General features: G+C 31.8%; 15 protein-coding genes and 2 pseudogenes across 19 annotated transcripts in view; 7 read left to right on the top strand and 10 right to left on the bottom strand.

Annotated features, from left to right (window-relative positions):
* The window catches only part of LOC118057593 (probable aspartyl aminopeptidase), a 5023-nt gene extending 3579 nt beyond the window's left edge, over positions 1–1444 (bottom strand). The window contains exons 1-5 of the mRNA XM_035070222.1: positions 1284–1444; positions 1031–1166; positions 556–634; positions 162–364; positions 1–9 (exon numbers count right to left, since the gene is read on the bottom strand). The exon at positions 1–9 is cut by the window's left edge and continues 64 nt beyond it. Of these exons, the coding sequence (XP_034926113.1) occupies positions 1–9; positions 162–364; positions 556–634; positions 1031–1166; positions 1284–1374 (518 nt within the window). The 5' untranslated portion in view covers positions 1375–1444. The remainder of the gene's footprint in view (positions 10–161; positions 365–555; positions 635–1030; positions 1167–1283) is intronic.
* Positions 1445–4540: 3096 nt separating this feature from the next.
* Positions 4541–7284, top strand: LOC118057394 (O-fucosyltransferase 37). Its single transcript, XM_035069953.2, has 6 exons — positions 4541–5279; positions 5634–5802; positions 6140–6229; positions 6319–6602; positions 6684–6942; positions 7063–7284. Exons 1-6 carry the CDS (start codon positions 4624–4626, stop codon positions 7282–7284), a joined length of 1680 nt encoding a protein of 559 aa, XP_034925844.1. The 5' UTR covers positions 4541–4623.
* A 1257-nt stretch (positions 7285–8541) lies between these two features.
* Positions 8542–9827, top strand: LOC118057595 (mitochondrial pyruvate carrier 1-like; annotated as a pseudogene).
* On the bottom strand, positions 9799–15526 carry LOC118057594 (uncharacterized). Of its 2 annotated transcripts, XM_035070223.2 has the most exons (12): positions 15338–15505; positions 15133–15245; positions 14892–14921; positions 14645–14772; positions 14358–14537; positions 14200–14263; positions 13981–14088; positions 13410–13563; positions 12550–12639; positions 12357–12412; positions 11957–12014; positions 9799–10317 (listed from the first exon to the last, which is right to left on the bottom strand). In XM_035070223.2, exons 1-12 carry the CDS (start codon positions 15417–15419, stop codon positions 10106–10108), a joined length of 1275 nt encoding a protein of 424 aa, XP_034926114.1. In that variant the 5' UTR covers positions 15420–15505; the 3' UTR covers positions 9799–10105. The 2 variants fall into 2 exon arrangements, with proteins under 2 accessions (XP_034926114.1, XP_034926115.1); XM_035070224.2 differs by lacking the exon at positions 9799–10317 and having other exon boundaries at positions 11907–12014; positions 15338–15526.
* A 4691-nt stretch (positions 15527–20217) lies between these two features.
* On the top strand, positions 20218–28082 carry LOC118057596 (4-coumarate--CoA ligase-like 9). 2 transcript variants are annotated; one of them, XR_004688985.2, is made up of 6 exons: positions 20218–21356; positions 21654–21843; positions 25207–25352; positions 25466–25533; positions 25626–25925; positions 27636–27682. XR_004688985.2 is itself a non-coding variant. In XM_035070225.2 (6 exons), the coding sequence occupies exons 1-6, from the start codon at positions 20346–20348 to the stop codon at positions 27759–27761; spliced, it is 1644 nt and encodes a 547-aa protein (XP_034926116.1). In that variant the 5' UTR covers positions 20220–20345; the 3' UTR covers positions 27762–28082. The 2 variants fall into 2 exon arrangements, 1 of the variants encoding a protein (XP_034926116.1); XM_035070225.2 differs by having other exon boundaries at positions 20220–21356; positions 25823–25925; positions 27636–28082.
* A 1449-nt stretch (positions 28083–29531) lies between these two features.
* On the top strand, positions 29532–33128 carry LOC118057597 (uncharacterized). 2 transcript variants are annotated; one of them, XM_035070227.2, is made up of 5 exons: positions 29533–30220; positions 31124–31555; positions 31723–31857; positions 31897–32029; positions 32852–33128. In XM_035070227.2, exons 1-5 carry the CDS (start codon positions 29792–29794, stop codon positions 32992–32994), a joined length of 1272 nt encoding a protein of 423 aa, XP_034926118.1. In that variant the 5' UTR covers positions 29533–29791; the 3' UTR covers positions 32995–33128. The 2 variants fall into 2 exon arrangements, with proteins under 2 accessions (XP_034926117.1, XP_034926118.1); XM_035070226.2 differs by having other exon boundaries at positions 29532–30220; positions 31723–32029.
* A 1426-nt stretch (positions 33129–34554) lies between these two features.
* LOC118057598 (cyclin-dependent kinase G1-like) lies at positions 34555–39224 on the bottom strand. Its single transcript, XM_035070228.2, is given in 8 exon segments — positions 34555–36165; positions 36167–36305; positions 36445–36551; positions 36664–36775; positions 36890–36978; positions 37076–37211; positions 37328–38651; positions 38654–39224. Coding segments are annotated over 8 exon segments (2073 nt in total). The 5' UTR covers positions 38793–39224; the 3' UTR covers positions 34555–36138.
* A 4809-nt stretch (positions 39225–44033) lies between these two features.
* LOC118057601 (malate synthase, glyoxysomal) lies at positions 44034–46673 on the top strand. Its single transcript, XM_035070230.2, has 4 exons — positions 44034–44505; positions 44813–45138; positions 45464–45794; positions 45897–46673. The coding sequence occupies exons 1-4, from the start codon at positions 44116–44118 to the stop codon at positions 46554–46556; spliced, it is 1707 nt and encodes a 568-aa protein (XP_034926121.1). The 5' UTR covers positions 44034–44115; the 3' UTR covers positions 46557–46673.
* Positions 46674–59290: 12617 nt separating this feature from the next.
* On the top strand, positions 59291–60740 carry LOC118057602 (uncharacterized). Its single transcript, XM_035070231.2, has one exon. The coding sequence runs from the start codon at positions 59376–59378 to the stop codon at positions 60354–60356; it is 981 nt and encodes a 326-aa protein (XP_034926122.1). The 5' UTR covers positions 59291–59375; the 3' UTR covers positions 60357–60740.
* Positions 60741–68864: 8124 nt separating this feature from the next.
* Positions 68865–76114, top strand: LOC118057603 (transcription factor GTE10). 2 transcript variants are annotated; one of them, XM_035070232.2, is made up of 11 exons: positions 68865–68998; positions 69711–71075; positions 71185–71233; positions 71343–71501; positions 74195–74268; positions 74384–74453; positions 74548–74628; positions 74701–74816; positions 74921–74987; positions 75079–75209; positions 75289–76114. In XM_035070232.2, the coding sequence occupies exons 2-11, from the start codon at positions 69729–69731 to the stop codon at positions 75571–75573; spliced, it is 2379 nt and encodes a 792-aa protein (XP_034926123.1). In that variant the 5' UTR covers positions 68865–68998; positions 69711–69728; the 3' UTR covers positions 75574–76114. The 2 variants fall into 2 exon arrangements, with proteins under 2 accessions (XP_034926123.1, XP_034926124.1); XM_035070233.2 differs by lacking the exon at positions 71343–71501 and having other exon boundaries at positions 68873–71075.
* Positions 76115–80381: 4267 nt separating this feature from the next.
* LOC118057604 (protein PLASTID TRANSCRIPTIONALLY ACTIVE 10) lies at positions 80382–85331 on the bottom strand. The gene is made up of 12 exons (XM_035070236.2): positions 84549–85331; positions 84357–84416; positions 84230–84259; positions 83853–83926; positions 83625–83706; positions 83437–83510; positions 83087–83153; positions 82420–82512; positions 82094–82270; positions 81967–82017; positions 81287–81438; positions 80382–80954 (listed from the first exon to the last, which is right to left on the bottom strand). Exons 1-12 carry the CDS (start codon positions 85284–85286, stop codon positions 80513–80515), a joined length of 2040 nt encoding a protein of 679 aa, XP_034926127.1. The 5' UTR covers positions 85287–85331; the 3' UTR covers positions 80382–80512.
* Positions 85332–86317: 986 nt separating this feature from the next.
* On the bottom strand, positions 86318–88707 carry LOC118057605 (lysine histidine transporter 1-like; annotated as a pseudogene).
* Positions 88708–90132: 1425 nt separating this feature from the next.
* On the bottom strand, positions 90133–91386 carry LOC118057396 (uncharacterized). The gene is made up of 3 exons (XM_035069954.2): positions 91293–91386; positions 90870–91190; positions 90133–90695 (listed from the first exon to the last, which is right to left on the bottom strand). Exons 1-3 carry the CDS (start codon positions 91377–91379, stop codon positions 90405–90407), a joined length of 699 nt encoding a protein of 232 aa, XP_034925845.2. The 5' UTR covers positions 91380–91386; the 3' UTR covers positions 90133–90404.
* A 16448-nt stretch (positions 91387–107834) lies between these two features.
* Positions 107835–110069, bottom strand: LOC118057397 (lysine histidine transporter 1-like). Its single transcript, XM_035069955.1, has 7 exons — positions 109885–110069; positions 109328–109711; positions 108826–109219; positions 108596–108701; positions 108390–108481; positions 108219–108287; positions 107835–108112 (listed from the first exon to the last, which is right to left on the bottom strand). The coding sequence occupies exons 1-7, from the start codon at positions 110067–110069 to the stop codon at positions 108014–108016; spliced, it is 1329 nt and encodes a 442-aa protein (XP_034925846.1). The 3' UTR covers positions 107835–108013.
* Positions 110070–111454: 1385 nt separating this feature from the next.
* LOC118057606 (uncharacterized) lies at positions 111455–115886 on the bottom strand. The gene is made up of 8 exons (XM_035070237.1): positions 115216–115886; positions 114089–114256; positions 113777–113875; positions 113531–113632; positions 113321–113422; positions 112614–112751; positions 112191–112511; positions 111455–112017 (listed from the first exon to the last, which is right to left on the bottom strand). Exons 1-8 carry the CDS (start codon positions 115681–115683, stop codon positions 111727–111729), a joined length of 1689 nt encoding a protein of 562 aa, XP_034926128.1. The 5' UTR covers positions 115684–115886; the 3' UTR covers positions 111455–111726.
* A 4609-nt stretch (positions 115887–120495) lies between these two features.
* On the bottom strand, positions 120496–123444 carry LOC118057607 (glyceraldehyde-3-phosphate dehydrogenase, cytosolic). Its single transcript, XM_035070238.2, has 12 exons — positions 123310–123444; positions 123163–123186; positions 122983–123083; positions 122782–122897; positions 122528–122627; positions 122043–122189; positions 121902–121962; positions 121711–121808; positions 121465–121607; positions 121186–121269; positions 120984–121073; positions 120496–120796 (listed from the first exon to the last, which is right to left on the bottom strand). The coding sequence occupies exons 1-12, from the start codon at positions 123311–123313 to the stop codon at positions 120748–120750; spliced, it is 1017 nt and encodes a 338-aa protein (XP_034926129.1). The 5' UTR covers positions 123314–123444; the 3' UTR covers positions 120496–120747.
* Positions 123445–139371: 15927 nt separating this feature from the next.
* On the bottom strand, positions 139372–141045 carry LOC118057608 (uncharacterized). Its single transcript, XM_035070239.2, has 2 exons — positions 140885–141045; positions 139372–140100 (listed from the first exon to the last, which is right to left on the bottom strand). Exons 1-2 carry the CDS (start codon positions 140976–140978, stop codon positions 139625–139627), a joined length of 570 nt encoding a protein of 189 aa, XP_034926130.1. The 5' UTR covers positions 140979–141045; the 3' UTR covers positions 139372–139624.
* Positions 141046–142755: the final 1710 nt, after the last annotated feature.

The raw sequence follows: 142755 nt of genomic DNA, 5'->3' as shown, positions 1-142755 counted from the left end.
TTAACAGTCCTGTTCAGAACATAACAACATGAAATATCATAACACCAAGCAAAGTAAAGATGAGACTACCCAATCCTAAACCATGAGAAACCCAGGCATTAATAGCATTATATAAAACAAGATCAAACAAGTAAAGAAAGTAATTTGTCCAGCTACCAAACCTCTCTAAGTGAATTGCAATTGTAGGGACACGCATAATGGGTTCCTCAATTCTAACTAGCCGATGTGAGTAGGAAACCGAACCATCCTTTTCTTCTTTTACGATCACCCTACCTGCCACTGTCAAGTCACGATCGAACCATGTATGCCACAAACCACCTCCATATGTTTGAACTCCAACCTCCAAAAACCCACCTTTTGTTACCTGACCAGTCGATCCATTCCCCAAACACTAAATTCAGTAACTTACTCAACAAAGTGCACATTTTTCAAACAAAACCAGCAAATGATCAATACTTTGGACAATAATCACCTAGGAAACAGGCTTCAACAAAACCAACAAAGTGCACAATTTAAATAGAAACAAAAGAAAAGCAAAATCAGTTCGAATATCACCTTGGAAACAGGCTTCAACTTGAGACAGGGACTATCAGTGTGAGCACCAACTATATAAAATCCATTGCCTGCTACGTATCTAAAAAATCAAAATAATGAAAAAAATATCAGCAATAAATAACTGATAAATAAATAAATAAAAATTAAATGCAATCCATTTCCAGTCACGATAACAACAACAACAATAATAATAATTCATAAACAACTAAAACGAAGCAAAACAAAGGACCTTGCTTTAGCCATCGATAATCTGAAAAAATCTAAAATCTAAAAGATGACATACTTTTTATTGCTCAAAAGTAAAAACAAACCTCTTTTTTTAAAATAAAAAAAATATAAATTAAAAAAAGTTGACTTTTTAGTCTCATATAACTTGTAAACAACCAAATAAAGGAGCTTAACCTATCAGCTACAAAATAATTATTTTGCTGTGATTAAAAACAATAAATAAAGAAAGAAGAAGAAGAAGACATACTTTTTACCAATAGCGAAAGCAACGATGGTAGAGTGATTCCTGGTGAAGAAATAACGCTTTCCAGCTTCCAATTTCCAATCCTGTCTCTCTGAAACTTGCTCGAATCCTGCATTCTTCAATCTCCTCTTTGCCTCCTCTATCAAAATCAATCAGTCAAACATATTTTACTTTCATTTTCTTAAAAAAAGATCTAAAACAAACAGAATCTATCTGATATATATATATATATATAGAGAGAGAGAGAGAGGGTTACCGACGGCATGAAAAGCTGTTGGAGAAGCGTTTAAGAAGTCGATGAGATCAGAGACAACGCAGTATTCTTGTTCTTTGTTATTATTTGCCATTTTTCCTTCTTCGTAGTCTCAAAATCTGCTTTGCTCAGTTGCTGTTTTCTATTCTATGCTTGATTTTGTGTTGAGCGTGGGTATATATGGATTTGTCTGTGGATTTGGCGAGAGATTGCTAGTTGGGCTGTGGGGTGAAGTTTTAGAATAACTTATTATGTTTCATGGGCTGCGGCCCAATACACATACATTATGATGCTCTTTTTTACACGCAACCTCTGTGGAAGTTGGAATATATACCCAACCCACCCATATGTACCAAGTTGTTTAGCTTGATTTTTTATTTTTATTTATTTTTATGGTATTAACCCCGAGGGTCCTCTGCTCATCTTTCACACCAAAATTCAATGAATCTTTTCATATTGAATATTTTGTATTGATATGGATGAAGTTGTGAAAATGTTTTTTTGGATTTATGCTTTCTACATTTATGATCTCTGAGTTGAGAAATCCAAGTTTGGTTGTTCCATGCTTTTCTATCAAACGTGTTTTAGAGTGTGGTTGTGATTGTTTTTTAAAATTTTTTTACTTAAAAATATATTTTTTTTATTTTTAAAAATTTATTTTTGACATCAACTTATCTAAATAATTTAAAAATATTAAAAAATATATTAATTTAAAGTAAAGAAAAAAAATATTTTAAAAACGTTTTTAAAACACAAAAATAAATAGAAAAAAAATAAAAGTAAAAAAATAGTATGGAATGAAAAAAGAATGAAGAGAGAATTTTACTCTTCAAATACTAATAAACAATAAAATTCAAATTTAGTTTAAACCATCAATATATAGACATAAATTATAATAATAGCATGTAGCATACAAAATGAAAAGTGTGTTTTCCCAAGTTCAACAAGAGAAAAGCACTTTCCCCTCTTAAAGCCTTCCGTATTTTTTTTATTATTATTATTAGAAAACATTCTTTATTCACTTATTTTTTAAAGAGTTGTTCAAACAGTTGTAAGCCGTGAAAAATAATATTTCTACAAACAATCAACACATAAAGAGTAGTATATTCTATAAATAAAATCATCGTTGCACATTTTCCTTCTCAATTATATTGCATTATCATATTGAGGTTGGTTTTGTTTTTGCTGGTTTTTATATTTGTGATGAAACAAATATAATAAGATATTTGATAATAAATCAAAATGTGTTTTATGTTGTGGAGCTCGTTAAAAAATTAAATTTAAAATGCAGTTTTTATACATCAGTTTTTATATTTTTTTAATTGAGTTTTGGTACTCTACTTGTTTTTACGTTTTAAAAGCGCTTTTTAAAAAAAATTATTTTTTTTTATTTTTCCTTGCTTTAAATTAATTTTTTTGTGTGTGTTTTCATATCATTTTTGATGCGCTGATATCAAAAATAATTTTTTAAAAAATAAAAAAATATTCAATACATTTCCGAATAAAAAGCACTTTGAAAAGCAATCATAAATCACATTCTCAAATATAAAACTAGGCATTATATATATATTTTTTGCTATACAAACTTTAACTATAATTTTTACCAAACACGTATCTAAATAAAACTAACAACATCTAATTATATTTTTTAAAAATTTATATTTTTTCAAATTAAAATCACTAAAACTACCTTAAAAACAAAGAGTTTTACCCAAAATTATCCAAGTGTTTAATGGTCCCAAGCTTTATTACTATACTTGCTTTACAATGATGACCTGTAGTCAAAAGTAATAATGAAAGTTACACTATGCCAAATATAGTTAATTAGTTTCTTTTTTTAATTGTAATAGTTAATAATCTATTTACACATGTATACAAGGCGTGGAGTAGCGAGGGGGGTCAGTCATGTTTTATAACCCAATTATTGGGAAAAAAAAGAAAAAAAAATTAGACTCAAAAGTAATCCAAACTCGTCAATCATTGTATACATACTATGAGGATTTAAAGTTTGTTTGTCTACGTGGTGAATTTTTTTTTTAAATTTTAAATCAAGAGAAAAAAACATTAAATAAATAAAAGGAAAATAAATAATAGCTGGAATACTATAAATTAATTCGTTAAATCTAGGACTTATTAATGAATTCAATTGAGAGCTTGATTATTTATTTTATTATATTTTAAGTCAAATGTAAAATGACAAAAAATAAATAAAAGGAGCCCAATTAATTATATGGGCGTGCTTATTTTTTTTAAAAAAAAAAATAGACACGTGGACTTTTCAGTCCAACTTGCAATATTTGGCCTTGTATTTTTTTTCTTCTTTCTTTAAAAGGTTGAATGATTTTTTTTTTTTTTGACAATAGATGACCTGTTATTTGTTTTATGTAGATTCCGACGACTAGAGCCATTAAAAAATCAAGTGTTCAATTTTTTTCAATTAAAAACTCATTTCCAATCTATTGTTAATCAAAAACACTATAAATACCTTAATAAACATATCCATACCCTTGAAAAATAGATAAAAATATCAAATCAACTTGAAGCCAAAATTATTTCCGTGACTAGATCCACCTCCTTTGGCAAGAAGAAGGAAAAAGAACCTCTGTTAAACTCCATTCATGAAATGAAACTCATTTATACAAAAACCAATTATTTTCATAGTTGGAATCATCAATAACAATGTATTTCTCTCTTTATGCCGAAATCCAGTGATAATCTTTCTATTCTTACAAAAAAATGACTGAAAAATAAGAAGAGTCAAATTTGATACTAATATTGAATTTTTAAAAACTAAAGGGACCAATTATACAATAGCTGAAATAGATGGAGGGCAAAATAAACTTTTCAAATTTTTTTTGAAAATGACGTTGATTTTACCCTTCCTTTGCACTTCAATCCTTAGTCTTCTAACTCAACCCTTCATTCCAAAAAATATACAACTAAGTGCTTATTTGAACTTAAAAGGGCTCAATTGTAAAAGATATATATATTCAAGGGTCAAATTAAAAATTTATATAAAAAAAATCATTATTCTAGTCCCCACCGTGAGAAGATGAAAAGGTGAAAATGGCACAGTGGTTTCCCGCCTTAGTTTCTGTTTATTGACTACTGTAGGCCTCCTCTGCCCGCGAAAATTAACAGAATCTAACTACCCACTAACAGAATGACGAAAAGACCCCTTTCATAGCCTTCTCAATCCCGCAATAAATAGGAGGCGTCTTCGTCTTTTAACCACAGTTTTCCCACGCCTGTAACTGATTCAAGAATCACAAGAAGAAGTCACCCAAATCAAAAGGGCGCAAAAATTCGAAGTTGCCAAGAAATTAGCACAAGCAGAGCTTCAATGGCGAAATCAAGAAACATCAAGAACCCAATCTTTACACTGACCCCATCACCAGTTTATCACTTGCTCTCTGCCTCTCTATTCACTTCTCTTCTTTTCTCTCCCAAGAAAAGCCCAAGAAACTTCAACAAACTCTTGACACCACCAACTCTATGCTTAATTTCACTTCTTGTTTCCTTTACTCTCTTTGGAGTTTCCATTCTTGGCTTCACATCCAATTCTCAAGATTCACTTCCATGCTCTCTAAACTCTCCATCTTCTCTTTCATTTCCTTCTATGTCCATTTCGTCAATGCTTTTGACCTCCCTTTCTTCTGTTGTTCCCAAGAATGTGGAAAATGAGCCAAGAATGGCAAAGAGTTTAATGGCGCCATTACCATTGCATCCCGTTACTGGCAATGTGTCAAAAGAGGAGAAAGAGTTTTGGGAGCAACCGGATGGAGAAGGGTACAAGCCATGCTTGGATTTTAGTCTCAAGTATCGAAAGGCATCTGCGAGAATTTCAAAGGAGAGAAGGAGGTTCTTGGTGGTGGTAGCCTCCGGGGGATTGAACCAGCAGAGGAATCAGATTGTTGATGCTGTTGTCATTGCAAGAATTCTTGAAGCAGCTTTGGTTGTTCCTGTTTTGCAGGTTAATCCAATTTGGGACGATGAGAGGTAACTTGGAGAATGTTCAGGATTTCTGTGTTGTATATTTCCTTAGGATATTGTTGATTTTAATGAGAAATTGAGCGTTATCTTCTCTCTTTGTCGATTATGTGACTGTCAGTTCTTGATTTTTTTCACTGAAGCATTCTTGTTTATGGATTTCTCTCAAATACCAAACATCTGGGTTGTGTTTTTCTCTCTTCAAAAGATTCTTTATATCCTTGTGAATGTATTTCAGTGATTATGATGTATCTGCAACTGTTAATATTAGTTTCTCTAATATTTGATCACGCAGTTTTGAACTCTGATGAATCTAAAATGTACGGGTTGTCCTATGATTCTGTCTGTTTTCCAAAATTTCAGTGAATTCTCGGAGATTTTCAATGTTGAGCATTTCAAGAGAGTTTTACGAGCTGATGTACGAATTGTATCTTCCCTTCCCTCCACACATTTGATGTCAAGGCAGTCCATTGAAAACCAAATTCCTTATGATGTTTCACCATACTGGATTCGTGCCAGGTTCTCCAGACTGGTAAGGGCAGAGTATAGCTCTTGGTGTGCTATTCATTTTGTTAACAACAAATAATAAAATTGCCTAGCCCTTCATTACTGTACTAAATCTTGATACCTCAGTTTCAAATTTGAAACATCTATGGGTTTAAGAGGTTGAATCAGAAGTTTATGCTGGAATAGATGCCAAGATTTTGTGCATTTTCTAGTTTAGAATGAATATGTATCTACAATTGAAATTGTTAAGATAGCAGAATAACAATCTGTAGTATACCTTTGAGGTTGTTTACAAACACTTCTTCAGATTCTCAGTAGAGAGACAATTTTCTTTTCTAATGCTTTTTTAATGGTTTCTGTAGCTGAATGAAGAAGGCCTTCTTATTCTAAAAGCATTAGACTCCAAACTTTCCAAGAATCTCCCCCCCGATCTGCAGAAGCTGCGATGCAAGGTAATGGTCACAGTTCCCATCAGGTAGAAAATTCTGAACCACTGAAACTGCCATATTTTTCTTCAAGGGAAATGTCTTGTGAATTGCAGGTAGCTTTCCATGCATTGAGATTCGCAGCACCAATACAGGATCTCGGGAACAGGCTTTCAAAGAGAATGTGGATTGAAGGTCCATATATTGCCCTCCATCTCAGGTTAGAGAAGGATATATGGGTCAGAAGTGGATGTCTCAGCAGTTTAGGCCCAGAATATGACAAAATCATCGCCAAATCACGGGAGTCTCAACCTGAATACCTTACAGGAAGGTTGAACATGAACCATATCCGGCGAAGACTTGCCGGCCTATGTCCCCTCAGTGCACTAGAAATTGCAAGGTAAAAATTACCAACATATGTTTGAAGTCTAAAGGGAACTTAGTTTTCAGACTATAATCGGAGACAGATGAATTACCGCAGGTTTTTAAAGGCTTTAGGAGCACCAAGGACTGCTCGAATATACATTGCTGGAGGAGAGCCATTTGGTGGCAGCCTGGCTCTGCAACCACTGATTGCCGAATTCCCGAACGTAATAACAAAGGAGATATTGGCAAGAGGAGGTGAACTGTCGCCATTTATCAAGAAGGCCTCAGCTCTGGCTGCTATAGACTACATCATCTCATTAAGCAGCAACGTTTTTATACCTTCCCATGGAGGAAACTTCGGTCGAATCATGCAGGTAAGCCGCTGCAAAACTTGATGCAAATGATTCGATAAAGAATTACCAAGATGAATTTTACTTAACCCAATGCAGACTTGAGGGTAGTTAACATCTGTTTTTCTGTATTCAACTTCACAGGGCCACCGTGCTTATGCTGGTCATAAGAAACACATAAGGCCTAACAAGCGAGCCATGCTTCCTGTATTCGAAAACTCCACCTCCGAATTCGGAAGCATCATCAGGACGCTGCACAAGAAATCTCAGGGCCAACCGGAGCCAAGGACTAACAAGAGAGACCGAGATGTGATTGCATATCCACTTCCTGAATGTATGTGCAAGCACCGAACACCAATTTTTTGAGCTACTCGACAAGTAGACTGATGTTGTTGTATGCCAATTGTACTTTTTCCTTGTTTCCACATGTACAACAACTCGTGTATTACCATTTTGTCCATACTAAATTTTCGTGAAAACCAAGCTCCACTTTCACCTGTATTTTGATATTTGTTTGCAACTTAGTCCTTCTTTTAGATTTTCATGTCCATTTAATTAGTTTTTATCCTAAAATATCCTCTCTCTTTTTCTTGTCAGATCTTCTAATCTCACCCACTAAATAAAATCAAAACTTGCATTTTTTTTTTAAAAAAAGAAAAGACAATTTGAACACTTAAAAAAAAATTGAAAATAAACTCTAATCACGAAAAAAATAGGAAAAGAAAAAACTCAATGTGACCCGACTGACCTGATGGGTTGACTCAGTGACCCTGTTGCAACCCGTTGATTTTTTTTTGTTTTTTTACTAAAACAATGTCAAAACCCGAAACACGGGCCTTAGACTGAGCCGGCTACTGAACCGGGTCTAAAATTATGCTCCCAAAAAAGAAAAAGAAATTGAAAATAAGAGCTTGAAGTACAAAAATATCAAAAAATGAATCTTATAAATAAACCGTTATTGATACATTATTTTGTTAAATAAAGGACGTCATGCAAAGACTTGATTTATGATTTTCAAAACTAAATGGACTAACTTGCAAAGCCGTATAAGAAATGGACTAAATATAATTTACTCAAAATAAAGCGGAATTCCTCTATCCCTTATTGACTTTTCAAAGTCAAAATAACTTGAAAAAACACGTCAGCTGCAATGATAACGACGTTGTGTTTTTTAAAAATTTTAGTTTTTCTTAAAAGGTTATTTTTTTAATATTTTTAGATTATTTTAATATATTTAATATTAAAAATATTTTAAAAAAATAAAAAATATATTATTTTAAAATAATTATAAGTAAAAATTATTTGAAAACCAATCAAGCAACCGCTAAACACCCTTATATTATTACTATTCAATGCCCAAACGTCTCTCTCTCTCTCATTTTGCTTCTCCAATCATCTTCGGCTTCTTTGGCGATCTTCTTTCTGGTACGCTTTCTTATGCTCACTCTTTAAATTAAAATACATGTACGGATTTATTAACTACTGATAAAACAGTTTGATTGTGCGGCCGAATAGGGTTTGATAATATGATGTTATCTGTATAGTTATTTTTTACTCCGCATTTGTTGTGTTGGATTATCTGAATTATTTTTTTTTTGTTGATTTGCAAGGATTGCAGAGGTTTTTGGGGGGAAGCAGTTGTTTTCAATGGCTGCTTACTTCAGAACATTCTTGAACAGTGCCGTTGGTCCGAAGACAACTCACTTTTGGGGACCTGTTGCCAACTGGGGAATTGTTGCTGCTGTATGTTTACTATTTTTTTTTTTTTTCCAGTTTTGAGTATACAGACATCCCTTTTATATAAGTTTTATGTTCATACAAGATTTTAATGCTTTGTGAATTATAATGATAGTATCTGATCTATTGAACAGGGGTTGGTGGATATAAAAAAATCCCAGAAATGATTTCAGGAAACATGACAGGAAAGGAATTCTTGTGTTGAATTTCTATGACTTGTAGTGTGGATGGTTGAGGTTCTAATATTTCTTAATGGTGCTTCAGCTATGTGTGTTTGCTCGGCATTTCTTATGAGGTTTGCGTGGATGGTACGGCCTCGAAACTATCTACTTCTAGCATGCCATGCTTCAAATGAGACTCTGCAGCTCTATCAACTGTCCCGTTGGGCAAAGGGTCAGGGGTGAGTAACTTTGCTTGTGATTTCTACTGAATTAATCTGTTCTTAATAGCGATGTATCTTCCCATGTTCTAGTATTGCGTGGAGTCAGGAGTCATACTAGAAAAAACGAATGCAACTATTCCCTCAATTATGGTCTGGCAGGAGCAGGGCCCTTGAGAGGAAAATTTATTAATTTTTTTTTCTCCTTTTTGGCTATAGCATTTTTTCAAGAAGTGGAGTCAACATATGTTTCCTGGTCTAAAAGTAGAGACATTTACTGTTCCATGAAACAATGACCCTTTCAAGATATTGACAGATTTTCTATTTAAATAAAAGAATTTCTTAAACTGAGATCAGATGATGCAATACTATTGACTTTGCATATTCTACTACCAATGGTAGTTTGATCTGCCCAGTCAACCTTGTGTTGGAGGAGAGGAGCCTCACGGGACGAAGAAGGGATGGTTTAAATTCAGACTTGATGCAACACTTTTATAGTGCTATATTGTATTAGCTGGATTTCTCACCAGTGGGCGTTTATTCTTATCTTCATTTTCCATCTTCTTCTGTTGCATGTAGATATTCCAAGGTAACAACACTATTTGTTTCTTTATTTTTTCCTGTAGGTACTTGTCATCGGAGAAAAAGGAGGGAACCAGATCTCAGTAACTTGATGCAACTGCTTTTGCTGCCCTGTTTCCAGTTAGTTTTATCGTCATTTCTGAAGAAATTTGTTGTAATTTCTTGTTTCTTAATCATTGGAATCGCCAAAACAAATACTCTTAATATATAAAACTGCAGCGTTACAAAGTAAAATCAAAGGACAAAATTGATTAATCATAATGAATTCTCTACAAGGCGAATAAAGAGCTTCGTTTTGCCTCACGTTGAGAATTCCTTGTAAAAAGGTCTTTTGCAAAGAATTATGGCGGCCTTGTTTTGCCTCAGTCTCAGAGATGATCTCATTACAATAACGTCTCTACTTGGGGAACTCGCAAGATGCCATGCAGCAGCGGCCATATGATGCTGCTGTCTTCTAGACGGCAACGCGTAATCCCAGCTGCGCTAACCTCAGGCGTCATCGCCATTCTCCCTTTTGTGCTTCCGGCTTTTTTTCTTGGATTTAGTCACCGCGCTTTCTTCATTTTCTTCAGATTTCTTCTTTTTCTCCCTTTTTTCTTTAGATGCTTTCTTTCTTTTCACAGGCAATGTTCCAATCTCATCTTCAGTTTGTATCTCAGTAGTTTGGATCCCATCCACATTCTGTGCTGTTGCCGCGATTTCTGCTAGCACAATAAGGACAGTAATAATCATTGTTGAGGAAAATAATTAGTCACTGATAGAATAAATATCACTTATATGGTTAGCAATAAAGAAAATGCATCACAGTGCTATCAGATTGACAAAGCTCATGTTGAGAGGAAGACGTATTTGTATTTATTTGTCGAAAAGTATTTTTTTTAAAAAAAAATAAATTCCTAAAAATAAATTATTTTTTAATATTTCATATGTTAAAAAAAATAAATTGAAAACACTTTTATTAATCATATCATAAAAAATAAACTGAAAAATAACTTATTAATATTTTATCTATTTTTTCAAAAATTAAGCCTAAAACTGACAGATAAAAAAAGTAAGAGGGTGAAATTAAAAAAACTTCTCAATTTTAAAAAATTATTTCGAATAAAACAAATAGTAATAAAAAAAATAGAGACCAAATTTAACATGTAAAAAAAAATAAAAGATAAAATTAAAAAAAAATTCCAAATTCATAAATCAATTCAAATGAAACAAATAGCAATCAAAAGAATAGAAACGAAATATAACAAATAAAAAAGGTTGAAGAATGAAGATATTGAAAAAAAAAAATTAATTTCATAAATTATTTCAATTAAACAAATAACAATCGAAAAATATAAATCAAATCTGACAGATAAAAAAGTTAAAAGAAAAAGAAAGTAAAAAAAATCTCAATATCATACATAAGTTATTTTAAATAATAAAAAATAGCAGTAAAAAATTATGATAAAATCTGACAGATAAAAAGTTGAAAGATGAAATAAAAAAAAACAATTTCATAAATTACTTTAAATAAAATAAATAGAAATACAAAAAATTGAGACCAAATCTGATAAATAATAAAATTCAATTACAAAAAGTATAAGAAAAATAACAATAAAAAAACAAGGAATAAATTTGATATAAAAATCAAATTAAATCAAATTCTAAGGGATAAAATTAAATAAATAAATAAAAAATATATAGCAATCAAAAGATTAAGAGCCAAATTTGATATAATCAATAACTATCATGATATTTTTTTATCTTTTTACAACTTCTAGAAAGTAAATTCCGTCAAAAATAAAAAAACAATATTTTCTTGAAAACAAAATCAAATTTTTCTTTGACTGAAAAATATTTTTTATTTATCAATTTTTCTAATGGTAAATAGACATGAAAAAATAATATTTAGGAAACCAATTCCATGAAACAATCAAATAATATAGACTAATAATCATTTCACTTCAAATTCCATCCGTTGTCTCCAAGGGAGCACCTAATCTCTTAGAACCAAGGGTCCCAAATAACCCGTGTGACGAAGTTATCATATTCCTAGAGTCTGACAAGAATTAAAAAGTTCTATCTTAATGGCATTCCCAAGAAAGCTTTGGTAAATTTTCCCTTCATTGAGCAACACCAATCATCGGAAATCATTAAATTGAAGCAAATCAAACAAGCAATATAGCTCTTTTCTTTTAAGTTTTGCACTCAAGCCATAATTTATTCCTTATCATAGTTATGCAATAGGGTAAACAGTCCATCTAGACTTGTTTATCACCCAGGTTTTACGGAGGTCCAGATTAGTAATGTTCAAGATATAACTCTACTATCCAAGCCCGTGCAAAGAAAGGGAAAACCAACCTTTGTCAACAAAATTGGAATCAAAAACAACATTTGTGAGGTGCTGCTTCAGGAAAACCTGCATCATATAGTACGGTTTGATTAAATGATTCGAGTATATAAAAATTGTCAAGTAAAATGATTGGAATATATCAAAATTGTCAAGTAAAAGTAAGCCATTTAAATCAAGTACCCATAACAAATTAAAACATTTGCAACATTCTTATCCTAAATAGATTGGAATATTTCTAACTCATAGTTTTACTATTAGGAAGGAACTAGCTGAGATAAAAAGAACTCCAAAACAAACATCAAGTCTAATACAATATCATTCTAAATGGAAAAGAGTTAAAAACAATAAAGAAGTGTAAAGCAGGTAAATTAGATAAAACTTGATAGAATTTTAAGGCCAAGAAAATACCGCAGAAAGAAGTTGACGAGTGTTTATATCCCACAACCTCAAATAGCTATCCAAACCTAAGAAAAAGAAAATGATAAGTGGAGAAAAATTTTGGCACCAAAAAAAAGAAGCTGCACATCTAACAGCACAGGGCACCAAGTCAAATTATTGTCTGTAAGAAGGATAAAACAAAGAAAATTTTCAATAGACTCACCACATGATGCTATTACAGGGAGCTCTGGATGCCTAGCCATGGATCTAATACTTCCAGAACACTTCCCTATAAAGCATCCTAATAATTTCCCTGAAAGAAAATGATATATCCAATGTTATCAGAATTATAGGGAAGAAGAAACATTCAGAGGATAGACTTAATCAAGGACAGGAGCAACAAAATATAGCCCAGTCCACAACCATGAAATAGTTACCAAAACAACTGTATACAGAATAGTGAATTGAAACAGCCTAATTAGCAGATTCCAGTCATGACAAAACAACCAAACATATTAAAATAGTGAATTGAAACAGCCTAATTAGTTCATCGCTGCATGCAGGATGGAGGGCCTGCATGTTCCTTGAGATTAGCTGGGCTCTTAAAGAATCGTAAGCCCGAAATAGTGTGGCATTTAACTCATGAAATGGTTTGAGCCTATGCTTGCTTTGATTATAATTCAAAACTGGGAGCCATTTGATGGTGTTGACCAGCTTGTCTAAGAAAGAATTCCATGGATACTTTCAAATTATACAAAGAATAATGTATATAAAAGAACCATACTAACAAAAACACAAACTGGAATCAATAACAGGTTCCTCATTTTTGCAAAAAAAAAAAAATGAGTATAAAATCATCCACCATAGATTTAAGCAGGAGCATCTGTCCTTATGTTTCCATGGTAACAACCACTGTAAAGGCAATCATTCACAAGAAACTATTGGATAATCACAAATGAGGCAGTATCTACTCAAGGTGATTTTTTGATGTTACAATCAAAAGTGCAGAATGCAGAACAAAATAGATATGCATTAAGTTTGGAAAATACGATTGCTTGTTTTAGTAAAAATAGATGCATGTACCTGTTCGCATGTCGAAGGAAGCAAGGTCACCAGACCCATTTCCTATATAAATCGTATGGCCATCTTGATCTTCAGTGACTGCCTTAATAGCGGTCTCTCTGAAATCAAATGAGAGGACAGGTCTGCGCTGAGCAGAGATATCATATAAATGGACCTGTTAAGTAAACCACAAATATCAAGTTATATAAGATTGAGGTCGTCTGGAAAACTCTTCAGTTGTTAGTGAATGACTCTAATTATTCGCAATAACAATTCCAAACATAATATGATTCTAGCAAAAATAGAAACTGTCAAATTCACAAAAAGTTATCTCTAAATCCCTACATTGCTAACTATATCACCATTTTTTGCAGTAACCAGATATATATATATATATATATTATATATATATAAACAAAACTGACTCTGGCTCCTCATAACCATGCAAAGTTGCAAAAACAGGAGATAACGGGTAGGAATGTTTCAGTAGACACATTGTCAGGGAGAATCTACTTAGTTTGCATTGTGACTTTGTGGATGGCACCCTTACTCTAATATTTTTCCAAGGGAGTATTTGCTATGGAAAGGTTACCTGATGATTGTTGGTGCCAGCTGCAAATTTACGGTGATCATCATTGCTCAGGAATGTTGTGCATGTAAACCAAGTTGGGGTGAATATTCCAAGGCTATTTTTGGGAGGCTGCACAAAGCAATAATATTGAAATTGACATGAGGGCAGTTACAAAAATGCTTGTAAATGAATAAGTTTTTTCTCTCTTGATTAGATTATTTAACTAGAAAAATGGCTCACAGGTTTTGCAGTCCAAATCTTAGTAGAACTCTCAAGGTCCCATAGATTAACTTCAACACCTTTCCTGAATCAGAAAACAAAAAAGCCATCATGCAACTACTGAACATAAACTTCAAGTCTGAATCTTATTTTGTTCAGTCACAGATGGAGATACTCACCCTCCAAACACAGCATAATTTTCACTTCCATCCACTTTAGAACACAAGACATTGCCAGAACCACAAACTTTCCACGTCTTTGTTACACTAATATTGGCCACATCAGCCATCGATTTATCAACTCCAATGGACCTCATGCTTGCATTTCCCTTTGTTGTACATGTAAGCAAAGCACATGATCTACAGAGAATCAACACAACCAGTATCAGTAACTACTAGTAGCCGTAAATACCAATACCCATAAACTTCAAATACTTAGACTCTGAAAAAGAAACAGTGGAGAGTACCCTGTTGATCTCTCTCTCTTGAATAGATGCAAACCAGCAATAGCATCGTCTTCAGGTTGAACACCATCCTCGACAACATTAGAAAACACAACACGAATTTCCCCATTAAGAGGGTTGAGTACTTCAACCTGTTCATTATCCATAACAATAACTAAGCAAAACTCAAGTGACACTAGAACTACTATTAAGAACCCAAAACTAAACTGCATTCCTTCTTATACATTCAGAACTAATAAATTTAACTCACCTCTCCATTTTTCCTTGCAACAGCCAATAACTGCAAGAAAAAAAATAACACCCTGGTAAGACAATAACTTTACTACATTTAATAAATGCATAAAGCATCAGTACGTCCACCGCCATGTATTGCAAGCATGGTTGTGACACATTAACTCCGCTAAAAAGAAAAACCCAGAAATCAAAACATAGCAAATGGCATATATTAACAAGTTTCAGCTCAAAATATGAAGAAAAAGAGTAAAACATACAGGGTCTTTTTTACGGTCATCAATGGAAGCAGCAAGCACGCATTTGGAGGAATCAGGATCACCCCATCTTTCAACAACCTGAGGTATTCCTCTTTCACCACGAGACTCAATCACTATAATCAGATATCAAATATCAAAACAATAAGAATCGAAACCAGTTATTTACTTCAATGAGTTATCTAAAGAGAAATTGATTGTGTATTACCTTTGATGAGACCAAGTGAGTCAAAAGTTAGAGCTCGAAGTGGAGGGCAACCAGGACACTCTAATGTCGTAGTTCGCGGCATTGTTTTACGCTATTCAGTTTCACTTTGCCAAAGCAAACAGGGAGAGGGAGAGGGAGAGGGAGAGGGAGGATACAAAACCCTAAGCCCCTAATTCTTATTTTGTCTTTGTATTTTGGGTTCCTGACTTTCTGCTTTAGACTTTAGTACCCCTTTACTTTCCTTACCTTTCAAACCAGTCCCTTATTTTTCTATAGTTGTCTTCAAACCACTGCATCCATTTGCCAACGGATTTCTTGTTAATTGCTTGTTAGCAAGAATGGCAATGGATCCCGTCGGAATGGGTTTTATGTGTACCGGTTCCGATCAAGAATACCCATAATCATCATCCGCTCTGCTCTCGTTGAATGAGTCAAATTGAGTGTTCGACGACGATGACAAACGCCCATTGAGCTCCATGGATGGACGAGAGGAGTCAGATCCAAGTCCCATGTAAATAAGGCATATGTATGGACCGAATATTTTAGTGGTGTCTTGTTATGCACGCTTAAATTTTGATGATCTTCCATTGTTAGCACATCATCGGCGATGTTTGATGATCTGTTTTAAAATGGAGCAACAAATTGAAGAGTTTAAGCCTGTAATCACTGTTCAGTAGCGACCGGGTTACTGCCCCGGCTGGAAACGTGGATTAAAAACAAAATCCTTGATTAACATGTTAAATTAGTGATTTGAAAACCTTTTAAAGATAAAATTGGAACCAATTAATTCAATGGAAACTGAAACATGCAAGGGAAACTCTTTAAAAAACAAAATGGAACGAGTTGATTTATCAAGAAAAAAATTAAATTAAAAAAAAAAACATATTGAATCAAACCTAGTTTTGTAACTTAATTTATCCGACACTTATCTGCTTCTAGATTTCATTGGATTTAATAAAACAAATTAAAATTTTTAGCTAAATATATAATAACAAAAATAAAGCATTCTTAATAAAAAAAAAATAATGGTTTAATTAGAAGGAAAGAATAATACTATTTAAAAAAAGAGGTGCGAGACTTGGTGGCCTAGCATGCCAGGCTTTTAAAGAAAACCCATACGTGTGAGTCTCCAACCTGTATCCGCACACCTTGATCTTTTTTTTTTCTTTTTATAAGATGTGGATGACTTATTATCCACCTTTAATTTAAAAAAAAAAATAAGATAGTCAACATATTATCTACTATTACCTAAATTACAACCACTAGTGATTGCTGAAAAATCTTGGGTTTGTTTTGTTAAGTCAACTCTTTTTTTTATTTATTTTTTTTCTTAAAAACACTCAAATAACACTCTTACAATACTAAAAAAACTAATTTATCAAGTTAACAAACCACAAAGCCCCAACAACTCAAAATCAAATCATGTAAAAAAAATTTTCTCATCTCTAATTTGTTTCTTTAGGAAATATTGAGATTCAAAACAACTACCATTAAACTCTTATTGTCAAATGGAATTTATCGACACAGAAATCAACTTTTTTAATGTCACCACAAAGCCCCAACCACTCAAAATCAAATCATGTAAAAAAAATTTTCTCATCTCTAATTTGTTTCTTTAGGAAATATTGAGATTCAAAACAACTACCATTAAACTCTTATTGTCAAATGGAATTTATCGACACAGAAATCAACTTTTTTAATGTCTAGAATCAATGACAACTAATGACTTTTTCTCTCATTATCAAAACATGATGACTTTATCTTCCCTCTATCAAACTCAAAAACTAAAAAAATAAAAAAAATAAATTTTTAAATCAAAATTGAATTTTTAAAAAACTATAAGGACGGTGAGGGTTAAAAGAAAAGGTGGAAGTATAAAATTGAATTTTGAATAAAAAATTAGAATGGTAATGAAATTTTTTCGTGTTTAATACTTTTGATCATTGGTTTTTAATTTGACCCAAGCCTAGCAAATTTTAACAAATTATACCTCATTTTGGGCATAAAAGGACACAATTAAGAAAAAATATAAGGATGAAAAAAAATTTGTCACAGTGATTGCCATCCTCATTTTAGTATATCTTAAGCTAAAATTATATGTATTCATGGACATAGTTGAGTCAAGTTCAGGTCAATAATTTTATTCAACCTAATTTTTGATATCTTACAAGTTAGAAACCTGATTTATTTAGTTTTTTTAGACCCGAGTGAGTTCCATATATCAGGTTGAGCTAATTTTTTTTATGGATATTACAAGTATTCATGAGTTAGGGTTATATTACCAGTTTTCATAGGTCCTTATTTTGAGGTGAAACCACAACATATACTTTAGGTGCCACAACATAAAGATCTAATTTTCATACATTGCCCCACCATTAAAATATTGTTACCTCTCTTCTCCTTTCTAACAAAGAGACAAGTTACTTTTTTATTATGGTAAAGAAATCTAATAAGAAGCCATCAACAAGAACCTTGAAGTCGAAATATTTTAATTAAAATAAAAATAAATATTTAATTTATAATCTATTAAATATAAATATAAAATGAGTATGAAATATACAAATTGAATCAAGCCGGGCTGACCACATTTAAAATTTTTTAACCTGGAATCCGATACATGATATCAATTATATGTAGTGTTAAGAACTTGGTTGTTGACATCGGAAGGCATCTAACCCAAAAAAACATATCAGAATCTAGAAAGTATAGATTAGGCAGAATGCGAATGTGTTAAAAAAGTGATATAATGATTGACCAATGATTTTTAGTTTTTTTTTAATAATTACAAGTACTATCTTCTTCTATAATAAATAAATAAATAAAATAAAATAAATGGAACTCAAATTTTCCTTACTGAAAATATTGCTAGATGTTTTGTTTGCACTACCAACCTTGCTGCTGGCCGCACAAACACAAGGCCTAAGTAATATTAAAAAAGAAAAAGAGAAAAGATTGAAAAGCTTTTAGATACCCTTGCTTTTATATTTTGGGTGGGAATAGAATTTTCTCCCCATTTCCATTTCCATTCTATCAACAAGGAAAAATATTCTTCCTTTCAAATTTCGAGTTTTTTTCCAACACCAGCACGATGGATTTTTTTTCTTCTTCCAAACTAGTTGAAAGAATAATTCCCAAACCAGCATAATGCGATGAGATACACATATGCGCATCATAGCACATGCGCATCTCACATCAACTCTTTTTTTTTTTTTTTTTTTTTATCTATAATCTGAATTTTTTTTTCTTTTTTTTTTTCTACTCAAAATGCATTTAGTCCCTCGATTTTTATGTTTAGTTAATTTTTGTTCCATTATTATTATTATTATTATTATTATTATTATTATTATTATTATTATTATTATTATTATTATTTCATCCATTTTTTTTGTAAAAAAAAAGCTTATTTTTATTTAAATTGGGCAAAAAACTATTTTTTATTTTATTTTTTAGAAGGCTATTCTATCATATTTTTTTTATAGCAAAATTCATATAATTTCATAACAATGAAACTAAAGTTAACTAAATATAAAAACTAAGGGACCAAATGAAGTCGGTAGAGGAGAAAGAAAACCAAATGGGACGGCAAAATAACGAAGCAAAAGAGAGAAAAGAGGAAAAAAAATGAAAAAGAAAAGAAAAAGGGAAAAAAATGAGGTTATTAATATCTCACTATCAAATGCAAACTCAACACCTCATTACTTTTACATAATAATAATAATAATAATAATAAAACACAACTCATCTGTTTTAGTTATTAAACCCTCTTTGTATTTTTTACCGGAAAATGTTTACTTTAAATTAAAATTTTTAGTATTTTTAAATTGTTTTGATGTATTGATGTTAAAAATAATTTTTTAAAAAATATATATATATATTATTTTAATATATTTTTAATAAAAAAATATTATTAAAAATAACTATTATTATAATAACACACTAAAAAGAAGATCAAGGAACTTAACTTTTAAGAATAGCCAATTCCAAGAATTTGGTTGGATGGCCAAGGAGATGTTTTTTTCTATGACATCATGAATTCAAAACTTATGACTTTTTTTTTTTTAAAAAAAAAATTAAATTTATCTTAAAATACACTAGACTAATACGAGAAATCATCTTTAAAATCGGTAAAAAAAAAAATCTCTTAATTAATATATAATTTCAATTGGTTTGAACATATTTTATTTTTTTACAAAAAAAATATATGGTAAACTATTGTAGTTTTCAATAAATATCAACTTATATATTATCTAATATATCTAAAAAAATTGTCAACTCACCCTCTTTATTGTTTATATGAATAATGGAAGAGATGACTTCTTCTTTTTTCATTTTCTCCTCTTTTTTTATTTAATTTATTTTTTAAATTTTATTATTTATTATTTTTAAATTTTTAATTTATTTTTTAAAATTATTTTGGTTCTCAATATTATAAGAAATTTATCTTAAATTTTTTTAAATTAAACCATATTTTTTATGGGTTATTTAAATTATTTTTTAATTCATTGAATTGATTAGATTATGTTACAACAATCTTCACATAATTTAATTTTAAATCAGAATTATGATAAAAAAAATTCATCAATATTTTTTAATGCAAGCCACACAACATAGCATGAACCTATAATCTGTAAAATACTAAATAAACTTGAAAAAATAATAAAAAATAAATAAGCTCTTAATATGACAACATAATAACATGCAAAAAAAAATTCAAGTCATTCACTTCCCTCTTTGGAACGAGGCGTGTGTATCAAATGATAAAAAAAATCTAGTCATGCACGCACTTCCTATTTTAATCACAAAGATTCAAGTCTCAAACCAAATTAATTATTAATATTAATACTGATTAATTAATGGCCTTCCATAGGATCAATATATCTGTAACAGTATTTTGACCATCTCCAAATACCTGTCTTTCCTTCCGACCGAATACATACAGACAGGAACACAAGCCCAGAGAAGCTCCTCCTCTCCATCTTCCTTAGCAGCTCTTCCGTATCAAAAAAAAATGGCAATTGACCCAAGAAGTGGTTTCTGCCAGCAAACCAAAACCTTTCACAGTCTCAGACCACCTACTCCTTTTCCACCACCACATCAACCTCTCTCTATCACCCAATTCGTCCTTTCCCTCCTCCGCTCCTCCGCCATCCCCACCACCACCACCACCTACCTCACTATCCCCTCCACTGCCGAGTCTCTGACCTACTCTCAAGCCATCTACCAGATTTACTCTCTTTCATCATCTCTCAGGAACCATTACTCTTTAAACAATAATGACGTTGCTTTTATCCTCTGCCCACCTTCTCTCCACGTCCCCATTCTTTATTTCTCTCTTCTTTACCTCGGTGTCACCATCTCTCCAGCCAATCCACTCAGTTCCGATTCCGAGTTGGCTCACCAAATCCAACTCTGTAAGCCTAAGATCGCCTTTGCCACCTCTCAAACTGCCCACAAGCTCCCTAATTCTCTCCCCCTAGGCACCATCCTCATTGACTCCCCCGAGTTCACCTCCTTGACTCGCCCCAAACCCCAAACCACCCACCCCCAAGTTGAAGTGAGCCAGTCCGACGTGGCTGCGATTCTTTACTCCTCGGGCACGACAGGGCGAGTCAAAGGCGTGGCATTGACTCACCGGAACTTGATCACTTTAATCTCCGGTTTTCATCATAACAAGGCAGTACCCGACCCGAACCAACCCGGCCCACCTCCGGTTTCGCTGCTTATATTACCTTTGTTTCATGTTTTTGGGTTCTTTAAATCGATAAATGCGTTTTCGATAGGGGAGACTTTGGTCTTAATGGAGAGGTTTGATTTCGTAGACATGTTGAAGTACGTAGAAAAATATAGAATTACTCACATGCCAGTTTCGCCACCGCTTATGGTGGCGTTTGTGAAAGCGGATTTGACTAAAAAGTATGATTTGAGTTCCTTAAAAACGCTTGGCTGCGGTGGCGCACCACTAGGGAAAGAGGTTGCTGGTGCGTTGAAGGAGAAACTCCCACAAGTAGAAATAGTACAGGTGATCCCTTTTCGAGACTTCTATCAATTCTGAGTAAAATTATTAAAGTACTCCCACAATAGATAAGATCAGTTGTTGGTGGTGGTGTGTTGGCCACTTTTATTGCATGTCTGCTTCTCTGCAGGACCCCATAGATTTAGCTTAATTTATGCCTTGTGGGATTAGTAGTTAGCCAGCCATGTAACAATTACTATGCTTGAAAAGGTTTTTTTACATAAAATGATTGCGTGTTTATTGGAGTGATTGGATGTTGAGGAGGAGGTTGTTGAATAATCATGACTGTGTGTTGATTTTCAGGGATATGGGTTGACGGAGACTGGAGGAGGGGCAACAAGGACTATAGGACCTGAAGAGAGGAGACAGCTTGCTTCTGTTGGTCGCCTGTCTGAAAATATGGAAGCCAAGATTGTTGATCCTGAAACTGGAGAGGCCTTGGGTCTTGGCCAGAGAGGGGAGCTTTGGTTGCGAGGGCCAACTGTCATGAAAGGTAGTGATCATGGATTTATATTTGATTTTTTTTATTTAGAAATATATTAAAATTATTTTGTGAGATTAAATTAAAATAATAATATTAATTAATGATAATTAAAAATACATTTAAAAAAACCAAGAGATAAATATATATTAAAATATTTAATATTATAAGATAAGATATTTATCTGGTTGTATTGACTAAATTTTATTAATTAAAATAATTTTTTTATTCAACTAAACAATAATAGCAATAGACACATATATTAAACTGCTTGAATAAAATAAAAGAAAAAATATATATTATGTAAGGCTACACATATTAAAAATATTATATGATAATAAATATTTTTTATTTAAAAAAAATAAAGTTCATCTAAAAAAAATTATTTTGGCTCGGTTCGGTTTGACTCGGTTTTTTTCTGATTTTTTTCAGTTTGGGTTCGGTTCGGTTTTTTGATTTCAAGCTTATAAAACCAAAACCGAACTGGTTGGTTTTTTCAAAAATTTTAATTTATTTTTTCCATGATTTGGTTTTTTTTTTTTTTTTTTTTAATTTTCTCAGTTTAATCAGTTTTTTTTAATTTTTTTTGCCTACCCCTAATATTAAGACACCGAAAAACCACCATCAAACATATCTTATCTCATGGAACTTGTTGACACAAAATTTATTTTAGTAGTTGGAAATGGCTTCAACATGACTTTCTCTCTCTCATTACTGTAATCTAATGACCACTTTCTCTATCCAAGAACTAAAAAATAACACAAATAAATTTTGTATCAAAATTAATTTTTTTTAAAAAATTTAAAAGAAATCTATATTATATAATTTGTGTTATTTTGAAAGTTTGAGGACCCAGAGTGTTTTTTTTTTAAAATCTATGGCATGTCATCCATGTTTGGTGTCTTTTTCATTATAGTGCCTCTTCTTCCAATAATATCATTGACTAAGAAATCTAAAGTAATTGACTTTCAATGAGGATTTAATTGCCCAAAATTAAACTTTGAGGACTAAAATAAATCACTAAAAAACACATAAGAGGTCCACGGTGTTTTATGACAATGTGAACAGTGCTAGCTACAGCAGAAAACCCACGCACTTTAGTTTTACTAGATACTTGACCCGCGCGCGATGCCGCAGTCATTTTTTTTGCATAAAAAATATTAAAACAAATAAAAATTTAAAAATCTTAGGTTTTTCTGCAAAGCTATATCCAAGAATCTTGGGTTTGGCTGCAACGCCTGACCTAAGAGTAATTTTCTGTAGTGTTTTGTGAGGAAATATACAACTATAATTATCAACCAGCTTAATATTAAAAAAAAATCAATAAAGATAATTTTGACAAATATATATAAAAAAAAAAAAAAAAAAAACATCCAGGGAAACACTATAACAATCTATAGTATTTCATGAGAAAATCTACAGTTGTAATTTTTAACCAGCTCAGTATCAAAAACAATAAAAACGACAAAGACAATTTAAAAAAAAAACATAAGAAAAAAAAGCATATGGAAAAACACTGTAGCAATCAACGATGTTTTAAGAAAAAAAAAAAGCCAAATTGTTAACCGGTTCAGTATGAAAAAAAATAAATTTGACAAAAACATATTTGAAAAAAAACATAAATAAAAAAAATATGTAGAGAAACACTGCAGCAAGACAAAAATTATGTGGGAAAACATTGTAGCAATCTACAGTGTTTTAAATAACTACAAAGCTAAATTCTCAATCAGCTTAATATGAAAAAAATAAAATCGACAAAGATAATTCTGAAAAAAAATATTTAATAAAAAATCCATGTAGAGAAATACTACAGCAATCTAGTGTTTTAAAGAAAAAAAAAAATTAAAAAAACTAAATTATAAATCAGCCCAATAGTAAAAAAAATAAAATCAACAAAAATAATTATGAAAAAAAAATATATATATATATATAAAAAGAAGAAAGACAATTTTGGGAAAAAATTAAAAAAAAAAAAAAAACATGGGGAAAGCTAAAGCTAAAGCTAAATTCTCAACCAATTCAATATTGAAAAAATAAATTTGACAAAGACAATTTTTTAAAAAAAAAAACATATGGGGGAAACACTGCAGCCAAATAAAAACCATGTAAGGGAAACATTGTAGCAATTCATAGTTTTTTTTTTTTTTTAAAAAAAAAGGCTAAAAAACTAAGTTCTCAACGAACTCAATATATAAAAGAACCTGACAAAGACTATTTAAAAAAAAAAAAAGAAGAAAGGAGTCAATTTTGGGTAAAAGAAATGAAAAAGGAAACATGTAAAAAAAAGGAAACAAAAGCTAGAAAAAAAACACGCGGGGAAAGCTACAGTTTTTTAAAGAAAAAACCTAAAATTTCAACCAGTTCAATAGCAAAAAAAGTAAAATCAACAAAAATAATTCTGAAAAAAAAATAAAAAAAATGTAAAAAATGACAATTGTGGAAAAAAAGAAAAAGAAATAATAAAAAAAAAAACATGTGGGGAAAGCTAAAGCTAGATTATCAGTCAACTCAATATTGAAAAAATAAATTCGATAAAGATAATTTTTTAAAAAAATATGCGGGGAACACTGCAGCAAAACAAAAACTATGTAGGGAAACACTGTAGTAATCTATATTGTTTTTTTAAAAAAAAAAACTACAAAGCTAAATTCTTAACCAATGCAATATAAAAAAAAATAAAATCTACAAAACACCATTTTAAAAAAAAAATAAACAAATCACAAAAAAAAAAACAATGTATGAGTACATTATAGCAATCCATAATGTTTTAAAGAAAATAGATACATAGTTAAATTTTCAACCAGCTCAATATTTTAAAAAAATTAGCAAAGATAATTTTGGAAAAAAATTAAAAAAAAAAGAAAAAAAAAAAAGAAGTCAATTTTGGGTAAAACAAAATGAAAAAAAAAAAAAAACATGTAAAAAAAAAAAAGAAGAAACAAAAGTAGGAAAAAAAAATGCTCCAAAAAAAAAAGCAAAAAAAAAAAAAAACTACAGTAGCTGCTACAGTGAAAACACCACGCGTTTTAGAGTTCTTTAATACTTAATAATTATATAAAAAAAAATATTCCCCCTTCTTTTTATATACTAAGCTGGAAACTTACAAGTTCATATCTGCACCATGGTATTCACTAAATATACTGGTTAGCTGAAAGTAGACAAATAAAATGCCATGTCTAGGAATTTAAGAGTCGGTGTTGTAAAAAACTTAATTTGGCACCTTTTTCCCTCGATACTTTCTTAGGCCACACGAATTCCTTGAAACCTTCTCCCAAGGGACTTGGATGTTGATAATCAAACGAATCCACTCGAATATTATGTGTTTCAGATCAATCAAGCTTGTTCTTCAATGACCAGAACAATGGCGTTATGTAGGCTATGTAGGAGACGAGAAGGCAACTGCAGAAACCTTGCTTCCAGATGGATGGTTGAAGACCGGGGATCTTTGCTATTTTGACTCAGAGGGGTTCGTATACATTGCTGATAGGCTAAAGGAACTGATAAAATACAAGGCATATCAGGTGATTGGATCATATCAGCAGAGTCTTTACTGCAATGGACACATGGATTGTAAATCTAATTTGAACAATCAGGGATGTTATCGTCTTACCACCATGTATTTGATTATTTCCAGGTGCCCCCAGCTGAGTTGGAAAAGTTACTTCATTCTGATCCTGAAATTGCTGATGCTGCTGTGATTCCGTAAGTTTTTCTCGCCATTTCGCTGACATTTTTCTGAAGTTTTCTTTGATTTAGTAGCTCGTTCTTGAAACATGTTGACATTTTTCTCTTAGCCCATTTACTGGGAAGCAGAAGAGATTCTTTTGGTTCAGATGAGCTTCCCTCAACATATGGAAATTGTGAATTTTGTTTTCTGGAACTTTATCCATGAGAGGGCAATCAGATTTCTACATGTCTTTGAGAGATGCTACAGTTAGAAAGCATACGATAGTTTGAGGTGATAAGAAAGTTTTATCTGCCATTGGAGCAGTTATCCTGATGAGGAGGCGGGGCAGATTCCCATGGCCTATGTGGTGAGGAAACCAGGAAGCAGTATCACCGAGGCTCAAATTATGGATTCTATTGCGAAACAGGTAAGCTTCTGGATATGTGTTGAAACCATGATCTGGCACCTCTTAATTTTAAATCTAGTAAATAATATTTTTTTATTTTTTAAAAATTATTTTTAATATTAATGCATTGAAATGATCTAAAAAACATTAAAAAATATTAATTTAAAATAAAAAAATTTAATTTTTTTTTTAAAATTACTTTTGAAACACAAAATCAAATAGTATCTATAAATCATGACCGCATAAAATGACATAAACAATAATTTAGTCCCTCTTTTACTTATTTCTTATTTTGTTGTTTCAGCTTTGTAACTTTTGTATTTATAATATATTCTTACATTTTGATAAAAAAAAAAATATTTAGTCCTTCTTTGTTTATGATGCATTTAAAAAACTACTATTTAAAAAAAAAACAAATACAAAAAATTAAATTTAAAGAGAAGGGGAATTAATTTCAATATAAATTAAAAAAAAAACATTAAAAATAAACATACTTTTTTTAAAAAAATAACATGATATTTTTAAAAGTAAAATTAAAAATATAAAAGTTAGGCCTTCACCGGGCACATTTAAAATGGCCCAACACACGGACTTATAAAGACAAGCCAGCGTGAGGCTCTTTTTTTTATTCAATTAAGGCGGACATATTGTCAACTTGAAGATTTTTTGAGGAAAAAAAATTTCAAATAACGTGTCATCTGGTATTCCCTGGATTTTAGCTATTGTTGTGGTAAAAAAAATAGGATTTATGTTTTTTTACTTAAAAAATTTATTTTCAATCTAATTTTAATCTAAAACACCTATAAAAAAAGTCTAAACACCTTGAAAAACCAATAAATAGCTTTAAAAAACAAAACAAAAAAAATATAAACCCAGAATCAACCCAAACAAAAACTCTTCTAAAGTTTAGATTTAGTTTTTAAGGCAATTTCAATGAGAAAAAACACCTAAATTGAACTCTTTTCATCAAATGAAATATTTTAACACCAAAATTAATTATTTTGGTGGTTAAAATTGGTGTCAACGCTTATTTTATCTTTTTATCACCGAAATTTAACGTCCTCTTTCTCTTAAACTAGGAACTAAAAAATTAAAAAAAATAAACTTTTATATCAAAATTAAATTGAAAAACTATAAAGAGATTGAACATGTAGAATTTGAAAAGTTTGAGGATTAAAGTAAACCTTTTTTGTGATAACTTTGAAAGCATAACTTATTTGTGGTGCTTTTATCTTTTTGGTCATCTGTCTTTTTAATTTTGTTCCTAATCAATAAATTTCAATTATTCTTTAATTGTGCCAAAAAAGGATGCAATCGTGTAAAATTAAATTTCAAGGATCAAAATGAAAAAAACAAGAACTTTGAATTGCATAAAACTACAAACATGTTCGGTGGTTTCTCTGGTGACATGTGGGATTGTTTCTTATTATTGCCCATCATTTTGTATTTACCATGTGAAAGAACAACAACCCTTTATTAAAAAGTAATTCTTCGGAGATAGATAGGGCACCCTGCTTATAGAATTCAGATCATATGGTTGATTTCCCTTTCAGCTTCCTGATTTCTTCACCACCTCTAATGGAAGTGATTTTCTAGAAAATGTAACAAAATTATAACCTTTGAGAGCCTTTTGCACTAAAAATAAAAGGTAGCCAACAATCAAAGTTAAACTAATAATAGCTCAGTCTTTTGTAACATGTCTTGCTCTAAACTAATCATTTCTTCTTACAGGTTGCACCATACAAGAAAATAAGACGAGTAGCTTTTATCAGTGCCATTCCAAAATCTCCAGCAGGAAAGATCCTGAGGCGGGAGCTGGTCAATCATGCTCTCTCTAGTGCTTCGTCTAAACTATGATCCATTTTCTGAAAACAAAAACCGCTTGAGGGCAAAGTTCTTATCGTCACTCAAAGCTTGGATCGATAGTCACTGGCTAGTCATGAATCAGAACTCTACCTGATAGCCTAGAGAGAGATTCTGCAGAGGCTACTGATCCTTTGTTGAATATCATGTTGTCCAAACACCAGCTCAGGAACATGAGGGTGAAATAACTGTTGTGTTACCTCTATACAGTTGATTCGGAAATCCAACATGAATACCAATGTTCATGGTGTTGGGGAATTCGACCAGTGATGTACTGATAATTATCCATTAGAGGTTAAGCACACTGACACAATATTTAACGTGGTTCAGCAAATCGCCTACATCTACGAGAGAGGTACATATTATTAAAGATAGAAAAATGATACAATTCAAATACATGGAGGAGAAGGATCACATTCACTCAAACTCAACTCTCAGCTCACACACACTACTACACATGGCAGCAAGGCTGCTGCCATTGCAGCTCTTCTCTCTTTCTCTTTTATTCTCTTTACAATCTCTCTAATTCTCTCTTTCTCACACACACATTTTGCTCTCAAATAATACCTTTATTTATAGATATCAATAGTAAGGCAAGAGGCCATCAACTATGACACAAATGGTGGCAGCATATAATTTGCACTATTCTTGTTAATGGTTGGTGCAATTATCATTATAGCTTTTTGACAATGACAATTCTATTTCTTAGGATAGGTTGCACATGTTGTTACCCATTAATGACAATATCCCAACACATGAGCCTATGGCATATTGTTTTTCACACTGATTAATAATATCTTCCACTGGAGGCACATGTATCAGACATGGATACTGCTCAGAATCATCTTCCACTGGAGGCACATGTATCAGACATGGATACTGCTCAGAATCATAATTTCCCAGTCGTTAACGTAAAAGGATTTGACTGTAAACACATGATCAAACCGGTGGTACAGCAACATTGAGAGTTAAAAGTCTTTACAGAATTGCAGGAGAAGAGGGGCTTCAAGCCTTCAATCATAACTCTTCTATGGTGGTAGCTCTTTTTCTGGGACCCAATGATACTGTTTCTTTTTAAAGGCATTCCTAACAAAAAAACTTGGCAGTTTGAAGAATAAATCAAGACATCTAAAGAACAAAAACATGTTTTTGCCGCCTTTTGTTTGTATTAGTCCAATCAAATAATGGCTAGCCGAAGGTCATACGGTCGCAGAGTTCCCACTTTCCATGCCATGTGAAAGAGCTCGCTCTCTTTTGAAGTTGATTGAAAGGAGACACCAAACCTAACAGTCGTAGCAAACTTTGACTGACAATTTCCCTTGCCATGGGGAGTTATTTGTGTTCCCAAATTAAGATTCATTATTCATTATTCATTATTCCGGTACTTTCCCAATAACTCCAAGACCTTTGAATTAAAAAAAAAAATCATTATTCATTATAAAATTAAAATGAGATTAGTTATCATTGTAAATTGTTAAACATTAAGTTTCTTAATTTTTTTTTAATCTAGAGAAAGGGGTTCATGATAGATTATTAAGTTATATAAATTATTCAAACCTGTAAATCATTTTCAAGAATAAACTTGAATAATTTACTAATAGTCTTGAAATGTTAATGAGCATAAAATATATTTTAAAATAATTATTTTAAAAAAAATTAAAAATACAACATTTAATTTTAATGTAAAATGAGAAAAAAAAATACACATGAATTGGGTTCTAAATGAAGAAAAGAAAAGGAAATTGTCCTGGTTTCGAAAGCAACCGAAAGAGGGCTCCAAAATCAAAATTCTTCTCTGCAAATCTCGTTTTTAATTTTCAAAGTTTTGACCATACCATGTAAAAGTAGTCTCCAGCAACGTAGAGATGCACAACACACAAAGTCCAGGTTCAGACAGGCACGGTCCCCATCTCCCTCCCTCTAAAATGTAGTTTAGTCTTAACACATTTATTAAGGTTTTCTCTGTCTATAGTCCGAAAACTGAAAACCCTTAAAAGAGAACCCTCACTTTCACTCGCTAAAAAATGGCAGTTGCTTACCCGCAAACAGATAACTCATCTTCTACGACACAAATCCCTCTCATATATGAAGACCAAGGAGATGAAGCCCATCTCTCCAAGTCTTTAAACCATTTAGGGACGTTTTTAAGGGTCTTTGGCTTTTGTCAGTATTCCTTTTTAAGCCTCATACTCTCATGGCTTTCTTTTCTGCTTCTTGGTATTGCTCTTCCTGCTGTCATGATCGAGTATTTGTCTCACTGTACTGACTGTAAGAAGTATCAAATTAGTAGCTTTGAGATTCAGGTGTTGGTGTTTCAGTCTTTAGCTGCTACCATTTCTCTTGCTTGTATTTCACATAACTTGAGGAAGTATGGGATCAGGAAGTTTCTATTTGTGGACCGGTTTCATGGACATATGGCACAGTATCGTGATGAATATGTCAAGAAGATCAATGTAAGCAACCCCCCTTATCTTAACTCTTTCTAAATTTGGTGTAGTTGTTTTAGTGATCAAAGCTAAGATCTTTTCTGTTAATTTTTCTGTGATTGGCTTGATTGGATTTTAAGATTCGTTCTTGATGTTTGCTATTACTAGTCATGGCATGACTCATTAGACGCAGTAGAGAATTTGGAGTGATTTTAATGGGGTTAGGTTTTGACATTCAAGAAATCAGTCTGTGATGTTTATTATTCTACCTGTAATCATTCATTCATTCATAACATATCTCTTTGAAGTTGATTCCTTGCCCATTGCTTGGAGATGATGTTTTGAAAGAGAAATCCAAATAAGAAATTAGCAATAATTGAGTTGTTAAGTACAGTATACTGTGTTGTAGATTGACAATAAGATACACGAGTCCATTAACCGAGGGATCTCTTTTGCTATAATTTCAGATTAATATTTGAAAACTGCTTGTTCTTTTGGTCGTATTGCCCTCGTCTTCTGTTTATTGTTTTATTTATTATCAATATCCTTTTGGATTGTTTGATTGAATGGAGATACTGTTTTGAAAAGAAATCCAATCAAGAAATTAGCAATAACTGGTATTGAAGAATTGTGCTGTGGAATAATAATAAGATACTGGAGTCCATTACAGAGGTAACTTTTCTCCTACAATTTCAGATTGATCAGAATCATGCAATAAAATATCATGCTGTCCGTTTAATGGACAGAGCTTCAAACTGCCTTTTCTTTAATCATCTGTATTTATATCTTGCACTTGGGAGAAAGAGTGGATAATTCTTCCTTCGTTTGAAAAATGCTTGTGTTTTGAAATTTGCATGTATAATATATTTTTTTGAAATATATTTGACTTATAGATGTCAAGCTATTGATTTGAAAGAACTATTTATTCAGGGTTTCTTCCGCTTGTTGGCTGTTTGGCTGCTACCGTTCCTTGTCCTGAAGACAATCCGTGAGGCTGTTCGTGTAATATATGCTCCACACCATTCTTGGGGACAATCTGTTGGTATTCTGATAGCTTTGGTTGTCTCATGGACCTATTCGATTACTATATATTTATCAGGCTGTGCTTTATTCAATTTAGTATGCAATTTTCAAGTGATTCACTTCGAAAATTATGGGAAGCTTTTAGAAAGGGATTTGGATGTTACACAGTACATTGAGGAACACATTCGTCTTACACATTATCTGTCTAAGATAAGCCATAGGTTCCGAATATTTATCGTTCTTGAGCTCCTGGTTGTGACAGCTAGCCAGGTCGTGGCTTTATTTCAAACTACATGGCATAGTGAAATTATCAATCTCGTCAATGGTGGTGATTTTGTGGTGAGTGAAGAACAATTTGTTGTTTCTTTTTCGTATTTGATTTACAGCAGATCTCGTAAGGAACACCTTGTTCAATTCTACATTCCACCTGTTGCAGAAACTTGAGTTTATATAGCAATTGTGGACTTGAGTTTCTTTCTTAGATTGCGATATCGCTATGTTTGCAGATCTCGTCTATAGTTGAGCTTGTTGGGTTAATAATTTCCCTGCAAGCTGCTGCAAAAATCACACATAGAGCTCAAGGCACTGGATCGGTTGCTGCTAAATGGCATTCTTTAGTTACATGTGCCTCTGATGACACTTCTCAAGTGGAAATAGGCACTAACAGTGGAAGCTCGGAGGCTGCCAATCCAAGCAACTTGTTACACATAAATTATTCAGAAAGTGATTTGGAGGCAGTTGACTATGTGCCAGTGCCAACCACTGCCCAGTTGGCTTCATACATGTCCTCATATCACAAGAGACAATCGTTTGGTATGTATCTAAATCACTAATAGTGTTCTTCACTAATATTTCCATCTCTTTGTAATTGTAGCTGCTAATGAAAAAAAATGCATTCCATATTAGTGATTAATCAGTCTGTCCTAATCCCAATTTGTTGGAGATCCATCCCCATCCTAAGCTTTCAGCATGTAACTTGTAGACTAATCATACCAGAGGACTTAATTGCATTTACAAGCAAAGAATCTCTTACAATGTAAGAAAAGTTCAACAAAGAAAAAGCCAAATTGGGAATATCAAAGTTAATAGAAATTAATTTTATCACGCACGCAAATCCCTTTCGACGCCATGCTCTCCTACTCCCTATCAAATCTCTAATGCCATCATGAACTTTCCCTGGTCCAACCATGTTTTTTTTCCCCGCAGCAGTCTCTAAACCATGTCATTATTTGGTGCATATTATCCTCACAACACAGAAAAAGCTCCCATGGATGATACTCTTATGAAACATACTTAAACTGATAGTAAACAGGAACAGTAGGGAGCGCATCCAATTCTGCAGTTAAACATACAGGTGCAGATGTGGGTGGCATTGGCAAGGGACAACAATTTTTCTAGTTAATTGCCATTGTAATACTTGTGCTAATATTTAGATAGCTTGGACAGATTCATTTTTCTAACAAGACATTTCTGGAAACTGCTAAAGAAAATAAGTTCTGTTCCTGACTTGCATTCACATAGTCTAGATCCGGAACATAGAAAGCAGATAAATGAATATCAATCTAATAAAACTATCATTTTTTTTCTTTTCATATGGCTCTTATCATTTCTTCCTCCGCATGTTTGCCTTTGCAGTGATGTATTTGCAGGCCAATCCTGGTGGGTTCACTGTTTTTGGATGGAGAGTGGATCGGACACTCATCAACACTATCTTCTTTTTGGAGATTTCACTGGTTCTTTTTGTACTGGGGAAGACCGTAACTCTCTATCATTCTTGATTCTGATATGTTGTTTGTGTAATGGCGTTAGATGCATCTCCCTGGTGGCAGCCTTGTTTTAACATTAGGTTGCTTACTATAGTTTACAAATGGGACGCAATGTTGATTTATTGATGTCATTTTTTTCTTGTTCCGCCCTCCCTCTTAAGCATTGCCGAAAGAAATCGACGATGTCAATCGCAACAGACCCCTCGTTGATGAGTGTCCAAATTTACAGGCAAGAACATCAGCTAAACCCCGCACTTAACCATGTAATTTTGAACCGAAAATAATGAAAATTCAGAGGAAATTTTATTATGATTAAGGGCAAGATGTTCTAAAGGAATATTATTAATCTTGAATTAAACAAAAATAAAAATGTGTACGGGAATTTTCGTTATTGGGTAATTTACGAAAACTACTCTGGTAAAAAAACTAAACGGGTGTCATTTTTATAATTATGAAGAAAACAAACCCACCCCCTACATTAAAGATAGCCGACGATTTGGGATGCTCGTGCTAATATACAGATTGCCTCTTCAGATTCATTCTTCTACAAGACATTTCTAGTGACTGCTAAACAATGAAAATCCTTTCATCGTGTAATCAAGATGAGCAGGAATATCAAAAGCAACAACTATAGGTCTTTTAGAATCATCATTTCCTTTATCATGTCTCCCCAAGGCTTTCTGGGGTTTTTTAGCTTGATAAATTACTTTTTTAGTATCAAATGCGTATTATTTAAGTGTTTTAACCCGAAATGAATTGAAAAGGATGTTTGATTTAATAAAACAAACCCGCGATTTTCTAACAACCACTAATAGTCAAGATTTGGGTAATAGCAAATGACACATCCTCTCTTACTGGATGATAGGTCATTTCCCACTTCCTAAAAAAATAAAAAGATTTTTTTTAGTTTTCTAGCATGCTGAGCCACCCAGAAGTCCGCACAAGTAACATCTTTTATTTTATTTTTTCACTTTCCATTACATCATATTTAAAAAAAACCAATAACCCTTTAATTTTGTTCATATATTTAGCTATTTTTAATTAAAAAAATTCATTAAACTCCATAAAATTTATAACGAAATATTAGATAGATTAAGTTGCAAACCCGAATGAATTCATTGTATTATCAATCTTTTTTAAAATTTTATTTTAATTTAATATTTTAATTTTTTTAAAAAAAAAAAAAAACACCTCTGTTTGTATTTTTATCATCGTATGTGTGTACATCCCAAACGAGTTCACAAGTCAAGTCAATAAATGAAGTTCATGCCAATATTTTAAAAAAGTGAATTGAATTGGTCTTATAAATGAATCTTCTAAATTAATCTATGTTATATGTTTCGTTTTGATTTTCATAAAATTAGTTTTCACTTAGATGTTTCAGTTTCCATAGAATTAATTGGTTCCAATTTTATTTTTTAAAGGTTTTCAAATCGCTAGATTTCTTTTTTATTATTCCACATTTCTAGAGCAGCAGGGCAGCAACCCGATCGCTACTGAACAGTGATCACAGGCTTAAACTCTTCAATTTGTTGCTCCATTTTAAAACAGATCACCAGACATCACTGATGATGTGCTAACAATGGAAGATCATCAATATTTATGTGTGCGTAACAAGACACCACTAAAATATTCGGTCCATACATATGCCTTACTTACATGGGACTTGGATTTGACTTCCTTGTCCATCCATAGAGCTCAATGGGCGTAACAAGACATCAATATTTATGTGTGCGTAACAAGACACCACTAATACCTGTATGAACAAATTTCGGTGTTTTTGGGCTGTTTTACCATGACGTGACAGAACATTATTCCTGGCAGGGAGGGAGGTCTAGTTGAACTGAAACATACCAACTAAACAATTATTCAATTAGGGTTTAGGCACTAACATGTTGCTTGCTTACTCAAACAGCAGGCAATAACACCTTTGTTCACGAAAACATCTTCTATCTACTTGATTAGTATCGTGCCCTGAATTCACACACTGCTATAAATCCAAAGCCCTAAGAATTGTGAGAAAAACAAGAATCCAATAATTTATGAAGTAGAAAGTGGAAAGCAGGACACACTCAGGCAATTGCAAAAGCACAGGTGAGGGGAAGAATCAAGGGAATTAGAAAGATTCCACCATACCTGCATGCACTTTTGTGAAGAAAAGGAATCTAGGAACAAGAAATACATCCAGTTAAAATTGATCAGGCTCACAAGCAGAGGATGGAGATGTTAATGGAGTGAAAATAAAGGAGCAACCGGGTAACACTCAAAGCACATACCAGCTGAACATCCAACGAACAGAACTTGAGAAACATGGGAGCTGTAGTAGCAAATTCTACAGCAGGCATCATTAAAAGGTAGCTGGTAACTCAGAAGTTTACAAGGATCAAATCAATAAAACGAGTAAACAAGCAAAACACGAATATAAGAAACATTTTACACGCATGTTGTGATGTTGACATTGGTCAAAAAAAGAAACTTGTAGACCTATAAAAACTAACATAACTACTAAAACATCAGTGCGGCACTGAGAAGTATATGCACCACCATTTGTTCAATAAGGATGATATGAATCCCTATTGTTTCAAAAAGGACACTAAATTCACCAGTTACATGATAAATCTTTTTTGTCCGATCAAATGAGAACTAAATGCTACAGCAGCGTGTCATTACTTTTTTTTATTCTTATACTAGCTAGAAAATGAATTGATATACCCTAATGGAAAAACTTAAAAAGGTTTTCTTGTGTTGAATTTAATCAGCAGAAAGCTGGCTATGAAATGTAAAGCAGCCATATCAAATATATTATTGTCTTTTATGAGATCATAAAAGAGTCCACGTGACAGTCGAATCAACTGAATGTTGGGAAAAATTTTAATTTAGATCAAAACAAAAGATACCAGATTAGTTAATAGTAAGATGTCAGGTACCTTGCAGGCAGCCAGAAAGATCAGAGCCCCAATCCATTGTCTTACACCAGTTATCTCTTGCAAACAAAGTGAATATTCAAGAAAATGAGTGACTAACAGTTTAGCATTAAATGAAAATAAATGTAAAAATTAGATTTAATCAATTAACTGAGTTGAGAATATTTGCGCACTCATTCAGAACTCAAGATGATTCAAAGAGAACAGAACAATCAAAGACAAAGAAAAAAGGTCAATACTCAGGACCTTGTGGGTCAGAGGGTAGGTAGAGGATCATTATAAAGAAGGCTGTAAATCCCAGAGGATGATATGTACCAATACATGCCAGATAACACCTGGTACTGCCTTCCTTCACTGCTCCTCCAGGAATCTAGGCATTTCATTGCTCTTCGATTATGCCTAAGGAGTCAAAGTACAAGTTGAGAAAAAGCTACAAAACACGAAGCGCTATTCTGGGAAATAGTGAACGAAAGGCAAGAGGTTCAAGAACTTTTTCTCAGTTGTGTATTTCTTCGAGTCATCCGGTCTGATCAGCTACCTTTTCTTTGCATACTGAGGGGGGAAAGTAGGCATGGATTCTTTTGATTTTGGTAGAGGAACCTCATGAAACCAAGGATGATTAAGCGCATCATCTGCTGTTATTCTCTGCATTAGCAATAAGCAAAACCGATTAGTATAACAATAATATATTTTAAAACCATGGGGCAGTAACAATAATATATTTTAAATCCCAGAGGATGATGTGCACTCCAATTACCTTCTCTGGGTCATAAGTTAGGAGTTTGTTTAACAAGTCAAATCCCAAGTCAGAAAGAACTGGAGATCCTGTGAAAGGCGTGAAAGGAAACTTCTTTCGTAACTGGTTATGCCTGGAAAAGAAAGCAGTATCTATAAGATGTCTGGGCTAATAGTTTTTGGATATTTTAGGGAAACAAAAAAAAAACAGAGAAATAATAAACAGGATAGACAAAAAAGATACTTACGGTTGCTTAACAAAATTTGCTTTTGCCCCCGGCAATTTTGATAGCCCAGGCCAAGTTGTCTCATTTGGTGTTCCAAGAGTTTTGAAGATCTGCAATCATTTTTTTTTTAATTAAGAGGAGAACTACAAAAATAGATCTTAAAAAAATCAAATGGATAAAGTACCAGGAGCAGGAGTTGATAAATACCTTGTCCAGATGATCAATTTCACCTTTCCCTGTGAATAGGGGTTCCTTGGTCAACATTTCAGCCATTATGCAACCCACTGACCACATGTCAACTGCTGTTGAATATTGCTTTGCTCCAAGAAGAAGTTCAGGTGCCCTGCAATGTAAAAGTAACACAGGATAAGTTTAAAACATCTGGTTACCCTGATCCAGAACATTACAAGACATCACTTCAAAGCAAAAAATAAATTAACCATGTAAAATGCAGCTTACCTGTACCACAAAGTAACCACCAGAGAGGTATATGGCTTCAATGGGCTACTATACTGGCGTGACATCCCGAAGTCGCATACTTTCAACTCTCCCTTGTTGTTGAGAAGAAGGTTTGATGTTTTCAAATCCCTATGAAGCACCCAATTATCATGAAGATACTTGACACCTTCCAAAAGCTGTAGCATTAAGCATTTGACTTCACTTGTACTGAAAGGCTGCTTCATTGCCTGTGTCACCCCCTTGAGATCATGTTCCATGTATTCCATCACCATGAAAACACTATCAAGGTCCCCCATCACAACTTCTTTAACTTTTACAATTGAAGGGTGATCAAAAGACATAAGAATGTTAATCTCCCTCAATGATGTCAGGGGAAAACCATATTCTTCCAAGTACCTGTCTCTTCCAACATCCATCTTCACTTTCTTCAACGCCACAAATTCTCCAGTCTTCTTGTCCCTGGCTTTGTACACTTTACCATAGGTTCCTTCATTGATTTCATTGAGTCTTTCATACTTGAACACACTTCTACAACCCTCTAGCATATCAATCCCCCTTTGGATAGTAGTTGTGGGCTCATCAATCCAACCATCAGTTTGCTCCATATCATTAACACTGACATTTTCATCCCCTATATCATCAACATCCATGGCATCATTTCGCAATTCGTGCTCGGAAGTAAAGCTGATGCTGTAACCTCTTTCATCCGATTGAGGTGAACTTGATCTATCTCTATCTGAGACTTCTCTCTGGCAACCCTCTCTCTCAATGGAGTTTGTTCTGCACACAATTTCTCCATGCATGCCTTCATCATCAACCAAAGTGGTATCCCTTGGAGAATCATCATCAGATGCCCACCGGGACATGGCTATATTCCGTGCATTGGGAAGCTCTTCCTCCTCCACTTGGTCTTGCTCTTGGCCATAACCCCCATCTTTCTTTGGAGGCAATGAAGCAGACTGAGGAGCTGGATACTCAGATTCAATACCATCAACTGATCCTCCATCCACACGATCCTCATCTACCACAAGCTCCAGTCCTCCTTTGAAAGAACTTTTAACGACATCCTCGTCTGAGACAACATTTAAACCCTGAGTACTGCTCCTTTGAAAAACCCTATTCTTCAAAGAAATTCTCGCTTCCTTCTCCTCTGCGTCCCATACAACAGGAGAAAACCTCCTCTTCTTCTCTAGAGGCAACTGAACCCCGTCTTCATTCCCTGATATCTCACCTTCCTCGTACCTCGGGGAGTCACCAAAGGCATTAAATTGCCATAATTCCCCGCAATGTCGCTCTTCATCTCTACAATTAAACCCACTTTTTTAAAATCAAAACTACGCACTCTTGTTGAGCTATGATACCCATTTTTCCGTACCACACCACGATCACCACCCCGCCTCAACTCATCAAAATAACCACCGCCACCACCCCTTCTCCAAGACACATCGAGCCGCCCTGCCGCCATATTATTAACAACCACAACACACAACTCTTCTCAATATAAAAAATCACAAGGAAACAAGCAAAACAGCTTCTTTCACAGATATCCAGACACAAACCCTAATCAATTTTTTTTTAACAAAACCCTGGCATACAAAATCTATCGAGCAAACAAACAGTTATTTGAACAATTTGCAAGCAAATTAACAAAATAATTGAAAAAAACGAGTTTCGTTGAAAAAATCACAAATCGAAACTCTAGATCGTCATTTTTCTTTTCTATTTTTGGTTTTGACGGCGTCTCTCCTTGAAAAAACACAGGTAATCAAAGATCTTACCAGAGAGAGACACAGAAGCAAAAGCCGCTTTGATCGGAAGCGAAGAAGAGAGATCAAAAAAGAGAGGTCAGGATGGGAACCACGTTTACGCGTCTTTGTGCAGCGGTGGTGGTTTTGGTCTCCACTCGGGGTTGGAATGTTTTATTATATAGAGAAAGAGTGAAAGACCACATAGATGGGCCGTGCAAAGCCGCGGGCCATGCCAAATTTTTATTAACGTAAAAATAAAGTCTGGGAATGAAGAAGCAAGAAAATTTTAAAATCCGAGTTATATATTTGAATAGTTTTAATAATTTTGATTAATTTAATCATATATTTAAAAAAAAATCAACAACCATAAGAAATGTTATTGACTAGTCAATAAATAAATAAATTCTTATCAATATTATAAAAAAATATCCTCTAAATATTTTTAAAAGTTGTTAACTATTAAGTTTAAAATAAAAATGAGAATGAGAAAATCTTATAAATAATAATAAAAAAATTAAAATTCAATTATCAACAAAATAAACATTGAAAGGTGAAAGAAGAAGGAAAACAATTTAAAATAAAACATAAAAAATTAACTCGAGTCAGCACAATAAATTTATAGTCCAATTGTGAAACCAAAATAACTGCACACATAAAAATTAAATAAAATAATAGAGGTTAATTCTTAAGCAAACTAAACTATAAAAAAAAAAAACAAAATAGGCTAACCTAGTTAATTTGACTAACTTACAACCTCATGATATGAAATCAAGATAAGCTCGTAAAAATATAAAAAAAAACTATGAAGCTCAAGGTTTAGTAACCTGATATCAAATAACGAAATTGAAAAAAACAAATCAAATGACCTAAAAAAACAAAGTTAAATCGAGTTGATTATTGAAACTCATAACTCAGGTCATGAGACTGAGATTACCCCATCAAAAATAAACACAAAAAAATCACAAAACAAAATTCTTAATTATCCAAAATTAAAAAGATAAATAGAAATCAAAACAACAAGGATCAAATTCGGCATAAAAACTAAATAAAAAAAATAATGAGGGATTAAATTAAAAAATAATATAGAGAAAAAAAGAATAAAAAATTAACTATCAAGAGAAAAAGGAACTAAATTGAATACAAAACTAAATGACACAAAATGCTAAGAGGTGAAATTGAAAAAATAAATCATAATCAAATGAACAAGAATCAAATTAAATATAAAAACCAAATAAAATAAAATAAAATATTGTGAAATAAAATCGAGAAAAAAATCAACTTAAAAAAACATTAAAAACTAAATAACCAGGAATAAAAAAATTACCAAAATTAATACAAATACAACCAAACATAACACATTTGTTTCTTGAAAGGGTTAATGTGACATTCAAGGTACGGGGAGAAAAAAATATAAAAGAAAAAAAAAAAAAACATATCAACAAGAGCTCGACTATTGCTTTACCGTGTACTAACTTTTCACCACCAGGAAGAAAAGGAACGAGAAGATTTTAACATCATCATGGAAGATGATGTTTGATTGACGGAAGATGCCACATATGCCACCTAAAGAGCGTGGACATCTTTCACTTGATGGCATGTGTTGATCACTTTTATTTTTTTTTAATATTTATATTTTATTAAAATAACTGAATTGTCACTCATACAAATTGATTACAATAAAAAAATTAATGATAAAAATACAAAAAAAAAACCTTATAAGTTATTTTTTTTCAAGAATAGTTTGGTCATTTCATTCTATAATAAAAACGTTAAAAAAATAAAAAAGCCTTAGGATCCCATTTCTATTTTTTTTTAAGAATATTTAAATTATTTTACTGTATATCTAAAATATTAAGAACCATTTTGTATTTGATCAATATAATAATAACAAATGTATCTTATAAAAAATCTTTTTACTTCCAAAAAAAATAGTTAAATAATTTTGTTTGAAAAGAAGAAAACAATTATTTTACTATATTATTCCATGGTAGCAAGTGTCTTAATGCACGGTGATCGACTAATCTCTCTTAGGGTTTTTTTTTTAAAAATAAAAAATAAAATTGAGTTGATTCCAACTAAGGGTAAGGCAAAAAACCGATAAACTAATTAAACCGGAAAACTGAAAAAACCGAACCGAAAAAAAAATCAAATTACCGATTAAAAAATCACAAAAAAAATCCGGTTCGTTTCGGTTTCTAAAGTCCGAAAACGATTGAACCGAACCGAACCAAACCAAACCAGTTCAACCATACCAACACTTAAAAAAAAGCAAATATAAATAGGAAAAAACCTTGACCTAAACTAACTTTCAGAAGACGCCCCCCCCCTCTACCCTTCTCATCATCTTCTCATTGCCCCTCTCTCTCTCTCTCTCTTATCATCCCTTTCTTTATCTCCTCTCATCATCTTTTCAGAGCCCTCCTTTCTCTCCCTCTCATCATTTTCTCACAATCCCCTCCATTTTTTCTATCATTTTCTCTTTGCTTCTCATCTCTCCTCGTAGTCCTCGCTCCCTTTCTCTCTCTCTCTCATCTTTTTAAGTTCAACCCTACATCACACATTTAGTTTAATCAAATTACATGGGCAGATAAAAAAATAGATGGTTTTTTTATGATTAAGATTCTAACTCCATTTCAACTTTATATCTGCATCTTATGGGTTGTTGTTTTTTTATTATTACGTTATAATTTGCTTGTAGTTTGTGGGTAGATCTGTTTTCTTAAACAACAGTAACCGAGATTTGCTTGTAATTTATGGGCACTGGACATCGAGATTTGCTTGTAGTTTGTGGGCACTAGGTAGATTTGTTTTCCTGAACAACAAAAACCGAGATTTACTTTTAGTTTGTGGGCACTGGGTATTGAGATTTGCTTTCAGCCGGTTTTTAAATAATAAAAACTAAACAGAACTGAAATCAGTCGGTTCGCACTAGTTTCGGTTTTAAAATTTTATAATTAATAATATCAGGTTTAGTTAATTTTTTTATGTAAAAACCAAACCAAATAAAAAATGATGATCCCTATTTCCAACTCTCTCGTTTTCTTGCTTTTTTAGCATATGACTGGACAGTGATGGTTCTTCTCTTTCCTTTTCCTTATATATATATATATATATATATATGTTTCTAACACTCTATTTTTGTCATTCAATTAATTTGAACCACTTGAGAAATTAAATAAAACTTATAGTTTAATTTATTTATTTTACTTTATCTGATTTAAACAAAAGTCAAACATAATTTTTTATATCAGCCTAAACTTTTGAAGTGCTCGTAGCTTTCCAAAAATTAAGCTAGTGGGTTTTATGTATAAGAATATATTTTGAGTAAGAATTTTTTTTTTTTGTAATTTCAAGATAAAGATTAATTATATTTTTAAAAAATAATAAAAATTATTTCAAGTAACCAATTGTTTTAATGACTCGTACTTGTGGTTAATCGATAAATTTTCACCTTAACCATTAAGTTTCAAAACCTAATTATAGTTAATTTGTATGTATTGAAAATCAAGAATAAACATGTTATTTTTTATTTCATAAATATCATCCTTGTTTTATAAAAAAAACAACTAACAAGAGTTGTCTATTAAAAATTGTCATGACGTTACAGTGTTTCATAAAAATTTAATTTTTCTATTAAAAATTATTTTTTATATGTTTTGATGTGATGCGCTGATCTAAAAATTAATTTTAAAAAATATAAAAAATATCATTTTAATACATTTCAGTATGAAAAATACTTTAAAAAACAATTATAATTATACTCCCAAACATGCCAGTAATAAATTTTATTAAGACTAGACAATTTTTATGACAGTATGACTACTTCATATAAAATCTTAAAACAATATATTTATAATTATAATTATAATTATGGTGTTTTCAATTTCAAGAGATGATGGGATAAATTTTAGAATGCATACAAGTACAAGTAAGTAAACAACAGTTCATTATAGCAATTTTCTTCGAGATCACTCGTTCATCCTCATTTGTTGCTTCCTTTCATTGACAATAAACAATGTGATGGCAAAGTCCTCCGTTTCGTAATTTCCCTTCACATCTGCCCGTCAGCTTTTGCCGTCTTATTGGGCCCGAGGTAATGCCAAGTGGGACTTTATTTCCGTTTGCTTGTATGAAATAACTTTTTCTTGTAAGTAATTTTCAAATAGGTTTATCCATTTCGTCATTGCTGTCGCCGTTATGTCACAACTGTCATCTCACCACTAATTTTTCCCCCCATCATTATTCTTATCTTACCACCACCTCCTTTACCATTATCATTATATCACCACTCTCCTCCTCCTCCTTAATTTGAAGCATAATAATAATAAAAGAAAAGCTTTTTAAACAAAAAAACAAACAGTACAAAAACAGTGTTTGAGATTACAATAAGAAACTACTTTTAAAAAAAATTAATTTTTTTAAATTAATATATTTTTAATACTTTCAAATCATTTTAATATATTAATATCAAAAATAATTTTTATAAAATAAAAAAATATTATTTTAATTTATTTTAAAATACAAATCACTTTTAAAAGCAATCCCTACTATATTTTTAAATACCATTTAAAAGCTTGGAGCAAGCTACTAGTTTGCTTGTGTTAAGTGTTTGTTTATTTTTGTATTTCAAAGTGTTTTTTTATAAAATTAATTTTATTTTACTTTTTATTTATTTTAAATTAATTTTTTTTATGTTTATATATATTTTAATATGTTTATATTAAAAATAATTTTTTGAAATAAAAAATTATTTTAAATAAAAAATTTAAGCGCTATGTGTATTGCACCTCCCGAGGCAGGCGGCACAAACACCAAAATCAATCATCATATCCCTTCATTCTATCAAAAACCTGCGTCACGTTTAATCAAATCTTACGCACATAAAGCCATAACGATAATGCTCCTTGTACCTATCCACTTGCATCTACTCTCCCTTTATATATTTTCTACTCTTGAGCTTACCCTTGAAACACTCTCATACACGTTAAAAACCGTACAGTAAAGAAGAGTCGCATTGCTAAAAAAACAGTCAGATCAATAATGGGACCTGCAACTTCTGAGAATCACCATGCACCGCCCGATATGAAGAAGTCTGGCTATGATGCTCCTGAAGGAGTTGAAATCAGGGGCAGATATGATGGAGAGTTTGCAGCGATCCTTACCAAGGATGCTTTGCAATTTGTTGCTGATTTGCAGAGAGAGTTTAGGAACCGCATCAAGTATGCAATGGAGTGTCGCCAGGAAGCCAGAAGGAGGTACAGTGAGGGGGCTCTACCAGGGTTTGATCCAGCTACAAGGTGCATAAGGGAGGAGGAGTGGACATGTGCACCTGTCCCTCCAGCTGTTGCCGATAGGAAGGTGGAGATTACAGGTCCAGTGGAGAGGAAAATGATCATCAATGCCCTCAATTCTGGAGCTAAAGTTTTCATGGTCAGTTTGGCAGTACTTCTACTTTATTCGTCGAAAGCCACTAGTTTCAAAACGTAATATCCATGAATGATTGAATGCATGATCATGTAGGAAGCTCCGAAATATATGAATTTTCAGCCAGAAATGAAAACTCACTCTGCAATTTGCAGATTTCTCCATTTTGAATGCATTAGGCAGAAGTAAAAGTCGCAAGCTGCAAATTCTTGCTAGCGATAAATCAGGACAACAAGAAGCAATATAAGAAAGAAAATATATGATTAATGTCCTTTAAACTTGTGCAATTTAAAATTCTGGTAAATTTTGGTAGGCTGACTTTGAAGATGCACTGTCACCAAGTTGGGAGAACCTTATGAGAGGACAAGTTAACCTGAAGGATGCTGTTGATGGGACTATTACCTTTCACGACAAGGTCAGGAACAGGGTTTATAAGCTGAATAACCAGACAGCCAAGTTGTTTGTCCGCCCACGAGGTTGGCATCTACCTGAGGCGCACATTCTCATTGATGGAGAACCTGCAACTGGTTGCCTTGTGGACTTTGGCCTTTACTTTTACCACAACTATGCAGCTTTCCGTCGGATTCAGGGTGCAGGGTTCGGGCCTTTCTTCTATCTCCCTAAGATGGAGAATTCAAGGTAATCTTTCATCTGAGATAATAGAGTAGCTAAATTGTCAAGCAATCATAACTTTAAAGTTTTTTCTGCAATTAATTTTGAGAATAAATTGAAAGATCTTTGGAAGTTCACAGAAAGGGATCAATTAATTCAGCAGATTGTTTCACCTTCGATTTCCCATCTTCAAGTACTCGCACCTCAATTATAGTCATCACTCATTGGAAGGTTCCCTTGTGGAATGTTCCTTTAGAACAACGATCGACGACGCTACTACATGTATTACCAATGGTCATGACATGATTTCATAATGAACTGAACACTGTTACATGATCTGCATTATTGGCAGGGAGGCTAAGATATGGAACTGTGTGTTTGAGAAAGCAGAGAAGGTGGCAGGAATTGAAAGGGGAAGCATCAGGGCCACTGTCCTGATCGAAACACTTCCAGCTGTCTTCCAAATGAATGAGATCCTCCACGAACTAAGGGATCACTCTGTTGGGTTGAACTGCGGAAGATGGGATTACATCTTCAGCTATGTCAAGACATTCCAGGCTCACCCAGATCGCCTGCTACCAGACAGGGTTCAAGTTGGCATGACTCAGCACTTCACGAAGAGTTACTCCGATCTCCTCATCTGGACATGCCATAGGCGTGGTGTGCACGCGATGGGGGGCATGGTACGTAGCACTCTGTTCTGTGCATCATACGGCATGCATCATCTTATTTTTAAAAATTTGGAAATTTTTACATCCATGTTTTATCTCTCAAATATCAAACAGGCAGCTCAGATTCCTATCAAAGACGATCCAGAGGCGAATAAGGAAGCACTGGAACTCGTGCGAAAGGACAAGCTAAGAGAGGTTCGAGCAGGACATGATGGAACATGGGCAGCCCACCCTGGACTTATCCCAGCTTGTATGGAAGTCTTCTCAGACAACATGGGAAACACGCCAAACCAGATCCAATCCATGAAGCGCGAAGATGCATCAACCATAACAGAGGAAGACCTCTTACAGAGGCCAAGAGGGTCCCGTTCATTGGAAGGTCTTCGCCTAAACACCCGTGTAGGAATCCAGTACCTAGCAGCATGGCTAACTGGAACTGGCTCCGTCCCTCTTTACAACCTCATGGAAGATGCCGCCACCGCAGAAATCAGCAGAGTTCAGAACTGGCAATGGCTTAAATATGGGGTGGAACTTGACGGAGATGGCCTTGGAGTGAGAGTTAGCAATGATCTGTTCGGGAAAGTGGTGGAGGAGGAGATGGCTAGGATTGAAAGGGAGGTCGGGAAAGAGAAGTTCAAGAGGGGAAGGTACAAGGAGGCCTGCAAGATTTTCGCAAGGCAATGCACAGCACCTACACTAGATGATTTTCTTACCCTGAATGCTTATGAAAATATCGTCATCCATCACCCTATGGGATCATCACCCCGCCTCTAAGTCAAGAGTTTCATCGCTTGTTTTTAATTTCCAGGGATTGATGTGTGCCCTCCTGTTCTACTCTACTACTACAAGTCTACAACTTGAATAAAATCTTTTCTACCTGTTTGAACTTAAGTTCCACCCTTTACTTGCACTTATTTTAGTTTTTTTATGTCTTCATGATCACTAGCATTTTCTAAGATGATTCTTAAAGAAAAACGTCATTTCCGTGAAAATAATATAGAAATTCTACTAGTTTATCCAAGCGCTTCCGCCGGGGGTTCAACATAAAGTTTTTGAAATGGAAGAAAATATACTTAAATAGAGTATTATTATTAAATTTCTTATAATAGTTTAAATTTCAAAATTTTGTATCCATACTGAATTAATAATTGCAATAAAATCTTCCAATGGGACAAGAAAAAAATATATATAAAAAAATGCTAAAAAATCTCAATCTAAATCTTTCAAATTTAAAATCAGAGTTATAGACTCCACTTAGTCAATTTTAATTTTTATATTTTATTATACGATAGTAAATACAAAGGTTACCTATCAACCCGATACAAAAAAATAAAATTAATTAAAAATCTTAATTTAAATGATGAACCTAAAGAAAAATTAATATTTAAAACCCCCTAAAAAAACAAAAATGGCTAAGAAAAAAAAAAGCTCGATTGCATTGGCCTAGGCTTAACTTAAAAAGATAGACGTGTGGACTCAAGGGAGGCCTGCATGCCTGATCCATATTGATTTTCTTTTCTGCCCCTCCTTTTTCAAATTAAAAAAACAAACGCAAATAATAAGTTATCTGTGTTTCTTTAAAATCATATAACACACTAAATCAAACTCGCAACTTTATAGGTGCCCTCGTGTGCTTTAACCAACTAAGTTAAGGCATCACTTTGTTCTACAACGCTTAAAATAATATATTAACTTCTTCTTCTTCTTTTTATTTTTTTTAGTTGAGGAAAAAATATAATACCCCAAAATCTTAACTTGCAATTTTACATTACTTCCACGCATTAACTACTCAGCTATGAAACTAAGATTATAATCAAATGATTAAAAAATAAATTAATTTGATTGATTGTTTACACCAGCAGTTGAATCATCTCTTTTTAACTTTTTCTTAGTTGTTATTATAAAGTATAATAAAATAATTTACAATTAGGAATAGGGAAAGTTTTGAGTTTGTAGGTGCTTTGTTTCTTGAAAAGTGGTTTTCAAGAAATTATTTTCTAAACTTTCCTGTATTTTTTTGTCATTGAAAAGTTAGTTAATGAAAAACACTTTCCTGTCAAATAAAAATTTATCTAAATTTCTATAATTTTCTTTTATTTTTTACAGAAAATTCTTTTTAGAAATATCATATTATTTATTGATTATATTAAATTTAGTTCTTAAATTTTTAATTGCTATATATTTTGTTTGATTTTTTTTTCAATGATTAAATGACACTAAGCTTATAATCAAATGATTAAAAAATAAATTAATTTGATTGACTGTTTACACGAACAGTTGAACCAACTCTTTTTAACTTTTTTTTTTTTAGTTTGTTAGTATAAAGTATAATAAAATAAAACATAACTAGGAATAAGGGAAAGTTTTGAGTTTATAGATCAGTTGAAATTTCGAAGGCAAAAGTTTTATGTTTCTTTAGGCTTTGCAGGTAAATTATGGAAAAGGCCCCAAACGGAGTGCTTGATAGCAAGTAGTTTGGGCTTGAACTATTTAAAAACGCTTCACACCATAGTTGCTTGATTCGCCCCGCCCCTAACTGAATAACCCTAATAGGTCGGTTCGATCCCTCGTTCTAGCTAGAAATCTTATTGAAAAATGTTAGGGCTTGCCTCTAGCAATTGTGGCTTTGGCTGGCCTTATGTTTACCAATAAGTTAATAATTCGAGTTATATTAATTAATAATATTACAATAACTCTAATTATAAAATTGGAATTGATTTGACGAGGTGACTTGATGTCTAGATTAATTTGAGTTTAAATTTTTTTTTGAAAAAATTGATTTGACTTGACCTAATCAAAAACCCGGATCAACCCGAGATAAAAATACTAGTAAAAAACCCATTGACTTTTTTAAAAAAAATCTTGGTCAAAATAAGGTTGTTTTTATTTTTATTTTGGGGTCACCCAGGATGACCTTCCCTCTCAATCCATGACTCGAACCTTATCTTGAGTTGGCTTCCGAGTCAGATTTTAAAACTATAATAATAATCATTTTTATCAACATGTTGATTCGGGTAAAATAACTTTTATTCTTATATTGACTCAGGTTCACTTTTCTTATCCATGACTCGGGCCTTACCCCGAGTTGACTTCCAAATCATATTTTTAAACTATGATTATAATTATTTTTATTTTATATTCTCCTGGGTCAACTCGAATTTACCATTCCAACACGTGACACAAGTCTTACCCCGAGTCGACTTTTGATTTGAATTTTAAAATTATGATAATAACAATTTTTTTCCTTGTATTAAATTGGATCAACAGTCAACCTCCCTCGTGACTTGAGTTTTATCCCAGATCGACCCTCGAATCGAGTTTTAAAATTCTAATAATAACAATTTTTATTTTTATGTTGGCTAGCTGGGTCAACCCAACTAATGACTTTGGTCTAGACTAGTAATCCACACTTTACCTCGGATTAAACCCATGGGTTAAATTTTAAAATTATGAAAATAATTATTTTTATCTTTATATTTTTTAGCTGGATAATTTTAGAATTATAACTTTTTTACATTGACAATTTAAAAATAAAAAATTAAAATTATTATCTATAAAAACATGTCCTATCTACATCTCATATTTTAAAAATATAAAAATACACTTTAAAATAATCATAATTAAATTTATACATATGTCTTTGTCTCTTTCTCTTCAACAAAATACTTTTCTATTTCCAATGTTTTTGTTTTTGTTATTTCGGGACTGATTGCAATTTTTAAAGTCAAGTACAAGAGACTAACTTTGAAAAAAGTAATAAAATAAGCCAATCAATTATTTGATGACATGTGTTCTTGTAAATACTTATTCCATGCGTAACCAGTGATTGCAATGACTACTACAAGTTTATGGGTCTAATATATCTGAAGGACTTGTTTTTTTGGCACATAAAAAATTCCAATCTTCAACGTTCCTTTTCTTTATTTCTTGTTTGTTCGCTAAAAATAATTTTTTTTTAAAGTGAATTATTTTTTAATATTTAATAGTGTAATGAAAAATAAGTTGGAAAACACTTTTCAATATTTGGTTATGTCATGAAAAATGAACTAGAAAATAACTTATTAAAGTTTTATTTTTCTCAAATTTATTAAAATAATGAGGAATAAATCTTACAAATTAAAAAGTTGAATGAGAATGAAATTGAAAAAAAAATATAATTTGATAAATTATCTCAAATAAAATAAATAATAATCAAAATAACCGAGATCAAATTTAAAACATAAAAATGAAAGATGAAAGATGAAGAAGTTAAAATAATAATAATTAACATTTCATGAATTATTTCAAATAAAATAAGTAACAATTAAAAGAATGAGGACCAAATTTAATAAATAAAAAATTTCAATAAAAAATAATAAAGAAAAAACAAATAATAATTATAAAAATAAGAACCGCAATTAATATAAAAATTAAATTTTAAGAGATAAAATTAAAAAATATATATTAAAAACAAAATATATATAACAATCAAAAGTTTGAGAACCAAATTTGATATAATCAGCAAATAATATGATATTTTTATATTTTTTATAATTTTCAAAAAATATTTTCCGTCTAAATTTTTTAAGAAAATATTTTTTCGTAAAATTTTTCTTTAGCTAGAAATTATTTTTCGTTGATAAATCTTTTTAATAATAAATAAATATATAAAAATTTTAAAAATAATTTTTTAAAAAACAAACATACCATTAATAGCCACCCTAATTTCTAAGCAAAGACAGCGCCCATCCTTCCCATTTATATAAAACTGGATTCTTTCCCTTGATTTTATTATAACCTACCCAGGGCTAGCTTGAGAGGAGATGCGTTAAGGGGTCCAATTCTGACGTAAGTCTTACTCATTATGGCATACAGATAAGAAGATATTCCAAGGTAGTTAAATTCCTCTTTTTTTGCCCTAAAAGCGCTGTTCTTGTCTTCTGTAATCCTTTCTTGGATTTCCCTAAAACCTAACCTAGATTTGTTAGGGTTAGCAGGTTTACTGTGTAGTCCTGGCCGGCATCAACACGTGGCATAAAGCCAGCATTAGTTTACGAGCGAAGCTAGAATTAAACTATTTAAAGCATTGAGAATGGGGCCTGACGTTGAAAATATTCGAATAGTGTTTGATTTGTTCTAATTCCATTGGATGCACATGCTCCTGTAAGGGAGGGAGGTCCAACCTTGGAGCTCAATTTAGGTAGAAAAAATTAATATAATAAACTAAAGTGTGTTTTTTTGTGTTTAGCTCTCTTAATTAACAAGGGATTGGCAGACATGTCACATAATCGATGTCTTTATCCCATAGATAGAATGCAACTTTTGCCTAAATATGTGATTCATATTTTTTAAACACTTAAATAACTTCTACTGGAAGAAGGGAGTGATAGTTGTTACTCTAGATGTCTTTACCTAAAAAGATGAATGTCATCCTCTAATAAAATCAATTTTGCAAACGATTCTAATTTGACATGTGGCGAACATAAATTTAATGGTTTTATAAAATACATCAAAGTCTCTTGAGTAGAACGGATTTAGGTTATTGTCTAAACTCAACTATCCTGTGATCTAGATGGTGTATGAACCCAGCAAAGAAAGGGTCCAGGAATATACCTAGATCAAAGTTTGTTAGGTGTTGGACACGCATCTCAGCATACAAAAAGAGATTGATATTTTTTATAATTGATATATTGAACATGTTGACTAGCACTCTAGGTAATGGGCGCAATTTTGAAAGGACCTACACACAGGTTTCTTAATATTTTATATTGATTCAATATATATTATTTTAAATAAAATACAACTTAAAAATATCTCATTAATTTACAGAGATGAAATGATTCTCCGACTCCTTAAAAAACAAAACTCATATATTATTTATACCTCATGAATCCATCAAGTTCAAGGTCCATAACCTTCATTCTATACTGTATATATATTTTATAGTTTATATTTTTAAAATATTATTGTATTATTTTTCATTGTAAAAATACTTAAACATATAAGAGTTTTTTATCCATCATAAAAAAAAAAAAACTTTTTACAGCTGCTAACTACTAACTACCCCGACTTATAAAATACTTACCACCTTAGCTTATAAAACATTACCTATTAACCATCTTAATTAACCTACCAATCACCGAGCAGCAGCAACGGTTATCATCTACCTCGACTTGCTAATTACCCGCAATCTTTCACTTCCCGCGTCAAGTTACCAGCCACGTTCGGCAAATATGTCAATGTACGTGAAGCCCTTGTCATGGTTCAAATGGAAATCACATCGATGATGCGATGCCTTGCTCAAATAAGCGATTACGTGATTTACGGCTCTTAATCAATCTGAGAAGAACCAAATATCCTCCACATATAAATGTCCATTTTGAAAAATATGACTAAAATGAGAGCTCCCATACGTTGTGAGTTGCTTGTCATGCACGCAGTATATGGACCTGCTGGCAAGAAAACAATAAACAACGACAAGTCGTTGTCACTGCGTGGTGTAGTGAACGGGGGCATTGAAATTCCTCGTCAGCAATGGAAGGGAGCATTTTAATTTGTATCTGCACATACACAGAATAACTCGAATGTTGATCTCGACGTCGTCCTATCCTCTTGGAAAAAATCAATTTAATAAGCCAGCTCTAAAGTTGATGCATGACCAAATTCATCGAATAGTTCGATCTTGCTCTTAGCCTGCCACGTGCATGGTAGAGACTCTACACGTCAATGTTTGTTCATGTTTTAAGCGAATTAACGTACGTATAGATAAAACTACGTGCCCCCATCCTTCTCAATGCAAGATATTTTCTTCGCCAGGATTGCTGAAGTGATACCCGTACCAATAGACCTAATATTAGTTGGAATATATATATCTTCATTTTTATTTCATTGACTTATTTGCCTCTATATATATATATATATATATATATAAAGAGAGAAGGAGTTCTTTTTATGAAGAAGGGGGGAAGGAGGGGGAAAGAAACCTAGATATTATTCAACTTACAGAGGAAAACACTGTGCTCGCATAATGGAGACTTGCGGCCTGAATTAATACCCATTGATTCTTTGCTTTGCGAATAAAAGAAAAGGCGAAGGGCTCTCATGCATTTCTCCTGGCTTTGGCCGTGGCTTGCCCTTTATAAAAGGCAACCTAAATCTATTGGCAGAAATTCTGAGAGAAGAGACGCATAGAGATGATCTTGTCTGCCTGAAATCTTGTGAGGTCACTTTCACTTTAATAAGATGCCACTAGGAGAATTAGTCAATCAAATCCCATTTTTCAATGACTATTAGGTAATCATGGAACCATGCTCTCCTTGAAAATTTAAAAAACCCAACACAGGGGCCTCTCCGTGAGTAGAAAGAAAACATGCTTCTCTCTGTTAATTTATAATTATTTATCTAAATCAATCATTTACTTAGTTCAAGATTTTAAATTAAGACGATTTTATTAGATAAAAAAAATTATTTTTGAACCGTTCATTTCAAAGTAATCATGGAAATAAAATTAATGCTTGTAACGTAACATCTGTTATTTTTAATTTCTGCCATGCATGGTTCCTCACACCAAAATACAAACAATAACATTACAGTTTGTTTAGTCTGGTTATAATTATTTTTTAAAGTGGTTTTTATTTAAAAATATATTAAAATAATATATATTTTTTATTTTTAAAAAATTATTTTTGATATCAACGTATTAAAATGATTTGAAAATATTAAAATATATTAATTTAAAGAAAAAAAATAAAAATTTTTTATTTTTATTAAAAATAGTTTTAAAATATAAAAACAAATAAAACAACAAGAGATTTTGACAGAGACCTAGCAAGAGAGCAATATAATGTTATTTAATTATATTAATTAATTCTAAAATCAAATACAAACTCTAATTTATTTAATTTTTACCAAATTATGTTATTTGTAGCACCAATTGTATCAATTTATGCTCAATCTTTCTTAATTCAATCAAATTATAATATATCAAACTCAACATAAATAATAATCAAATCAAAACTAAAATAAAATAAAATAATCATAAATTAACGACTAACCCAGAAAATTAAAAGTAAAATAGAGTGTTTATCTTGATTAAAAGGGTTTATATATGAGAAAGAATTGGTGGTCGTGCCAGCAATCTTCTGGTCAACGGTTTTTATAAATTTGCGGTGGGACTCCTATCTCTTTTTTGCATGTAATGGTTTTCTTTTCTTTTTTTCTTGTTTTTTTCAGACTTGGATCCTTGCATCTATCGAAGCGCCTGCCCCAACCACCCTTTCCATTGGACGTCCAGGTTATTTGGTACCGTGGTTTAATTTTTTTTAAAGATATATTTTTTTATTTTTTAGTTTTCAATTAGATTTTTTTATTGTTTTTTATATGATTATATTAAGAATAAAAATATTATTTTAATATATTTTTTAAAATAAATATTTTAAAAAACAGAACTCCAGATTATTTAACACTATAGTCTAATTGTTTTTTCTTAAAATTTTTATTTTTAATTATTTTAATATATTAACAAGCTAGAATTATTTTAAAAAATAATATGTTTCAAACTCTAAAATTTATGTAGTGTTTGGCATTATGGTCAGAAAGTGTTTTAAAAAAAAATTAATTTTTTTTACCTTAAATTAATATATTTTTGATATTTTTAAATTATTTTAATATATTAATATCAAATATTATTTTAATATATTTTAAAACAAAAAACCAATTTAAAACATAACAAATATCCACTCACTATCCTTTTACTCTTCACGAGCATTCGTAATTGTTCCGGCAGTTGAGGAAACAAACATAAATGTGTAATTTTTATTAATTTTAATAAATTAATATAAATTTATTATTGAAATTCTGAATTATGCAAACCACGATTCCATAACAGATGCTTATTCAGTGGTTTGATGAGTGCATTGGATTGATTGGACAAGTGAATTTATTATCAGTTCGCCCATCAATGGAATTTGTATATCATGATCGAAATTTCGAGACTATTCCGCAATCATGCTACGTCGTTTTAAAGAAGGCATTTCAAAGTAAATGCTGTGATTATTGTCCTTCATCTGCATGGTGCATATGTCAGTGTTTGACGTAGTGGAAGCATATTCATGAATTTCATGTGTGCATGTTTCACAATTAGAGGCCCATGACCAAGGACCATTAACTCAAAAATAATCTATGAAAAGGAAAGGTACGTCTTTAAAAAAAAATTATTTTTAGAAAACTTAAAATTTTTTAATTTAAAATTAATTTTTTTATATTTAGAAATTTCTGTGCTATTATTAAAAATAATTTTTTAAAAATAATAAATATTATTTTTATATATTTCAGAGTAAAAATAAACAACCTCTACAACATATAGTTATTAAACCCGGACCGGCTCGGCAAACAACCAAAGACTCAGTCAACCTATGGCTGGACCAGTTCAGGTAGGGTAAAAGATCTGGGTAAGCAAAAATCCTGTAAAACCCAATTGATCCACCAAGTTGACATATGACCTGGTAAAAACCAGTTTTTTATTTCAAATATGTTTTTTTTTCTTGACTAGATATCCAATTTTTTTTATATCTTTTAGTTAGTTATTAATATTTTTTAAAGTTTATTGTATAAATACTAGAATAATGTTTTATTTTTTTTAATATGAGATTTGAAACTCTTTAATAAATATACTCTATATTCATAAGAAAAAAATTATTTTTTAATGTGAAATTTAAAGCATTTTATATATATATATATATCCTATATATTCATAAAAAAAAATTAAAATTTTATTATTTATATTTCGCCTATGATCATAGAACTATGTAACCTAAAACCTGTCTCCTTCACCGGATCAACTTCGATATCAGATGTAATTACTAGGTTTCAAACGTCTAAAAATAAAACGACAATGCGCCTATGATCATAGAACATGCAGCGGGGAGGAGGGAATGATTATCCGTCGGGAGAGCGCTGATGTTGACCTTCGATCTGCAATGCTCCATATTTCACAGCCCAATCATTCCATGAGAATGGAGCTTTCATATTTCGAAACGTAGCAACCAGCCACTATCAATAATACAATCCGCGGCAGATTCAGAAACACTGGCTCAGCCTCTGCCACCCAACGTTGCAATCACTCATTACATTTCTTTTCACAAATCTATACCGTACGATTTGGTGATGTCAATTAATGTACGTTCGATAGGTGGACCCTCTTAATCATGTGTTGGACCGCGATCAGACGGCTACAATTGTTCCAGTAATATTTCCAGGGGTCCACAAGAAATTTGCAATCAAGAACAGTCTGTCTCCTTGACCCGTCAGATAACAAAGATGGTGTGAGGTTAAGGAAGCAGGGCCGACTTAATGTGAACAGTAGTAGCTCAAGAAAAAAAACTATAAAAGAATTTTACTTCTATTTACTTATTCGGAAATGATTGAATGTCCCTGTGGCATTGTCATGGTAGCACGTGGGTAGATTTGAGAGGGCCACGTGGATGAAAAAAAGTTTAATAGAGTCCCTCGTCGTATGTGTAATTAAGCCACTTTAAATTTGGGTCTAATTTTATTAATTCGGTGGCGCATTTTGAAAGTTGATATCAAAGTATACGATGTTATTTAAAAATATTTTAAAAATTTTAATTTTTTTATTTGAAATTAATATTTTTAATATTTATAGATTATTTTGATATGTTGATATTAAAAAATAAAAAAATATTATTTTGATATATTTTTAAATAATAAATATTTTAAAAAATAAATATTACCACACTATTAAAAACATTTATATAAATTAATGAGAAATTAAAATATCATGACAGGAAAAGCTAAGAAATTCTAGTTTAAACCATTGCTTCCGACCTTTAAGAAAGAAATATTAAATATATTGCATTGAAATAAAACAATATATAGTTTTGTTTATACACATTGCGAATCTCTAAGAATGCTTATTAATTTGATAAATCGATTACCTTTTCTTTTAAGACTGCGAGAGATTTATAAGGAAATTACAAATATTAAAACTCGTATCTCATATATGATGAAAGTACGAAGACCGATAGATTTGTGCAAGTATTGAGTGATTATAATGATGTTGCTGTGTTTAAAAATGGATTGGGAACTTGTAATTTAAATTGATAGGAAAAATAAAGTCAAGGAGGATAGAATTGTGAAAAAAATTATTTTATACAAAATAAATAACAAATAAAAAAATGTGAACTAAATTTGAAAGATTGAAAAAAATTAGAGGGGGTAAAATTAAAAAATAAAATTTATAAACTATCAAAAAGACATTCCAAATATGTATTGAATTGAAAAAACAAACATCAATTTTAAAAAATTAGCCAAAGAAAATTCAACAAAGCACGATAGATAAAAAGACCCAAGACAACTTGGGTTATTTAAAAAAACAATATAGAACCTAGTTTCAATTAAATAAATATTAAATGATGAAATTAAAAAAACATTAGTTTAAACATGGAAAAAAATCAAGGTAAGCTTGGACAGAACTTCTAAATTTATGATAATTTTCAAAACTTGAAGCTCGTGTGATTTCTAAATTTAGCCTCAATTAAGAAGATTAATCCCCAACTATTTTAATGTTTAATGATGAAATTGAAAAAAAAAATATCAATTTAAAAAAAAAATCAAAGTAAAAAAATAAAAATAAAAAGATTGAAGATCAAATTTGATAGAAAAAATAAGATTAAGGAGGATGCAATCATGAAAAAAATTAAAAATGATCTTAGACAAAACAAATAGCAATTCAAAGAATAGGTATCAAAATTGAAAGTTAAAAAAATCTGAACGGGGTAAAATTAAAAAACAAATTATCAAAGTAAAATAAAACAATTAAAATAATGAAAATTAAATATGATAAGAAAAAAAAAACAAAGAATGATGAAATTGTAAAAAAATAAAAATTAAAAATGATGTCAACAAAAAAAAATATAAGAAAAAAAAATAGAGACCAAATTTAAAATATTATAAACGTAGAATGGGGTGAAATTGAAAAACAAAATATAAATTATTGAAAATAAAAAAATAAAAAGACAATGACCAAGTGTTAAGGAGATAAAATCAAAGGGTTGGTCTAAATTTTTGAAGGTGCTAGCGTGGAATTCAAGGCATAGAGAAAGAAAAAAGAAAAAAATAGCCCACAATGCCAAAGCAGAGATGTATGCAATGCACACATCGCCCTATCACGAAGAGATTGTTGAGACCTTTCAAACACTATAATAGAAAGTGGTGTTCGATAATCATACAGCTTAAAACACGTTGGTTGAAGGGCTCAGTGGCACTACTCTATTGGTCTGGGCACGGCATGCACTTTTAACTTTATTCTTATATTATAATTAATAAATTCTTAAATATAAAAAATGTCCCCAAGTCTCCTTTATATTAACCAAAAAACCAAGATAAAATGACTAGAAAAACAATTTACATAAGAAAAGACTAATTCTACGGTGCCAACAAAAAATGAAGAGACTAACATGCACCTATATAATTTGAAAAAAAAAACAATTATATTGAAAAGATAATCTTACTATCAATTCCTAGTTCAAAAGTTTTATAAGTTAATCAATAATTTTATTATCACGCTATTATAATAAATATAATTTTAATTTTTAATGAATGATGATTTCCTTAACCGATTTATTGTTTTTTTTAGCAAGGTGGGCAAAATCCACTTTCTTCAAGCACCACCGGGGTTTTTTATATAAATATTAAGATAGTATTTGAAATTATAATAGAAGTTATTTTTTAAATTATTTTTTATTTGATATTGTATTAAAATAATATATATTTTTATTATTTTTAATAACAAGATATCAAAAAAAAATTAAAATTAAAAAAAATTAATTTAAAAATAAAATAACATCACGATTTAACTGAAAAAAATAAACACAAAAAAGTATACTCCCAGGGCTAATGTAAACCAAAAAGCATAATAAAAACCACGAAGGCTGAAGAGAGAAGAACCGGTCATTTTCCATTTCACCAATTAGAGAGACAAGAACAAGAATCGCCTCCCTCCCCCCCACCCTAAACACAGCCCAAAGCTCACGTCAACCTCTAACTCAAAAAGATCCTGGTCAACATCCGCCGTCCACGTGGTAAGATCTTCTCTACTATTTATAGAAACCTGTCTCTATTGTTCCATCCAAATTCCATTGGCTCACGTGTCCTCCTTCTCGAACTATCAGAAGAGGAAAATACTTTTTCCAAAAATATAAAATAAAAAATTATTAATAATGAAGCCCCCAAAACTGAAGCTTGCACATGCACAAAAGCCAAAAAACATACGTGCCCCTGTTTTAGCTTAGAACTCAACACTTCTCGCGATCTAATTGGTTGTTCAGGTAGGCCCAATGCCAAAGATCTTTTCATTTTAGTGGGTCCCAGGAAACCGCTACAAATGCCACGTTATGAACCCCAACCAATCCCCTTCCTGCGCTGTTAAACACAGTGCTATCACACGTGTCTTCACCTTAGTGCGTGTCATCCCTACAGTCCCTATAAAACACCACCACTACACCACCTTGGATTTAGTGCCTTCGTCTAAGAAAAACTAAAAGATAGAGGGAGGGAGAGAGAAAATACGGAGGTTTTTGAGTTCAGGAGAGATAGATGGATGGTAGAGGAGGGTGTTGTATTGCAAGATATGCAGGTGGTGGAGGAGCGTACGACACGTCCAAGGTGGACCGGATAATGTTAAGGTTCAGGCCAATAGCGCCTAAACCGTCCACTGCCCCGTCCTCCGCCGCTTTTGTTTCAGGTGGTGGATCGTCGCCAGAAATGAGTGATGCAAGTCCTAGGTCTGGTAGAGGAAAGAGAAAGTACAACAATACCAGTAATGGTAGTAATACCAAGAAGTGTAATAGTAGTGGCGGTAGTAATAGAAAGAAAAAGGTTTTAGGGGAAGAGAATAAGGTGGTGGTTGATTCTTTTGTAACTTTGCCTCTCTTGCCGGAAGCTCCTGGCCGGAAAGATTCCCCGGCGAAAGAACCTAAGTCTGAAGTAGGTTTGTGTTCCCTCACGCCAAAGCAAGTTAATAGTACGCCTACGTGGCTTAGTTTTGGTGGCAATGTGAAAGATCATGCTGGTGGTCATAATCAGTTGGTGGGCTTTGGCGTGCCGGCAGATCGGGCAGCTGTGATGCCGCGAGTGATGAATATAGTCGGTTCATGCGTGACACTTGAATGCGTGACCGACACGTGGGTGGATGTGGATGGTCTAGGGCGTACTGATAAGGAGAAGAGGGTTAGTCTGGAGAAGGACACGTGTCCGGGGTTTATATCTGACGGTTATGGGAGAGTTACGTGGACAAACGAGGCGTACAGGAAGATGGTGGGCCAAGGGGTGAGAGGAGATCATCAGGTGTTTGTGTGGTTGGCGATAAAGGAGAAGGCGCCGGTAACGGTGTCACTAGGAGGTCACCGGGCTTTCACGTGCAGGGTTAGGGTGCAATACCAGAAGTATAACACTAGTGAGGTTGACGGGAAGGAGAAGAGTTCGATCATTACGGTGCCGTGTGATGTGTGGAGAATGGATACTGGTGGCTTTGCATGGAGATTAGACGTCAAGGCTGCTCTCTGTCTGGGCCGCTAAACTAAAGAAGAGAAAGACAAGGAAACCAGGCCAGCAAAGCTGCTACCTTGTGATATGATATTATCAATATTTTATGACCTAAGCAGTAGTACTACTAGTATTGTTAATTACCCTAAACCGAGGCTTTAGCATGGACATGATGTTGGTGATGATCATAACCTTAAAATTGTGCATAGTTTTTGGTGGTCCAGCTGCTTCTCTGATGTTTGCTCTTTTTTAACTTTTTTACTGCTCCCTGATGGTCTCTTCTCTCCTTATCTCTATCTTCGTTTTCTTTGGGTGTTTTATGTTCACTCTTCAAGTCTAGATATTTGTTGATGAGAAACATTCTGGAAAGTAAAGCATCCTGCAATCATATTATTTAGTAAATCGACTCTTTAATTATTCGCTATGTGTATTTTTATGTGCTGTGTTTTGTACTTTCTTTAATTTGTTGTGTACGTTTGTTGTGTAAGAGTTTAGCCGGAGAGAGATCGTGTAGATGAGGGTGGGGTGGGGTGTTCTTTGTCGCGAGAGGGAGGGCACGAGCTGGGACAGGTGGTTACAGATAGGGTGCCGTGCACGTATACGGGGTCGTTTTATCGTCCACGAGAGGCTACAACTTTCTGTCTCGGTTGCGTATGCTCTTTCTGAATGATGTATGCTGCAGCAGGTAGCTAAGTAAGCAATATGTGTGTGCAGGCCAGCAGTGGCTTTTGGAATTTTATATGGGCAAGCAAGCTTATCAAGAAGTGCTCTCCGATCCTATCTATGTAGGTGCCTTGCCTTGACCACGAGGCTGTATATGTTGCTTTAGGAATATTTTATTTTATTAAATTTATTTTTATATTATAAAATAAAGAAATATTTTTTTATTGAATTATAAAAGTGTAAATTTTACAAGTACTGAATATATTGTAGTTTATTGAACTTGATAATTGGTTGTATGATTAATATACTAATTATATTTGTTGGTGGATTAAGTACATAGAATAATGTCGGTAGTAATTAATGTAGTAAATTCACACATTTATAATAATAATAATAATACTGAACTCATCTTTAACCGTCTATTAACAACAGCATCATATCTAACTGTTGAGATTGAGAATAACGGTCTCGGCAAAAACGATGTATAGTCAATTTAAAATCTTATGATAATTTAATAATAAAAAAATGAGATTCAAGATCTCATAATTAAAAAAGAATTAAAAAAGTTATCAAGGATACACCAAACTTGACGAGAAAATTCTATCTACACTTTTAAAGATCATATAAAAATAATAGTAGTTGTTTTTTTTATTTTGAAATAAATTAAAATAATATATTTTTTATTTTTGAAAATTTATTTTTGATATTGATATATTAAAAAAAATAAACATTTAAAAAAAATCAAAACTTTTCAAAAACCTTTTTTTACCGCAAAAACAAAACAAAGTTATCAGTGGGCCTGGCCATGCTTGACACGTACTCAATACACGTTTCCAAGTGGTGTTACTGCTGCTTAGACGATTTATGGACCAGGCCTTGGCCCCTTCAAAGTCAGCTGGGTTTTGTTCAATTTGCTCTGTTAGTAATGTTATTATACTAGCACGTCCATGAAGGGAAAATACACTGCTACGAGTATGTTAGCGAAACTTTTTATAATTCTTAATTAATCATGATTGAAGCTCACACGAAGTACAATTGCATTTGAAAAATATTAATTTCACGCTAAAAAAAAGTAAATGTATTGCATTTTTATTATAAATTGTTAAATCACAAATTGACTTGATTTCTTTGTTTTTTTTCTTCAAATCCATAATATTCATAATTATCCATAAAAACAAGAATTCTATGTCAAAATATTTGATTTGATAAAAAAATACCTTCAAAAATTTGAAAATCATCACATGTTTTAAGAGAATTTTATTAACAAGTATCAAAATTTATTTATTTTTTTATAAAATCCTCCATCTAAAAATTTAAAAGCTTTCTATTTTGTGTGAAATGAAAAATAAATTATATAATAATACATAACACATGTCAATAAATTAAACTATTATATATATTTTTTAAATAGCATAATTTCATTTTTTATTACATGCCTATTTATGCACCACACAAATAAAAAAATAACCTTTTTAAATCAGTCACAACCTATATATAGTACCTTGTTGATATTTTATTTTTACTGTTAAAACTCTGAAAATACATAAAAATAGATCCACGTAAACCAATAATTAAAATATAAGAAATAATAAAATTACATCAAGATTTATCAAAACATTCTCATAATTGTTTTGTTGATGCCTATATTCTTAATTTATACACACCACATGTAACTAAAATCCAACAATAATCAAATTACATCAAAATTTTAAAAAATATTATATATGACCTTGGTTATTCTTGTTTTTGTAGGGAATTCTTGTTTGTTGTTTTATGCTATCTTTAACTCCTCTGATAAAAAGATATGTATATTTTAGACAAACTATATTGATATAAAATATAAATAATTTTTTTATTCATGTCTATATTTTTAATATTTATCTCGTATATATTGAAAATCAAGCCTTTAAAATAAAATAATTTGTGAAAGTTACAATGACAATGTAATCATGATAAATTTTAACGAAGCCTTAAGAAAAAACTAATTACATTTGCACGTTATATATGTAAGTTATATATAGATGATTTTATTTTAATTTTATTGTTAAATAATAATTTATTTATTTTAATTTTATTTGAATTAATGTTAACATTTTTATAAAGATTTTACCAATGCACTTACTATGCATGCCCCAAGAGCACCACTAAAAAAAAAAAAAAATGACCCGTGGGCTAACACAACACAATAGTAGCGCATGGGTATCGATCATGGCCATGTTGGCAAGATGGAGCATGTCACAACCGGAAGAAATCTGGGTTGATATGGCACGGGCCTGTGCACCTTGCCGGTCCAATAACCCCCTTTACCCTTCTACTTTTTTTTAAAAATAAAAATAAAAAAGAGAGAGAGAAGGACAGCAATCGTTTTGGACTACAAGATATCTATCAAAATTAAATTGTTAAATACTCGAACTCAACACACACACACACACACACATACATTAATCTTTTTCTACATCAATACATCAGAAATATTAAACACATTTAAAAAAAATAATTTAATATTTTTTAGTATGTTAAACCATAAAAACAAACACATTTTTGGCTTCGTTTTGATCCAAGTAGATTTTCTATGCAATTGCGATGACTCCTGTTTGAAATTATTAAATGCAATTGATTTTAGAGAAGTAAATTATTATTCAATCTCTATTTTTTTAATGAAATAGTTAGTCAATCCCTTCACTCTTTTTTTTTTTTAAGAAATAATAATATTGAATCCCATTATTTTCATATGTGATTGTAACCTGGTCTTTTTGTTGATTTTCCATCATAATTAAATTATTTTCTACGTAAACTATCATTCATTTATAATAAAAGAAATTCTATTTCTATCTACTATAGATATAGATATATTAAAAGTGAATTTAAAAAAGTAATTTAGATTTTTTTTAAAATAATAGTGAACTTAGTTAGGGGACTAACACAAAGACTAAATACAAAACCATGAAAAATATAGGGACTGAGTTCTAATTTCTTAATTTTAGAATGTATGTGCTATGGCTATATAATAGGTTACGACTGTTGCACTTAAATTATTTTGTAAATGCAACATAGTCCTTTTGTTGGTTTTTCTCACAGTTAAATCATTTTCTTGCCTAAAATATATTTTATTTGTAATGATAAAAATTAATTTTATATAATGCAAACAAAATTAAAATTATATTTAACAAATTTAATTAAATGTTTTTTTTATAAAAAATTAACAATCAACTTTGGTCAGGACACTAACATGTTATTTCTAAAACAATGGAAACGAATTAAAAAATTATATAAAAAAAATATCTAGTCTATTTACCTACTCTCTGCAAACGTATTTAAAAAAAAAAAAAAAAATTTATAGCCAGGCCAACGTCTTTTGTAGCAGCAGCACACTAAAAATTGCTGCGAGTTAGAAAATTTATACCTTCTGTTTAATTAAACATACGGAGGATTAAAAGTGCAGGTTAACATTAAAAAAAATATTAAAAATAATTAAAAATTAAGTTGAGAAATTAAGAGATAAATATATATTAATTTATATCGCAATGAGTGCTGTAAAATATTTTTATTTAATTACATGACAGTTATTTTTAAAGAAGAATAATAAGTAAAATTCCAATTAAAACAAAAGGATTTTTTAGTATAATTAATCTTTTCTTGAATTTGTTTTCTATGAAAAAATATAACTCTTTTGTTATATGTCCTTCATTCTATAAAAATAAAAGAGCCATAAAAAAAATATTTGGACAATTTGAAAGAAGGACAAGAAAGGCATCTCGAACTGAACTCTTTTATCTCATCAACATGCTTCCTTTTCTTCTTGCAATATTTTTTTTTACTAGAGACAAGCATCTAACTTTTATGTAAATGCATTAAAAATTAAAACAATATTATTGTAATATTTTTATTAATTCAGTTAATCTGTATTCACGAACCAATTGATTAGTTCCATAACTCCTATAAGCATAATTACACAAATTCATGCATCAAACGTACATTTATTGGTAAGCTGTCTAACGAATCCTTCATAGCTTAAGTCCATGGTGAATTCTGGAATTCGTTTCAGCAGTACATGAAATCACCCTCTTCAAGGGTTAAATGATGCGGCTACAACCATCTAGGGTGGTGGTTTAATATAAAACTTCGAACCAAGAGATTTGTTTTTCTCTGTGATTTAGGTTCAAGTCCTGTGGTTGCTCATATGATGGCCACTAAGGTTTACATGGTCGTTAATTTCAAAGCCCGTGGGATTAATTGAGGTGCGCGCAAGTTGACTCGAACACTCACATTAAACTAAAAAAAAAAAAAATGATGTCGGCTAGGTTGGTGATATAGATGCATGCATATTAGCGGTTGTTTTTATGTCTTTGTTTTTGAAAAAAATTAGTTAATTAAGTAATTTTTTATTTTAAATTAATATTTTAAATTATTTTAACATGTTGATATCAAAAATAATTTTTTTAAAATAAAAAATATTTTTTTAATAAAAAAAAACATTTTAAAAATAACTATAATTATATTCCCAATCACCCTTATATTATCAGGCATGTTGTATCGTTCATATAACCACTCGTATTAGCTGGAGCAGCAAACAATAGCACATTGTTGCTCGTAGCAGCATTGAATTAGAATATAAATCAATCTTCAACACAACAACTGAATTACATTGACGCAAATCCATTTTACATGATCTACGACTCTTTTTAATAACAAATCCATAACTATGATGCAATAATATTGAAGCTACTTACTTGTTTTTTAATTCAATTTTTCATATCAGAACTAAATATATTAAAATTCATTTTTCACTATGGGTCAAGTTTGTTGAGATTTTTAAAATGTTTTTAAAAATAGATGTGTATCAGAAGAACACAATGGAGCAGCCTACCACTTTTACCTTTTTCCCACATGAACAAAACTGTGTCCAACCTTCTCTCGTGTCATTAAATCTCAACAATTAATAGTAAAGATAATGATTGTTTTTTTAAATTTAAAAATATGTTAAAATAATATATATTTTTTTAAAATTTATTTTTGATATCAACACATCAAAATAATAAAAAAAACATAAAAAATTAATTTTAAACAAATAAAAAGTCCCAATTTTTTTAAAAAATAGGCTACCAACTGCAGCAACAAGCAGTCACTAAGAAGCAAATAAAGGAGGACTGCTGTAAATTGTAATGGAAAACTTCAAACTTTCAGTACAATTGCGAGAAAAAGGACATAAAACAAGAGTAATTATTTATTTATTAAACGTGATTCCTTGTTTTTTAATTTAATTTATCATAACAGAACTGGATGTATTAAAATTGATTTTTCACTATGGGTCAAGTTTTAGTTAAAAAAACTTCACATCTCCTTCTTAATCACAAAGGATCAACTTGCAAATTTATTAACCAAGCCATTGTCAGCCATTTATCTTCAGCTATGGCGGGGCAACCTTTATGTTCAAAACCAATGTTGGAGATAAATTCCAAAACTGAAACTACATGCTATACAGGGCTAATTGAAACATCTCTTCCTTCCTGTGCAATTCTACAAACATCATTGAGACTTTTTGTACCTATTTTTCTTGGAATCAAGAACCCTACAATGGTGGTGAATTCAACTCATCACCGAATCTATGACGTTGAATCGCTATAATCCAATGACTCGCCATGCATTTCTTCCTATAAAACTGGAGAAATCAAACAAATTCATCAACTATCTCTAGAAGTACATAACCTAAAAATACGTTCAAATATAAGAAGAAAAACCCAGAAATCAGCGGCGGAACCAGAGTTTTTTAAATGAGAAAACACATTATTAACAAATACTATATTATATAGATATACGTTAGAAATCAATTCGAAACAAATATACTAACTCATATAAAGCAAAATCAATTTAAAAATACTTTTAAAATAAAAAAACTTACAAAAAAAATAGTTTTTTTCTTTTTTTTAAGAAAAAACTAATATGCACTAATTAAAATTAGGCTTGCACGCATGTGTTAATTCTTCTCCAGGCTTCAACAAAACACAAATTGTCTAACAAAAACAAAAAAGAAAAAAAACAAATAAAATAAAATATGAATTATTTATTCGTATATACTGATTATTTTATAGGACGTCACAAGGAAATTAACATTATAAAAAATACCAGTCTCAAGCTAAAACAATTTTAATTATTGAAATATCAATCTTTATTTACTGATAATAATTGGAATGTTTGCTTGTTCATCTCCTGAAAACATTTAATTCCACAAATTCAACTGGAAATTATGTAACCTTTAATTAATTCAAAACAATCAAATCAATATCTATTGTTCAAAATCTTGCAGGTGTCTACCACTCACCTTTAATTGATTCAAAACATTATACATATCAAAATCCCTAAATGATTATAAATCTTAATATTTTTAATAATTAATTTAAAAAGAATAAAATTAAAATTAGATAATAAAATAAATAGAAAAAATAATAATAAAAAATTATCTAAAGTGAAAAAAGGTTACTTGCTTAATTTGACTTGAAGAAAAATTTGAACAAGGGAGAGAGGTAAGGAACATCGACTCAAAAAAATATATAGAAAAGCTCTTGGATAGCGAGTGGAAGAAAAAAAAAAGAAAAGGAAAATGTTTGGGGAAAGGAGAAATGAGCTGGAGTGAGTGCTTGGAAACCTAAACATAAGATATATATTATTTATTATATTAAAATACAAGTCAATGATATTTTCTTTTGTCTTTTGTGTGTTAACCCCTCAAGCCCTGATCACCATGCTATTATATTAATATTCTAATATAAGAAATATTTAAAAAACATTAAGGGGTAATTACCCCCTTTTGACCTTACATGGCTATGCTATTGTCAAAAATCATGAAAAATTAAGACTGTTTGATATTTCATGTTGTGGTAGTATTTATTTTTTTAAATTTAAAAATGTATTAAAATAATAAATATTTTTACTTTTTTTTAAATTTATTTTTGATACCAACACATCAAAACAATAAAAAAACATGAAAAATTAATTTTAAACAAATAAAAAATCCCAATTTTTTTTAAAAATAGGCTACCAACTGCAGCAACAAGCAGTCATGAAGAAGCAACTATGCTTTACTTTATTTTACTCTCGTTATTATAGCTAAGGATTGGTTTGATTAATAGGAATGTGGATGCAATTACTTACCTGAAGCCGGTCATAAATGAACTCAGGCAGCCATCTGAAATATCAAAAGATAAAGTAAAAATTTTAATTTTAAATATAGCCGCAAACTTAACTGCTAGAATCTCAAGGTCCCAACTCCTTCCTTTTCTACTGCCCTCTCTACGGTTGTCGAAAATTTATTTCCAATTTATTTTACCAATTTTTTACCGGACAATACACACCGGCCAAAAAAATTCCCCTCAGTCAGTAAATAAGTGTTAGTGAAAGGTCAAAGTTTCCGAAGCAAAGCAAGCTAAAAAAGTCAAGCCCGTGGGAGCTGCGAAGCAAAAGCTCCCACGTGCCGCGTCACATGGCGGTGAAATTGTAAAAAAAAAACACGTGTTCACCAACCCCTGATAAACCTTTTCTCTCCCACATAAAGCACGCTCCTTACCTCACAATGATCCACACGCTCCAACAAAAACGTACACGTATTAACATAGTACAGCGATTATATTTATTAATACACGCGGGCGCTTTTGTTTTTGTTGTGAGTATTAATAGAGATAATTATATCTAAAAAATCCAACACGATCTACGCAGAAACGGCTTAAAGTAAATCGGAGCCGTTAGATCCTGAACTTGACGGTGGTATAAATAATTATTAATTATTAGTTATTAACCATTAGATCTAACCGAGTGAATAAGTAAACGGTGAGGATTGTTTAAAAAGCGGCGGGCATATAAGGCCGAGTGGGCCTTTAAATAGACGACCAAACTAGCCCATCAAATCCCACACGCTTCTGGAAGCTCTGTCTCTCGTTTCTCTCTCTTTCTTAATCGCGAAGAGAAAGGGTTCTCACTCTAGGGTTTGTTGGAATCAAAGGCGAAAGCGGGAGATCCAGGTTTTGAATTGGTTTGATTAATAAGCCTTGATTTTTCTCTCTCGCTCTAGGGTGTCTGTGTGTATGTCCGTCACATTGTGTTCGTGTCGATGCGTTTATTTCTAGCTTCGATTTCGATCTATTTAGGGTTTGCGATGTCATGGGTTTTTTTTGTTTGCTCAAAGGAGCTTATTAGGTTTTTTTGAGTGAGTATTTTGTTTTGTTTCTCAAATAAAGTTCTTTAATTTCTTAAAATTCTCTTTTTGTTTGAATTTTAGAGAGAGAGAGAGAGAGATAATAAGATTGGGTTCTTAGCTTTTTTTTTTTTTAATTTTTGTTTTTGGGTTTTTGGAGAATTGAATCAGATCAGATCAGTGTCGGTTTTGAAGCTCGTTTGTTGAAGATTTACTTCAGATGAATTTAGGTTTGGGGACACATGCAATTAGTGTGTGATTTGATGGGGATCTGTTATTGCTGCTCATAAATAAAGGAGGACTACTGTAAATTGTAGTGGAAAACTTCAAACTTTCAGTACAATTGCGAGAAAAAGGACATAAAACAAGAGTAATTATTTATTTATTAAACGTGATTCCTTGAAGTTAAAAGAAATTGAATAAATGTGTGTATGGTAGAGGAATTGTGAACTGGAAGCAGATCATTGGTATGAATTTTTTGAAATTGAATTCAGAGGAAACATAAGAAGTTAAACAGCTGAAGTTGATGATATGTGCAGTTATTGGAAGATAATCCTATGGCACCGACTGTTCCTATAGAGTTTATTGGACGGAAGGAATCAAAAAAGTGTTGGCTTTCACAACCAATGGGGAAATCAAAGAAGTTCTCTAAAGGGCACTCCTCTGGTTTTGTTCCGGATTTTCGACATGCTGTTCGCACCATGGCTGAATCAGAAGGGTTTGGGAGCTCTGGACGTGTCGACATTGAGATGACAGCATCGGAAGATTCCTGTGCTCCCAAGAGAAAATGCATTAGTTTGAATATGGATTGTTATGATACTTTTGGTGTACCATCACAAGTCTTGTCACTGTCAAGGATGTTAAGGCCAGAGAGGAAGGATTTGGAAATGAGGTTGAAAAAGGAACTTGAACAGGTCAGAATCCTGCAGAGGAAAGTGGCTTCTCTGAGTTCAAATACAGTTTTATTATCGCCTTCTAGTGATATCAGGAGTTGCAGTGATGGCCAAAAGAGGCCTCCACTAGAAGGTCTCCATAGTTCATTTGAAGTATCAGCTCCACAGAGTAAGAAACGGGCTCCTCCTGATCGAAATAGAGGCCACACAAAAAAGGGTACACCAGCACGTTCTGAGCCAGTGAAGCCAGCTGCTCCACTGGGCATTTCGACTGCTATGTTGATGAAACAGTGTGAGGCATTACTAAATCGTTTGATGACACATCAGTTCGGTTGGATTTTCAACACTCCTGTTGATGTGGTGAAATTGAACATACCGGACTATTTTACTATCATTAAACATCCAATGGATTTGGGTACAGTGAAGAGCAAGATTGTTTCTGGTGAATATTTGAGTCCACTGGGATTTGCTGCAGATGTGCGACTTACTTTCTCAAATGCAATGAAGTATAACCCTCCTGGAAATGATGTCCATTCCATGGCTGAGACCCTCAGTAAGTACTTTGAAGTTAGATGGAAAGTTATAGAGAAGAAGCTTCCTGTTACCACTGGCGTGGAATCAATGCCATCAAGAACTGATGTGCATATAGAAAGGGAAACAACTGTTCATATAGAAAGGGAAACAACTACTAGTGCTCCTCCTTTGAAAAAGAAGAAAATTACACCGAGTGACAATAAGGTTAAGCCAGAACCTGTCAGGCGGGTCATGTCTAATGGGGAGAAGCAGAAGTTGAGCATGGAGTTGGAGGCATTGCTGGGTGAATTGCCTGAAAGCATTATTGAATTCCTAAAAGAGCATAGTGGTAATGCTGGCCAGAATGGTGAGGACGAGATTGAGATTGATATTGATGCTCTTGGTGATGATACATTGTTTGACTTACGGAAACTCTTGGATAATTATATACTGGAGAAACAGAAAAACCAGTCAAAAACTGAACCATGTGAAATGGAGGTACCCATATTTCTGTCATATGTTTGTCTGCCATTGTTTTGATGTTCTTTTTTTTTTTTTCTGGAAACATTCAATAAAAGTCTGATCCGTGGTGGTTTTTCTGATTCAGATTATTAACGAGCCCGGGATTAGCAATTCATCATTGCTACCATGCAAAGGTAAACTTTTTTACTATACTTTTGCGCATCTCTAGATACCAGGCATCTCATGCCCATTATGCATGTTAATTTTTTTACCAGCTGAATACTCATTCATCATGTTTTTTAGGAAATGATACTGTTGAAGAAGATATAGATATTGTTGGTGGAAATGATCCTCCTATTTCAAGTTACCCTTCAATAAAGATAGAAAAAGATGAAGCCAATAAGAACAGTAAACGTAGCAGTCCTAGTTGCTCCAATAGTGAATCAGGCTCATCTTCAAGTGGTTAGTGTTTTATAAACCTTTTCATTTTCACCACGTCTTTTTCTTATAGAATTTGTTTACAATATTTTTTCGATATTGGAGTGTAAATAAGCAACATCGCGATTCATGCTTGATTCCTGGATTCTGAAGAAATAAATTATAGACATCAGTCTCTTAACATGATTCTTCAGAACTTTGGAATGCATGTTATCGTTTTTTGGTATGCTGAATGTGGACTTCTGATGTTATTTCGAAGCACATATCTTTGTAAACTTTGATAGAGTGCTGTTTGAATATCATGTTGTCATTGCATCTTGTTTGATACTAAAAATTTTACTCTGATTTTTTTCATATTGTGTCATTTGATTCTGATTCCTTTCTGTTAGCCTAACCATTCAAGAACTGTTTAGCCTATTTTGTAACTCATATAGTTATATGCTGGATGCCTCTGTAAATTGCAAGATGGTGAAATTATTTAAAATATAGTTATAAAATTTCCTTTCACCTTGCTCCCTGTCAATAGCTTTGTTAGAATCTTGCCACCTAAAACTATGGTGTAACTGCCACATGCTTGTTTTGGTGGATGCACGGATGCTGCGAGGGAGAACAACTTACTTCCCTGTTTTATTCCAAGAGCTACCTTCAGCTATCTTTGAGCGAATGTCTTATATAAGGCTTGCTTTTTCTGTTGGTATCAAGTTGTTTTTTTCCCTCATGAACTTCATCTAGGAGGATACCCTTTTATCTGACCCTCATTGACACTCAAGTTCAGTCTGGCTTTTGCGTTAGGTTTACATGTTCAATGGTTATCTGAAAGTACTAGATATACGTCTGATCTGTTACCACATTTTGGCAAGGCTACACCCTGATTTAAGGGGGCATATTAATGGAACACCAGGGATTGTTGAATCTAACAAGCCCCATCTTGTTTCAATGTGATTTAAGAGTGGAAACATGTTGCCGCGTACTCTGGTGCATCAAAGCATACAAAAGCACTTTATGGGCTGATCCATGATCAATTTTGTTGGACTGGTTTATTTTCTTAACGATTCTATATATATGTGCATGCATGCAGGCATTTGCCCTTCATGTTTCTGTTACAGGTTGTTGGACATTTACTCTGTTAAGAAGTAATTTTTCAAACAGTTCAATGCAATTGGTTATGCGTGAGCTTTAGTCTCTAGCAGGTAAATTACGGCCCAATGTTTTACATAGAAAAGAAGGCTTATTAATTAGAGAAATGAAGGATATACACATACGGGGATCAGACCTCGTCCACGAGAGAAATTACCAAGATAGATCAGAACAAAAGATGATTTACAGAGATAGATTAGAACAGAAGATGCTTCTAATCTTTTTGAAACTCGCCCCAAAGATGTACACAATAGGGAATTAAAGAAAGGAAAGAAGTCTATCCCACAGTTTTTGCTTGGATAGAGATGGATTCTTGGGAAATTTTGAATTCCACCTCATCCACCTGCACTAAAATACTGGGAAATGTCACTTCCATGATTCTTTCCACCCTCAAATTCACAAGATGGAAATGATTTTATGTTTGCTTAATGACTTTGGTTCATTTTAACCTTATAGCTTAAAGGATCAGAGCAACTTAGTCCCTGTTTTCTTTCCAATCATAGATGATATTTTCCTGCTTGATTAGTGGTTTTGAAGTCCTAGGTGCTAGGAGAAGTCACCAAACTTTTTGATTGGGTGAAACATCCCAGGAATGGTAAGCCAGTCAAGAAACATTGGCTAATAAAAATTTTGATCTTCTCAACAATGTCAATGATTTGGAGGTTCATATTATCAATATCTGGCCAAGTGCCACCAAGCCTTTGAGATGTAAAATTTGGTACATATCCAAAACACTCCTGGGCAGAAAGTGCAGAATTTGATATTTGGCTTGCAAAAAAAAACTGTGGGCTCACTGGACTTTGTTTAGAGTCCACGTGCTCGGCTATTCTGATGAATTTTAGTTTCCCTTAGGAAAGGTCCGTTCATTGCAGGTGTTTTTTGTTGTTGATAAGTGAAGATGAATCCAAAGGGTGCTGGCTAGCATATAACTGTTTTGGGTTATGCATCAAGTGATTGGAACAAACATCTTTTCACCCAATTGTTGTATTGGGATGGGTAGGATGCGACTGCATGTCTATGATATGTGAATTTCTTATGATGGATTTTTGACATGATAATAAACCAGGAGTCAAGCAAAGGAACTGTGTTTCTCACATTTTATATTTTTCATATTCAATTTCTAAGATTTGTACTGTTTTGGGTGTGTGAAGCGAGAGAGTTAAACTTATCTTGCATCTGTTTCCTGTGCTTTGAATAGCTGACTGGTATGAGAAATGAGAGTGACTGTCCCGCATTGTAACTATCTCCCAATTATTTAACACAGGTCATAAGCTTTGCTCCATGACTGGTCTAGGAAACTGGGATTTTCTGTTTGGTTTGCACTCTGTTGTGGCTTTGGTATCAGTGCATTGCCCTCATGATGTTATTTATTCACAAGGTTCATGTGTAATAATCATAAGAATGTGTGGTTTGCTTATGTTTTCCCTCGAGTAGTTGGTAATTTGGTGGTGGTTAATTCCTTTTTCTTTTTTCTGTATAAATTCTATAGCTGCAAAAGGTCATGTATGTAAATTGAGCTAAGAAAGCCTTCATAGTTAGTATAATGATCTCTTTTTACTCGTGTGTGATTCTCTTTTCAGATTCAGATTCTGGCAGTGAATCTGGTAGTGAATCTGTTGCAGTGAAAGTGTCTGCTTCCATTAATGCTGCTAAGGTATGTATTCTACAAATTTTGTTGGTTTAGTCAGAAAATTGTGTGGATTTATAAGTTGTGATCTTCTCTCTTAGGCATGACAATGTTTTTTCTCTTATATTTCTGATTGTAATAGAGCAAAATGGAACCTGGAGAAAATGCAGACCAAAAGAGAAGTGATCCGGATGATTCAGATGTTGGAAATCGTAAGTCTTTAGGTTTTGTTACATATTATTCATGTTCTAGGGTTCTTACAGTTTGTTTTGAACAATTTTATTCTGCTTGCAATGCCTTGTTCAGAATCTGTAGATGGATTGGACCAAGTTGAGCTGGATACTGAGGGTAAGCCAGTTGCAGCTGAGGTAGATGGCCACCAAGAGGGTAAGCATGCTCATTAAGAAGATTGCTGTTACATATGGGACTTCATCTCACCCATCATGTGTAATATTATAGGGGAGAGTGCTCCATCCAAGAGGCAAGTCTCTCCCGAAAAGCTCTATCGTGCAGCTTTGTTGAGGAACCGTTTTGCCGACACCATACTTAAGGCTCGAGAAAAAGCACTTGAAAAGGTTGGTCTTGGCATCAACCTTCATGCTATCTATTGCAAAAAATTTACATGCTTTCAAGTTTGTTTTTTGTGTGGACTATTCACTTGGTGATATGTTGAATTCAGGGTGAGAAGTGTGATCCCGAGAAATTGCGGAAGGAGAAGGAGGAATTTGAAAGAAGGCAAAAGGAAGGTTTGGAATCACAATCCATCATATCCTTAATTTTTGAGTCGTGATGTTATTTTCCAATATCAATGATTTATCTCTTAATCTGTGATATCAGAAAAGGCTCGGTTGCAGGCAGAAGCCAAGGCTGCTGAAGAGGCTAGAAGGAAAGCTGAAGCTGAAGCTGCTGCTGAAGTGAAAAGGAAGAGGTTACTGGAAAGAGAAGCTGCCCGTCAGGCATTGTTAGAGGTAAAATTACATCATTTTATGTAAAGCCAGCCCCAAAGCTTCTTAAGAAAGGAACCAAACATCTTCTTGTTCTCTGCAGATGGAAAAGACTGTTGATATCAACGAGAACAGTCATTTCATGGAAGACTTAGAAATGCTTAGGACGGTCCATGATGAACAGCTTCCAATTTTCATAGAGGAAACAAGCCCAGATCTTTCTCAAAATTGCTTGGGTAGTTTCAAGCTTCAGGGAAGTAGTAACCCTCTGGAGCTACTAGGATTATACATGAAGGAAGACGATGATGAGGAAGAGGAAGTAGTTGAACCAACACCTTCTAGTGTACCAGAGCGAGCAAAAGATGTTGAGGAAGGAGAAATTGACTGATCAGGTCTTTGCTTTGATTATTTCTGCATCCAAAGAACTACGGGCATGCATAATCTTCTGTATCCGTATCCTTTGTGATATATCTCAGCAGCAGACAAGCCTACGACGAGGATTACTCTTCACCTACTTGAAAGAATGAGCCGCAAACTCTCAGGGGAAACATGATAAGCAGTTGTTAATTGGGTTTTGTATTTTTTGGCCTTGTTCTTGTTACTGGTTTGGAGTGCGGTTTCAAAACATGGTAAACAACATTTTGTCAGTGTTAGCATTAGGCGACTTGTGGGTTGCCAGTGAAAGAGTTGCCGGGGCTTGAGGTTTTGTTTATTCAATTTTATAGTTTTGTAAAAAAAGAAACTCTAGTTTATTCGAGCTAGTGAAAACCTTGGGTTGCATGGCATTAGGTTCTGTGGGTTGTAGGGATGCGTGGGCGGGGGAAAGCAAGCTCGGAAGCTTAGGCAGGAGGTAAGTTAACCTAGGAATTGTAATATAGTCAAAGCTGAGGCACTTTTTAATGGCATTCATTTCATTTCTTCTTTCTCAATTGTGTTTCTCTTGATACCTGAGACCTGAATGTTTCAGTTCCTTCATTACCTCGGGAGAATTGTGAAATGATATGGGCATTGTGCTCCTGGCATTTCCTATCACTTGTGATTCGTATTTGGTATCCTGTTAGCTAAAGTGTGTTAGCTGTCAACTCGCTGTTGAAAGTGTTTTTTATTAAAAAAAAAAATACTAATATAAAAAAATTATTTTGATATAGTATATTAAAATATCTAAAAAGATTAAAATATATTAATTTAAAAAAAAATAATTTTTTTAAATTTTTTTTAGAAAGTAAAAATAAATAATATCCTTTACGGCACACTCCTGATAGTTATACTGGAAGCATCTTATATGCTCTGAGAAACGTGGAAGTCATCCCTGAAAGCGATAACGCAGGCAGGTCCAGGGTTGAGCTCCAACTGTTCTAACTTTGATCCATCCCAATGGAGCCCATCTCTGTAGAACAAAATGCCAACTCTAGGCGCATGCGTCATTACAACGACGATTAAACGAGTGGAGAAACACGCATTGGTTTGATCCTAGTAAGGGTCCAGTCAGAGCTCGTGGAAAGAAGTCTCTCTTATCTTTAGGAGGACTTTAGTTGGAAGCAGTTTAAATACGGTGTGCGATCGGGCTTCATCTTCAGACCTCGGATTGCTCTCCGGGCCTATAATTTTGGGAAATCACTAAATGGTGCCTCTCATTTATGTGAAATATCGTCCATCTTGTCATTGGTTTGTTTTGGTATCGGATCTGTAATCTAAATTGTAATAGCAGTAATGGCTGTAGTTAAAAATAAATTTTTTAAAAATATATTAAAATATATATTTTTTATTTTTAAAATCAATATATCAGAGAAAACATAAAAAAAATAATTTTTAATATATTTTTTTAAATTAAAAAAAGTAGTTTGTACCGTGTTTTTGGACTGGAGTCAAAATATTGAGAGAATTTTCTTTATTTTCTCTTAAAAAAAAGAAAAATAACACAACGACTCATGTCTTACGTTTTCTAGAACAAATGTTTTTATTCATTTTAAAAATCCTAGATAAAAATGGCCATCATCATAACAGGTTATGCCAGGCTATATATATAACCAAACCCGGACTCGAGAAAATAAGAAACTCAATTCGGTCAATTGATTGGTGGGGAACTTGATTGAAACAAACTTAGTTTTCCCCTTGTAATTAAAAGATTTAGGGGGTGTTTGGCCCGTATTTTAACAACAATTTCATAAAATTTTGAATTTATTTTTGGTGATTTTAGCTATAAAAATAATATTATTTTAATATATTTTTAAATAAAAAAACACAACCATTATTTCTGTTCTAAACACTCTCTCCTCTCCCGCTGTCTAACCACCTTACCTCTCCGCCCTACCTCGGGCGTTACTGTCCAGAGCGAAGAGAAGGCGAAAAAGCGCCGCCGAATATTTTTTTTTAAGAGAAGATTTGAAATGTGAGAAATTTTTTGTTAGTTATGAATAAAACTCCAGGGAGGGAATTGGTAAAAATCAAAACCTGAGGAAAAGAAAATGAATTCACCGCACCAAAATAGAAAAAAACAAATCTAAATTTTTATACTTGTGAGTCGAGAAGTAAACAAGCACGACGACTAGACAACAAATTCTAAAATAAATCAGTTCTTTTAGAGTCTTTCCTCAAAATATAAGAAGAAATTCGAACTCCATGGATGGTTGCAAATCATCAACAACTTCGGTTTGATCTATTCAAGAGATTCGAATCTTATGGACTAGCGTTAAACTGCAATCATCATGTGGCAAGGAAGCTTCAGAGGCTTGACGATGGGGCATTTGAAATACAGCGGACGAGAATCTTTGAAGTGAGGAGTTTGTTTCAGCTTCAAGTATTCATTGCATCCTTGAGGATTTCTCTCTCCTCAAAGAGGTGAGAATTATCTCTTATACTTCTTGATGCTTGCTATAATTACGAGCTGTCTAGGTGGTGCAATGATGCATACAGGATCATTATTACGTGACACTGATCAGTTCGAGTTTGAACCCTAGTCATGACTGTTAATGTTAGTGAATGATGTTCTATGTAAATTGTTTTGTTTCTTGTGTAGATAATTAGACCGTGTTAGGATATGTATTGTGTGGGTGTGTATGAAATGGATCCTTTGGTGTTTTATATGCAAATTAAAATTTCTCTTGCCTATGAGTGTGGATAACTTGATTTGTGGTTCTAGATTGTGATGAAATTAGGGATCAATATGATTCTACAAATACTGATGGTGGGGACTATTATTCCTCAAATCAGTTGGATAAATCCTTACTTAATAGTGAGCTTGTGAGGCAAATTATGGTGAGATTTTGGTCATTGATGGGCCACTATGGTTGAGAAGGATAATCTCGATATGATTAAAGCAGGAAAAACTAGTGAACTCAAAGGGCAACATTAGGTGCTTAACTATTTTATGGTTGCAGGCTTAAAAATGAGTTACTAACAATGTACTTGTTGGTGATAATTGAACATGCGATTGTTGTGTTGCTAGAATTTGAATGAGCAATGAAGTGTTAGAGGAGATTGCACTGCTCTTAAGAGAAGTTGTGAGTATATTGAATCCAAGGAAAAGTTAGGGTTATATTGAGTGTGAAAATTGCTTTGGGTTAGATGATTTTGAAGGGAAGTGGTGCTCAATGGCTGCAACACACAAACTCACTCCTAATCTTTGATGAACCTGCAAATGGAATAAGAAGTTGACAATAACTCTGTAACAATGTGGCTGGCATCATGTTTCTTATGTGTACTTCGATCCTGGAGGCACCATCGAGTTTGGTTATCTTGTCCATCCAAATGTTTCTTCTAGTAATTTGTATAGGAACACTACTGTTAATGGTTTATGGAGAAAAGTTCTAGAGTTAGTGATAGTGTAGAAGCCAATAGATGATGATAAAATAGTCCTTGTTGAGTGAAAACATAATTTATGAAAAAAAGAAAAAAATTGGTTGGGATGCTTGTGCTACATTTATGTTCTTGAATTGAAACTAATGACTTGTTTTACTTGGATGGCAATCTAGCCACTTTGAGAGAGAGTCGTATGGTGTTTAAACTCATGTCTTTAACTGGGTTGTTGATCTTGAAGGTCTTAACTTTTATGAAATATACAAGTACTTGTGTAGGATAAGAGCACCTTTTATACCATCTTAGATAGTCAACAATTTCTATAATTTATGTCTATTTATGGTGTTTTTGACGTGGGATACCTAACCGTTGAGTTTATGGACTGAATCGACAAACAGAAACTCAAGAAGACAAATTGGAAGGACAAACATGCACTGCTTCTTTAACACGCCATAGCTTTTAACTTGGGTATCCGATCAAAACAAATCGTACGAGTCTAGAAAAGCTAATTTAGTGGCCTCCAGTTTGGTGGTGTTGAAAAAGCGATCATAAGTGGTTTTGAGATTAAAATCCACTTTGAAGACCTATTTGGAGCCCCCTTTGTAACAGGTCATAGCCTTGGACTACCATAAGGCAAATGAAAGGTTTTTGCTTGGAAATTTTATTGTGCAGTTAATAGTGGACAAACCATTCCTTGGAATTTGAAGCCTAGGAAAAAGGGTGAGGTTCAAAAGGTGTGGTTAGCTTTGCTTATCAAATAACGACGATGAAAATCTTGCTGAAAGGTTTAGATCCTGGAAATTTCGGCTTGGTGGTTGTCCACGAAAGCAATTTAAGGACAGGGATTATAACGACGGAGTAAAGTGGTTGTTTTGCCCATGTTCATGAATTTCAAGAGCTTGCATAGCCAGATCAAGTCCATGTAAAATTGCCCAAGCCTTTGCCACTTCCATGCCAAAAAGTCCCTGGGGCCTTGAGAAGTTTTGAAGCAGCCAAAATTATCACTCCATCTGAGTTATGAATGTTCAATCATAAGCCAGGTTCATAATTATTTAGGTGTTTTTTTATGGTAGATGAATCATTAAAATTTTTTAAACCTCAGCAGCTGATCTTCAGGTCAATTCCAGTACATTAGGGTTCTGAAAATAAAGCTTCTTTTCAGCCAAACCAAACCAAAATCTAGTGGTATGAAAAACTGATTACACTTGATTCCATTATCCAGATGCATGAAAAACTGGTTACACTCGATTCCATTATCCAGAAGGAGCAACGATATCAGAGACCTACAAATGAGGCTCTCAAGGCAGAATAAGCAGAAGCTGCAGAACCATACTAATCAGCGCTTTCTTCACAACTTAGGAACTACCTATATGAAAAGTCACTTGGTTGTTATGCATATGCTGCGCCAGAAGGTTGGTCACTTTAAATAAACAAGGCAAAAGTAGAGTTTATTTGTGTTCTTCCTTCTTTCCTTTTCCAAAAAACCGTAAAATATATGAAATTCATTTAGGGCGAGTGTTATTCACCCTCTTTTAATTGTCAAACATACCCTCATGTGATATTCCAGCAGATTCAGTGCCATTAACTACTGGGTGGTTTGCCAAGTCAACACCAAAGTCGCCTAAGAGATTAAAATCAATGTCGTCATCGTCGTCATCATCATCCTCGTCATCATAATCTCTGTCTGAATCTTCTTCCACTCCTTGCTTCTCTTCCTTTGCACGGGCTTCCCTTTGCATTCGTTGTGCGATGGCATCCTCATATGACATTTCATACCAAACATTGCCCTTTCCCACAATAGATTTGTTATGAAGCTCTGTCATTCTCTCTTGCTTGCTCTTTTCCGAGTTCTTGGGTTCTCCCCAGTAGTCATACCGGTATAAAGGATTTTCAGGATCATATTGGTCCTTACCAAAGAAACTTGCTGGCTTATACTTTCCTGGTTCTTCCAATGGCAGACCAAGAGCTCGACGGCTGCGACAAATTGTCCAGCTTGAGTTAGAGAAAACAAGAGGAAGTGATGCAGCCAATCAAAGATTGGGTAAATGCGTTATATATATATATATATATAAAAAGGTAGCAATTAGCCATGTTTTGATCCCATGAATCAAATTAAAGGAACTCCCGCTGGTATATATTAATAATAATTTTTCTTTGCTCATGTTGATTATCATGCTTCAATTAAAGATTTTATATTAGACAACCTAACCAGGAAGGGCCTGAAGGAGCTTGTGCTAACATAGATATGTTAAATCTAATATGATAAAATATTTCCAACAAACACAGAGAGAGAGCAGATGAGTCACCAGCTGATGTCTCTGATCAAAGCTTCTCTTTCCTCAAATGATCGACGCCAGTGCAACAAGTCATACTCATCCATTTCTATATTTCGTCTCAGCTTGGTGATTTTATATTTCTCTCCCCTTTCCTTTGCTTCCATTCTTAGTTTATTATGAAACTGCATCCAGAAAACATTGAAAAAATTAAGTATAATGAAAAAGCTAGTTTGACATATTTACAAGGAGCTTTGATTATGTTGCAGTGGAAGTTTAAGATACAGCAATATATAAAATAGATTTCTAATTATGACTCAAAAGCCAAGCCATTAAAACTATTTTGAGGGTTGGTTATCCTGCATGAATATGGCATATGTGTGAACAAAATGGAAACTTGGCCGTGCATTGTCTAACTAGCAAATAGCAAGCAAAGCACCGGGAGCAAGAGACTCATTCCGTGTTCTCCAAGCCAAGGATTGAGACAATAAAACATTACATGGCTGGCTTTAAATTTGACCTTCAAAACAGAGGTAAACCATATGGGACCTGGTTGATGACAAAACAGACATTGAACACATGAACATAGAAGATAGTTCTGTCCACAAATGAAATATAAATGTTGGTTAAATCATAATTGAGAAGCCAACTATACTACAACAATCAATAAATTTTTTAATATAGATAATAAACAACTCAAGAAAATCGTTGACCTCACGCTCGGCTAAGGCAGCTTCCAAGTCAAGTTCTTTAACACTCGTTTTCTGCAAATGGGTACAAGAGATGTCAGCTGTGTTCAACAGACTAAAGATGTGTACATTATCAAAGAATGTTCCTCACCAGAATCACTTTAGGCAGTACTGTTTTCTTATGATAAGCTTCAGTATATTCAATGCTATTTTCTTCATCAAAATCTTTGTTATCAGTCAACTCGGATATCTTTTTGCCCTTGTATTTCTCAGGATTAGCTTCCCAATCATCCAAAATTGTTTGCTCAGCAACATGGATTTGCCACAACTGCATAAAACACCCAAGTTCACCCATCATAAGAAAGGATCAGCACGCAGTTCTTAAAATAGACAGGATTACCGATGGCATTGGACATTAATTGACCATCACAAACTGGCTACAAAAACAATAATGAGAAAAATGCTACAGAAAGGCACCTTATCTACATAAGGGTGATTTGACAATAGAGGTTCCTCTTCTGGTTTATCTTCGGGATCTCTCCTAGGAACTGGAGGTCTTCCACAGTCACGCTGCAAATGTAAGTGCACGTGAAGGACAAATAGAGAGACATTAAGTTCAAAAAAATACAATATATGCAGGAATTTACTAGCAAAATGAAGAAGTTGAGACTAGATTGTCCAACCCCTACTGTAACAAAAAACCACCTTCCAAAACTACATTTCCCCATGTTTTAACTGACTCAGCTGTTTAAGATGGGAGATCCAACAGTATTTAAGATGGGAGATCCAACAGTATTCAAATACCCTTCGACCATAAGGTTGAGTCCAATATTAAACAATTCAGAGAACTCAAAGATCCTACAGTCACATTAAAACTAATAATAGAATATGAAATATGCCATTGCCATATAAACTGCCACGGATGGGTTGCCCATCCAAGCATGTGAATGACATGTGTAATTCATCATGTGAACCCATAATTCACAATGCACCAAGCTATGCCATGGTTAACCTGGGAGACTTTATCCATGCCATCAAAGGAGGCAACCATGAATAGAACTAAATTGGAAAAGGCTTATCATGGGCAAAATATAGGAGAAACAGAAGTGGACAGCATTATTTTTTTATAAGGAAGCTTACAGACCCGCAATTCATCTAGGTTTGTATCCTCATCACGATGAAATACCGGTGGAAACTCAAATCTGTTGAAGCTGGAAGAGCATGAAAAATGTCAAAAAGCCATAGGGCAAGCACATAAATATAGATAAATTCTTATAAACAGCACCATTAACTACTTATTAGCTGGTAGAAATAGATAGAAGTACTTTATTACCACAGACTCTTTCTAGCAGGAGAAACCCATGTGGCTCACAGTGCAAGGCCACATGGTAACCCAGTTTGTGAAGCTACTCACTTTGGGTACGACATGAGAATCAAGTATTGCAAATTTTAAGAGGACAAGACTAGCAGCAAAAGTGTAAAGGAATCACATACATAAGATGGTCTATGTTAGGATAGACAAAACGCATTTCAAGTGGAAATCGAAAACGATAAGGATCTCGCTTTGCCTGCAAGAAAATTGAACCAATCAAAATAGCCAAGGCCACTCAACATGCAAGATCCACAGGTTTGAAACATTCACATATATACCAATATTTGTGCAAGCCAACAACACTGCTCACCAGAATTTCAACAATGACATGCATACCGACTTTTATATGATGGCGAATCCAAAACCAATCATTGCGTTTAATTGGGATCCATCTGAAATTCATAGACATGAACGTGGATTGGAATGAGGAACCTCCAATCAGACATTCAAGCAAATGGATGGGAAGCAAACACTTGGGATATGACAAAATCTAGCTTCCCGCGAGCCAGAATAGGAAGTACAAGGTGACGATACGTACCCATCATGCACACCTCCAACATCAACAAAGGCTCCTTGATATAGATGTATAGTGGTAACTTTTCCTTCACAGATCTGCAATGACATTTCACAAACTGCACATTATCATCAATTTATAGATAGAACAACGCAAGTCCCTGTTAGCAGCTCAAAGAGGATATATCTACATGCCAAGATCCTGTAAAGAATTCTCAACAGGCTAACACAAGTATGGCATGTCTTTGATGTATCATCCAAAATAAGTTCACATTTCCTGTCCTATGTATCAGATTTTAGCGAGCAATTGAAACTTTATTATGGCTCTATACATGAGCTACATTACGCACTCCAGAGAAAAAAAATAAATCAGCAAGGAACAGAACAAGCTCAGGAACTCACCTGCCCCGGGTAATAAAATGGAAGCTCATACTGCAAGAAAAAAAAAACCCATTATAACTATCTTTCAGCAACTAAAATTTGAAACTCGACGGTATAAACAAGGAAAGATATTGCAGCATTGTCCAACCATGCCCTCTTTATAGTCTTTCCCTCTTTTTCTTCGACCCGGATAATAATCTTGGTCTTCCTGTATCACCAACATAAAAAAAAAAAAAAAATAAAAAATCACACATTAGTGTATTTTAAAAACCTTCTTTGCTCCTCTATAAGAAAAAGCCCAAATGAGAAATTCACTCCCTTCCATCATTTGAAACACTACCTTATACGACTCCTCTTCTAGTCTATCCTTATTCGCCTCAACCCACTCTTCATATTGCTTCAAGAACACCTTATACCTCTCCAAACACATATTCTCCTTATCAACACCGACCCCATTTTCCAAATCCTCCAAATTCACTCTAACTCCTTGCAATTTATGCCCTTCCCTAATGAACTCCAATTCCTTCCTATCCACTTCCCACCCTCTTGGCGGCCAGTCCCTCGGTGCCACCTGTCTAACAACCAATGGACTAACCCATTCTGTCTCCAACTTATCCGGTATCTCCCCTTTTATCTCAAATTGCTTCATATACCACTCATCTTCAGTAAGCCCCATTTCTTTAATTTTCTGCGAACGGTAACTTGGAGATAACATGTTGAATGCTTCAATTGCTTCTGGGGTTTTAAGAGGGACCTCTTCGCCTTCGTTTAGTGACTTTTTCGCGAAATCGGCTTCTGGGGTTAGGATTTCTTCCCATGGTGCCCAGCCACGGACAATCCAGTTCTTTCTTCGAGCTTCGTCTTCGGTTTCTTGGTCTTTTGGTGCGAATTTTTCAAGGAATGTTTCGTCTACTGGGAATTCATCTGAGCTGTAAGATTTTGGAGGTGTTAGAGTGGTGGAGAGAGGGTGCCGAGGGAGGAGGAGGAACTGGTGGTGGTTTTTATGGTGGGGTTTAAGGGAAGGGTTTAGGGGTTTGGGTAAAGAGAAGAGAGGGAAAGGAGTTTGGAGGATTTGCATTTTTGTGTGCAAAATGGAGAGAGAGTGAGTAGTGGATAAAGCTTTTAGTTTTCACTTTTTAAAATTGTAGTGAGAGTTTTCTTATTTTATTTTTACAAAATTGGATTTGATTTTTGCCCTTTTTGTTGTGGCTGCTTATTTTTGCTGTAAAAGTATATTTTTTATTTTTTTTTTGTTTTAATTTTTTATATGATGGTACAATAATATTAAAAAATAAAAAATATTATTTTAATATATTAAAAAAAAATAAAATACTTTAAGATACATCTTATATCAATCCCTAGAAAATAGATGGCGTGAGTGTTGTTCCTACTTGCTGAAGAACAGATGGAAGCACAATTTAGTCCCCCAAGTCTAACTTTATTTTCAATTTAGTTGGTTAGTTTTTTTTATTGAACAAATGTTAAATTAAGTTCATGAAACTTGAAAACCACCAATATTATGTTAAGGACTAATTTGTTTAACAGTATGATTCTTGAACCTCTTCTAAGTTATTAACTATATTTTTTATGAAAATTGTGGGATTTGTTTTTGAGATTTCATGTTGATAAACACTATAAAGAGCATGCATGTTGTTTTACCAAGTTAGATTTTTTTTTCCAAGAAAATGAAAGGTTAAGGAGGCTATCTTACAATACTAAGCAAAAAATATTTTATCCACATCAAACTATTCCTTTTATTTGAAAAGATCCTCTATCTATATCATGATCCAGCTTAGGATATTTTCAAAGATACCTATAATCATGAATAAAGAACGTAGATAAACTATTAAATATTAATTTAATATTTTTCTAATAAAATATAATTGAAAATCAGGTTGTAATACAAATAGCATCTTTGTTTATATATTTTAAAAGTATTTTTTTTTAAATTGGTTTTATTTTTTGTATATTTTTAAACCGTTTTGACATGATAATATTAAAATAAATTAAAACAAATATTATTTAATATATTTTTAAATAAAAAATATTTTAAAAAATAATTGTTATTATAATACTAACCACCAATTTAATAGATATTCTAAACCAAGTACAAATCCAAATCTTTAAAAGTGGAAACCAAGTCCAAATCTTTAAAAGTGGTACGAAATTGATTCAAAACTACAAAGAAAGTTTGAAGCTAACAAGGACTTCGAGAATTCTTGAATACAAAGATTGAAAATGAAGGAGATTCACATAGGCTAAGCATGAATGTTAATAGATCATGCAGCCTTTACATATCCATCTCCCATTTTAGTACTCCTAGACGAATATATATACAGAAAATTAACTAATAAAGAAGCAGAGCTAGAAGTCCCATTATTCTACATGGAACGGAAATAAATAAAAATGAAATGATCATGGGCACGAGCATGCAGCTGCACTTCAACAATATCCCTTTTGTAAGCAGTGAAGTCAGGAGTAAAACTGGAAGTCCCTGGCTTGTAGTATTATCTGCCTTAATGCTCCAATGGGGGCTAATACCATCAATACAAAGCCAAGGATAATGCATATCTGTAGATAATGAGAAGAAATCAAGACCACGACTATATTGCTAATTTTTTTTTTTTTAAAAAAAAAAAAAAAAAAAAAAGAGGCTGGAAATTAACAGGAACATACCCAATTCGCGAGCCATGACAAGCTGAATTTCTTTGGTTTATATACAGCAAGCCACATGACGCAGGGGAGCTGCAAAGAGATTGCAAACAATGGCGGCATTTTGAGCTTTGCATATTGTTTATTGAAGCAATTAGAAAGATAAGCATTGATATGTATAACATGGTGCCTTACATAATATGAGGTGGGAGCAAAGGCAAATCCTCCAAAGAAACTTAGAAGCCCACCAAAAAATGGGAATGTCATTGCGACGAACATGGTCAATCCTGCATCAAATTAACACGAAATTAAGTTAATCACCTCCCTTTGTCAAAAGAACACTCCTTTTACTGCACAAAAATCAGTAATCAATGGAAGTTTTTGTGGAGATTTGTCCTCACCAACATATAGAATTCGTGTTATGAAGCGAAGCGGCTGACCCGGTTGGAACTTCATTTTCAAGACCAGGAATGCTTCCATCATATCAAATACCGGCATTGCAAAAAACCTGTATTAAAGAAACAAAAACATGCAATAGATCTATCTTCGGAATAGTTTTTGGAATGAATTTATGACATGTAGCCTCACTGATTAATCTCAAAAAAAGAATCTTTTTGGGCAGTTTCCGGATACCTGATAACTTCCGATGACATGAATGACAACAAACAAATTAGCGGCGGCAACAAGCCAACGAGGCTTCTCCAGTGATAAGAGGATGTTGTCCTCAACTTTGTTTCCGAACACCCAGTAACCTATGAAACTAACAGGTAAGTAACACAAAGCGACAACAAGATAAGCAACAACCACTCCTTTCCACATTGGTTTCTTGGAAGGCTTCCCGGGCGTGGAAGGGATTGTTGCCTGGATCTCCAACACCACACTGTGCCCTGCGAAGGCAAACGCTATATCTCCTAGAGCACTGAAGCTGTCGAACATCTGCCCAGTATTTGTTGAAGCCCTTGAGGTGTACTGCACATCTGGTTGAACCCCTTTCTGCCATGAAACCACCCACGCGATAGTCGAGTAACTACACGGAACATGATTGATCTTAGAGCAGCATTCAAGGAGTTCGGACACGAAATTAGCTTGGAAATGCTGGTGGCAGCATATAGAAATGACAGCAGATCCATCTTACCTCAAGGACATGACGGCGGCGACAAGAGAGACAGCGGTGATGGAATTGAAACTGGGGAGATGAGAGATGACGAAGTGAACCGAGGAAAAGATCATAATGAAATAGGTAAGTTTGATTTCTTTGTAGTCAGGCCAGATAGTATCATGAGCCTTCTTCAGAGATTTCCCTCCAGTAATCATGTACACTATACTCGAACCCACTTCCACCATTAGTTGCTGGGGAACCACCACCCAAAGCCCGAGTTTTTCACCGAATGCATGCTGCCCTAGCTCATGATACCTATCAAATCTCTTTCCGGGCACCATTTCATGCATCTCCACCATCTGCCACAGTGTATATAGAGTGATAACCCATGACAGGATCAATACAACAGCACCGGGACCCCTAAAACAAAATCGAGAACATGCATGATTTAGCCATTGAGATCGATCACATTAAGTAATCAACACTGCTGTTGCCATGGTTAATTATAAATTCCAGCCTCTAGACCTAGACGATTTGACATGAGAAAATAATGATCCTTTGGCCATTGTTTTGGCTACCGAATACTTACTTACCATCCAAGTTGAGACATGGCATAAGGGAGGCCCAGGACCCCAGCACCAACCATGGCTGTAACATTGTGGAAGGCAGAATACCACCACTTTGCATTCCTCGACTGGGTGATGGGAAGCCAGTCATTCAGGTCTTTCTTCGCGTCGTCAGCGGTTGATATATTCTTCACCGGCTGCATTAGATCCATTAATGTTATTCTAAAAAATTAATGTTAATCTTAATAGCAGCAAATTATCTAAGAAGTTATAACTGTTCAAGAGTTGATTATAGATTTTGATATCACCTACTTAGATATTCTACTGTGAAGTATATATATATACTTAAAAATAAGAGTTTCGTTCCTTTTCAAACTCAAATTTGTTTTGACTAAGTTATCTAATAACAAGATTTTTAAATTATAGATAATGCTTAATACCAATTCAATTATATATATTTATATATATATAAACAAGAGTTTGTTTCCTTTTAAAAACTCAAATTTGTTTTGACTAAGTTATCTACTAAAAATATTTAAAATATTGATAATGTTCATCAAAAATTCAATTATTTATACGATATTACAAGATTTTTTTTTTCTAAGCTAATAAAATCTCCCTGAAGATTCTAACAAAGTTTGGTACCTTGGAAACATTCCAACTCTTTTTTTTCTTTTCTTTTTTAATATGGTATGGGACTAAGTCTATGTTTTTGTAGTTTGTACTTTGTACATTGACATACAAAAAATAAGCTAATTATACAAAAGTTTTGGTTTTTAGAAAAACTAGAGAGATACATATCTAAGAAAATATTATTTTAGTCTAAAAAGATAAAAATTGGAATAAAATAACCCTATAAAATAAATAATCAAATACATTTTAATCGAAATAAGTTTAGTTTTGTAGTAAGTTCTGATGGATAAATAATAAAAAAAAATTATTTTGTGATCAATAAAGAAAACATAATCCCGCCCAATCAGTCTTGGCTTTGCATTTATTTGTTGGTTTCTTTTAAATGACAGGTCTGGGTATGGGCTTTAGACTCGTTGGCTCTCGGTTTGGTTTTTCAACGAGCTGGGCTAGGGTTCTTGAGTTTATAATATATATACAACTCCCAATAACTGAGAAAAGTGCTTTTGTTTATGTGTAGAAAAATTTTGAATTTTGTTTTTATGAATTTTGATATTAGAATGTTAGAAATAATTTTTAAAATATAAAAACTTTTATTTTAATATATATTTTTTAATAAAAAAACATTTTAAAAAATTACAGCTGCTATAATATCTAAAAAAGTACACACCAGTTTTTAGTTTTTATGTACTGTTTAGGAAATCACATAGAGATTACTAATCGATATATGAACCAATAACGAGAAGTTGACTTGAAATTACAAATGGAAAAGAATAAGGATTTCAGTGAGGGTGTAAGCCCTTGTAAGCTAATTACTAGAATATAAGATTTTTTATTGAACCTGGGCAATTTTAGGAAATATAATAGTATAATAATAATTCAACACTCGGTTTTTGGTGGAAATGACGAGGGGTTATGAGATTGTAGTATTTCTTTCTCACAGAAATGGTACATATAATGAAATAACAACACACAAGTAAGCTGAGAAATCTTTCACGAAATTACTGCCATCTTTTTTAACTTACAAGTCCTCTGTCTTTCACAGTGGTTGAACTGCAAGCTGGTAAATCTTCATAGACATCTGCTATGATCCCTAAAGAAAACAAGGGCATACTACGACTATCTGTATAAAAAAAGCATGTGGGCACTTCTATTAAGTATCGACCTAGAAGCAGAGGACATTGTGAGAAGGATTTCTGAGGAAAAGATGAAGGCCAACAGCTACCTTAAGAAGATTTGTGGATTACAGCTAGAAAAACATTCGGTTGCAAAGCAGGAGACCACCTGAATGAATTCTCTGTTGTTGCTTCCAACTTTCTAGGAGAAAATCTTCATCGCTTGGTCGCTTAAGATATTCATCAACGTCAAACTGTGATCTTGTTCCTATAAATGAAATTTGTCTTCTGTAGCTTTCAAGTTCTCCAAATTTACTCCCTTTAAGTTCTCTGATATTTGTTGAGTGGCCATCTGTAAGTCCTGGGCTACAGCTTCCACGGATACTGATGGGGTGCATGATCAACTCTTGAGCAGGGGTTGCTTCCTATAATGGGAATTGACATGCAGTTTATTTACCCACACAGAGAGTAATAAAAACAAGTCATGATAGCTTTATATAATGCATAAAAAAAGCACAAGAAACAAGCATTGTCTGTAAATTTGCTATTTCTTCCAAGGTCTTAGATCTGCTTGAAAGAGAAAATGGGCCATAGATTACCTGAGCTGCATCCCATAAATTACTTTTTGGAGTCGATGTTAGCTCCTTATCTTTTAAGGATAGAGGAGAAGCATCATTAGAAGTTTCCCATTGTAACCAGGGCAGCACAACACCGTCCATTTCTACAGGTTGAGATTTGGATATCACTGGTCTCTGAAAAGTTTCTGTCTTTGCTATTCCTCCCAAAGTTGAACTTGTATCACTCCTTTCCCCATCCAAAGATGAAATATCTGTATCTTCAACATTTGAAATGAAGTCCTCAAAGTATTTCTCTGCTTCTTCAGTCAATCGTTCAGACATCCTACTTCTGTCATTACTCCTCTGAACACCACAAATTGGAAACCTTAATAAGCAAATTGACACAAGAACAGACAATATGCAAGTCTCAAACAGTGAAAGAGCATAGAAGGGAGGACTAAGTACCTTTCTGGCTCTTGATGGCTTTTCTGAAACAGTGTTCTTTGGATCAGCAAGCAATTCTTTCACAATCTTCGAGAATATCTCTACCATGTTGCTTCTCCAACAATAGTTTTTGCTAATAAATCTTGTTTACACTTCTCAGACTGTTAATAAAACATCCACATATGAACAAGTCATCTTGAAATGCCAGTGGAAAAGGCAACTTAACTAGTTCTCTAACTAGTCTTTCTAATGAATGGCAAGAAGGGAAGCAATCATGTTTTCAGTTTTACAGTCATTAAGATTGCAGTATGTCATAATCCCACCAGTGTCAATAAACTGTAAAATCCCTAACTAAACCATTGTGATAAAAAACTTGCAAGTTGCAATGTCTGCTTATATTCAGAGCTATCAATCTCTCAATACTCTCACAAAACCAGTGTAGAATAAGAAATCTACAAAATATGATTTTTACACAACAACATAAAAGAACATGTGACAAGCTCCCTCCTAGATCAACAATTATGCAGGAATATGAGAGATCCATAAGTAAAAGCTGCCAGTATTTATCAGAATCAAATATTCCTCTATCGATAATCAGTTCCAAGAAAACCAAATAAAAGAGGACAGGTGAGAAGATACTCTCTTTTGCATACTAGTAATCAATTTAAGAATATTATGTGCAACAAGATAAACTGGCACAACAGAAAGACCATAAGTAAACCTTTCTTACCTGATCTGATTTTGTTGCATGGTTCCTTCTGATAGTAGAACCACCCTGAAAACCATCAGATTTTCCAGATTTCAAGGAGTCTATATTTGTTTTCTCCATAGACTGCGTCAATTTCAAGGAACCCGGTTATCAGCAAACCAAATCAAGAATGCAAAGGCAATATATAATACAGATAATCAAATCAAGTTGATGAGAAACAGAATTACAGACTTGTTCAAGTTCCGTCCTGATCTCTTCTACTGCATGCCTAAGTTCTTTCCTCATTGCTTCATACAGCCCGCTGTTCATATCACCGCCAGTGGGATGCTCTGCCTATAGGGTGAAAAGGTTGGCCAATAAGTGACTGATCTGAAGAGGAGGACATTTACACATACACAAAAAACACACAGACACAGAGAGGGAGGGGCACCGAAACAGCACCCGTTGCATAATTTTTTCCAAAAATCATATCCAACCTTCTTCTGTGCATAAACTGTTCGTATTGTTCTCTCAAATCCATTTTTATTGGAACAAGAATCCCTCCCTTCATCATCAGTTAGGCTTGATGAATGGCTCTGAAAGGACCAAATTTTATTCAGTCTAGAAACAACAAAATATGAAAAGGATCTGAATGAATATTAAAATAACAACATATATGTATATGTGCATGCGTGTGTGACAAGCCAGGCAATGGACCAGACTTGATTGTCAGCCTATCAGATACAACACAAGATTCAACAACATACAGAGGATGTAATTAACATAGCTTGAATAGATACAAGTCTTACAGAGTAGCCGTCATGATACTTTAAATCTTTCTGGCTAAGAGACCTTCTTAGTCCAGGTCTATGATTTGATGCTAGTGGCTTATTTGATAAAGGGACCTGGCTGTCTACATTGCTCTGACATCTTGAATTAGCATGATTTCTTGAATTCTGAGAATGCTCTAGGTCACTCTGATATTGCGAAGAAAAACAACAAACAAATATTAAAAAAGAGCGGCATTGACTAAAATGTGCCTAAACGATTTCAAGTACTCAAGCTGACATGAATAATTCAGGCCAGGATATTACATGAATAAATATACAAGACAAGGTCACAAGTGGGCGCGCGCACGCCCATATATACTCACTAATTTGCATATCAATCTCAGAAATATTACATTTTTCACATGCTTTGGCCATATGACTCTCCAATTTAGTGCATTATATAAATGCAAACACATCTTAGCACTGAACTTTTTAAGCAGCTTTTGTTATCAAAAAATTTTGTAACCATCTATTAAGAAAGGCACAGAAGTGTACCATATTCAGAATCAGAGCAACCTCAAAAAATATCTGCCACCCGAACCATATACCAAATTGAAACAAAAAAAAATAATAAACAAAAATTAAAAAACCTTACACAGTAAAAGCACAAACATAAAAAAAAAATTAATTCGACTCTTAATTGGTTTCTCAAGACAACCTAGTTCAACAAATTACCATTATATAGAAGCCTTCACATTGAAATCCAATACTCATGTAGTCACTTACAGCAACAAAAACAATTTGAAAGCATCCAGCTTGGCATGGTTCAAGCCTCTCAAATTAACTTTGTAGCTGAAATATCCAAAATCATCCATAAAAAATAACATTTAAATTCCAAAATGGTAGCTCTCTCATCATGGGCTCCATTGCAATATTGTAAGTGAGAAAGTACACAAAATGAAAAGTGTCCATGATTGCTATTTACTCACTCCATACCCACACTTAAGCATTCACTACTTTCTTAACATAATAATTAAACAAAAAAGGTAAATCACACATCCATCCCCACATTCAAAAAGCTAACTTTCTTTCTTTTAACAAAATCATCAATAAATTTCCACAAAAAAAAAATGCATATTACTATTGAGAATAAGCAATAATTTGTTTACCTCGGAATCACCAATTTGATACCTAACCACAGACACAGACCGTCTCCTCCTCGAATTACTACCATCCGAATTCACCTTCCCACCACCACAACCACGACTGTAACTCTTGCTGTTATTTTTACTTTCACTGCCTTGCCTCGACACAGACCTTCCTCTCCTCAGGGACCCACCCGCAACTCTCTCCCCATACCACACTGTGCCCTGCAAAGGCAAACGCTATATCTCCTAGAGCACTGAAGCTGTCGAACATCTGCCCAGTATTTGTTGAAGCCCTTGAGGTGTACTGCACATCTGGTTGAACGCCTTTCTGCCATGAAACCACCCACGCGATAGTCGAGTAACTACACGGAACATGATTGATCTTAGAGCAGCATTCAAGGAGTTCGGACACGAAATTAGCTTGGAAATGCTGGTGGCAGCATATAGAAATGACAGCAGATCCATCTTACCTCAAGGACATGACGGCGGCGACAAGAGAGACAGCGGTGATGGAATTGAAACTGGGGAGATGAGAGATGACGAAGTGAACCGAGGAAAAGATCATAATGAAATAGGTAAGTTTGATTTCTTTGTAGTCAGGCCAGATAGTATCATGAGCCTTCTTCAGAGATTTCCCTCCAGTAATCATGTACACTATACTCGAACCCACTTCCACCATTAGTTGCTGGGGAACCACCACCCAAAGCCCGAGTTTTTCACCGAATGCATGCTGCCCTAGCTCATGATACCTATCAAATCTCTTTCCAGGCACCATTTCATGCATCTCCACCATCTGCCACAGTGTATATAGAGTGATAACCCATGACAGGATCAATACAGCAGCACCGGGACCCCTAAAACAAAATCAAGAACATGATTTAGCCATTGAGATCACATTAAGTAATCAACACTGCTGTTGCCATGGTTAATTATAAATTCCAGCCTCTAGACCTAGACGATTTGACTTGAGAAAATAATGATCATTTAGCCATTGTTTTACTTACCATCCAAGTTGAGACATGGCATAAGGAAGGTCCAGGACCCCAACACCAACCATGGCTGTAACATTGTGGAAGGCAGAATACCACCACTTTGCATTCCTCGACTGGGTGATGGGAAGCCAGTCATTCAGGTCTTTCTTCGCGTCGTCAGTGGTTGATATATTCTTCATCGGCTGTATTAGATCCATTAATGTTATTTTAAAAAATTAATGTTAATCTTAATAGCATCAAATTATCTAAGAGGTTATAACTGTTCAAGAGTTGATTATAGATTTTGATATCACCTACTTAGATATTCTACTGTGAAGTATATATATATATACTTAAAAATAAGAGTTTGGTTCCTTTTCAAACTCAAATTTGTTTTGACTAAGTTATCTAATAACAAGATTTTTAAATTATAGATAATGCTTAATACCAATTCAATTATATATATTTATATATATATAAACAAGAGTTTGTTTCCTTTTAAAACTCAAATTTGTTTTGACTAAGTTATCTACTAAAAATATTTAAAATATTGATAATGTTTAATAAAAGTTGAATTATCTATATGATATTATAGGATTTTTTTTTTTTCTAAGCTAATAAAATCCCCTTTAAGATTCTAACAAAGAAACCAACAGATAAATAATAACAATATAAAAAAATTATTTTGTGATCAACAAAGAAAACATAACCCCGCCCGATCAGTCTTGGCTCCGCATTTATCTGTTGGTTTCTTTTAAATGACGGGTCTGGGTATGAACTTTAGACTCATCAGCTCTCGATTTGGTTTTTCAACGAGCAAGACTAGAGTTCTTGAGTTTAATATATATATATATATATATATATATATATATATATATATATATATATATATATATATATATATATATCTGTGTGTGTGTGTATTAAACAACTCGTAATTGAGGAAAGTGTTTTTCTTTCTTTGTAGAAAAGTTTTGAATTTTTTTTATGAATTTTGATATAAGAATGTTAGAAATAATTTTTAAAATCTAAAAAATATTATTTTAATATATATTTTTAATAAAAAAACGTTTTACAAAATTATAGCTGTTATAATATTTAAAAAAATACATAAATTATAGATATTATATTGTGAAGTGTATATACAAACCTAAAACTAAGAGTTTAGTTCCTTTTAAAACTCAAATTTGTTTTGATTAAGTTATTCACTAACAAGATTTTTAAATTATAAATAATGTTTAATAGCAGTCCAATTACACACACACACGTGATATTATAGGATTTGTTTTCTTCTAAGCCAATAAAATCTCCATGGGAGCTTCTAACAAAGTTTATATACCAAGACTCATGATCAGTGGGAAGGTACTATAATACCAATACAAGCTCTTAACGAAGTTAGTAGTTACTTGTGCAAAGCATACCTTGTAACTTCCGATGACATGAATGACAACAGACAAATTAGTGGCGGCAACAAGATTTTTTTTTTCTTTACACATTTTTTTGGGAAAAATTATTACTTGGACAAAGGAAAATATATATATATATATATATATATATATTTTTTTTTTTTTTTTTTTGTAGAGATAATTTTTTAACCAACTTGAACAGTGGACATGTTGGGACTAAATCTATGTCTTTATAATTTGTATGTTGCCATACAAAAAATAAGTTAATTATAAAATAAATTAAAAGGAAAATGATGATTTTATAATTAAGTTTAGAATTTTGGCTATTGTAGCAAGTGGTGTAATGTAATGGTGCACCAATTGTAAATTTACTTTTTTTTTTGGTAGAAAACAAGTTTTTTTTTTTAGAATTATTTTATGTATATATTTGATATATATTTTTTTTTTATCATTTTACACTTGCCTCGATTTTTTTCTTGTCTTTTTTCTTGTATTGTGTTTTTAGTTTTTTTTTCCTTACACATTTTTTTTGGAGTAAAATATTACTTTTTATTATTTATACTTGACTTATTTTACTATTTTTTTCGTTTTTATCTTTATTCTTATTCTTTTATATATATATTTTATATTTATATAATTTTATTTTTTATTGTAGAAAACTAGTTTATTTAAAATTTATTTTTTGTTTATATTTGATATTTTTTTATCAAATATAAATTCGAAACGATAATGATTGATACAATCTCTCGTGTCATCAAAAAATAGGCATCTCTTAACATCTGTTATCTAAACAAAAATAAGAGTTGATTACACCTATATTACAAGGAAAATGATGACTTAAAAAAATGTTTAATTATTCTTTGGATTTTTTTTTCTTTTAGCCTGCAAAATCTCCCGGTAGTATATATATATATAAAATCATCATTTTTGGACCATCTTGGACAGGTGGACATATTGAGACTAAGTCTATATCTTTGTAGTTTGTACGCTGCCATACAAAAGATAAGTTAATTATACAATAAACTAAAATGAATATGATGATTTTATATTTAAGTTTAGAATTTTGGCTATTGTAGCAAGCGGTGTAATGTAATGGTGGACCAATTGTATATTTTACCTTTTCTTTTCTTTTCTTCTTTTTGAAAACAAGTTTTTTTTAAAAATTATTTTCTGTTTATATTTGATATTTTTTATTTATTTATCATTTTACACTTGGCTTGGTTTTTTTTTCTTGTCTTTAATTTTTTTTATTTTTTTGTAATGTATTTTTAGTTTTTTTTTTCTTTACACATTTTTTTGGAGTAAAATATTACTTTTTATTATTTGTACTTGACCTATTTATACTATTTTTGTTTTGTTTTTATCTTTATTCTTTTTTATATTTTTATCTTTATACTTTTATTTGAAAAATTATTAGAGACTAAGAAAATAGATGGCATGATTCTCTTAATCAAGAAATGTAAAGAAGTTAGTTGAGCAAAAAAAATAAAATATATGAATCGATATAATGATAAAAAGCTGCTAATGGTAATGGTAATGAAATTCTAAAATAAAAAGATAATCATTATCATAAAAGTAAAAGATAGATAAGTATAATTTTTTGATTCGACTTTCCACATTGTTTTGGCTACTGAATGCGTACTTACCATCCAAGTTGAAACATGGCATAAGAGAGGCACAGGACCCCAGCACCAACCATGGATGTAACATTGTGAAAGGCAGAATACCACCACTTTGCATTCCTCGACTGGGTGATGGGAAGCCAGTCATTCAGGTCTTTCTTCGCATCGTCGATGGTTGACAAATCCTTCACCGGCTGCGTTTAATCCATTTTTGTTATTCTATAAAATTAATGTTAATCTGGATATCTAGAAGTTATAACTATTCAAGAGTTGATTATAGATTTCGATATCACCTAGTTAGATATTGTACTGTGAAGTGTATATATATACCTAAAAATAAAAGTTTGGTTCCTTTTCAAACTCAAATTTGTTTTGACTAAGTTATCCACTAACAAGATTTTTTAAATTATAGATAATGTTTAATACCAATTCAATTATATATATATATATATATATAAACAAGTGTTTGTTTCATTTTAAAACTCAAATTTGTTTCGACTAAATTATCTACTAAAAATATTTAAAATATTGATAATGTTCAATAAAAGTTGAATTATCTATATGATATTATAGGATTTTTTTTTTTTCTTCTAAGCTAATAAAATCCCCTTTAAGATTCTAACAAAGAAACCAACAGATAAATAATAAAAATATAAAAAAAAAAAATTTTGTGATCAACAAAGAAAACATAACCCCGCCCGATCAGTCTTGGCTCCGCATTTATTTGTTGGTTTCTTTTAAATGACGGGTCTGGGTATGGACTTTAGACTCATCAACTCTCGATTTGGTTTTTCAACGAGCTGGGCTAGGGTTCTTGAGTTTAATATATATGTGTGTGAGTGTGTGTATTAAACAATTCCTAGTAAGTGAGAAAAGTGTTTTTGTTTCTTTGTAGAAATGTTTTGAATTTTTTTTTATGAATTTTGATATAAGAATGTTAGAAATAATTTTTAAAATCTAAAAAAATATTATTTTAATATATTTTTAAATAAAAAAAATTTTAAAAAATTATGGTTGTTATAATATTTAAAACAAATACACAAATTATAGATATTATATTGTGAAGAGTATATACAAAACCTAAAAATAAGAGTTTAGTTCCTTTTAAAACTCAAATTTGTTTTGATTAAGTTATTCACTAACAAGATTTTTAAATTATAAATAATGTTTAATAGCAGTCCAATTACACACACACACACACGTGATATTATAGGATTTGTTTTCTTCTAAGCCAATAAAATCTCCATGGGAGCTTCTAACAAAGTTTATATACCAAGACTCATGATCATTGGGAAGGTACTATAATAAAAATACAAGCTCTTAACTAAGTTAGTAGTTACCTGCGCAAAACATACCTCGTAACTTCTGATGACATGAATGACAACAGACAAATTAGCGGCGACAACAAGATTTTTTTTTTCTTTACATATTTCTTTACATATATATATATATATATATATATATTTTTTTTTTTTTTTTTATTTTTTTTTTTTTTTTTTTTTTTGTAGAGATAAGTTTTGAACCAACTTGAACTGTGGACATGTTGGGACTAAATCTATGTCTTTATAATTTGTATGTTGCCATACAAAAAATAAGTTAATTATGCAATAAATTAAAAGGAAAAATGATGATTTTATAATTAAGTTTAGAATTTTGGCTATTGTAGCAAGTGGTGTAATGTAATGGTGGAACAATTGTATTTTTTTTTTTTTTTTTGTAGACAACAAGTTTTCTTTAGAATTATTTTATGTTTATATTTGATATTTGTAATTTTTTTTTATCATTTTACACTAGGCTCGTTTTTTTTTTTTCTTGTTTTTATTTTTTTTGTAATGTATTTTTAGTTTTTTTTTTTTCTTTACACATTTTTTTGAGTAAAATATTACTTTTTATTATTTATACTATTTTTTGTTTTTATCTTTATTCTTTTATATATTTTTATATATTTATACAATTGTATTTTTTTTATTGTAGAAAACTAGTTTATTTAAAATTTATTTTTTGTTTATATTTGATATTTTTTATCAAATATAAATTTAAAACAATAATGATTGATACAATCTCTCACGTTATTGAAAAATAGGCATCTCTTAACCTCTGTTATCTAAACAAAAGTAAAAGTTGGTTACACCTATATTAAAAAAGGAAAAGATGTCTTAAAAAAAATTCAATTGTTCTTCGGTTTTTTTTTCTCTAAGCCTACAATATATATATATATGTGATCATCATTTTTGGACCAACTTGGACAGGTGGGCATATTGAGACTAAGTTTATATCTTTGTAGTTTGTATGTTGCTATACAAAAGATAAGTTAATTATACAATAAACTAAAAGGAAAATGATGATTTTATATTTAAATTTAGAATTTTGGCTATTGTAGCAAGCGGTGTAATATAATGGTGCAACAATTGTAAATTTACTTTTTTTTTCTTTTTTTTTTGTAGAAAACAAGTTTTTTTTTTAGAATTATTTTATGTTTATATTTGATATATATATATATATATATATATATATATATATATATATATATATATATATTTTTATCATTTTACACTTGGCTCGGTTTTTTTTTTGTATTGTGTTTTTAGTATTTTTTTCCTTACACATTTTTTTGGAGTAAAATATTACTTTTTATTATTTATACTTGACCTCTTTTTACTATTTTTTTCGTTTTTATCTTTATTCTTATTCTTTTATATATTTTTTTTATATATTTATACAATTGCATTTTTTATTGTAGAAAACTAGTTTATTTATAATTTATTTTTTGTTTATATTTGATATTTTTTATCAAATATAAATTCGGAACGATAATGATTGATACAATCTCTCGTGTCATCAAAAAATAGGCATCTCTTAACATCTGTTATCTAAACAAAAGTAAGAGTTGATTACACCTATATTACAAGGAAAATGAAGCCTTAAAAAAATGTTCAATTATTCTTTGGTTTTTCTTTTTTTTTTAGCCTACAAAATCTCCCTGGTAGTTTCTAACAAAGTTTGATATCTTGAAAGCACTCCTACCCTTTATATATATATATATATATAATCATCATTTTTGGACCAACTTGGACAGGTGGACATATTAAGACTAAGTCTATATCTTTTGTAGTTTGTACGCTGCCATACAAAAGATAAATTAATTATACAATAAACTAAAATGAATATGATGATTTTATATTTAAGTTTAGAATTTTGGCTATTGTAGCAAGCGGTGTAATGTAATGGTGGAACAATTGTATATTTACCTTTTCTTTTCTTTTCTTTTTTTTGAAAACAAGTTTTTTTAAAAATTATTTTCTGTTTATATTTGATATTTTTTTTATTTATTTATCATTTTACACTTGGCTTGGTTTTTTTCTTGTCTTTAATTTTTTTTATTTTTTGTAATGTATTTTTAGTTTTTTTTCTTTACACATTTTTTTGGAGTAAAATATTACTTTTTATTATTTATACTTGACCTATTTATACTATTTTTGTTTTGTTTTTATCTTTATTCTTTTTTATATTTTTATATTTATACTTTTATTTGAAAAATTATTAGAGACTAAGAAAATAGATGGCATGATTCTCTTAATCAAGAAATGTAAAGAAGTTAGTTGAGCAAAAAAAAATAAAATATATGAATCGATATAATGATAAAAAGTTGCTAATGGTAATGGTAATGAAATTCTAAAATAAAAAGATAATCATTATCATAAAAGTAAAAGATAGATAAGTATAATTTTTTAATTCAACTTTCCCCATTGTTTTGGCTACTGAATGCGTACTTACCATCCAGGTTGAGACATGGCATAAAGGAGGCCCAGGACCCCAGCACCAACCATTGCTGTAACATTGTGAAAGGCAGAATACCACCACTTTGCATTCCTCGACTGGGTGATGGGAAGCCAGTCATTCAGGTCTTTCTTCGCGTCGTCGGTGGTTGACAAATCCTTCACCGGCTGCGTTTGATCCATTTTTGTTATTCTATAAAATTAAAGTTAATCTGAATAGCAACAAGCTATCTAAGAAGTTATAACTATTCAAGAGTTTATTATAGATTTCGATATCACCTAGTTAGATATTGTACTGTGAAGTGTATATATATACCTAAAAATAACAATTTGGTTCCTTTTCAAACTCAAATTTGTTTTGACTAAATTATACACTAACAAGATTTTTAAATTATAGATAATGCTTAATACCAATTCAGTTTTATATATATATATATATATATATATATATATATATATATATATATATAAACAAGTGTTTGTTTCCTTTTAAAACTCAAATTTGTTTGGACTAAGTTATCTACTAAAAATATTTAAAATATTGATAATGTTCAATAAAAGTTGAATTATCTATATGATATTATAGGATTTTTTTTTTCTTCTAAGCTAATAAAATCTCTTGGGAGCTTCTAACAAAGAAACCAACAGATAAATAATAATAATAATAATAATAATAAATTGTTTTGTGATCATCAAAGAAAACATAATCCCGCCCGATCAGTCTTGTCTCTACATTTATTTGTTGGTTTCTTTTAAATGATGGGTCTGGTATGGACTTTAGACTCATCAGCTCTAGGTCTGGTTTTTCAACGAGTTGGGCTAGGGTTCTTGAGTTTAATATATATATGTGTGAATGTGTATGTATTAAACAACTCCTAGTAATTGAGAAAAGTGTTTTTGTTTCTGTGGAGAAAATTTTTGAATTTAATTTATGAATTTTGATATAAGAATGTTATAAATAATTTTTAAAATCTAAAAAATATTATTTTAATATATTTTTTATTTAAATCTTTTAAAAAAATTACAGCTGTTATAATATCTAAAAAAATACACAAATTATAGATATTATATTGTTAAGTGTATATACAAACCTAAAAATAAGAGTTTAGTTTCTTTTAAAACTGAAATTAGTTTTGACAAAGGTATTCACTAATAAGATTTTTAAATTATAAATAATGTATAATAGCAGTCCAATTATACACACACGTTATATTATAGGATTTGTTTTCTTCTAAGCCACTAAAATCTCCATGGGAGCTTCTAACAAAGTTTATATACCAATACTCATGATCAGTGGGAAGGTACTATAATACCAATACAAGTTCTTTACGAAGTTAGTAGTTACCTGCGCAAAGCATACCTCGTAACTTCCGATGACATGAATGACAACAAACAAATTAGCGGTGGCAACAAGATTTTTTTTTCTTTACCCATTTTTTTGGGAAAAATTATTTCTTGGACCAGGAAAATATACACATGATTTTTGAACCAACTTGAATAGGTGGACATGTTGGGACTAAATCTATGTCTTTATAGTTTGTATGTTGCCATACAAAAAATAATTTAATTATACAATAAATTAAAAGGAAAATGATGATTTTATAATTAAGTTTAGAATTTTGACTATTGTAGCAAGTGGTGTAATGTAATGGTGGAACAATTGTATATTTTGTTTTTTTTGTAGAAAAAAAGTTTTCTTTAGAATTATTTTATGTTTGTATTTGACATTTGTATTTTTTTTTTATCATTTTGCACTTGGCTCGTTTTTTTTCTTGTTTTTATTTTTTTTTTTTCGTAATGTAATTTTAGTTTTTTTTTTTCTTTACACATTTTTTTGGAGTAAAATATTACTTTTTATTATTTATACTATTTTTTTTTTGTTTTCATCTTTATTCTTTTATATATTTTTATATAATTATACAATTGTATTTTTTTATTGTAGAAAACTAGTTTATTTAAAATTTATTTTTTGTTTATATTTGATATTTTTTTATCAAATATAAATTTGAAACAATAATGATTGATACAATCTCTCATGTTATTGAAAACTAGGCATCTCTTAATCTCTGTTATCTAAACAAAAGTAAAAGTTGGTTACACCTATATTAAAAAGGAAACATATGTCTTAAAAAAAATGTTCAATTGTTCTTTGGATTTTTTTCTCTAAGCCTACAATATATATATATATATATATATATATATATATATATATTATATATATATATATATATATATATAAATTATTATTTTTGGACCAACTTGGACAGGTGGGCATATTGGGATTTAGTCTATGTCTTTGTAGTTTGTACATTGCCATACAAAAAGATAAGTTAATTATACAATAAACTAAAAGGAAAATGATGATTTTTATATTTAAGTTTAGAATTTTGGCTATTGTAGCAAGTGGTGTAATGTAATGGTGGAACAATTGTATATTTACTTTTTTTTCCCTTTTTTTTGTAGAAAACAAGTTTTTTTTTTTAGAATTATTTTCTGTTTATATTTGATATTTGTTTTTTTTATCATTTTACGCTTGGCTCGGTTTTTTTTCTTGTCTTTTTTTTTGTAATGTATTTTTAGTTTTTTTTTCTTTACACATTTTTTTGGATTAAAATATTACTTTTTATTATTTATACTTGACCTATTTATACTATTTTTTTTTGTTTTTATCTTTATTCTTATTCTCTTATATATTTTTATATATTTATACAATTGTATTTTTTATTGTAGAAAACTAGTTTATTTATAATTTATTTTTAGTTTATATTTGATATTTTTTATCAAATATAAATTCGAAACGATAATGATTGATACAATCTCTCGTGTCATCAAAAAATAAGCATATGTAAACCTCTGTTATCTAAACAAAAATAAGAGTTGGTTACACCTATATTACAAGGAAAAAATGACTTAAAAAATGTTCAATTATTCTTTGGATTTTCTTTTTTTTTTTAGCCTACAAAATCTCCCTGGTAGTTTCTAACAAAGTTTGATATCTTGAAAACACTCATACTCTTTATATATATATATATATATATATATATATATATATATATATATATATATATATAATCATCATTTTTGGACCAACTTGGACAGGTGGACATATTGGGACTAAGTCTATATCTTTATAGTTTGTACGCTGCCATACAAAAAATAAGTTAATTATACAATAAACTAAAAGGAAAATGATGATTTTATATTTAAGTTTAGAATTTTGGCTATTGTAGCAAGCGGTGTAATATAATGGTGGAACAATTGTATATTTACTTTTTTTTTCTTTTTTTTAAGAAAACAAGTTTTTTTTAGAATTATTTTCTGTTTATATTTGATATTTATTTATTTATTTATCATTTTACACTTGGCTTGGTTTTTTTTGTCTTTAATTTTTTTTTTTGAAATGTATTTTTAGTTTTTTTTTTCTTTACACATTTTTTTGGAGTAAAATATTACTTTTTATTATTTATACTTGACCTATTTTCTCTTAACTTTTGTTATCTAAACAAAAGAAAGCGTTGCTTACACCTATATTACAAGGGAAAAAAAGACTTAAAAAATGTTCAATAGTTCTTCTATATGATTTTTTTTCTAAGCCTATAAAATCTCCTTACTAGCTTCTAATGAAGTTTGATATCTTGAAAACATTCATACTCTGTGTGTGTGTGTGTTTCTATATATATATATGGTAGAGATGATTTTTCGACCAACTTGGGCTGGTTGGCATATTGGGACTCAATCTAAGTCTTTGTAGTTTGCACGTGCCATACAAAAAATAAGTTAATTATACAATAAATTAAAAGGAAAATGGTGATTTTATAATTATATTTAGAATTTTGGCTATAATAGCAAGTGGTGTACTATAGTGGTGGAACAATTGTATATTTCTTCCTCTCTTTTTTTTTTTGTAGAAAATATGTTTTTTTTTTCGATTTATTTTCTATTTGTATATGATACTTTTTATCATTTTACATTTGGCTAATTTTTTTTTCTTGTCTTTATTTTTATTTTATTTTTTTTAATGTATTTTTAGTTTTTTTTTTCTTTACATATTTTTTTGGAAAAAATATTACCTTTTATTATTTGTACTAGACATATTTATACTATTTTTTTATCTTTATTTTTTTATATATTTTTTATTTATACTTTTTATTTGAAAAATTATTACAGAATAAGAAAATAGATGGCGGGATTCTCTTAATCAAGAAATGTAAAGAAGTTATTTAAGCAAAAAAAATAAATATATATGAATCGATAAACTGATAAAGAGATGCTAATGGTAATGAAATTCTAAAATAAAAGGATAATCATTATCATAGAAATAAAAGATAGATAAGTATAATTTTTTAATTCAACTTCCCCCTTTGATGCACACAATTGTTTTTATCTTAAATGTCATTATTTCTTACCGAGAATAAATAATTTTTATTTTCAAGAATAAAGTATATTTATATAAAACATAAAAAAAATTATAGATGAATTAGAATAATATCTTCAAAATATAAAATACATATAAAATAGTTTTAAAACAACCAGAAAGATATTAATTTAAATATAAATTAAAAAAATTAATTTTAAAAGATACATATTAAGAAAAAATATCAATTAAAAAAATAAGTCAGGCGCTACCAGTCTGACAACTTAGGTTTGCGCACCTGATCCATTTTAAAAATGAGCGGATGACATATCATTTGTTCCATTAACAAAGAAAAAAAAAAAGCCTACACGTACAGACCTCAAGTATAGAGTAGTAAATATTCCAAGTGTCAAGAATAAGAAATAATAATCTTTTTTCCATAAAGAAGTTTAAAGAGAAAAAATAGGAAAATTACAAAAAAAATTACAAAAAAATAAAGATAAAAACAAAAAGAATGGTGATAAATAGATTAAGTGTAAAGTGATAAATATATCAAGTGTAAAGTAAAAAATATATATTAAGGTTAATTTGAATAACAACAAACTATCTATGAGATTGTAACTATGCGACAGTGGATTAAGGGTGTGGATAGCAGCTAGTTAGATGCTATAATGTGAAATGCATATATGCACCTAAAAACAAGAGTTTGTTTCGTTTTGAAACTAAAATTTTCTTTGACTAAGTTATCCACTAAAAAGATTTAAATTATGGTAGAGATGACTTTGGACCACCTTGAGCTGATGGGCATATTGGTTTTCCGCAAAAAAATTTAAAATTACAAATTTTTCATATTCTAGTAATGTAGTGAAAAAAAAACCGTAGAAAATTATAATTTTATCCCTGCTACAACATTGCTACAATAAAAAAAAAATTTAAAAAAAAATATTGAATTTTGCTACTGCTAGAGTAAAACAAATTGAGAAAAAAAATACAAAATTACCATTTCTATACTGATTTACCATTTTCATTTAGTTTATTATATAATAATTGGCATACAAAAGATAAGTTAATTGCTACTATTTGATAATACAATTTTCATTAAGAGGATTTGCTTGTTAATTTATCACTCTTACTAGAGAGTTTAGGTGTCCAAAGATTTCTTTCATGTCTCCCAAGATCAAGATGGCTTTGAATTAATTATTCTAAAACGCTTAACAATAGAAAAATACAAATAAAATGTTGTTCACATTGCATATATATATATATATATAAAGGAACTTACTTTCATGATCAAATAAAATTTCTCACGAGTACTTTAATTACATAGACAAGCATAAGTAATTTATCTACAATCTATCAACTTAGAAATTATTAACAAAATAATAAAAAGTAAGGCTAAATTATTGTAAGAACACTTATAAAACATTACTTGCTGAAATAATGTTGAGTTTTTTATTATTATTATTTTCACCTTTCAAATAAATAAATATATATATATATATATATATTATTTTTTTAATTAATATTAGGTGTTGTCAATGCTTAACATATCTTTCTCTGGCTGCATTTTATTTATTATTATTATTGTTATGTTAAATTAAGGTTAATCTGAATACCAGCAAATTATATATTGATCACGAGTATGGATAACAGATGGCTACATAATATAATGTGAAATACACAAATACACTTAAAAATAAAAGTTTATTTCATTTTAAACTGAAATTGGCTTTGAATCTAGTAACAAGATTTAAATTATAGATGATGTAATTATTTGTTTATATTCACATAGGCTAAGCATGAATGTTAATAGATCATGCAGCCTTTACATATCCATCTCCCATTTTAGTACTCCTAGACGAATATATATACAGAAAATTAACTAATAAAGAAGCAGAGCTAGAAGTCCCATTATTCTACATGGAACGGAAATAAATAAAAATGAAATGATCATGGGCACGAGCATGCAGCTGCACTTCAACAATATCCCTTTTGTAAGCAGTGAAGTCAGGAGTAAAACTGGAAGTCCCTGGCTTGTAGTATTATCTGCCTTAATGCTCCAATGGGGGCTAATACCATCAATACAAAGCCAAGGATAATGCATATCTGTAGATAATGAGAAGAAATCAAGACCACGACTATATTGCTAATTTTTTTTTAAAAAAAAAAAAAAAAAAAAAAAAAAAGAGGCTGGAAATTAACAGGAACATACCCAATTCGCGAGCCATGACAAGCTGAATTTCTTTGGTTTATATACAGCAAGCCACATGACGCAGGGGAGCTGCAAAGAGATTGCAAACAATGGCGGCATTTTGAGCTTTGCATATTGTTTATTGAAGCAATTAGAAAGATAAGCATTGATATGTATAACATGGTGCCTTACATAATATGAGGTGGGAGCAAAGGCAAATCCTCCAAAGAAACTTAGAAGCCCACCAAAAAATGGGAATGTCATTGCGACGAACATGGTCAATCCTGCATCAAATTAACACGAAATTAAGTTAATCACCTCCCTTTGTCAAAAGAACACTCCTTTTACTGCACAAAAATCAGTAATCAATGGAAGTTTTTGTGGAGATTTGTCCTCACCAACATATAGAATTCGTGTTATGAAGCGAAGCGGCTGACCCGGTTGGAACTTCATTTTCAAGACCAGGAATGCTTCCATCATATCAAATACCGGCATTGCAAAAACCTGTATTAAAGAAACAAAAACATGCAATAGATCTATCTTCGGAATAGTTTTGGAATGAATTTATGACATGTAGCCTCACTGATTAATCTCAAAAAAAGAATCTTTTTGGGCAGTTTCCGGATACCTGATAACTTCCGATGACATGAATGACAACAAACAAATTAGCGGCGGCAACAAGCCAACGAGGCTTCTCCAGTGATAAGAGGATGTTGTCCTCAACTTTGTTTCCGAACACCCAGTAACCTATGAAACTAACAGGTAAGTAACACAAAGCGACAACAAGATAAGCAACAACCACTCCTTTCCACATTGGTTTCTTGGAAGGCTTCCCGGGCGTGGAAGGGATTGTTGCCTGGATCTCCAACACCACACTGTGCCCTGCGAAGGCAAACGCTATATCTCCTAGAGCACTGAAGCTGTCGAACATCTGCCCAGTATTTGTTGAAGCCCTTGAGGTGTACTGCACATCTGGTTGAACCCCTTTCTGCCATGAAACCACCCACGCGATAGTCGAGTAACTACACGGAACATGATTGATCTTAGAGCAGCATTCAAGGAGTTCGGACACGAAATTAGCTTGGAAATGCTGGTGGCAGCATATAGAAATGACAGCAGATCCATCTTACCTCAAGGACATGACGGCGGCGACAAGAGAGACAGCGGTGATGGAATTGAAACTGGGGAGATGAGAGATGACGAAGTGAACCGAGGAAAAGATCATAATGAAATAGGTAAGTTTGATTTCTTTGTAGTCAGGCCAGATAGTATCATGAGCCTTCTTCAGAGATTTCCCTCCAGTAATCATGTACACTATACTCGAACCCACTTCCACCATTAGTTGCTGGGGAACCACCACCCAAAGCCCGAGTTTTTCACCGAATGCATGCTGCCCTAGCTCATGATACCTATCAAATCTCTTTCCGGGCACCATTTCATGCATCTCCACCATCTGCCACAGTGTATATAGAGTGATAACCCATGACAGGATCAATACAACAGCACCGGGACCCCTAAAACAAAATCGAGAACATGCATGATTTAGCCATTGAGATCGATCACATTAAGTAATCAACACTGCTGTTGCCATGGTTAATTATAAATTCCAGCCTCTAGACCTAGACGATTTGACATGAGAAAATAATGATCCTTTGGCCATTGTTTTGGCTACCGAATACTTACTTACCATCCAAGTTGAGACATGGCATAAGAGAGGCCCAGGACCCCAGCACCAACCATGGCTGTAACATTGTGGAAGGCAGAATACCACCACTTTGCATTCCTCGACTGGGTGATGGGAAGCCAGTCATTCAGGTCTTTCTTCGCGTCGTCAGCGGTTGATATATTCTTCACCGGCTGCATTAGATCCATTAATGTTATTCTAAAAAATTAATGTTAATCTTAATAGCTGCAAATTATCTAAGAGGTTATAACTGTTCAAGAGTTGATTATAGATTTTGATATCACCTACTTAGATATTCTACTGTGAAGTATATATATATACTTAAAAATAAGAGTTTGGTTCCTTTTCAAACTCAAATTTGTTTTGACTAAGTTATCTAATAACAAGATTTTTAAATTATAGATAATGCTTAATACCAATTCAATTATATATATTTATATATATATAAACAAGAGTTTGTTTCCTTTTAAAACTCAAATTTGTTTTGACTAAGTTATCTACTAAAAATATTTAAAATATTGATAATGTTCATCAAAAAATCAATTATTTATACGATATTACAAGATTTTTTTTTTCTAAGCTAATAAAATCTCCCTGAAGATTCTAACAAAGTTTGGTACCTTGGAAACATTCCAACTCTTTTTTGTCTTTTCTTTTTTAATATGGTATGGGACTAAGTCTATGTTTTTGTAGTTTGTACATTGACATACAAAAAATAAGCTAATTATACAAAAGTTTTGGTTTTTAGAAAAACTAGAGAGATACATATCTAAGAAAATATTATTTTAGTCTAAAAAGATAAAAATTGGAATAAAATAACCCTATAAAATAAATAATCAAATACATTTTACTCGAAATAAGTTTAGTTTTGTAGTAAGTTCTGATGGATAAATAATAAAAAAAAAATTATTTTGTGATCAATAAAGAAAACATAATCCCGCCCAATCAGTCTTGGCTTTGCATTTATTTGTTGGTTTCTTTTAAATGACAGGTCTGGGTATGGGCTTTAGACTCGTTGGCTCTCGGTTTGGTTTTTCAACGAGCTGGGCTAGGGTTCTTGAGTTTATAATATATATACAACTCCCAATAACTGAGAAAAGTGCTTTTGTTTCTGTGTAGAAAAATTTTGAATTTTGTTTTTATGAATTTTGATATTAGAATGTTAGAAATAATTTTTAAAATATAAAAACTATTATTTTAATATATTTTTTAATAAAAAACATTTTAAAAAATTACAGCTGCTATAATATCTAAAAAAGTACACACCAGTTTTTAGTTTTTATGTACTGTTTAGGAAATCACATAGAGATTACTAATCGATATATGAACCAATAACGAGAAGTTGACTTGAAATTACAAATGGAAAAGAATAAGGATTTCAGTAAGGGTGTAAGCCCTTGTAAGCTAATTACTAGAATATAAGATTTTTTATTGAACCTGGGCAATTTTAGGAAATATAATAGTATAATAATAATTCAACACTCGGTTTTTGGTGGAAATGACGAGGGGTTATGAGATTGTAGTATTTCTTTCTCACAGAAATGGTACATATAATGAAATAACAACACACAAGTAAGCTGAGAAATCTTTCACGAAATTACTGCCATCTTTTTTAACTTACAAGTCCTCTGTCTTTCACAGTGGTTGAACTGCAAGCTGGTAAATCTTCATAGACATCTGCTATGATCCCTAAAGAAAACAAGGGCATACTACGACTATCTGTATAAAAAAAGCATGTGGGCACTTCTATTAAGTATCGACCTAGAAGCAGAGGACATTGTGAGAAGGATTTCTGAGGAAAAGATGAAGGCCAACAGCTACCTTAAGAAGATTTGTGGATTACAGCTAGAAAAACATTCGGTTGCAAAGCAGGAGACCACCTGAATGAATTCTCTGTTGTTGCTTCCAACTTTCTAGGAGAAAATCTTCATCGCTTGGTCGCTTAAGATATTCATCAACGTCAAACTGTGATCTTGTTCCTATAAATGAAATTTGTCTTCTGTAGCTTTCAAGTTCTCCAAATTTACTCCCTTTAAGTTCTCTGATATTTGTTGAGTGGCCATCTGTAAGTCCTGGGCTACAGCTTCCACGGATACTGATGGGGTGCATGATCAACTCTTGAGCAGGGGTTGCTTCCTATAATGGGAATTGACATGCAGTTTATTTACCCACACAGAGAGTAATAAAACAAGTCATGATAGCTTTATATAATGCATAAAAAAAGCACAAGAAACAAGCATTGTCTGTAAATTTGCTATTTCTTCCAAGGTCTTAGATCTGCTTGAAAGAGAAAATGGGCCATAGATTACCTGAGCTGCATCCCATAAATTACTTTTTGGAGTCGATGTTAGCTCCTTATCTTTTAAGGATAGAGGAGAAGCATCATTAGAAGTTTCCCATTGTAACCAGGGCAGCACAACACCGTCCATTTCTACAGGTTGAGATTTGGATATCACTGGTCTCTGAAAAGTTTCTGTCTTTGCTATTCCTCCCAAAGTTGAACTTGTATCACTCCTTTCCCCATCCAAAGATGAAATATCTGTATCTTCAACATTTGAAATGAAGTCCTCAAAGTATTTCTCTGCTTCTTCAGTCAATCGTTCAGACATCCTACTTCTGTCATTACTCCTCTGAACACCACAAATTGGAAACCTTAATAAGCAAATTGACACAAGAACAGACAATATGCAAGTCTCAAACAGTGAAAGAGCATAGAAGGGAGGACTAAGTACCTTTCTGGCTCTTGATGGCTTTTCTGAAACAGTGTTCTTTGGATCAGCAAGCAATTCTTTCACAATCTTCGAGATATCTCTACCATGTTGCTTCTCCAACAATAGTTTTGCTAATAAATCTTGTTTACACTTCTCAGACTGTTAATAAAACATCCACATATGAACAAGTCATCTTGAAATGCCAGTGGAAAAGGCAACTTAACTAGTTCTCTAACTAGTCTTTCTAATGAATGGCAAGAAGGGAAGCAATCATGTTTTCAGTTTTACAGTCATTAAGATTGCAGTATGTCATAATCCCACCAGTGTCAATAAACTGTAAAATCCCTAACTAAACCATTGTGATAAAAAACTTGCAAGTTGCAATGTCTGCTTATATTCAGAGCTATCAATCTCTCAATACTCTCACAAAACCAGTGTAGAATAAGAAATCTACAAAATATGATTTTTACACAACAACATAAAAGAACATGTGACAAGCTCCCTCCTAGATCAACAATTATGCAGGAATATGAGAGATCCATAAGTAAAAGCTGCCAGTATTTATCAGAATCAAATATTCCTCTATCGATAATCAGTTCCAAGAAAACCAAATAAAAGAGGACAGGTGAGAAGATACTCTCTTTTGCATACTAGTAATCAATTTAAGAATATTATGTGCAACAAGATAAACTGGCACAACAGAAAGACCATAAGTAAACCTTTCTTACCTGATCTGATTTTGTTGCATGGTTCCTTCTGATAGTAGAACCACCCTGAAAACCATCAGATTTTCCAGATTTCAAGGAGTCTATATTTGTTTTCTCCATAGACTGCGTCAATTTCAAGGAACCCGGTTATCAGCAAACCAAATCAAGAATGCAAAGGCAATATATAATACAGATAATCAAATCAAGTTGATGAGAAACAGAATTACAGACTTGTTCAAGTTCCGTCCTGATCTCTTCTACTGCATGCCTAAGTTCTTTCCTCATTGCTTCATACAGCCCGCTGTTCATATCACCGCCAGTGGGATGCTCTGCCTATAGGGTGAAAAGGTTGGCCAATAAGTGTCTGATCTGAAGAGGAGGACATTTACACATACACAAAAACACACACAGACACAGAGAGGGAGGGGCACCGAAACAGCACCCGTTGCATAATTTTTTCCAAAAATCATATCCAACCTTCTTCTGTGCATAAACTGTTCGTATTGTTCTCTCAAATCCATTTTTATTGGAACAAGAATCCCTCCCTTCATCATCAGTTAGGCTTGATGAATGGCTCTGAAAGGACCAAATTTTATTCAGTCTAGAAACAACAAAATATGAAAAGGATCTGAATGAATATTAAAATAACAACATATATGTATATGTGCATGCGTGTGTGACAAGCCAGGCAATGGACCAGACTTGATTGTCAGCCTATCAGATACAACACAAGATTCAACAACATACAGAGGATGTAATTAACATAGCTTGAATAGATACAAGTCTTACAGAGTAGCCGTCATGATACTTTAAATCTTTCTGGCTAAGAGACCTTCTTAGTCCAGGTCTATGATTTGATGCTAGTGGCTTATTTGATAAAGGGACCTGGCTGTCTACATTGCTCTGACATCTTGAATTAGCATGATTTCTTGAATTCTGAGAATGCTCTAGGTCACTCTGATATTGCGAAGAAAAACAACAAACAAATATTAAAAAAGAGCGGCATTGACTAAAATGTGCCTAAACGATTTCAAGTACTCAAGCTGACATGAATAATTCAGGCCAGGATATTACATGAATAAATATACAAGACAAGGTCACAAGTGGGCGCGCGCACGCCCATATATACTCACTAATTTGCATATCAATCTCAGAAATATTACATTTTCACATGCTTTGGCCATATGACTCTCCAATTTAGTGCATTATATAAATGCAAACACATCTTAGCACTGAACTTTTTAAGCAGCTTTTGTTATCAAAAAATTTTGTAACCATCTATTAAGAAAGGCACAGAAGTGTACCATATTCAGAATCAGAGCAACCTCAAAAAATATCTGCCACCCGAACCATATACCAAATTGAAACAAAAAAAATAATAAACAAAAATTAAAAAACCTTACACAGTAAAAGCACAAACATAAAAAAAAATTAATTCGACTCTTAATTGGTTTCTCAAGACAACCTAGTTCAACAAATTACCATTATATAGAAGCCTTCACATTGAAATCCAATACTCATGTAGTCACTTACAGCAACAAAAACAATTTGAAAGCATCCAGCTTGGCATGGTTCAAGCCTCTCAAATTAACTTTGTAGCTGAAATATCCAAAATCATCCATAAAAAATAACATTTAAATTCCAAAATGGTAGCTCTCTCATCATGGGCTCCATTGCAATATTGTAAGTGAGAAAGTACACAAAATGAAAAGTGTCCATGATTGCTATTTACTCACTCCATACCCACACTTAAGCATTCACTACTTTCTTAACATAATAATTAAACAAAAAAGGTAAATCACACATCCATCCCCACATTCAAAAAGCTAACTTTCTTTCTTTTAACAAAATCATCAATAAATTTCCACAAAAAAAAAATGCATATTACTATTGAGAATAAGCAATAATTTGTTTACCTCGGAATCACCAATTTGATACCTAACCACAGACACAGACCGTCTCCTCCTCGAATTACTACCATCCGAATTCACCTTCCCACCACCACAACCACGACTGTAACTCTTGCTGTTATTTTTACTTTCACTGCCTTGCCTCGACACAGACCTTCCTCTCCTCAGGGACCCACCCGCAACTCTCTCCCCATAACTGACGTCACCACTTCTAAAACCCGACCGCCCTCGATCACCTAAACTCAACAACTGAATAGCGAGATCGTCGAGACTTATATCCGGAACTCCCGATCCTCTATCCATGTTCACGAACCTCCCTCTCGACGGAGCCGTAGAATCATCGGAAAATTCGTCGGGAGGAATCGGCCGGGAGAAGCGGCTCAGACTCCGTGAACGCCGGTGAGCAGAGGAAGACGACTTGTCGTTGCCGATAGGTGTTCTCTTTGTCGTGGATTTAAACGCCGAGGTTGCCATTCTTTTTAAACGGAGAGATTAATTAATAAAAAGTCAGTTACTTTAGTGTGTTAAGACATTTCGGAGAGAATAATGTGAAAGAATTCACGAGGAGGAGATGATGGTAGAGAAAGGAACTGTAGACAGACAGAGAGGGGGGTTTAGTGTATTGGCGGAGAGATCGTAAACAGAGGAAATTCGAATTTTTTTGTTTTTTTTTTTTTTTTTTTATAGCTGTTAAAAGACATGTTTTTAGAATGTTAGGTGTTGGTAATAAAGCTGAGTATGGGTAGTCTGGTAATTTGGTGTTTTGAATTCTAGATTTATAAATTGGGAATTGTTTTATTTTATTTTATTTAGAATTCATTAGGAAATTTATTGTGCTGTGAATATAAATGGCATCTACAGTTTTCTCTTTCTTTTATTTTTTTTTATTTCCCGATATAAATGGTCATGTGATTGCTCTACATTTTGGTAGAAATTTTTTAATTATTTACTGTTTTGTGCCTTAAATTGAGCATAGAAGATTATGTAAAAAAACCATTTTCTTAACTTATTAGATTTTAAATTTTTTTTATATAAATTATCAATTTAAATTTTATAAATTTTAAAGCCACTAGAAATTTACATGATTGTTAATTTTAAAACTTATAAAATTAGTCAAGATACACCTAAGTTAATTCAAATTACCATATTAATAATAAATAAATAAATAAAAAGCTTCCATGTTTATTATGAAGAGTAAAGAAAAGTTTTTGTGTTCAATGGTAGAAATGTAAAAAAAAAGAAAAAAAGAAAGACTAAGAGCGTGTTTAGAAGTGTGGTAACGGTTGCTTTTCAAATAGCTTTTCGTGCCGAAATACATGCCAATGATGTTTTCTTATTTTTTAAAAATTATTTTTGACATCAGCACATCAAAACGATCCAAAAAGTATAAACCGAACTCAATTTTAACAAAAAAAAATTGAATGACAAAACACCGTTTGGAACGCAATGCCAAACGGTATCTAAATTGGTAAGAGAGAGAGAGCGTTGAGACTTTTCATGGGGGGTTAGCCAGATCTCCAACCAACCAACCAACCAACCATATCTCAATTTCTCACATGAGCAACATCATTTTTATTTATGAAAAACTAGATTACATTTTAATGAGGAATGTGAAAGCTTCTAAAGTCGAGTGTTTGAGAACCACTTCATCAAGTAGCCATTTCAGGATTCTTACTGGTTTGATTCCTCGTGCTACGCTGCGAGATGGAGCTTTTCTTCTTCTTTTCAATGCAAAACAAAAGTAGTACAGTATTGATAGCGAATTTTTACTATCAAGAAATATTTTAAATGCAAACTAAAAAATTACATGTGTTCAATAAAACAAACCGATAATTATATGCGATAATAAATATGTTGATTCCAACCAAATATTGGATAGAAAACTGAGAAAAATATTATTTTTTTAAAAAAAATATTGAATATTTGTTTTAGTTTGAAATTCAGTCTCTAAAGTTTTAATTAGTATAAATCAATAAAATCAAATTTTATTTTGTTTAATCGAGCTTAACTTGACATTAAAACTTATTTTTAACATTGCGATAACCTTTTATAAAACCAACCGAAATAAAATATCAAATCCAATTCCAATTTAACTTAGAGAGTGTTTGTCTACATTGTTGCGTCTGTGTTTTGCTTAAAAGGCAGATACAACATTTAATAACAAAAAAAAACCTAAATTACTATACATTGATCCCACCAAATTTCACATTTGAAACTTTGAAAAATGAAAACAAGTCTTACCTGCTTCTTACTGCTGAACCATGCAACATGCCTTCACCCTGTTCACTTTACTGAACAGTTTTTTTTTTTTGAAAAATCAGCATCCCTTCACACTGTTCACTTTTAGTGAACAGTGCGAGTACACAACAATATTTTAAAAAAAAATATATTTTTTTTTTGGAAAAATCAGTTAACATTTTTTAAAAAAATAATAATAATTTTTTTTAAAAAAAAATTAGTTTAAAGTGAATTAAATTTATTCGTGCTGTAATCTTAATTTTATTTCTGATAATATTTTATCTAATTTTATTACACGCTCAAAAAATCATAAAAATTATAGTTCTTGTCGGATGAATTTTATATATAATAGAATTGTAGATAGTTTAATGGAACAATAATTTTTTTATATATATAAAGTATAATTTATTTCACGATGTAATAGCAATAGTTAAATCTACAATATTTAAATTAAAAACCATAAATATTAGTATATATTTTTTAAAATTATTTTATAACCTTAATTTCAAAAGCATTCTTAACCAAACACATTAAACTACTTTTTATTCAACCTCAATTTCAACCATAGTTTTAACCAAACACCTATTTTTTCAAATCAACCTCAATTAAAATTATTTTTTATAAAACAATTTTTTTCAAAACACAACTATAATAGTTACCACAATACCAAACATATTCTTAATGTGAACCAATTAAATTGGGAATATAAAAAAATAAATGACAAAGAAAATTAAAGAAAAAAAAACATGGTGGCAACTATTGCAACCCGCGGTATGTTGTTTTTCTCCTATGTTGGGATTCGATCATTATTTTTAATATCTCTTCCATCTCAAATTGCCTCGTGTTCATGATTTCAAATAATATTTTATGGTTTATAAAGTGTTGATTTTGTGAAAATAAAGTACAATTGTTAAGTAGAAAGCAAGAGGACGCAGTAAAAGAAAAAAGATGTGAATGAAAAAAATTAAGGTCGTTTACTATTCATAATCCAAACCACCATTTTATGATTTACAAAGCGTTAATTTTGTGATTAAATGAGAAGCAAAAGGACTCATTAAAAAAAGATGTAAAAAAAATATTAAGATGGTTCAGTATTTATATGAATAGTATTTACACCTCAAATCTTTTAATGTTTTTGTTAATGAGCATCATCATATTATTTTGTATTTATTTTGTTTTTTTAGTAAGTTTTCCATACAAAATGTTTTTGACTATTGGGTTTAAGATTTTACTTTCAAGCTGGTAAAATAATAAAAAGAATATTCAAGACAACCAGGAAGAAAAAACCTTGGAATGATGAAATTGGATAAAACAAGAGGTAAAAACTCGGTTTGAGTCAACTCAAAAAAGTATAATAAACATGTAACTTAGATAATAAGTGTCGATCCATTCTAGGTTAATCCGCTAAACTCGTAGCATAAATTATAAGATCAAGATAACCTAATAGAGAATAAACCAAATGAAACCATAAAACTAATCTTAAAAAAAAAAAATCAATGTTGAAAAATAAAATCAAAAGAGAAAAAAAATATATTAGACCAGAAGCATCATAAATGGAAAAGGCGTGAAAATCAATCTCTAACAAATCAAACAATTAAAGATGAAATTGAAAAAAAAAAAACACATAAAAAGATCAAAAACTAAAAAGATCAATTAAAAAATTGAGTTTAAAAATCAAAATAGAAAATACTTTTTATGAGGTGGCGCATGGTAGGAAACTATCTTTATTCGAGAAAGTTGTTTAAGTGGCACGTGCAACACCATCTAGGAGCCAAATTTGCCTTTATGTCGTGTGCTTAGAAGTGTTGTTGTGTCATTTTTCTTGTGAGGTGGCATGTGGTGGTAGATGATGGTTGGTTTGTTGCCTGATATCTTTTTTTCTCTCCTTATTCTCTTTTCTAGAGAAATTTTTAAGTTTTTTATTGTTTATTTTCACCCTTGGTTTTATTGTAAAAGTTTTAAATGTTTTTAATTTGGTTCTTGAATTATAATTTGTCATTTTTTTTTCAATTGAATCCTTATTCTTTTAATTTATGATTTTATTTTATTAAAATTTTGTTGGTTTTCAATTTCATCCTTCAATCAAATTATTTTCAATTATCTCTTATTTTTTTGATTTAATTTTTCTTTTGTTAATGTTTTTTTTTCAAACTAACTCTCCAATTTATTTATTTTTTCAATTTCTCCTCTCATTCATTTAATCATAATTTTTTTGTTACCTTTGAAGATTTTATAGTTATTTTTATTTTTTCTCTAATAATTTACCATATTCTCATGGCCTCGATATTTTGCAGTCTTTTTTTTAATAATTTTTTTAAAATATTTTTTTATATTTAGTTTTTGAACAATTCTTTTTATTTTCTATAATTGAACTTTATTTTATAAAAATTATTTATTCTTAAATAATATTTCTTATATGTTTGGCATTGCATTTTTTTTTTTGTTCATTTATATAAATAATTATTAATTTAATTAAGTAGATGCTTGAGTGAGTTTTTTTTAATTTATACTTTAATTTTTTAAAAAAATTACCTGCATACCCAATTTTATAAAAAAGAAATTTACGACACACTAGTCAAATATATATTGGACCGAAGGGAAGGGTTGTTTTGACTTTAAGAGCAGTTAAGTACCCGATTGTTTTTGGTTCAAGGGACAAAATAATAATCGTGTAGCAAAATAAACACACTATTTCTACCCCATTCCCTCCTAGTTTATGTTATTTCTAAAAAACAATATTCCCAAAAACTTTTCCAAGCCCTCCAGCTCACCAAAAGCCTGACGACAGCAATGGGTTTTATCATCAAATGAATAGAGGACGTATTGTACAAACAATTCACCGCCACGGGCTTGCCTCCTTGAGAGCACCATTTAGTGATAGAACTGAAATTTCTAAATATCTCCAGACTCAGCTTTGTCATTGCCACGACTCACGGACACGATAGCTGTATACAACAATTGCGTTCAAGCATGCCAGAGGCTGAATTTTATTTCTAGATAACACGTTAACCGTAAAAGGAACCAAAAAGAGACTCCGGCCAGGTAGGGTGGCAGAAAACACCTTATAAGCAAAACTAGTAATGCAAAAATATTTAAAATCCAGTCGGGAGGGGATTAAACTTCCTCAAGAACACAACAGAAAGCCAAGCCTAAACGACCATCATAATCCTGATGATACTAAGCTCATAATTTCCGTTTCATTTTATTTTGATTCAGCCTCGTAGTCAAACAGACACAAAAACAACACCTCCGAGCCTGAGCGTCGAAAGCAGACAGCAACTCCCCCATCATGCTGCAACTTTAGGAAGAAACAGATGCAATGTAGCAAATCAAGTCGACCACACGAGTGCTGCAAGTTATCAAGGGCGAGATGGATTACATGGCTATTATGAATGATGCATAAAGGATATGTTCTCTCGAGAAAGGAACAAAATGCACATCTTGAGCAGGTGATCCCTTGAACCTCTCCAATCAAAGGAAGTAACATCTATCAACCACGAAGCTAGGAAATAAAAGAGAGCAAGATTGAAATTTACCTGTAACCCCACTCATTGTCATACCATGAAACGAGCTTCACATAGTTGTCATTCAAAGCAATTCCAGCTTTGGCATCGAAGATACTTGACCTTTAAAAATCAAACCGACAATATTTGGTCAAATTCCAAATTTGACACATCCACTTCATCAAAGCAAAGAAAGAAGAGGTAGAAATGTCCTAGGATTTAGATCAATTCTTACCTACAGTCGCCAATGAAGTCGGTTGAAACCAAATCTTCATCGGTGTAGCCTAAGATTCCCTTCATCTTTCCCTCAGATTCTTCCCTGTTAAAAAAATGAAGAGTTTTAAGACCGGGAAAACACAACCAAAGCCGTATGAGAGAATTAATCACTGTACAGTTTGAACAATTTCATTTAACACCTTAATCTCCAATTCTTGTGTACACAGCAGAATAACCAAACATACAATAAAAAATAGTATTTAGCCTATATATTCTAGACCAAACTAATTGCACTCACTTGATAGCGGCTTTAATTTGATCATATGTAGCTGACTTCTCAAGTCTTACTGTCAGGTCCACAACAGAGACATCAACGGTAGGAACACGGAAAGCCATTCCTGTTAGCTTGCCATTCAGAGCAGGTAGCACCTTCCCAACAGCCTGAAACGAGAAGAAAAGGATAATACATGTCAAGACAAATGAAAGCAAAGCTTTTCAAAGAAACTACACCACAAATCTGCATAAAACTCCAAATAGTTCTTACCTTTGCAGCTCCAGTGCTGCTAGGAATGATGTTGAATGAAGCAGCTCTTCCACCTCTCCAGTCCTTTGACGAGGGCCCATCAACAGTTTTCTGGGTAGCTGGGTCAAGATCAGAAAAGGCATAGTAAGCACAATGTATCCACTTCCATTACCTACCAGATGATTTTTATTTTTATTTTGAAGAAGCCATACCAGTGATAGAGTGCACAGTGGTCATAAGTCCCTCAATAATGCCAAATCTGTCATTAATGACCTGTAATTTTGACAAGTCAGTACACAAGGAAACAATAGTTTCCATAACACCTGCCATGGCCAAGAAGACAATAACAATACCTTAGCAAGGGGAGCAAGGCAGTTAGTGGTGCAGCTAGCATTGGATACAATGTGAAGATCTGGAGTGTAACTCTTCTCATTAACTCCCATAACAAACATAGGAGCATCCTTGCTGGGGGCTGAGATGATGACTTTCTTAGCTCCACCCTGTTAACCAAAATCAACCCTCTTAAATAAGACAATAAAAAACACAGCACACTTAGTAGTAGCACATCCTAGCAGGCTAAATTTAATACACATCCAGTTTGCACCAATCACCATAGACAGAACTCTCCTTATTGAAAACTCCAGATATCAATGATGAAATTACACAGATGATTACCATGACATCAACCGACTTCAATAAGACAATCCAAAAAGCACATAGAGGCATATCCAAACCAATGCAGACTCAATTGCAAAAGGCATATAATCAGTAAGAAAGGTGACTCTACACTTGAAAGGTAAAAATAGCACAAAATACTTGAAAAACCAGGGAAATATACCTTCAAGTGAGCAGCAGCCTTGTCCTTGTCAGTGAAAACTCCAGTTGACTCCACAATATACTCAGCTCCGGTCTCACCCCATGGGATCTCCTCTGGGTTCCTGCATATTGATTTCAAAAGGGGGCGACACATCAACTTCTCCAATCACTAAAACACTAGACTGAACTTTTAGTAATTAAACCGCAGAAAAACAACCCGAAAATCGAAATTTTCGACCAGTATATAAACAGAAAAAAGAGAGAAGAAAATCATACCTGGAACCAAAAACAGTGACAGGTCTCTCTCCAAAGAGAAGTGTCTTAGAATCCTTAACCTTAAGCTCATGATGTTTCCATGGACCATGAACTGTATCATACTTAAACATGTATGTCTACAAACAACAAAAAAAATATCAGATCCAAAAACACAAACACACCAAAAAACCCAGATATATTAAGAAAAATAAACGGTTGTACCATGTATTCAGTGGTAATGAAAGGATCGTTAACAGCAACAAGTTCAACATCATCTCTCTGTAGAGCTACTCTAGCTACCAGCCTTCCGATTCTTCCAAATCCTGAATTTTCCAATCTAGTCAGATCAGATCAGATCCAAATTCAAAACATAACTAATTTCAACCAAATCAGATCTATTACCGTTGATTCCAATCTTGATCTTTCCTGAGCATCAACAAAAAAAACAAAAAAAAGAAAAGAAAAGAAAATCAGATCTGAAGATCATCGTAGAAAAAAGTGGAAGTCTAGAAAGACGACGATGAAATGGCAGAACACAGTAACACTTACCCATGATTCACAGAGAGAAACAGTAGGAGTAAAAGCAGGAAATAGTGGAGAGATTAGTGAGGATAGAAGTGAGAAATTAGTGCTGTGGATATTTAAACGAAGCCAACCAGAAGTACAGCGTCTTTTTTGTGTTTTTTAATATTAATTTTTTTTAAAAAAAAAAAAACAATTTATTGTTGCTATACATCAAAATAATTTAAAAAAATTAATTTAAAATATAAAAACTTAAATTTTTATAAAATTATTTTTTAACTCCAAGAAATAAAAAAAAGTCATAGACCGTAACTAATGTGTGAAATGTGCTTTTCAATTTCATGGATAGCACTATATATCTATGTGACAGTTTGGGAATCACAAGCTTTTCAATTTTTAATTTAGCTTTCGTTGCTTTTCATTCAAATTTCAAAGCATCCGGTGCGTTTGGTTTCTGTGGATAAAATATTATTATCGGCTTAAATATTTTAATTTTTTATTTAAAATTAAAATTTTTAAAATTTTTTATTATTATTTTTGATATATTGATGTTAAAAATAAGTTTTAAAAATAAAATATTATTATTTTAATATATTTTTTTTAAAAAAACTTTGAAATATAATATTTATTATATTGCAAAACAAGCATTTAATAATACTTAAAAAAATAATATCACGCTTATGATTTTAAAGATATTTTTAACTGCAAAACAAGCATTTAATAATACTTAAAAAATAATATCACGCCTATGATTTTAAAGATATTTTTATTATTTGTAGCTTTGGAATATAATCAAAAGCCACAGCTTTACCAGACTAAGACGGATCCATGGAGTCTTTAATCCACTTATATAATTACATGTGTGATCACATGGCAACAATTTTTCATGAACACGAGTTCATCTAAGGGAATTGGATTCAATTTGAAAACTAAATGAAGTAAAGGGATTTATTTGACCAAACTCAAAATGTAAGGACGATTGTCGTCCGAATTTTGTGAGATGCCGGTCTTATTAATTAATGTGCCATGCTGATCTTGTTTAATAGACGGCTTGATTTGATGGTGGGGTAGAGTGAGAAGCTGCGGCATATTTGTGGCCGTTAATTTGTGTGAAGATAGCGTGATCTTTAGAGCGGTCTGTTGTCGATCGTGAAAAGTACAGTAGTATGGTAGTGGTGGTATTTCCTAGGGTTGTTTATATCCGTGAAGAAAAGGCTGAGGGCTGATTGGTGGCCACGTCACTTTTGAAGGGCACAGGTATCTAGGTGGATGGCAAGTAGACCGCTGTCATCTTGTGGTTTTGCACTCTAGAATATACAGTAAAGGTGAATAAATTCATGGATATATTTTATTTTTATATATTTTTTAAAAAGTTGAATGTTTTTATTTTTTATTTACTTTGAATTATTATTATATATATATTGTTAGTTCATTTTAACGTCTTGATATCAAAAATAATTTTTAAAAAATAAAAAATATATTATTTTAATATATTTCTAAGTAAAAAACAATTTAAAAAATAACAATTATTATATTTCCAAACAAACTCAAAATTACAAGAATAAATCCCTGGCATGTTATTTTTTTTCATCAGAAAATAAATTTTATTATTTTTTATTAAAAAAACAGTGAAAAAAAGATATGAACATAAATTTCAAAGAATATATTCAATTAAGTGGTATGTATGTTTGTGTTTGTAATTTGAATGGAAAGTTAAGAAACTTATATAATTTTTTTAAAATAACTATATTCCGCTCACTTATTTATTCATTGTGATTTCTGGCGTTATTTTTTTTTTTGAAAGAAAATATTCATTTTCACAAGGGAGTACATTTATAGGTCAATGTTGATAGTTATGTAACGTAATTAATATAGAATTTTTAAAACTAAATTAGTTAAAAATGGTATGGTAACATGTATGTGCCATCTTATGTCATCTACCACGCTAAATGGCATTGGCATAAGAGTACCTGTCCCCATCAACAACAAAATAAGGAGAAGAATATTCCTGTAATTATGCGAGTTTAGCTCTTGGCCAGATTTTTTTTCCCTGCAGTACGTCGAGGGTTCTGGATTAAGTGCTTTTAATGAAAAAAAAATATCTGCATGTTGCTTATTTTTTTAATAAAGAAAACAAAAACTCTATTGAGATGATTTGATAGACTTGAGAATTCAAAAAAAACTTGAATGATTAATTAAAATATAATATGATTTAAAAAAATATTTAAAATAATTGTTTTATATAAATATTAAAACAAAATCATAATAAATTGATTTAGATCAACTAGTATTAATCTATAAATTCAAATATTAGATCATGATACCTTACTATCAAAATGTTTTTTCTCTTTTACATGTGTTATTTTTATATATCTCTCAAAAAAATTAAAATCAATGAGTCAACAAAAAAAAAAATCAATTAAATATAACCATGTCATCAAACTCATTAAAAAAAACAAAATACTTATTTCTCTCACTCCAATACTAGCTTTTCAAATGGCTTTTTTTATTGGAGTGTACATGGTAACAAAAAGGCAAATTTATATTATTCAAAATGTTTTTTTTTATCACTTTAGCTTGTCAAAATAGCATTTTTCTTTGGAGGTGCTATAGTAATCTTATAGAAAAAAAATTAAAACAAGTTACGAAGTTCATTTTTCAATAAATTTAATGTTAAATGATGAATTTGAAAAAAAATCAATTAGAAAAAATACAAAAAAAATATTATAGTCAACCCAAGTTGCAAAACCCACAATCCAAGTCATGCGATCAGGACAACCTAATAGAAAATAAATTGAGATAGATTATAAAGCTCGATTCCTAAATAGCTTATTGTTGAAAGATTAAATTAAAAAAAATAAAAATAACTCGAGTCAATCTAGATTAACCAATCAAACATGTGACTTGAGTCTAGCCTCATAAAAAACCAAACGAGACAAATGACGAGGTCTAATTTCTAATCAACCTAATGTTAAAGAACGAATTTGAGAACAAAAAATTTAAAGAAAAGGTAGGAAAAACCTGAGACAACCCGCCAAACTTGTGATTCAGGTTATTAAATTGTAATAATCTCATAAAAAATAAATTTAGAAAAATATAAAATTCAATCCCCAACAAATTTGATATTGAAAAATATAATTGAAATTAAAAAAAACACTATTCTGCTAACTAGTATTTTTGGAGGAGGGTAAGAAAAATCCCTTTCTCTCCATTGTTTTACAATAAATTATAAAATAGTAGCGATATTATTTGAAATTAAAACAGTATCCCAAAATAATGTATAGAATTGTTAACCTAATAACAAATGGAAGGACAAAAATAAAGGAAATGAAAGTAATCTATCTTATATTTCAGCTGATGTACATTTTAATTAGGAATCACCACCATATTTTCTTAAAGAAATCATAAATTTTAAATATACAAAAATCCCTCATTTACCTGACAATTAAAAAAAGACGCCAAGAAGCCTGATTCCAAGTTTCTTTCTTCTCCGGTCATCTGCACACACGTGCATAAACATTTTTTTTTTTTAAATCTCCTTATTTTGTTTGTCCACAAAACTCCTTTACATTTTGGATTTATCTTCACCTTAGAAAAGAACTTATCATTGAAATTTGAATGGATTGAATGGTGAAATAGAAGTACATGCCACTCAATCCAGCACAAGATAAACGGCAGCTAGGAACTCGTGAACGTTGTGCATGTTTGATAATATAGTTTAAATTATTTTTTATTTTAAAAATATATTAAAATAATATATTTTTTATTTTTTTTATTTAATTTTTTTATTTCAAAAAAATTAAAACAATCTAAAAACATAAAAAAATAATTTCAAAAAAATATTCAAAATTTCTTGAAAAGCCTGTGTAACTACAATTTCAAATATGCACTTATGGAGGCGCTATGGAGATCCCTCCCCCCAACTACTTCATGGTTTCCAATTTATGCTTCCTTGTCACTAAAATCTAGTTTGATTGTCACATAAATTTGGTGCATGATGCACCACCTAACATTCATTTGCATATTTTTTTTTTAAAAAAGTTATTTACAGCCACAAGTTTAGGATAGCGACAGAAACATGTGAACAGACAGATATATCCCAACTCACAACCAACAAAAACCAGTATTTGTAGCCGTTTTGATTTCGGTTGTTGTGTTGCTTCACAACCACCAAAACGACAAGTTTTGGTCACCAAGATGAATGATTTTCCGTGGATCGCACCTAACAGTCCCTTTAGAGAAACAGGACGGTCATGTGGGGGGTGGAACAGCCAATGGCCACAACCGAATTTCTGTTTTTGAATGTTATTATTATGGTCATCATATGATGTTATGACGTCATTAAAAGGACATAAAATCGTGTGTCCTGTTTTATTGAGCAAATTTTCCTTTAGGTTACATGCACATTCTCTGTTATTGACCTTCAAACACATAAATGTTTCTGACCTCATAGTCCATTTCAGGAAAAAAATATAATATCCATTTTAAGAGCTCATTTTTATGCGTTTTTGCTTGTTTGAGAAATAAATTTATTTTTGTGTTTTAAAAATGTTTTCAAAAAAATTTTAATTTTTTTTACTTTAAATTAATATTTTTTTAGTGTTTTCAGATTATTTTGATGCGCTGATATCAAAAATAATTTTTTAAAAATAAAAAAGATCATCTTGATGCTTTTTCGGGTAAAAAATATTTTCAAAAGCAATCACAACCACTCTTCTAAACATGCACATATAATACTATAATAATCGCGTAAGTAATTTTTTTGGCTATCAAGCTGATATTCTCTTCTCACAATTTCTCCTAGTATTCATTAAATTGTTACTAAACTGATTTTAATTGAGTCACTCGGAAAAATTAAAGTTGAGTATATATATTTGTTACATGATTTGTCAAATCCATAATGAATTTTTACATTCATGATTTAGCTTATCATTATATGTTGGAGATTTTAATATATTTTTTAGTTAAAAAAATCTAGATTTTATAGGGTTGACTCGATATGATTTATTTAACTTGATGTATTTAAAGACAAATTAAACGACTGGTAAAAATATAATTTGACTAAATTTTCAAACTAGGTATAAATTCTTTTTTTTTTTAATTTACAGAAACCCCTATCATTCTACACATGATTTTTGTGATGTATTTTTTTTTATTCAAGTTTCCTCTCTTTATTTCATAATTTTCTTTTTTCAATATTTTATTAAAACGTATTTAGTAATTATTCAAATCAATAATATTTTATAAATTATATTTTAAGAATTCATTTGTTGGATGCGTGTTTGACAATGAATTAGTATAGATAAAGAAAAATATTATCCCTACAAAATTCACTTAACCAATTTTTTGGGTCTAAATTTGATATTTCCCGGTCATTTTTTTAAGCATTCAATTAAAAAAAGAAAAACTAGAAGAGGTATCTCTTTTATTTTTATGCCCACTTTTGTCATTCTCTTTATTTAACTATGAATTGCTACACGGCATCATAATATCTTTTAAACTGTTCATGAGTCATGGAAAAGTTCGATTTGACTCTTGAAGTTTATTATTTTTTTAATCTTGATATTTTTATTTAAAATTTTATGTTTATCGTTTTTTATTTTTTGGATGTCTAGAAAGGAGAGGAAAAGGACAGAAAAAAAGGGTTGAGTGAAAGATTCTGGCTGACCCCATTTTGATAATAAAAAAGATCATTAAATTTATATTAAAAATAAAAGTTTGATGAAGATGATTTGAGCCTGCCATTAATCATGCAAAAAAAAGTAAACTGAAACCACAAAGTTTGTATATATATTAGTTTTGAGGCTGCTTTATAGGGTATTTAGTTTGGAAATGTGGTTATTGAGGTTTTTAGGATATTTTTAGGTGAAGAGTTTGTTTGGAAACGCGGTGCAAATCATGTTCTCTTAAATTTTAATTTTTTTTTTGTAATTTTTTCAGATCATTTTGATGTGCTGATATTAAAAATAATTTTTTTAAAAATAAAAAAAAATATTATTTTGATGTGTTTTTAAACGAAAAACACTTTGAATTATAACAGTTATTACAATCCCGAACACACCCTAAATAGGTTTTAAGTTTGAGTTTTTGACATGGCATGATAAAGAAAAAAAAAAAAAAAAAAAAATAGGTCTCAAAAGATATATTAGAGCTCTGTTTTCAATACACTTAGTATTATTATAAAGAACTCAACGAAATGATTCTAATGATACCTTGGATGAACATGAAATAAACACCTTTGAGGTGATTCTTAAAAATATGAATTCTTGAAAACAGAGCCATTTTTATATTATCAATCATATTAAATCCTAAATTCATAGCTATATATAAAAATATGAATTCAATTCTTGATTGACTACTATGCCCTTTATACATTAATTTAATCAACCTAGCCTAGCATAGTGGGTTAATCCGGAACCGGTGAACCCAAGATCTTGGTTAGGTTTTTCAAAACAAAAATATAGAGTTGTAATTGGCTTCATCTAACCCGAATAACTTACTAGATAAACTTGAAACCCGAGCGAGACCTAGCTTGTTTTTCTTAAGAGTATGTTTGACAGTATGGTAGCGGTTGCTTTTCGAATAACTTTTCGTGCCGAAATGCATGTCAATGATATTTTTTTGTTTTTTAAAAATTATTTTTGATATCAATATATAAAAACGATCCAAAACATATAAATCATATTAAATTTTAACAAAAAAAAATTAAATTTTTTAAAAATATAATTTCAACCGCGTTCCCAATTGTTCCTATTAATAAACAAAACGCTTGTGAGAGGGATACAGACCCGTATTTACCCTTCTTTCCCTATTCTTCATTTCTTCTTCCATCTCACCCCCTTTTGTGTTAGCGCCGTTTACACTGTCAAAGTCTCACTTCCTGTAATCTCAATCATTCGATTGTTGACCCTGTTTCAAAAATAAATTATAGCTTAATTAGTGAAAGCTCATTGTAGCTTGCAGGTAAATAGCGATCCCTTTCCTAATTACTTGTAATTCTCCTTCGATTTCGCACGTGAAATAGTTAAATTGATTGCCCATTTGTTTCTACAATCATACCAATGATTCGTACTGATTTTGCTTTTAAAATATATTTTTTTTGCATGGATTTAATTCTAAATAAACCCTTCTGTTTTTGATTAACCTGAAAGAGAATTTTGTTAGACACAAGATATATAAAAAAATGAAAATCGATATGTCTTTTATTCATTGCTTTTCTTAATCTTTAATACTTAAAAATTGATATATTATTTTGGATCAATTAGATATTCGAATCAATTTGTGCGCCTCGACTAATTTTATAAGTTTTAAATTTAATAATTATGCAAGTCTCCAATAACCATTATATTAACAATTAAAGAGCTCAAACATGAAATAATAGGGAAAATAAATCTTTTAGTAAAACCTACTATATGGTTCTTAAAAATGAAATTGCTAAGGTGTCATCCATTAACTTTCTTTTGGCTTTATGCCTTACTTTCAAAACCGTTCAAATTTAATAACATTAAAGTGGTATGTTTCAATATTCTGAATAGTATACGGATGCAATCCATATGATTGTGAGTCGACATCTTTGAAGAGGAAGATTTTAGAGTTGGCAAATAAAAAGAAGGGAGAAGATGCATGGTGATAGTGACATAGGTCATTGAAGAGGAAGATGGGTTCGAGTCTCTTTGCCTCTCTGATTTTTGAGTTTGATCAAGTGGCGAGGATGGATTTGAAATTGGGTTCTAGTTTTTATGATCATTTTTCCATAAAAAAACAAAAAGAAAAGGTCAATCGGATTGATTCTTTTAAATTCGGGCTTTATCCTCAATTAATATCCAGCTGGGTTTTATAGATATAATAATATATTGCTAAAACTAATAATTAAATTCACTAATATCTAATAAAACAAAGTAATTTTGAATTATGGAAGTCTATGTACCACAAAGTTCAAGACAAAGAGTGCAAAAAATATCTCGTCTATGAGGCAAGAGCGACAACATGGTAAAAGATCTAAAATGCTTGTCTTATTTATCCTAGTTGACAAATAAGTGATAAGATTATGTCAAACTCAAATATTGGTGTTAGAATAGCGTAATTCAAATTTTGATGTGTTGACAAATTAGGTAAAACCCTCCCCCAGTGCACTCACTTGTGCATAAGAAACAAGGAATAATTTCATCCAAGTGACAGAAGCCATCCACATAGCTACGAATTAATTGTGTGTTTATATATATATATATATTATATTTTTACTGGTTATTTAAGTTATTCTTGAACTTATTAAATTAAATAATTTATTTTGAATCAATTCTTACATAATTTAATTTAAAATTTCAATTAAATAAAAAACAGGGTTGATAAATTTCAACATCATTTAATTTAATAATACTATAAAAAAAATCTTCAAACACTTAATATTATATTTTAAGTTTTTTAAAAACTATTCTGATCTATAACGAAACGTTAGTGGATGTACTAATATAACACTAAAAGGAGTAGGAAAAACATTGTTTCCTCAACCTATTAGCACTTTGGATCACAATAATAATTTATAATATTTTTTTTTTGTTGTTGCATTTTGACCTTTTTTTGGTTTTTAATATTTTTTTAATTTAATCTTTATATTATGTGTTTATTGAGATTTAGAATTTAAAAATCAAATTGTTTGATTGAATTTAATGATTTCTTAATATTTGTTTTTAAAAAATTAAAAAAAAATACTCCAGCCCACAACAAACTACATGAGAATGTACTAGTATCACCTAATATACTAGAAGTCTTGAGAAAAAAGTATATCTAGCATGGGTGTCTTTGAAATATTGTATCTGTATGGTTGACTAGTATATCACATGTAATCTATTACACCAAGATCGTCAAAATGAGTCTTGTATAGGCACTTAATGTTAAGAGGTCTTCGAACTTTTTAGGTGTGAACACAACTAGGGATTTGGTGTTAGCTTTTCAAGGTTGTCTTCTGGGTATAGGAAGTTAGTTTCAAAGTTAGATTAGTCTGTAAAAAGACTTTAGTCACATGTAATAATCATCTAAGACTTTTCTAATTTTTTATTTTATTTTATTTTATTAATATAAATATTTAAACCAGCTTACGCGCACCTCGATTAATCCTATAAATCCTGAAATTAATAATTATACAAGTCTCCAGTGATTATATAAGACTAATTTTAAAGCATACAATCCTTTTAATGTAATTCCATGTTTAACGCAACTTCAAGATGTATTAATCATTATTAAGAAGTTATAAATCATAATGTACCAATAAACATGATATAAGTCTAAGTAATATGTTTTATTTTATTTGATTTATGCAGAGAATTCATAAGAGATTTAAACAAACAACTTTATAAAAAAATTAGAACTACTTGGTAAGATAAATCTACCAACAAATTACATAATGTACATTAATTATTAATAATTTTGGTAATATATTAAATTCATTAAAACCCATTTTAACTGTTCAAAAGCCTATATCAATTGCATTATTATTGGTAAAGGCAAGGTTATATTAGTCCACTTAAAAATGATAAATAGAGGCTATTAAGTAAAAATGTTAGATTTCTCTGATTTGCATTTCTTAGCGAAACAAACGTAAATATCTTTGGCATTTAAGAAGTCAAGGTGAGAGAAATTTCCCTGTACTAGACATCCTCTTGAAAATAAGGTAAAGAGAAACTAAAAGTCTTACCTAACATAAAATCTGAAGTCTTAATTTAATAACAACCAGGAACATAGATTTTTTATTATAATTTTTTTTTTATATTTTACTTGTATCTCTATGCATATTTAAAGATTTTTTTATATATATTCCTCTCAGGTTTATTATATATATTTTTAACCCGAATGAACAAAAATAATGATTAAAAGGTTCAAAACTTTGTTACTATATCCATAAATTCTAATGAATTGTTGTACTCTATTTAAAATTATTCTAGGAGTGTTTTTAGTGTTACTGCATGCTACAATCCTAAATTTCTTCTAAATCTTTACTCCTTTTCAGATTTACTTTTAATTATAATTATTTTTATTAATACTTTCAATTGCTGATTTATTAATAAAAAAAATAAATCTTGGTGGCATTTTGTTTACCTTATTCTTTCCATTTAGTTTCCGAACATGGTTAGGAGAGGGGTTGGCAATGCGCGACGTTGAGATGAGCCTAACCTTTCACTAAATATATATACCAGCAAAACAGCCCAAGAAAACTAGGAGCATCCTCCATCAAAAGCTCAAAATGGCTGCCCCAACATCTTTCTTGAGCCCAATCCATTAACACAGTCAGCAAAAGGAAAAATTAAGGATGCCGATTACTGCATAAATCCTCTACCAAAAGAATATATATATATATATTTTTAAATAAATCCATCAAATAATTAAATCCGAGCTACAGAATAGACACCACTTACAAATTGTTTGAAATTGTAATAATAGTGATAGTTTAAAATATTTTTTATTTAGAAATACATTAAAATAATTTTTTTTTAATTTTTTAAAAATCCTTTTGATATTAGTATATTAAAAAAATATATAAAATTTTATTTTCAGTAATAAAAAAAAATTAAAATTTTTAAAAACATGATTTGTATCGTGTTTCAAACACTCTCTTCAATATATATATATATATATATATATATATATATATTTTTTTTTTTTTTTTTTTTTTTTTCTAGCCCAAGTGGCCAAGTATATCTGGGTGTCCTACAAGAGATTAGATTAGGGACCTAGCGAATAAATATCAGCGTGTGTGTGTGTGTGTAGACATACACACATGGAATCTGAATGACACAAGAAAAAAGAAAAGATCAATGGAGTTTTCAGAGGAGCCGCAGTGCTCAAACCAACGAAAATGACTTGTTCTCAGAATGGCGAACATCACATTTTGCCGCTGCCATGTTTAGAATTATGGGCTCATTTGCTTCAACCTCCATCAATCCATTAATTGTTTGTTTGATTCAATCACAACAAATACTGTGACGAAGCTTGGTCCCTTGACGAGTTGATGTTCAAAAGATCTACAATAATGCACTGCCTGTTAATTCCAAGCATGCTAATTAATTAACTACATGAAATCACCCCCCATGCTATACCCAGTTCTTAATTATTTCTCCAATAAACAAGTTAAATTAAAGACAGCTTCCTCCAAGCAGGGTGATGTGAACCATCCTCATGTGAAAAGTCATCATTAGCTAAATCCAGGTGCATGATTAAAAACGAATTAGGAGAAGTTTGAAGTTGCATTCCAAATAATATTTTATTTTTGAATTGTTTTAATGTGTTTATATTTAAAATAATTTTTAAAAAATACTAAAAAATATTATTTAATATATTTTTTATAAAAAAAAAACACGTTGCAGAAATACCACACACCCTCTAAAACTAATTAGAAGGCTGGCTTGGGGGCAGTGACAGTATGGAAAACTGAAAATTCACCCTTAACAAATCAATTGATTTCCGTGCTTTGAGTAAAACAAATCAACAAAAAGAAGTGTTTTGCTAGATCGCCATGTTCTTTCTATGCCTTCAGGGACTGAGTCAATGCCAAGACATGCAATCGTGGGACTGCTACACAATCCCATTTTCATTCCATGTACATTCGCCAGTGGACAAGTCACAAGTATAGTTCATGCACCATGTCAAAAACTGTCTGAACCTAGATGTTTGCGACCAAGAATTAGCATTGGTTGTGTAACTCAGTTAAGAGCCAACGAGAGTAAACGCCAAGTAAGATTTAAACTTAAACTATAGTATTATAACTGTAATTATAGATCAACAATAAGTGAGCGGAAGAGCAGGGAAAAAGAAACATCTGGGCCTAGAGAGGACAGGAACATCAACACATGATCACATGGCTTTGCACATGCAGACTACTTCCTCTCTAAAGTAACGACAAACTGCAAAATGGGTCAGCTCCAATGGCTGGGGACTTGGGGCTTAGAGTTTGCTAATACTGCACTGTGACCTCTCATGTACACAGTTACGAGCACTGCTAATTTCATCTTCATGGGTATGCATAATTTGATCAATGCTGTTCTCTTTTAGCGTACAAATCCAATTCTAAGATCATTGTCTCTGTGTGATCTATGATTAGCTAGCTAGTTACTCGGATATGTCTTTATATATATATATATATATATATATATTTTAATGCATGTTCTAAGAGCCAACCTCTAATCCATGTAATAATTCTTTAAATTCCATACCAGCTAAGAAAAATCATTGCCCTACTAATCATGTAGTAGATGATGATCATTGGGCATTCGAAGAGAGAATCCAATGCGCCAAATTGCGAATACTTCCAGCTGGAATTTACGATCATAATACGAGCTTGTTTTACGTACAATGGCAATAATGTATGCTAAACTAATTATTAGTACTATGATAATTTGGAAAAGAATCATGAAAAAGCTTGTAGAACTTGACCTTTTTAGACGACTATCTTATTCTGCTCAATGCATATTTTGAGGTTCATTTCTTCTAATGGATTAATTTAGTTTAAAAATTTGCTAATAATGTAGGTCTGTCATTGTTTAACCAAAAATTTGTTAATAATGTATGTTTGCCATTTTTATATATCTAAAAATAAAAAGAAAGTAGGATATAAAATGTACCTAAACTCAAGAGAGATGATCTTTTTTCTTGGTTGTCGTGCTCAAGGGAGCTGAACTCTTCCCTTAGCTGTGTCAATGACATTGAGTCTAGGAATGTTACCAGAGATCAAAGTTTTTAAATCTTCATAATTTTTTAAACTTGTTAAATTTAGATTTATAATCCATCGATTTTATTGCATTTTACTCCTTTGATTTCTACCTGAATCACTAGCTAATTACTAATTATCTTCCTCCTTGTCATTTTTATTAAATGGGAGATTTCAAGTAATTCAAAGCAAGACTTGCTATTTAATTTTTCTTCAAGTAATTGATTATTTTTAATCGATAATTATAATAGGACTAAAGATGTTGACTTAGATACAGTGGAAGATCATTAATTAGATGTTAAACCGTCATTTGTAACATTGAATTTATTACATGCATGTATATCATCCATTCATAGCATTTGTGGCAAAAAAAGAAAAAGAAAAAGAAAAACACAAAAGGCCACAACCCCACCATGCAATTCATCTGTACGCATATACAAAACACATGCTAAGGGAGTATAAAATTTCTTTCTTTCTAAACATGTGGGGGTGGCCGTGGGACCTGGAGATCCCAGCTCCCAAGGTCCCACAAATATCAGTCCTAGCTATTAGGTGATTATCGAAGGAAATCAAGGGCATATTGGTACAGCTATGGGCTATAAAACGAGGGCATGCGTGCCTGTTCCCCTGGCACAAACTTCTTTCTCTCAATCTCTTCAACAACTTGTTAGTCGTAGCGACACCTGAGTTTCCTCGATCAAGGTCCGAGAAGAAGGAGATCGTAAACAGAGAAGTCGAGTGATCATGAAGAAGAGGCAGCAGCAACCACAAGAACAGCAGAACAAGGGGAGGGAGAATTACAACTATCAACAGTACAATCAACACCAACAGCACATGCAGAAGCAGATTCAATGCAACAAAGGAAAAACCTGCAAGTTCAAAAGAAGCAGCTCCAGTCTTGAAGAAGATGGTGCTTCCTCAGCTATTCTCTTGCTTGCTTGCATTGCCTGCTCTCCCTCGTATTGACTGCAAAAGAGAGCTAGCTAGATATATATATACATATAGTAATAGATATAGCTAGACTGGTGAAGCTCTCTAGATCTCAAAAATCAAAATCACCTTCTCTCCCCCGCTCTTCTTGTTGCTTAGTTTTCTTGGGATTTAAATGTTTTCTAGAACATGCATTTTATGAAGCTTTTTTTTTCTGTTAATTTCTGTCTTCCATGCTGGACTTCGTTGCCATCGTCATTCCCTCTTTGGTACGAAGATGTAAACTAGAAAAAAAATGTTTTATGTTAAATATTTCGTAACATATGAACCATTAATTAAGGTAATGGTACAGAGTAACGCCCAAAGATTTCTAAAGCAACAACAAGAACAAAGGATAAAATAGAGAACACGGGAGCAGGATCGGTTATATTTTCAGACAGTGAGGCCCATTTTCATTTCAACTACAGGTTTATATATATATATATATATATATATATATATATATAAGATCTTTCGGTTTCTAGAGTAAGTTGAGAATTTAATTATTTTGTTTTAGAAATGGGAAAAGAAGAAAAAAATTCCATGAGAAAAGAAAACGAAGGCTGGCTAATTATGGAGAGTTTATTGATTTATATTGTCCCACCAAAATTAAAGATTTTTTTTTGCTTGGTTGCTGAAAAATGAATTCCGAATATTTCAAGGAAAATGATTTTTTTAAAATGAATTATTTTTAGATGTTTAATTATAAGTGAAAAATGAGATGAAAATCATAATTTAATGTTTGGTTGTGTAATGTAAATAAGCTAGAAAATAATATTTTCGAGTTATTAGATTTTTTAAAATAGTAGAATTTCTAAATTATTAACTTTATTCACGGGACTCATTTATTCATTAGAATATAAATTTGAAAAAATGAATTACTTTATTGTAATTGGCTGTGCAATAAAAAAAACGAGTTGAAAAATATTTCATATATAATACTTGTATTTGATGTACATTAAAGAATTAATTATAAAAATCAACCTGTGACATTAAAAACAAAAAGTGTTTTCCATACCTCGAAATTAAAATATAAATGTAATATTCATAATTGAAATGAAATTATTTTAGTTTGTTTTATAATTTATATTGCAAGTTAAATATGTTGTGAAATAAAAAATAAAAATGAGGGTGAGAAGTAGCATGGAATAACAAAAGATTTTTCACTTAACAAGAAACTTCAAAATAGTTTAAAATAGCAATGTGTAAACATAAATAATAATAAGAAGAATAACAACAACATAGATTGTAAAATAATTTTTTATTTTAAAAAAGTTTAAATAAATATTTGAAAGTATGATAGTGCTTACTTTTTAAAGTGATTTTTATTTGTAAATATATTCTAATAATATTTTTTTTTAGTTTTTAAAATTTATTTTTAACATTAACATATCTAAAAATAATAATAAAAATTAATTTTTAAAATTTTTTACAACAGGACCTAAAATTGGGATTCGAAGAACACTTTTCTCTCTTAAACCTTATATTTTTTCTTTTACTGAACAACTCTTTTCATTGACTTATTTTCCAGGAGTTATCAAACAATCGGAAAGTGAGAAAAGTGTTTCCTAAGAAACAAATTTCTTACTACCAAACAAAGCGTAAAAGGGGATTTATCTGCAGAAGAATGTGTATCTTCCACTTGTAAGCAAGATAACAAAAGTAAAGCAAAAATGAAAAAAAAAAAAGCAAAAAATATCCTAATAAATAATTATGATGACCTTCCTTATCACCGTTTTTAACCCTGCTGTCTCCAACCATATGCTCCCCCTCACAAGCCCTAGAGGAGATGCCTACCCCTTTCATTGATCGGTTTATTAATTGTTTACCAACTAGTGTATATAAACCTCGTGGAGTGCTTTTGTAATTTGTAGTATATCTCCTCTCTGGTGTTTCTTTCTTTGTTACTTCTAAAGCCAAAATTACCAATCTATTTGCACAAGTATTGGCCTCGAGGTTAAAAAAAAAAAAAAAAAAAAAAAAAAAAAAAAAAAAAAAAACTGCCTTCGACTCCCCTGTACCCTGTTGATTATTTAACAACGACGCCATCCAAAATTCAAGAACCTCTATAAACTAAATTACATGTGCACCTACAGAGACACCAAAATTACCAATCTATCTGCTCAAGTATTGGGCCTCAGGGTAAGCATGCAGCGCTTCACTCTCCAATTTCATTAATTTTTTTTATGTTCCGATTTATATTACTTTCGGTGCAAGTAATATTGATAATGGAATTCTGATATCTGCTCTTTGTATAATCAGCGTAGATTTATGATTGAAAATTCTCCATTTTTTTTACATCCACCAATAACAAGGTCATCCTAATGTTTCCAGGTAGAGAATCTTAAGAGTAGCATAATGTCCATCCATTTTTGAAAGCTGCCACAAAATGTAAATTGTTGTAAGGAAGTGAATCCAACCCCTGCAGCAAACTAGTTCTATGGAAATTTTTATTGCATTTAAATGAAGAAAAACTTGATAAGCTGCCACTGTCTTCCAAGAATGATACACTAATTCCATAAACACTGAAAAAAGTTGGTGAAACAAAAAAGAATCAAATCAAGATCCAGTTGAGTGCTCAATCAGGTTGCAACCCCTTGTTTATAGATACCCGTCTAGGGATCTCCCAATGAGAGATAAATTAAGGAAAGAAAGGCATAGATGTGAATACAAATCCTACATCTGACAAACAGAAGAGGAACTAAGACATTCATGTTCAGATTGCTCTTTTGAGATGCCCAGAGATTGAGAGTTGCTAGAACTAGCATAAGTACTCGCAGAACAATTGCTTGCTATCAGCATTGCCTCTCCAGAAGGGGTTAATGCTTGTCGAGAATAATTATATTTGGAAAAAAGATAAAGCACTGAAACATTCCTCCTCCGCTGATCTTTTGAGTCACCTGTAGATTGCATAGCACTAAAACTTAACTGATCGCTGGCAGAAGAATCATCTGAATCTATTGTCATCACCTCCTCATCGGGTGAGGTTATAACATGCTGTAAGCTTTTCAAGGCATTTGTTGAGGTATTATTCGACTCCACGAAACTTGAAGCACTTGTAGTACTACTCTCACTTTCCATTTCCACAGTCTCCTCAAAGGGTGAACTTTGATCACGCTGAGAACCTAGTTTAAGCTTCATTAATGTAGTCTCTGCATCAAAGAACAGATGATTCAGCAACCTTGGCATTTTATTCAACATCATGTCATCTTGTAAACACAGACGCCAAAGACGAAAGGACCTTGGATGGAACACTAGCTTTATAAAGCACTACTGCATATATATATATATAATCCTAAAATTCATTTTTCAACTAAAGGAGAATTAGCGCAAGGCATTTGCCACAACGAATTCTATTACCTCGTATGAAGGCAAAAAACAGCCCAATCAAAGAACCTTATTATACAGCAAAATTCACAAAGTTTTTCCATTATTGTCTGCAAAGAACAAAAACGATCCTCCCTCGCCCACCGTACTAGCATGAAAGTTAAATTTTAAACAAAAAATAAAGACTCAAATTTTATCCTATAAATGAATAAAAATTAATCATCTCACAATCACTTATTTGACCAATTACGAGAAGCGGTTCCCACAATTACAACTTGCAGGGCTACTCCATTGCATATTTCTACAAGCAGTGGGATATCTTCACCATTTGGGAATAAACAAGCCAGTTATTGGATCGAAAAGGGAAGGGCCGCCTTGCTCGTTTACAAGGCTACTTGTATAAAGGCTGATTATCAAACATTTAATTAAAGACTGAAGGTTTTGGGCACTGCACTGTTAATTATGAAAAAAGTTCTTAAGAAATTCATTTGACCCACATCCTCATTTATCATAATCTGCAAAACCCATAATTTGCTTCTCAAGTTCAGGGCTTAAACCTAATTAAAACAAAATAAAAGAGCACATGATTTTATCCAAGAGAGAGAGTACCGTAGATAGAGAGAGTGTCGTCTTTGAGGATCTTGGAAGACGGTCTCTCCAAGCTGTCTGGTGAAGAAGAAGAAGCCCTTACTCTCCCAAACATCCTCTGCTTTAACACACATACACAGTCTCAAAACCACAATCTCTTTTAGAGAGTGAAAATAAAGATAGGATCTGGTTTTGAGAAAAGACGAAAAAGATAAGAGGCTTCTTGGGTGGGTGGGCCCCTTCTTTGACATTTGGCGCCTTAATTCTTTCCATAAGAGCGGGAACCGTACTTGACGCTCTTCTGATTATTGAATATACTCTTGGGCTGGGCTCGGCCGGGCTCACTTCGGAGAGATTTTTGTTCCACATTATTAACCCAACTAGCTTAGTTTGTTAATTTGTTTAACCAGAGAAATTGATATTTTGAAATAAATAACATTATTGTTTTAGAATGGCCGGCCCAAACATATAAAAAGTATCTTCCCTTTTCTTCTTTTACTAACAATTACTAACAAAAACCCATAGCTATCTAACCCGAAATGGGTTTAATATGATCCAGGAGTTAGTCCCGAATAATATAAATTTACTCAGATTAATCCAGAAAAATAAAATAAAAATTATATTTGAAATTTTAAAATTCCACATGATTTTTTTTTAAAACAATGCATATAAATATATGTTATAAAAAATAAATGTAAGGTATATAGTATAATTATTTCACATTTAAAAACTTTAAAAAACAATCCATATAAATATAAAATATAAAAATAATAATATGAAGTGCGGTGCACTTGAAAACTTAAGAAACAATCCGTATATGTAGGCTATAAAAAAATGATATTATTTTTACTATTTATAAAAAAATAAATATATGTAGGCTATAAATATACTATTTATAAACTATTTATACCTAGGCTATAAATAAATCCGTATACCAAAATCATTTATATGCATAACCCACAAATTATTTTTATGCTATCAAATCCGATTTTCCATCATTTATATGGAAATATACAGGACAATACAAAACTCTCAAATTAGTGTAATCGAGAGGGCTACCAAACCCCACCTTATCAAGAGTTTAGCAATATGAGAGGGAGACTGATATTCTTAACCATGGCTTCCCGGACTGATAAATAAATAACAACGCCGTTAACAGTAACAGGCATAAAATCCTGCTGGCCGCTGGCCTACTCAGATCTGCTATGTCAGCTTGCTCATATCTGATGTTTAGCCACTAAAACATGTGCGATTCGGGGCTTTTTTCGACAGTCAATTGAAGTATTCGGGACTCGTCCAGAATTATCTATGGGACATATAAGATCGAGGTAATCTAAATAATTATCTCTGGATCAAACCCAAGAATAAATAGAATGGTTTACTGGTTAATTCCCAAGCCAGTAATCCAAATATAATTTCCTTGCCATGCTCTGAACTCTCTCCTACCGTAGTTTTATAACATCAATCTACCTTTTTCTTTCATGCCTCCCTGAATCGGTGCATATGAACCGTAGATTTTACTCTCCAGTTAAGAGCAGTTTAGGATGAAAGTAGAAGAGGCTTCTCATGCTGGCATTGTTTCATTTAGTCGTTTCCTCTTGAAAGAGTTGTAATGGGAATCAGGGGATTTGAAGAAATACTATCACATCCATCTCAAAGATTTCTTGATTCAGTTTCAGGTTTTTCAATTAGGTGTGAGGAAGTTTTGGATGGAGTTTGAGAGATAATTTTGGGGAAATTTTGAGAATCTTGTCATGAAAAAATCAACCAAGGAATCTACAAACTAAAAGGATAGAGGAAGTTGAAATACTATGCTGTTAGGGGGGGAAATCAAACTGAACCAGTCATGAACTTGCTATGAACAGTTACCATAACATGAGGCAACCATTCAT

Source organism: Populus alba, chromosome 15, assembly GCF_005239225.2.
Source record: "Populus alba chromosome 15, ASM523922v2, whole genome shotgun sequence".
In the NCBI taxonomy this organism is placed as follows: Eukaryota; Viridiplantae; Streptophyta; class Magnoliopsida; order Malpighiales; family Salicaceae; genus Populus; species Populus alba.
The sequence above is the reverse complement of the archived record's forward strand: the minus strand, read 5'-3'. Positions and strand labels throughout refer to the sequence as shown.

Coding starts and splice junctions, on each gene's coding strand:
- LOC118057394 (XM_035069953.2), top strand. CDS start 4,624: ATGGCGAAATCAAGAAACATCAAGAACCCAATCTTTACACTGACCCCA. Junction 5,280..5,633: donor CCAATTTGGGACGATGAGAG/GTAACTTGGAGA, acceptor CCAAAATTTCAG/TGAATTCTCGGAGATTTTCA. Junction 6,603..6,683: donor AGTGCACTAGAAATTGCAAG/GTAAAAATTACC, acceptor GAATTACCGCAG/GTTTTTAAAGGCTTTAGGAG.
- LOC118057594 (XM_035070223.2), bottom strand. CDS start 15,419: ATGCCGCGAACTACGACATTAGAGTGTCCTGGTTGCCCTCCACTTCGA. Junction 12,413..12,549: donor CCCTGTAATAGCATCATGTG/GTGAGTCTATTG, acceptor TCTTTTTCTTAG/GTTTGGATAGCTATTTGAGG. Junction 10,318..11,956: donor TTCCAATTTTGTTGACAAAG/GTTGGTTTTCCC, acceptor TTGTGCTAGCAG/AAATCGCGGCAACAGCACAG.
- LOC118057596 (XM_035070225.2), top strand. CDS start 20,346: ATGGCAATTGACCCAAGAAGTGGTTTCTGCCAGCAAACCAAAACCTTT. Junction 21,357..21,653: donor CACAAGTAGAAATAGTACAG/GTGATCCCTTTT, acceptor GTTGATTTTCAG/GGATATGGGTTGACGGAGAC. Junction 25,926..27,635: donor TGGATTCTATTGCGAAACAG/GTAAGCTTCTGG, acceptor TTCTTCTTACAG/GTTGCACCATACAAGAAAAT.
- LOC118057597 (XM_035070226.2), top strand. CDS start 29,792: ATGGCAGTTGCTTACCCGCAAACAGATAACTCATCTTCTACGACACAA. Junction 30,221..31,123: donor AATATGTCAAGAAGATCAAT/GTAAGCAACCCC, acceptor CTATTTATTCAG/GGTTTCTTCCGCTTGTTGGC. Junction 31,556..31,722: donor TCAATGGTGGTGATTTTGTG/GTGAGTGAAGAA, acceptor CTATGTTTGCAG/ATCTCGTCTATAGTTGAGCT.
- LOC118057601 (XM_035070230.2), top strand. CDS start 44,116: ATGGGACCTGCAACTTCTGAGAATCACCATGCACCGCCCGATATGAAG. Junction 45,139..45,463: donor CCTAAGATGGAGAATTCAAG/GTAATCTTTCAT, acceptor CATTATTGGCAG/GGAGGCTAAGATATGGAACT. Junction 45,795..45,896: donor TGCACGCGATGGGGGGCATG/GTACGTAGCACT, acceptor AATATCAAACAG/GCAGCTCAGATTCCTATCAA.
- LOC118057602 (XM_035070231.2), top strand. CDS start 59,376: ATGGATGGTAGAGGAGGGTGTTGTATTGCAAGATATGCAGGTGGTGGA.
- LOC118057603 (XM_035070232.2), top strand. CDS start 69,729: ATGGCACCGACTGTTCCTATAGAGTTTATTGGACGGAAGGAATCAAAA. Junction 71,076..71,184: donor CTGAACCATGTGAAATGGAG/GTACCCATATTT, acceptor TTTCTGATTCAG/ATTATTAACGAGCCCGGGAT. Junction 74,269..74,383: donor CTTCCATTAATGCTGCTAAG/GTATGTATTCTA, acceptor TGATTGTAATAG/AGCAAAATGGAACCTGGAGA.
- LOC118057604 (XM_035070236.2), bottom strand. CDS start 85,286: ATGCAAATCCTCCAAACTCCTTTCCCTCTCTTCTCTTTACCCAAACCC. Junction 83,927..84,229: donor CATTTTATTACCCGGGGCAG/GTGAGTTCCTGA, acceptor ATGTCATTGCAG/ATCTGTGAAGGAAAAGTTAC. Junction 82,271..82,419: donor ATCACCCTTATGTAGATAAG/GTGCCTTTCTGT, acceptor TGTTTTATGCAG/TTGTGGCAAATCCATGTTGC.
- LOC118057396 (XM_035069954.2), bottom strand. CDS start 91,379: ATGGTAGAGATATTCTCGAAGATTGTGAAAGAATTGCTTGCTGATCCA. Junction 91,191..91,292: donor AGCCATCAAGAGCCAGAAAG/GTACTTAGTCCT, acceptor TGTGGTGTTCAG/AGGAGTAATGACAGAAGTAG. Junction 90,696..90,869: donor ATTTATGGGATGCAGCTCAG/GTAATCTATGGC, acceptor TTCCCATTATAG/GAAGCAACCCCTGCTCAAGA.
- LOC118057397 (XM_035069955.1), bottom strand. CDS start 110,069: ATGGATCTAATGCAGCCGGTGAAGAATATATCAACCGCTGACGACGCG. Junction 109,712..109,884: donor GCCATGTCTCAACTTGGATG/GTAAGTAAGTAT, acceptor ATTTTGTTTTAG/GGGTCCCGGTGCTGTTGTAT. Junction 108,113..108,218: donor TGTCATGGCTCGCGAATTGG/GTATGTTCCTGT, acceptor CATTATCTACAG/ATATGCATTATCCTTGGCTT.
- LOC118057606 (XM_035070237.1), bottom strand. CDS start 115,683: ATGGCAACCTCGGCGTTTAAATCCACGACAAAGAGAACACCTATCGGC. Junction 112,512..112,613: donor AGCCATCAAGAGCCAGAAAG/GTACTTAGTCCT, acceptor TGTGGTGTTCAG/AGGAGTAATGACAGAAGTAG. Junction 112,018..112,190: donor ATTTATGGGATGCAGCTCAG/GTAATCTATGGC, acceptor TTCCCATTATAG/GAAGCAACCCCTGCTCAAGA.
- LOC118057607 (XM_035070238.2), bottom strand. Junction 121,270..121,464: donor CAAATTAAAGCCGCTATCAA/GTGAGTGCAATT, acceptor TTTTTTTAACAG/GGAAGAATCTGAGGGAAAGA. Junction 121,074..121,185: donor GACTTCATTGGCGACTGTAG/GTAAGAATTGAT, acceptor TGATTTTTAAAG/GTCAAGTATCTTCGATGCCA.
- LOC118057608 (XM_035070239.2), bottom strand. CDS start 140,978: ATGTTTGGGAGAGTAAGGGCTTCTTCTTCTTCACCAGACAGCTTGGAG. Junction 140,101..140,884: donor CGACACTCTCTCTATCTACG/GTACTCTCTCTC, acceptor TCTTTGATGCAG/AGACTACATTAATGAAGCTT.